The sequence below is a fragment of the Anomaloglossus baeobatrachus genome, chromosome 1, assembly GCF_048569485.1.
Source record: "Anomaloglossus baeobatrachus isolate aAnoBae1 chromosome 1, aAnoBae1.hap1, whole genome shotgun sequence".
In the NCBI taxonomy this organism is placed as follows: Eukaryota; Metazoa; Chordata; class Amphibia; order Anura; family Aromobatidae; genus Anomaloglossus; species Anomaloglossus baeobatrachus.
The window spans coordinates 804,697,452-804,841,630 of NC_134353.1; positions in this window are offsets into that span (position 1 = coordinate 804,697,452).

Consider the following 144,179-nt stretch of genomic DNA (forward strand, 5'->3'; position numbering starts at 1 on the left):
AGAGTCAGTATGCTGAATAAAGATTCTCAACTTTTCTCTCCACGAGTAACTATAGGGATTGCGATTGTGTTCAGATTAGGAGACAAACTTGGCCACTGAAATAACCTTCACTAAATTCTTCTTCAGAAAGCAACAGATGTGTGATTGGGATTATTGTAATGTTAGAAAAGTGCATGTCTAGGGTATGGAGTTATGGTAGCATCTTCTCTTTCAATATACTACAGTACATTTTATGATACCATCTATTGGAACCATACATTTTATGTAGCTCCCCAACACCAGGAGTCATGCAGCCCCACATAAAGATGCTGCCACAATCATGTTTCACAGTAGACACCATGCATTTAGAAAAATGATTTTAGAAAAATGCATGGTTCCTACAGTAGAACATGGTGGGAGTGTCTTTATGTGGGGCTGCATCAGTGCTCCCCATGTAGGATAGCTACATTTCATTAACAATGTCATGAATTCACAGATGTACTGCTTTATATTGAAAGAGAAGATACTATCATCACTCCATGCGCTTGCAAAATACGGACTTTTAAAACATGACAATGATCCAAAACACACATGTGTTCCATTTCTGAAGAAGAATAGGATGACAGTAATTGAGTGGCCAAGTATGATCGGAATCACATACATTGGTGAGCAAAAGGGTAACAATGTTTTGAACTTTTGACTTTCAGACTTCATATATCACCATCCACAAAAGCTTTCATGATGAAACTACCTTTATTTTATAGATAAAAATCTTGGCTACCTCATACATAATTTTGACTTGCAACCACTTAGCATATGATTAGTTATGCAGATATTTGTTATGTCACTGCATTGTTACTGTTTTGTTCCTAAAAATCTAAATTTTATTTTATTATTTTTTAAATCCACCTTTGGCTTTCTGCACTGCCTGAATGCTACTGGGCATGCCCTTGGTCAGATTCAAGCATGTCTCTACCGAAAGCTGATCCCACGTCTCTTCTACACACTGGTCGACTCACTTGGGTATGTATACAGCTTTTTCTTCAACTATAACCACAAGTGTTTGTTTGGGTTCAGGTCTGGGGATTTTGGGGGCAAGTCCAGCACCTCTACTTTATTTTCATGGAACCATTTCTTCACCAATCTCAACATATGCTTCAGATCATTGTCCTGCTGGAACACTGTGTGATCCATTTCATACCCATATAACTTGAGTGTACGAAGTAACTCATCTTGTAGGATACTCACATATAGCTGAACAGTGAGACCACCATGAATCTTGGTAAAGGATTCCACGCCTTTGGCTGGGAAACAACCCTATATCATCAGGCTTCCTCCACTGATAGTTCCTTCAATTTCTAAATCATTTTGCCCCTTTTGTTGTTTTTTCAGACCCATTTGCATCCATCAGAGCCTAGTCTATTGACTTTCATCTCATCACTCCAAATAATCTTCTACTGTTCACTTTTCATACTTTTTTGCAAACTTGAGTAATCTCACTATTACGAAGCATATGAGCCACCTCTACTACTGTATTTGTCGTGACAGAACTGATTGACCTTCTGATGAGCCGACGTGTTGACTCTGATATTTTGCCTAGAGGTCCACCTCTTGGCTTTTGATTAGATGGATGGACTTCATTTTACATTCTTACATCTGCCATGGCACTCACATGATGAAGTTTGGCCATTTTCTTGGCCAAGAGACCGCAATCGATGAGGTGGATGATGCATTTTCTTCTTTTTTGGGAAATTATCTTCATGGCTGCTCCTCTATTCGAACTAGTGATCTTTTGCTTGGGAATCAACTGAATAACACACTGAGCTTTTAAGGAATGTGAGAACAGGTTATAATTTGGCCATCACCCTTTGCTATGGTACACGCTGGATTTCAAAAACTTGCACAGCGAACTGCAGCAACATTATCACTTAAGTCATTTTAAGGCAGACCAACACATCTATGGGTAAGTTCACACAGTGCATTTTTCACGGCGGTTTTGCACGTTTTTCAGGTGCGTTTTTGCTCAGAAAACTGCATGACTTTGCTTCCCCAGCAAAGTCTATGAGTTTTCATTTTTGCTGTCTGCACACAGCGGTTTTTTTTTAGCTGCGTTTTTGTGGTGCCCACAAAAATGCAGCATGTCAATTATATTTGCGTTTTTCACTGCGTTTTCCACCCATGGAGTTCAATGAGATGTTCAAAGGCGCAATGAAAACCGCAAATTGCAAATATAGCTGCATTTTAGTGCGTTTCTATGACTAAAAACGCAACTATAAACGCAAGGGGTGGGTAGTAAAGTGACTGTACAGGAAGAGGATTCCTTCTGTCAGTAAACACAGAAGCGTGACTCTTCCCAGTACCGCCACCACCTCCCGTCCGGTGCCATGTCCGCTCCCATGCGGCACCATGTCCGGGCAGGAGATGGAAGCAGCTGCGAAATCAAAAGTGAACAGTAGAAAAAAAAATGTCATACTCAGCTGTCTGCAGACTCCCGGTGCCATGTCCGCTCACAGCTCTTCTCTTGGTACTGCCGCTCCGTCGTGTGCAGACTTCCGATAGCTGCAGGACCTGGCGATGATCACCTGATGCGGTCACCTGACGCATCAGCTGATCGTAAGTCTCGCGGTGACGCCGGCTTTTTACCGCCCGGCCAGCTTGGCCAGCTTAAACTATCAGCTGATGCCATCAGGAGACCGCATCACTTATTACCAGCAGCTCCTGGTGCAATGGGACTGGAGTCATCACAGACGTGTGTATTTTTTTTTTTTTTGCACCGATGCATCAGCTGATTGTATAAACGCCGTTTATACAATCAGCTGATGTGTGATGTGATTCACATCTTTGAACCTGACACATCATCTGATCGCTTTGCCTTCCAGCAAATTGGACGGGTGCGTTTTTTCCGCAAAAAATGCACAAAAACGCAGCGTCAAAAAAACGCAGAGCGTGAATTTAGCCTATATGTGCCTGAGTATTCAGTAAACTTTGTATCCTGTTTGGGTAAGTTCACACAGTGCGTCTTTCGCGGCGTTTTTGTGCGTTTTTCGGGTGCATTTTTGCTCAGAAAACTGCACGATTTTGCTTCCCGAGCAAAGTCTATGAGTTTTCATTTTTGCTGTCTGGACACAGCGTTTTTTTTTAGCTGCGTTTTTATGGTGCCCACAAAAACGCAGCATGTCAATTATTTTTGCGTTTTTCACTGCGTTTTCCACCCATTGAGTTCAATGAGATGTTCAAAAACGCATTGAAAAACGCAAATTTCAAATATAGCTGCGTTTTAGAGCATTTCTATGGCTAAAAACGCAGCTATAAATGCAAGGGGTGGGTAGTAAAGTGACATGTACAGGAAGAGGATTCCTTCTGTCAGTAAACACAGAAGCGTGAATCCTCCCGGTACCGCCACTGCTGATTCAATCTTCCGTCCTGCGCCATGTCTGCTCCCATGCGGCACCATGTCCGGGCGGGAGTTGGAAGCAGCTGCAAAATCGAAAGTGAACAGTAGAAAAAAAAATGTCATACCTGTCAGCAGTCTCCCGGTACCGGTACCGCCACCCTCGCTCCGGCTGTGTGCCGATTCCAGGGCCCGTCCGATGGCTGCAGGACCTGGTGGTGGAGCACCTGATGCGGTCACCTGATGCATCAGCTGATCGTAAGTTTCGTGGTGACGCCGGCTTTTTACTGCCTGGCCGGCTTAAACTATCAACTGATGCCGTCAGGAGACTTCATCAGATGATTACCGGCACATCCTGCAGCGATCAGACAAGAGTCAGCACAGACGTGTGTATTTTTTGTTTTATTTTATTTATTTTTTTTGCACTGATGCATCAGCTGATTGTATGAACGGCTTTTATACAATCAGCTGATGTGTGATGTGATTCACTTCCTTGAACGTGACACATCATCTGATCGCTTTGCCTTCCAGCAAACCGATCAGATGATATTGGATCTGGATTGGATGGCGCGGGACCCTTGACCCAGGATTACTGCGGAGGGGGGGGGTTCTTTATTTTAATAAAGATAGAGTCACTAATTGTGTTGTGTTTTATTTATAATAAAAATATTTTTCTGTGTATTGTGTTTTTTTTATCTTTACTAGAAATTCATCTTGGCCATGTCTAATATTGGTGTGACACCATGAATTCCGGGCTTAGGGCCAGCTGATAATATACAGCTAGCCCTAATCCCATTATTACCCAGTGAGTCACCCGGCATCAGGGCAGCTGGAAGAGTTGGATACAGCGCCCGAAGATGGCGCTTCTATGAAAAGCGCCATTTTCTGGGGTGGCTGCAGACTGCAATTTGCAGCGGGGGTGCCCAGAAAGCTTGGGCACCCTGCACTGCGGATTCCAATCGCCAGCTGCCTAGTTGTACCTGGCTGGACTCAAAAATTGGGCGAAGCCCAAGTCATTTTTTTTTATAATTATTACATGAAATTCATTAAATAATTTTAAAAAAAAGGGCTTCCCTATATTTTTGGTTCCCAGCCGGGTACAAATAGGCAGCTGGGGGTTGGGGGCAGCCCGTACCTGCCTGCTGTACCTGGCCAGCATACAAAAATATGGCGAAGCCCGTGACATTTTTTTGGGGGGCAAAAAAACTCAAGCATACAGTCCTGGATGGAGTATGCTGAGCCTTGTAGTTCTGTAGCTGCTGTCTGCTCTCCTGCATACACTAGTGGATGGAGTATGCTGAGCCTTGTAGTTCTGCTCCCTGTGCCTCTCCCTCCAGCATACAGTCCTGCATGGAGCATGCTGAGCCTTGAATTTCTGCAGATGCTGTCTGCTCTACTGCATACACTAGTGGATGGAGTATGCTGAGCTTTATAGTTCTGCTCCCCCTGCCTCTCCCTCCAGCATACAGTCCTGGATGGAGCATGCTGAGCCTTGTAGTTCTACAGCTGTCTGCTCTCTTGCATACACTAGTGGAGAATGAAGAACATATTGAAGAAGGAAATGACATCAGACCTTTTTTTTCAACAATGTTTAATGGCATTGTTCACTGATAAAAACGCAGAAAAACGCAGTGAGGAGTTGACTTCCGGGAGGCGGAGCTACGAGGTAGCTGCTTTTATCATGAGCTCCTGCAGCAGCCTAGGCCAAAAAAGTTATCCAGGCCCATCCTAACATCTCAAGGCTGCGGGGATAAGGCCAGGACAAGGGGTGCACATCAGGCACGGCTCTCCTGATACTCCGGAGGTGATAGGTGTACGCTGCACCACAAAGAAAGGAGTGCTCTGACACCAAGCACCAGGCTGCAGGCTGTGGGCTGTGCTGTACAGAGGAACGCTGCCCATCCTCCCTGCTCCCCCTGCAGCTGTGCCACTGCAAACGGAAAGCACCCCAGACTTGGTAAGAGAGGGGAGAAAAACCGGGCACTAACATCCAGAAGGAAACGGGGAGGGGGACTGGAAGTGCTTCCAGCGACAGCCATGGTTTTCAGTGAACTCTCACACACTCCCCGCCCCCCCCTCCCTGCCACAGAAGAAACAGTGAAAGTCTTACAGGAAAGAGCAGAGGGGCTGGAGGTAGTTGACAGGGGGAGTGGCTGTGGGGGCAGAGCTGCCTGAGAGAACTGGGGGCGGATACCCTGAAGCCTTTCTAATCTAAGTTACATTCAAGCATATAAACCACTTCTGAACCACAGCTTCAGCAAACAGCCTCTCTCCAGAACAGCTGGGCTATAAAGGGTCATCTTAAGAGCCCACAGACCCCAGTGCCAAAGGACTTTAACCGCTATTAAAAATTATTATTATTATTATTTATTATTATAGCGCCATCAATTCCATGGCGCTTTACATGTGAAAGGGGTGTACATAATAGGGAAAAGTACAATAATCATAAACAATACAAGACACAAACAGGTAAAGGAGGAGAGAGGTCCCTGCCCACGAGGGCTCACAGTCTACAAGGGATAGGTGAGGATACAGTAGGTGAGGGTAGAGCTGATAGTGTGGCGCTGTATCAGACTGAGGGTAATGGCAGATTGTAGGCTTGTTGAATCCGGGAAATATTTTTGAGTTGGAGGTGACAGGAGGTGAAAAGGGCTTGGATGTGTGTCTTGAAAGAGAGATCAGAGTCTAGGGTTACTCCCAGGCAGCGAGCACGTGGCACTGGGGAAAGTGAGGAGCCATTGACATTGATGGATATGTCAGGTGGGGAGGTTGAGTGAGGAGGAGGAAAGACAATAAATTCTGTTTTGTCCATGTTCAGTTTTAGGAATCGAGCAGAGAAAAAGGATGAAATAAAATAAAAAAAAATAAAAGAAGTATTAAGAATAAGGGGAGGAAGGGAGCAAAAGTTCAGGGAAGCTTGGACTCTTGCTAGAATCCCCTGGGAGAAAGAACTTCTCATAGCTCTGCAGCCTGATTGACAACCAGGACCAGGGCTCAGCATACTAACTATCCTTCCTATACAAATGTAAAAACATTTTAAAGTGCAGTCACCCATTTCTGCAAAGAAGCTGCCTGGAGCTCCACACAACATGGACAAATTTGTAGGTAAAAATATTCCCACATCTGCTAAAAAAGGAGGTAGGACTCGGAGTCAGGAGTCGCCCCCTCTGGCAAAGGCTGCAGCAGAGGCCAACATGCCTGCATCTGATTCCCAATCCACTGCCAAAGCCATAATGGACTTGCTGATGCCGGTCATTGATAGTAGACTGGCAGCATTCCAATCCTCTCTGGACATTATTGTTACCCAGGTTAACACACAAGGAACCAGGCTGAATGAGGTGGAACAGAGAATTTCGGACCTAGAAGACTCTTTACAGGACCTCGCCAGGAAGCTGGAAGCCAAAGAGAAAGATGTAGCCTCCCTGTTAGAAAAGATGGATGATCTGGAGAACAGGTCAAGGCGGAACAACCTCCAGCTGGTAGGTCTCCCTGAGTCGGTTCACCCAAAGGACTTACAAAAATTTACTGCAGAATGGCTACCTAAGGCCCTAAAAGTAAAAACAACATCAGGATCGATATCCATCGAAAGAGCACACAGAATTGGTCCCCCTCGCAGGGATGGAAGTTCCAGACCCCGTCCGGTCAACTTTAGCGTGCTGGACTTTCAAGACAAACAAAAAATCTTGGCGGCTTTCCGGAATGAGAAGGATCTCTCATACAACAACAATAAACTCTTAATTTTTAAGACTATTCAGCAATTGTGGCAGCAAAACGTAAAGCATTCAGCCCAGTATGCCGACTATTAGTGGAAAGAGACAATCGATTCAGCCTACAATATCCAGCGACCCTTCGCTTCACAGGGGAAAAATTGGGAGTTCGGGGATCCGGAGAAGGCCCTGAACCACCTAAACTCAGGAGCATCACCTTCACCATCTAACAATGATACTTGACATGGTGACTTCAAGCACGATTTGTTTGACGTAATGTTTGAAATTTTACGGTTATTCATTGGTATGTTTATATTGAAGGCAGGAAGCCTTGCTGTTGGGATGCGGGGGTTTAATGGGGTGTTGATGGGGGAGGGTGGGAGAAACCTCTGCGTGTGTATCTCCAAAGGTGCCCTTTTGTGGGGGTCTCTACTCACTGGCTGGGATGGGTGGAGCACCTCAAATGAGACAAGATTAGGCTTTGAAAAAATTCCTAAGGCAGGTATTGGGTAATGGCTAACCAAACAAACTTAGGAGTGTCCATGCTGCAGGAGCTGATATGGTGTTCGTGGAATGTGAATGGGCTCAATTCACCAGTTAAAAGGAGAAAAGTTCTTAACTATCTGAATCGTTCAAGTTTTCACATCATATTTTTGCAAGAGACACACTGGCTAAAAGGTAACCACCCTTCTCTTCTGAGTAGGAAGTACATCATGTGGGCTGAAGCATCCTTTACCAAGAAACAGAGAGGGGTCGCCATTCTCATCAATAAGAACATCAATCATGAGGTATTAGATGTGATGGAGGACCCTTCTGGGAGAGTAGTCTTGGTCAAAATTAACATTGAAGGTACGGTTTATGGATTAGCTAACATATATGCACCTAACAATCCTGACACAAGATTTGACTCCGAACTCCTGGAAAACATAGCAGGGTGGAACACTTCTAATCTGATAGTGGGAGGTGATTTTAACGAGGCTTATGACCCAGTCCTGGATAGATCGAACCCTCAAAAACCAGATCTGGCCACACATAAGGGAGGTATAAAATTATTAATGGACCATCTGGGCTTGGTTGACGTCTGGCGGTTACAGCATCCAATTGAGAAAGACTATTCACACTACTCTCATGTTCATAATTCTCATGCGAGATTAGATTATTGGCTGGTGAGTTCATCAGTTTTACCCTCACTTATGTCCTCAAACATCCTAGACATTTATCTATCAGACCATGCACCAGTCACATTCAAATCCAGTTTGGGTGGAGCAGTAATTAGAGAGCGGAAATGGAGATTCCCATCATTTCTTTATCAGTCAGACGACTTTAAGAAGTCTTTACAGACCTTTTCGGACACATACAAAATAGACAACCAGGAACATAGCGAGGACGTTCATCTATTCTGGGCGGCCTCTAAAGCAGTGGTAAGGGGGCAAATACTTGCATATGTTAGCTACAGAAAGAAAAAGCTAATGAAGCATACTCTGGAAGGCCAAAAACATTTAACCCAGACATACAAGGCGTTTAAACTTTCTAATACACCTGCGGCAAAACAAAAATTCCTAGAAGCCAAAGAGGCAGCAGACACGTTGGCTCACGAAGCAGCACTGAACAATATTGATTACTTGAAACACAAATACTTTAAATGGGGCAACAAACTGGGAAGACATTTGGCTTCCATGACAAAACCATTCAAACAGGCCACTAGAATCCAAAAGATTAAAAAAGGGACGGGACAATCACATCCAGAGACGATGAGATAACAGAGGAGTTTAGGGCCTTTTTTGGGTCACTTTTCTCAGCTGAGACTGGAAATACTACTGATGGAGCTGGTTTTCTTCAGCCTGAGGTAACGCCATCCCTGTCTGAGGAACAGAAAGCCATACTGGATGCACCCCTTGGTACGGCGGAGGTTATGCAAACTATTAACACCCTCAAGGTCGCTAAACCACCAGGACCTGATGGGTTTAGCAACGAGTATTATAAATTGTTAGGACCCACTGTAGGACCACATCTATGTGCAGTGTTCAATGAAATAGTGAGGGCTAAGAAGCTTCCAGATGGTTTCAATGAAGCATGTATTATTGTCCTGCCCAAGCCGGGTAAAGATCCCTTACAAGTTGAAGGGTATAGGCCAATTTCTTTACTCAACTCAGACTTTAAAATCTTCACTAAATATTAGCTAATAGATTACAACAAATTATCCCGGATTTGATATTGCCTTGCCAGACTGGGTTCATTCATGGAAAGTCGATTACCTATAATATTAGGACAGCAATAGGAGCTATCTCATACAGCAGACGGCACCGACACACCAAGAACATCATTGTAGGATTAGATGCGGACAAGGCCTTCGATAGGGTCTCCTGGGGCTATCTGTATGGCCTTCTTGATAGACGAAAATTTGGTCCCTGGTTTGGCGAGGCAATCCAAATGATTTACAAGGACCCAAGATCTTATCTGTCTATAAACAATGGGCCATCTCAATCTTTTAATATTCAGAGGGGAACGTGTCAGGGATGCCCACTTTCACCGTTATTATTTAACCTGGCATTAGATCCACTTCTACGAACATTACAAAATTTGCCAGAGTTCCAGGGAGTGAAGGTCGAACATTCTATGATCAAAATGTTGGCCTTTGCAGGTGATGTATTGCTATTTATAGTCAACCCTGCTCAAGCAATCACGGCAATAATGAATACACTAAACAGATTTGGGGAAATCTCAGGCTTTAAAGTTAACTACAACAAATCGGAGGCATTGGCGATATTTAGAACTGGTAAAATTAATGATGCCTCATTTCCAATTTCAAGTCTATTAGGTACCTGGGCATCCAACTTCCAGCCAACCCATCACTGATTTATAAATTAAACTATAGGCCTTGTATAGCCTCCTTGCTTCAGCTCCTGCAGTCATGGGACAGATTTAAACTATCTTTCTCGGGCCGGTGTCATCTCATAAAAATGATAGCATTTCCTAAATTGATGTATCTCTTCCAATCTCTTCCATTGCTGCTAACCAACTCTGATATAAAGATGCTAAATACAGGATTCAGGAAATTGATCTGGGGACGTGTGGGGTGTTCCAGGATAAGCCTCTCTAAACTTACCCTTCCCAAAAAGGATGGGGGAATTACCTTCCAGATATTGGTAGATATAATCTTGCAGCAAACTTCAGATATCTCTTTGATTGGGTGCGAGGTTCCTCCCATTTTGCCAATGTCCAACTGGAAGGACAGTTTTACCCACACTTATCTTTGATGACCTTGTTACACCTGAGAGGAGATGAGCTTCCAGGTGACATCACAGAGCATCCCACACTTTGGGCTACAATAAAAACATGGAGAAGGGTAACAAAGATTTGCGGTGCTAGCTGCTATGTAACACAATTCCAGACATTTAGGGGGAACCCACACTCTTTAGCGGGCAGGCCCACAGTGGAGTATGAGATTCTGGCCACGCAAAAATGTCAGATGGCGGTGGATATGCTTGATTCCGGATTTTCTTGACTAACTTTTGAGGAATCGAGACGCCGCTTTCCAGCATTCACGCACAAACCTTTCTTATTCCTTCAAGCTCGTAGCTTGGCACTAAAAAATATTGCTCAAGGAGCAGGAGTAGGGCCAAGTAGAAAATTGGATACTTTCATCTGTAACGCTAGGATGCAGGCCAGCTCCACTAGCCAGATATACTTGTTGCTATGTCCTCACTGAAACTGGGAGGAGGAGAAGGCGAGCCCGGCGAAATGGAAAACAGAGTTCCCAGAATATGAGATAGCAGATATACTGGGAGCTACCCTGTCTCTAGTAAAATTAGTGCCATATGCTAGTTACACAGACATGGCTTTACAGGTCTTTAATAGGGCGTACATATCACCTCTGGTTCGATCCAGAATGTCATCTACAATATACGCTTGCGCTAAGTGTGATCTGGAAAAAGCTACACTATACCATCAGTTTTGGGAATGCACGCAAATTTTGGAGCTGTGGAAACAAGTACATCTGAGAATTCAAAGCACATACAAGATTAAATTCCAGTTAACCCCTCAATGGGCCATCTTTAATATCCTAGGGGAGACTCAGCAAAGTATCCCCAGGGGAACAAAGGCGTCACTCTCTATTTGGGCAGCGGCCACTACGAAAAGCATTTTACATCAATGGATAAACTCGAATCCCCCAACTATGGCATTGATTGACACAAAAATTAAATTTCTGTTTAAAATGGAGAGATTGGAGACACTGACAAACAAGGAAAAATTGACCAGGAAATTTTTTGAAACATGGAGTTCATACATCCAGACGCTCCCCATAGACACTAAAAATAGTCTTACATCACAATTTGAAAATACCTCATGGTACCTGCGGGAGGTCATTACAGGGCACAACCCAATACCATAAAGATCTAGGTTTAGAGAGAGGACACGCAGAGGTGGGGTGGGGGGAGGTCGGGAGGGGGATTGGTATTCGAGGAGATACATTATCTGCATTTTTGTAGTTTAACATAATCATAATGTATTGTATTATATGATTATTGATTATATGTTTTTGTTATTAAAATCTAATAAAAAGAAGGTTAAAAAAAAACGCAGTGAGCAAAAATGCAGCAAAATGCATCAAAAAACGCGGCAAAAACGCATGCGTTTTTGCCGCGGGTGCGTTTTTGTGCGTTTTTTGCCGCAAAAAACACACAAAAACGCTGCGTCAAAAAACGCAGTGTGTGAACTTAGCCTTACCGTGTGCCTTAGAATTTATCTAACTAACCTGATTTATTACTGGGCAACCATCTCCCACCTGTTTTTTTCTTTAATATGCATTTTTTTCCTGGTTTGGACCTGCTGCTAATCTTTCATCTTCTGCAGTATAAAGATAACAAACTCTTTTTTGGGGCTATTCACACTAGAAATGCTACAGCAACAAGGAGTCTTTTCTACAAATTAGTTTGAATATTCATCTGCTGCCAGTGGCTCTCCATTTGTTTGCTGACTAACCCTTCTGCTGTTAGCATAATGAACTCTGCTCTGGAGCTGTGTTAACATTATAAACATTGCTGCTAGTTCTGGACAAAATATACATCTTCAGTAGCTCTGTGCCTTCTGTTGTTTCTTGCTCCACTTGTTTGCCGGCTGTTTTGGACCTCGCCATTCCAAGTGCCAATCAGCAAGTCATGGTTAATATGACAACAACTTCAGTTCATGTTGTCCAACCTGACCCACAGCTAAGGAAATCCACCAAGTGAGACCATAACACTTTGCTTTCAGCTAGAGCATGAAGCAGAAAATAGTATGGAATATATGGCATATGAGTCATATCAGTCATAGGAGGATAATATTATCTCTGACAGTGACACTGCCACGGCCAGGGATAGAACCTATGCGGACCGTAAAGGACAACAAACAGGAAGGGGGAAGGAAAGCCTTATAGCTAGTGAATGGGGGAAGTGGTGACCCCTTACTGACTTCTGCTCACCCTCACAGTCCTAACAGACCCTATAAAGGTTCCCCACCTGTCGCCAAGCTGGAATACCTGGGACCCTATTTCCCCTTAGCAAATGGGCCCTAAGTAAGGATGGAGGGTAAGAGCTCTTCATCATCTCCACTATCACTAAAGGAGGAGACAAGGGAACAATACAGCAGAAACACAACAGCTATCACCAGAGCCCTGGTAGATAGCAAAGACAACACTTATCTGAGCTGCAGCAACCACAGGAGTCTGGAGCAGCAAAACAATATGACTTATTCACAGGAACAAATTATAAACCACACCCAAATATCCCCATAGTAAGGTTTATAAAGGGAGTCAGAGACTGGCAACAGAAAGGAAAAACTGACAGATTCCCCGGGTCCTAGGGTCTGCAACACGTGCTACTAATCTCTGGGATTTTCTTACACTCGCTGCCACAGGATTGTCAGCTGGCCTTGACACATCCATGACAGACACCATCAGTTTCAGTCATTGATTGCTCGTTCTTAATCCTACACCATTGTAACACTTAATCTTTTTAATTACAGACTTTCAATTGTAACAAATTGAAATCTCAGTCTTTTCTAATCCTGAGACAAACACAGCAGTGGAGGTGGCTAGCATGATTTGTAGTAGCAAAATCACAGACAACCCTGCAAGCAGCATACAACAGACATTACAAGTCTGGAATTATGGCCTGAAAAAAGGTGAAGAAACATCAGCTCAAGTTTGGAAAAAATCACAAAAAGTGGACAGTAGAAGTTTTTAAACGGGTGATTTGGAGTGATGAGACAAAAGTAAATAGACTAGGCTCTGATGGGTGCAAATGGGTTTGGAAGAAACAAGGAAAAAAGGGGATAATGGATTGAGAAATTGAACGAACTGTCAATTTGGGTTGAGGAAGCCTGATGATATGGGGTTATTTCACAGCCAAAAGTGTTGAATACTACACCATGATCCATGGTGGTCTCAATGCTGAGCTATATGTGAATATCTCCACTTTCAGCGAATTCCAAAAACTTCAATATAAATGATATATGCAAAACCAGTTAGTATCTGTTATGACCATCATTTGTCAGTCTACCATCGGCCTGTACGATGAAAACCAAAATTCATCTGTGAACAGAACATCTCTTCAATTGCCAGACACCATCAAATGTTAGCATTTGCCCACTCAAGTCGGTTACGTTGATGAACTGCAGTCAGGTGGAGAGCCGAATGAAGATGACGACTGTGCAAATGAGCATCCCTAAGATGGTTTCTGACAGTTTGTGAAGAAATTCTTTGGTTATGCAAACCAATTGTTGCAGCAGCTATTTGGGTGGCTGATCTCCGACAATCTTGGAGGTAAAGATGCAGGATGTTGAGGTCCTGGTCTGGTGTGGTTACTTTGGTCCGCAATTGTGAGGCCAGTTGGATGTACTGTCCAATTCTCTGAAACACCTTTGGAGACATCTTGCGACATCTGTGGCTTTGTGCTGTGTAATAAAACTGCAAGTTTTAGAGTGGCCTTTTATTGTGGCTTACATAAGGCACATCTGGGCAATAATCATGCTGCCTAATCAGCTCAGTAACACAGATTTACACAAATTTGTGACCAATATTTAAGAGACATAGAAAAAGTCTTTGATCTTTGAGTTCAGCTCATGAAAAATGGGAGGAATAACAAAATTGTTATGTTTATATTTTTGTACAGTATAAGAAAAAAATCCCGTTTCAAGAAATTAAAGCACAAATAAAGATGGAAGATCAAATTGAAAGCTGAAAAATATTAATACAAAAACCAGGACACAATTTTGAATCCAATTTTCCAAGTCAGTGACAACATTGTTCACTTAGTTATAACATATATCTCCAATTAAATGTGCGATTCACATCATAAAGTCTCCAATCAATATGCTTTGAGGAGTATAAGCTACTTTAAAAGAAGCACAGTATTAACATGTTTACAATGCATTACTTGGTTTTTCACCAAGAAAGCATTTAATCAAAATTCGGGGAAAAAAATGAATTTACATTTGTAATTCTTGAACTTTTAATATCTGGTCACTGACCAATGTCATAAAGAGCTTAACCCCTTAATGTCCAAGCCCGATTTTTCAAGTCTGACATGTGTCCGTTTACGTGGCAATAATTCTGGAAGGCTTCTACATATTTCAATCATTCTGAGATAATTTTTTCATTCCATATTATACTCTATATTAAGCCTGCTTTACACGTTGCAATTAGTTGTACAATCGCATTTGCGATGTGACACGCCCAGGTTGCATACGGGATCTTATGAGATTGCACGTAGGTCGTTCATTTTCTGTCACACGTGCGTTAGTAGTCTATGTTAAATTGATCAATTTTATGTGCGATCCTTTAGATCATGTGTTCTGTGACGTATGCATTGGGCACCCTATTTTTTTTATTTATTGACTTGCCAAGTGTGTGTAATTTGTAGGGATGCGTTTTACTATGTCATCTGCCATTCAGCTCTGCTACATGGCCGCTGACAGCAGACACAGACAGCCATGTAGCAGAGCTGAATGGCAGATGACAGCAGACACAGACAGAGCCGCACTGTCAGAATGAACTCGGGTGAACTTCCCCCGACTTCATTGTCACGCTGCGGCTCTGTCTGTGTCGCGTCCTGATTAGCGGTCACCAGTGAAGGACTCACCGGTGACAGCTAAACTCCTGAATAACTGAATTGAGCAGCCCTCTCTCATATACTCACCGATCCCCGATGTCCGGCGTGGCGCGGCATTCACACTGCTCCTGCGGCTTTTACTATTTTGAAAAAGCCGGCCACTCATTAAACAATCTCGTATTCCCTGCTTTCCCCGCCCACCGGCGCCTATGATTGGTTACAGTGAGACACGCCCCCACGCTGAGTGACAGGTGTCACACTGCACCCAATCACAGCAGCCGGTGGGCGTGTCTATACTGTGTAGTGAAATAAATAATTAAATAATTAAAAAAAACGGCGTGCGGTCCCCCCCAATTTTAGAACCAGCCAGATAAAGCCATACGGCTGAAGGCTGGTATTCTCAGAGTGGGGAGCTCCACGTTATGGGGAGCCCCCCAGCCTAACAATATCAGCCAACAGCCGCCCAGAATTGCCGCATACATTAGATGCGACAGTTCTGGAACTGTACCCGCCTCTTCCCGATTTGCCCTGGTGCGTTGGCAAATCGGGGTAATAAGGAGTTATTGGCAGCCCATAGCTGCCAATAAGTCCTAGATTAATCATGTCAGGCGTCCAATCCCGGGAGCCTGGGATTGTACCTCAACCAGGGAGAGAACTGCGGCCTGCAGGGCCTGAAGGGATACCTGCACCGGTGTCCGTTGGGGCGGCAAGCCCGAAGACCCAGAGAAGAGGGAGGCAGCAGGGACCCCCCATGACCTAGAGGGACCCTTTAGAGGACACGTGGCGGCGGCGGGAGTCGGCGGATCCCCCGCAGTGGAAGAAATGGTACCGACAGTGGCACCATTCCAAGATGGCAGCCGCGCTCCAGAGACGCTGACAGGCAGACCAAGGCTGGAGGATAGGTCGCCCGCTGCAGTCGTCCTGCCTGCCTTACCTTCCATTGTGACTTTGTGGGAGCCGGGGAGCCCTGGTAACTCACTTGCGGCCGGCACCAGGGAAACCGTTTGAAATGCGGCGTGCGGACGCGGGGCGCACGTGTGCTCGGGCTCGGAGGATGACTCACTGCTGCAGGCCCGGGCACTGAAGAAGCAGGCGCTGCACGGAGAAGCTGCACAACAGGCATCACTGCTCCCTTCTGCACGCACAAGCGCAGCGATTAGAGGTGAGGAGTAGAGATGAGCGAACCGGTCCCGGTTCGGCTCGAGGTCGGTTCGCCGAACGGAGGTCCCGTTCGAGTTCGGCTCGTCGAACGTTCGATGAACCGAACTCGAGCCAATAGGAAACAATGGCAGGCAATCACAAACACAGAAAAACACCTAGAAAACACCCTCAAAGGTGTCCAAAAGGTGACAAACAACTCACAACACAACACAAACACATGGGAAAGTGACAAGGACATATACTTATGCAAAAACAAAAGAGCTGGACAAAGAAAAAGAGGAGGAGACACAGATATAGGCATGGCACGCCCTTCTAAAGTCATGTAAAACACCGCAAGGTGACTCCAAGCGTAGTCTCCCTTTTTTTCCAAAAATTGTGCCCCACACACACCCACCCATTCAGTGGCAGCACTTGTGCCCTAGTTGTACACTTCACAGCTAGATTTGCATCAAGCACATTCAAAAATACGCCATAATTAATCGTCCCCAGGATGACACCGGGGTAGGTAGCAAAGTCTTTCCTGATCCCAGCTCTGTTCATCTTGGCTTCTTTTAAAAACAATGTAAGCAAGGGTTACTCCAAGCGGAGTCTCCCTTTTTTCCAAAAATTGTGCCCCACACAAACCCACCCATTCAGTGGCAGCACTTGTGCCCTAGTTGTACACTTCACAGCTAGATTTGCATCAAGCACATTCAAAAATACGCCATAATTAACCGTCCCCAGCATGACACCGGGGTAGGTAGATAAAGTCTTTGTTGAACCATGACTTGTTCATCTTGGCTTCTTTTAAAAACAATGTAAGCAAGGGTTACTCCAAGCGTAGTCTCCCTTTTTTTCCAAAAATTGTGCCCCACACACACCCACCCCTTCAGTGGCAGCACTTGTGCCCTAGTTGTACACTTCACAGCTAGATTTGCATCAAGCACATTCAAAAATACGCCATAATTAACCGTCCCCAGGATGACACCGGGGTAGGTAGCAAAGTCTTTCCTGATCCCAGCTCTGTTCATCTTGGCTTCTTTTAAAAACAATGTAAGCAAGGGTTACTCCAAGCGGAGTCTCCCTTTTTTCCAAAAATTGTGCCCCACACACACCCACCCATTCAGTGGCAGCACTTGTGCCCTAGTTGTACACTTCACAGCTAGATTTGCATCAAGCACATTCAAAAATACGCCATAATTAACCGTCCCCAGGATGACACCGGGGTAGGTTGCAAAGTCTTTCCTGATCCCAGCTCTGTTCATCTTGGCTTCTTTTAAAAACAATGTAAGCAAGGGTTACTCCAAGCGTAGTCTCCCTTTTTTTCCAAAAATTGTGCCCCACACACACCCACCCCTTCAGTGGCAGCACTTGTGCCCTAGTTGTACACTTCACAGCTAGATTTGCATCAAGCACATTCAAAAATACGCCATAATTAACCGTCCCCAGGATGACACCGGGGTAGGTAGCAAAGTCTTTCCTGATCCCAGCTCTGTTCATCTTGGCTTCTTTTAAAAACAATGTAAGCAAGGGTTACTCCAAGCGGAGTCTCCCTTTTTTCCAAAAATTGTGCCCCACACACACCCACCCATTCAGTGGCAGCACTTGTGCCCTAGTTGTACACTTCACAGCTAGATTTGCATCAAGCACATTCAAAAATACGCCATAATTAACCGTCCCCAGGATGACACCGGGGTAGGTTGCAAAGTCTTTCCTGATCCCAGCTCTGTTCATCTTGGCTTCTTTTAAAAACAATGTAAGCAAGGGTTACTCCAAGCGTAGTCTCCCTTTTTTTCCAAAAATTGTGCCCCACACACACCCACCCCTTCAGTGGCAGCACTTGTGCCCTAGTTGTACACTTCACAGCTAGATTTGCATCAAGCACATTCAAAAATACGCCATAATTAACCGTCCCCAGGATGACACCGGGGTAGGTAGCAAAGTCTTTCCTGATCCCAGCTCTGTTCATCTTGGCTTCTTTTAAAAACAATGTAAGCAAGGGTTACTCCAAGCGGAGTCTCCCTTTTTTCCAAAAATTGTGCCCCACACACACCCACCCATTCAGTGGCAGTACTTGTGCCCTAGTTGTACACTTCACAGCTAGATTTGCATCAAGCACATTCCAAATCCACAAGCATTTACTCTCCCCAGGATGACACAGGGGTTGTAAATTCCTTCTGGATCCATGACTTGTTCATTTTGATGAACGTCAGTCTGTCCACATTGTCACTGGACAGGCGCTTATCTGTCAGCACACACCCAGCAGCACTGAAGACACGTTCAGAGACAATGCTGGCAGCTGGACACGACAAAATCTCCAAGGCGTAAGTTGCGAGCTCTGGCCATTTTTCTAGGTTTGAAGCCCAAAAGGAGCAAGGCTCCAGTTGCACAGTCATGGCATCGATGTTCATTTGGAGATACTCCTGTATCATCCTCTCCAGCCTTTGACTATGTGTCAGACTTGTTGTCTCTGGTGGCCTTGCAAAGGAGGGTCTAAAAAAATTATGAAAAGATTCCATAAAATTGCTGTTACCAGCACCAGATACGGTCCTACTGGTACGTGTAGACTGTTGAAGATGACGAGACCGTCCCATGTTTGTCAAGTTACAACTGGGAGATTCACTCCCTGCACCTGCACGGTTGTTTGGTGGAAAAGCGGATCTAAGATCGAGTAACAGCTTCTGCTGATACTCCTGCATACGTGCGTCCCTTTCTATGGCTGGAATTATGTCACAAAATTTGGACTTGTACCGGGGATCTAATAGTGTGGCAAGCCAGTAGTCATCATCACTTCTAATTTTGACAATACGAGGGTCATGTTGGAGGTAGTGCAACAAGAAGGCACTCATGTGTCTTGCGCAGCCATGCGGACCAAGTCCACGCTGTGTTTGTGGCATAGAGGTGCTAACCGTTCTTTCTTCCTCTGACATCTCCCCCCAACCTCTTTCAACTGAAATTTGACCAAGGTCTCCCTCATCTGCTGAGTCTTCCATGTCCATGGACAGTTCGTCCTCCATTTCTTCATGTCCTCCTGCACCTTCCTCAACATCTCGCCTGCTACCATGCGCCCTTGTTGATCCCTGTACCCCATGCTCCCATGCCTGGCGCCTTGGTGATGATGAACGTCTGGACCTTGGTGATGTTGTTGTGTCTTGCGCATATGAATCCTCCTGTAGTTCATCCCCTTCCTGTTGTCCCACCCCCTGACTCTGAATAGTGTTTAGCGTGTGTTCCAGCATGTAAATGACTGGAATCGTCATGCTGATAATGGCATTGTCAGCGCTAAACATATTCGTCGCCATGTCGAAACTGTGCAGAAGGGTGCATAGGTCCTTGATCTGAGACCACTCCATCAGGGTGATCTGACCCACCTCTGCATCTCGTTGGCCCAGGCTATACGTCATGACGTATTGCACCAGGGCACGACGGTGCTGCCACAGTCGCTGTAACATGTGGAGAGTTGAATTCCAGCGTGTCGCCACATCGCATTTCAGGCGATGAACCGGCAGGCCGAAAGACTTCTGGAGCGATGCAAGTCGCTCAGCTGCGGCGCTTGAACGGCGGAAGTGAGCAGACAGTTTTCGTGCCCTGTTCAGAAGGCCATCTAGGCCGGGATACTGTGTTAAAAATTGCTGCACGACAAGGTTCAACACGTGAGCCATACAAGGTACGTGTGTCACCTTGCCCAGGCGAAGGGCCGCACCCAGGTTTGCAGCATTGTCGCACACGGCCTTACCAGGCTGCAGGTTGAGTGGAGACAACCATTTATTAAACTCGGACCGCAGAGCTGACCACAACTCCTCAGCTGTGTGACTCTTATTCCCAAGACATGTCAAGCTAAAGACCGCCTGATGCCGTTGCGCTCTGCTGCCAGCATAGTAATGAGGGGTGTGTGATTCCTTCTGCGCAGTGAGAACGCTGGTGGCCTGACCAGGCAGGCTTGGGGCGGAGGTGGAGGACCCAGATGAGGTGGAGGATGCAGAAGCAGTGGCGGAACTTGGACAGACAGAGGATTGACACACAAGTCGTGGGGACGGCAAGACTTGTGCAGCAGACCCTTCACCATCTATCACCATAGTTACCCAGTGCCCAGTCAGCGACATGTAACGTCCCTGTCCATGCTTACTGGTCCAAGTATCGGTGGTGAAATGCACCCGTTCACACACAGAGTTTCTCAAGGAAGCGGTGATGTTGTGTGCGACATGCTGGTGTAGCGCGGGCACACCTTTCTTAGAGAAGTAGTGGCGACTAGGCATCTGGTACTGGGGCACAGCGACAGACATAAGGTCTCTAAAATCCTGTGTGTCCACTAGGCGGAAAGGCAGCATTTCTGTAGCCAACAGCTTACAGAGGGATAGAGTCAACCTCTTAGCTTTGTCATGGGTCGCAGGAAATGGCCTTTTATTTGTCCACATCTGAGGGACAGAGATCTGGCTGCTGTGTGTAGACGGTGTTGAGTAGGGTGTCCCTGGAAAAATGCAGGTTTGTGAGGAAAGTGCAGGCGGAGACATGATGTTGCCTTCATCCAAAGTTGGTGCTATCGATGTCTGAGACAGCTGTACACACTCACTTGTTTCCCCTTCCAAAACAACTGACGACCTACCAAGCAAACTGCCTGTTGCGGTTACAGTGGTGGAAGTTGTGGGTGGAAAAACAGGTGTGACAGCTGTCCCCACAGTCCTAGAAGACGATGAGCGCGCGGATGCACTGGAAGGGGCAGGCGGTGGATGGTTCGCTCCGCTAGGCCGCATTGCAGCACGGTGAGCTTCCCACCAGGCCATATGATATTTATTCATGTGACGATTCATGGAAGAAGTTGTCAAACTGCTGAGGTTTTGACCTCTACTAAGAGAACCATGACAAATTTTACAGATCACATAATTTGGGCGATCTTTTGCTATGTCAAAAAAGGACCAGGCTAGGCAAGGCTTAGAGGCCATGCGACCTGATGATCCACCCCGAATAATGCTCAGAGGCAGAGTGGTGGCTGAGGATGCAGTTGTAGACGTGCTACCAGTACTCCGACTCTGTCCAGGAAGGCGCAAGGTAACTTCGTCATCAGTTGCATCCTCCTCCACCACCTCTGTTGACATCCTCGAGTGCCTGACTGTGGGTTGACAGTAGGTGGGATCTAGAACTTCATCATCAATTGTTGTGTTTGCACTCCCCTCCCCCTCTGACCGAGCCTCTTCTTGCCCTGACCGAATATTTAAGTTGTCATCCTAATCGGGTATCTGAGTCTCATCTTCATCAGTATGTTCCTCATTGTCTATAACCACAGGTGTTACAGTTTGTGACAAAGGGTCAACATTATGCTCCGAAACTTGGTCCTCACGGCCTGAATCAGAGTCACAAAGGTTCTGGGCATCACTGCAGACCATTTCCTGTTCTGTACTCACTGTAGCTTGGGAGCAGACCTCTGATTCCCAGGCTATAGTGTGACTGAACAGCTCTGCAGACTCAGCCAGCTCAGTTCCACCATACTGTGCAGGGCTGATGGAGACTTCAGAGCTGGGAGAAATCAAGTTTGATTGGGATGACAACTCAGAGGACTGGTGTTTTTTGGATGCGGTACTTGAAGTGGCTGAGAGGGCACTTGTTGGACCACTTGAGATCCATTCAAGCATTTTCCTTTTTTGCCCATCATCTACCTTTGTTCCTGTTGTTCGTGTCCGTAAAAAAGGGAGCACATCGGATTGTCCACGGTAAGTAGTAGACATCTTACTTTTGCTGGTAGATGGTCTATCTTCAGCAGATGATAATGGAGCTTTGCCACCTTCCCCACGGACAAAACCTTTTTTTCCTTTTCCACCACGCCTCGTCCCCTTTCCACCAGCATCTGTCATTTTGCCACTCATGTTGATTGCGACAAGATTGTGGACTGAAAATGTGGTAGTAAAAATTGAGAGGTGGTGTAGATTGCAGTGGTGGTCTAGCTTTATTAACAGCAGAATAGTAAAGAATAAATATCCCTGACAATGCAACTACGGCCCTTAAACTGGCAGCAAAAATTGCTAGTATAATGGCTTAGTTATAATGAGTTGGAGTGTGCAATGCAGGCAGACGCGCTCTGCAAATGTCTTTGCACTAGTGGGACTATAGCAAAGTCCAATAGCCACGTACAGGATGCCACTAGGTACACTGAGTGTTTGCTAGTATAATGGCTTAGTTATAATGAGTTGGAGTGTGCAATGCAGGCAGACGCGCTCTGCAAATGTCTTTGCACTAGTGGGACTATAGCAAAGTCCAATAGCCACGTATAGGATGCCATTAGGTACACTGAGTGTTTGCTAGTATAATGGCTTAGTTATAATGAGTTGGAGTGTGCAATGCAGGCAGAGGCGCTCTGCAAATGTCTTTGCACTAGTGGGACTATAGCAAAGTCCAATAGCCACGTATAGGATGCCACTAGGTACACTGAGTGTTTGCTAGTATAATGGCTTAGTTATAATGAGTTGGAGTGTGCAATGCAGGCAGACGCGCTCTGCAAATGTCTTTGCACTAGTGGGACTATAGCAAAGTCCAATAGCCACGTATAGGATGCCACTAGGTACACTGAGTGTTTGCTAGTATAATGGCTTAGTTATAATGAGTTGGAGTGTGCAATGCAGGCAGACGCGCTCTGCATATGTCTTTGCACTAGTGGGACTATAGCAAAGTCCAATAGCCACGTATAGGATGCCACTAGGTACACTGAGTGTTTGCTAGTATAATGGCTTAGTTATAATGAGTTGGAGTGTGCAATGCAGGCAGACGTGCTCTGCAAATGTCTTTGCACTAGTGGGACTATAGCAAAGTCCAATAGCCACGTATAGGATGCCACTAGGTACACTGAGTGTTTGCTAGTATAATGGCTTAGTTATAATGAGTTGGAGTGTGCAATGCAGGCAGACGCGCTCTGCAAATGTCTTTGCACTAGTGGGACTATAGCAAAGTCCAATAGCCACGTATAGGATGCCACTAGGTACACTGAGTGTTTGCTAGTATAATGGCTTAGTTATAATGAGTTGGAGTGTGCAATGCAGGCAGACGCGCTCTGCAAATGTCTTTGCACTAGTGGGACTATAGCAAAGTCCAATAGCCACGTATAGGATGCCACTAGGTACACTGAGTGTTTGCTAGTATAATGGCTTAGTTATAATGAGTTGGAGTGTGCAATGCAGGCAGAGGCGCTCTGCAAATGTCTTTGCACTAGTGGGACTATAGCAAAGTCCAATAGCCACGTATAGGATGCCACTAGGTACACTGAGTGTTTGCTAGTATAATGGCTTAGTTATAATGAGTTGGAGTGTGCAATGCAGGCAGACGCGCTCTGCAAATGTCTTTGCACTAGTGGGACTATAGCAAAGTCCAATAGCCACGTATAGGATGCCACTTAGAGACACTGAGTGTTTGCTAGTATAATGGCTTAGATATAATGAGTTGGAGTGTGCAATGCAGGCAGACGCGCTCTGCATATGTCTTTGCACTAGTGGGACTATAGCAAAGTCCAATAGCCACGTATAGGATGCCACTAGGTACACTGAGTGTTTGCTAGTATAATGGCTTAGTTATAATGAGTTGGAGTGTGCAATGCAGGCAGAGGCGCTCTGCAAATGTCTTTACACTAGTGGGACTATAGCAAAGTCCAATAGCCACGTATAGGATGCCACTAGGTACACTGAGTGTTTGCTAGTATAATGGCTTAGTTATAATGAGTTGGAGTGTGCAATGCAGGCAGACGCGCTCTGCAAATGTCTTTGCACTAGTGGGACTATAGCAAAGTCCAATAGCCACGTATAGGATGCCACTAGGTACACTGAGTGTTTGCTAGTATAATGGCTTAGTTATAATGAGTTGGAGTGTGCAATGCAGGCAGAGGCGCTCTGCAAATGTCTTTGCACTAGTGGGACTATAGCAAAGTCCAATAGCCACGTATAGGATGCCACTAGGTACACTGAGTGTTTGCTAGTATAATAGCTTAGTTAAAATGAATTGGAGTGTGCAATGCAGGCAGAGGCGCTCTGCAAATGTCTTTGCACTAGTGGGACTATAGCAAAGTCCAATAGCCACGTATAGGATGCCACTAGATACACTAAGTGTTTGCTAGTATAATGGCTTAGTTATAATGAGTTGGAGTGTGCAATGCAGGCAGACGCGCTCTGCAAATGTCTTTGCACTAGTGGGACTATAGCAAAGTCCAATAGCCACGTATAGGATTCCACTAGGTACACTGAGTGTTTGCTAGTATAATGGCTTAGTTATAATGAGTTGGAGTGTGCAATGCAGGCAGACGCGCTCTGGAAATGTCTTTGCACTAGTGGGACTATAGCAAAGTCCAATAGCCACGTATAGGATGCCACTAGGTACACTGAGTGTTTGCTAGTATAATGGCTTAGTTATAATGAGTTGGAGTGTGCAATGCAGGCAGAGGCGCTCTGCAAATGTCTTTGCACTAGTGGGACTATAGCAAAGTCCAATAGCCACGTATAGGATGCCACTAGGTACACTGAGTGTTTGCTAGTATAATGGCTTAGTTATAATGAGTTGGAGTGTGCAATGCAGGCAGACGCGCTCTGCAAATGTCTTTGCACTAGTGGGACTATAGCAAAGTCCAATAGCCACGTATAGGATGCCACTAGGTAAACTGAGTGTTTGCTAGTATAATGGCTTAGTTATAATGAGTTGGAGTGTGCAATGCAGGCAGACGCTCTCTGCATATGTCTTTGCACTAGTGGGACTATAGCAAAGTCCAATAGCCACGTATAGGATGCCACTAGGTACACTGAGTGTTTGCTAGTATAATGGCTTAGTTATAATGAGTTGGAGTGTGCAATGCAGGCAGAGGCGCTCTGCAAATGTCTTTACACTAGTGGGACTATAGCAAAGTCCAATAGCCACGTATAGGATGCCACTAGGTACACTGAGTGTTTGCTAGTATAATGGCTTAGTTATAATGAGTTGGAGTGTGCAATGCAGGCAGACGCGCTCTGCAAATGTCTTTGCACTAGTGGGACTATAGCAAAGTCCAATAGCCACGTATAGGATGCCACTAGGTACACTGAGTGTTTGCTAGTATAATGGCTTAGTTATAATGAGTTGGAGTGTGCAATGCAGGCAGAGGCGCTCTGCAAATGTCTTTGCACTAGTGGGACTATAGCAAAGTCCAATAGCCACGTATAGGATGCCACTAGGTACACTGAGTGTTTGCTAGTATAATGGCTTAGTTATAATGAGTTGGAGTGTGCAATGCAGGCAGAGGCGCTCTGCAAATGTCTTTGCACTAGTGGGACTATAGCAAAGTCCAATAGCCACGTATAGGATGCCACTAGATACACTGAGTGTTTGCTAGTATAATGGCTTAGTTATAATGAGTTGGAGTGTGCAATGCAGGCAGAGGCGCTCTGCAAATGTCTTTGCACTAGTGGGACTATAGCAAAGTCCAATAGCCACGTATAGGATGCCACTAGGTACACTGAGTGTTTGCTAGTATAATGGCTTAGTTATAATGAGTTGGAGTGTGCAATGCAGGCAGACGCGCTCTGCAAATGTCTTTGCACTAGTGGGACTATAGCAAAGTCCAATAGCCACGTATAGGATGCCACTAGGTACACTGAGTGTTTGCTAGTATAATGACTTAGTTATAATGAGTTGGAGTGTGCAATGCAGGCAGAGGCGCTCTGCAAATGTCTTTGCACTAGTGGGACTATAGCAAAGTCCAATAGCCACGTATAGGATGCCACTAGGTACACTGAGTTTTTGCTAGTATAATGGCTTAGTTATAATGAGTTGGAGTGTGCAATGCAGGCAGACGCGCTCTGCAAATGTCTTTGCACTAGTGGGACTATAGCAAAGTCCAATAGCCACGTATAGGATGCCACTAGGTACACTGAGTGTTTGCTAGTATAATGGCTTAGTTATAATGAGTTGGAGTGTGCAATGCAGGCAGAGGCGCTCTGCAAATGTCTTTGCACTAGTGGGACTATAGCAAAGTCCAATAGCCACGTATAGGATGCCACTAGGTACACTGAGTGTTTGCTAGTATAATGGCTTAGTTATAATGAGTTGGAGTGTGCAATGCAGGCAGACGCGCTCTGCAAATGTCTTTGCACTAGTGGGACTATAGCAAAGTCCAATAGCCACGTATAGGATGCAACTAGGTACACTGAGTGTTTGCTGGTATAATGGCTTAGTTATAATGAGTTGGAGTGTGCAATGCAGGCAGACGCGCTCTGCAAATGTCTTTGCACTAGTGGGACTATAGCAAAGTCCAATAGCCACACATAGGATGCCACTAGGTACACTGAGTGTTTGCTAGTATAATGGCTTAGTTATAATGAGTTGGAGTGTGCAATGCAGGCAGAGGCGCTCTGCAAATGTCTTTGCACTAGTGGGACTATAGCAAAGTCCAATAGCCACGTATAGGATGCAACTAGGTACACTGAGTGTTTGCTGGTATAATGGCTTAGTTATAATGAGTTGGAGTGTGCAATGCAGGCAGACGCGCTCTGCAAATGTCTTTGCACTAGTGGGACTATAGCAAAGTCCAATAGCCACGTATAGGATGCCACTAGGTACACTGAGTGTTTGCTAGTATAATGGCTTAGTTATAATGAGTTGGAGTGTGCAATGCAGGCAGACGCGCTCTGCAAATGTCTTTGCACTAGTGGGACTATAGCAAAGTCCAATAGCCACGTATAGGATGCCACTAGGTACACTGAGTGTTTGCTAGTATAATGGCTTAGTTATAATGAGTTGGAGTGTGCAATGCAGGCAGACGCGCTCTGCAAATGTCTTTGCACTAGTGGGACTATAGCAAAGTCCAATAGCCACGTATAGGATGCCACTAGGTACACTGAGTGTTTGCTAGTATAATGGCTTAGTTATAATGAGTTGGAGTGTGCAATGCAGGCAGAGGCGCTCTGCAAATGTCTTTGCACTAGTGGGACTATAGCAAAGTCCAATAGCCACGTATAGGATGCCACTAGGTACACTGAGTGTTTGCTAGTATAATGGCTTAGTTATAATGAGTTAAAGTGTGCAATGCAGGCAGAGGCGCTCTGCAAATGTCTTTGCACTAGTGGGACTATAGCAAAGTCCAATAGCCACGTATAGGATGCCACTAGGTACACTGAGTGTTTGCTAGTATAATGGCTTAGTTATAATGAGTTGGAGTGTGCAATGCAGGCAGACGCGCTCTGCAAATGTCTTTGCACTAGTGGGACTATAGCAAAGTCCAATAGCCACGTATAGGATGCCACTAGGTACACTGATTGTTTGCTAGTATAATGGCTTAGTTATAATGAGTTGGAGTGTGCAATGCAGGCAGACGCGCTCTGCAAATGTCTTTGCACTAGTGGGACTATAGCAAAGTCCAATAGCCACGTATAGGATGCCACTAGGTACACTGAGTGTTTGCTAGTATAATGGCTTAGTTATAATGAGTTGGAGTGTGCAATGCAGGCAGAGGCGCTCTGCAAATGTCTTTGCACTAGTGGGACTATAGCAAAGTCCAATAGCCACGTATAGGATGCCACTAGGTACACTGAGTGTTTGCTAGTATAATGGCTTAGTTATAATGAGTTGGAGTGTGCAATGCAGGCAGACGCGCTCTGCAAATGTCTTTGCACTAGTGGGACTATAGCAAAGTCCAATAGCCACGTATAGGATGCCACTAGGTACACTGAGTGTTTGCTAGTATAATGGCTTAGTTATAATGAGTTGGAGTGTGCAATGCAGGCAGACGCTCTCTGCATATGTCTTTGCACTAGTGGGACTATAGCAAAGTCCAATAGCCACGTATAGGATGCCACTAGGTACACTGAGTGTTTGCTAGTATAATGGCTTAGTTATAATGAGTTGGAGTGTGCAATGCAGGCAGAGGCGCTCTGCAAATGTCTTTACACTAGTGGGACTATAGCAAAGTCCAATAGCCACGTATAGGATGCCACTAGGTACACTGAGTGTTTGCTAGTATAATGGCTTAGTTATAATGAGTTGGAGTGTGCAATGCAGGCAGACGCGCTCTGCAAATGTCTTTGCACTAGTGGGACTATAGCAAAGTCCAATAGCCACGTATAGGATGCCACTAGGTACACTGAGTGTTTGCTAGTATAATGGCTTAGTTATAATGAGTTGGAGTGTGCAATGCAGGCAGAGGCGCTCTGCAAATGTCTTTGCACTAGTGGGACTATAGCAAAGTCCAATAGCCACGTATAGGATGCCACTAGGTACACTGAGTGTTTGCTAGTATAATGGCTTAGTTAAAATGAGTTGGAGTGTGCAATGCAGGCAGAGGCGCTCTGCAAATGTCTTTGCACTAGTGGGACTATAGCAAAGTCCAATAGCCACGTATAGGATGCCACTAGATACACTGAGTGTTTGCTAGTATAATGGCTTAGTTATAATGAGTTGGAGTGTGCAATGCAGGCAGAGGCGCTCTGCAAATGTCTTTGCACTAGTGGGACTATAGCAAAGTCCAATAGCCACGTATAGGATGCCACTAGGTACACTGAGTGTTTGCTAGTATAATGGCTTAGTTATAATGAGTTGGAGTGTGCAATGCAGGCAGACGCGCTCTGCAAATGTCTTTGCACTAGTGGGACTATAGCAAAGTCCAATAGCCACGTATAGGATGCCACTAGGTACACTGAGTGTTTGCTAGTATAATGACTTAGTTATAATGAGTTGGAGTGTGCAATGCAGGCAGAGGCGCTCTGCAAATGTCTTTGCACTAGTGGGACTATAGCAAAGTCCAATAGCCACGTATAGGATGCCACTAGGTACACTGAGTTTTTGCTAGTATAATGGCTTAGTTATAATGAGTTGGAGTGTGCAATGCAGGCAGACGCGCTCTGCAAATGTCTTTGCACTAGTGGGACTATAGCAAAGTCCAATAGCCACGTATAGGATGCCACTAGGTACACTGAGTGTTTGCTAGTATAATGGCTTAGTTATAATGAGTTGGAGTGTGCAATGCAGGCAGAGGCGCTCTGCAAATGTCTTTGCACTAGTGGGACTATAGCAAAGTCCAATAGCCACGTATAGGATGCCACTAGGTACACTGAGTGTTTGCTAGTATAATGGCTTAGTTATAATGAGTTGGAGTGTGCAATGCAGGCAGAGGCGCTCTGCAAATGTCTTTGCACTAGTGGGACTATAGCAAAGTCCAATAGCCACGTATAGGATGCCACTAGGTACACTGAGTGTTTGCTAGTATAATGGCTTAGTTATAATGAGTTGGAGTGTGCAATGCAGGCAGACGCGCTCTGCAAATGTCTTTGCACTAGTGGGACTATAGCAAAGTCCAATAGCCACGTATAGGATGCCACTAGGTACACTGATTGTTTGCTAGTATAATGGCTTAGTTATAATGAGTTGGAGTGTGCAATGCAGGCAGACGCGCTCTGCAAATGTCTTTGCACTAGTGGGACTATAGCAAAGTCCAATAGCCACGTATAGGATGCCACTAGGTACACTGAGTGTTTGCTAGTATAATGGCTTAGTTATAATGAGTTGGTGTGTGCAATGCAGGCAGACGCGCTCTGCAAATGTCTTTGCACTAGTGGGACTATAGCAAAGTCCAATAGCCACGTATAGGATGCCACTAGGTACACTGAGTGTTTGCTAGTATAATGGCTTAGTTATAATGAGTTGGAGTGTGCAATGCAGGCAGAGGCGCTCTGCAAATGTCTTTGCACTAGTGGGACTATAGCAAAGTCCAATAGCCACGTATAGGATGCCACTAGGTACACTGAGTGTTTGCTAGTATAATGGCTTAGTTATAATGAGTTGGAGTGTGCAATGCAGGCAGAGGCGCTCTGCAAATGTCTTTGCACTAGTGGGACTATAGCAAAGTCCAATAGCCACGTATAGGATGCCACTAGGTACACTGAGTGTTTGCTAGTATAATGGCTTAGTTATAATGAGTTGGAGTGTGCAATGCAGGCAGACGCGCTCTGCAAATGTCTTTGCACTAGTGGGACTATAGCAAAGTCCAATAGCCACGTATAGGATGCCACTAGGTACACTGAGTGTTTGCTAGTATAATGACTTAGTTATAATGAGTTGGAGTGTGCAATGCAGGCAGAGGCGCTCTGCAAATGTCTTTGCACTAGTGGGACTATAGCAAAGTCCAATAGCCACGTATAGGATGCCACTAGGTACACTGAGTTTTTGCTAGTATAATGGCTTAGTTATAATGAGTTGGAGTGTGCAATGCAGGCAGACGCGCTCTGCAAATGTCTTTGCACTAGTGGGACTATAGCAAAGTCCAATAGCCACGTATAGGATGCCACTAGGTACACTGAGTGTTTGCTAGTATAATGGCTTAGTTATAATGAGTTGGAGTGTGCAATGCAGGCAGAGGCGCTCTGCAAATGTCTTTGCACTAGTGGGACTATAGCAAAGTCCAATAGCCACGTATAGGATGCCACTAGGTACACTGAGTGTTTGCTAGTATAATGGCTTAGTTATAATGAGTTGGAGTGTGCAATGCAGGCAGACGCGCTCTGCAAATGTCTTTGCACTAGTGGGACTATAGCAAAGTCCAATAGCCACGTATAGGATGCAACTAGGTACACTGAGTGTTTGCTGGTATAATGGCTTAGTTATAATGAGTTGGAGTGTGCAATGCAGGCAGACGCGCTCTGCAAATGTCTTTGCACTAGTGGGACTATAGCAAAGTCCAATAGCCACACATAGGATGCCACTAGGTACACTGAGTGTTTGCTAGTATAATGGCTTAGTTATAATGAGTTGGAGTGTGCAATGCAGGCAGAGGCGCTCTGCAAATGTCTTTGCACTAGTGGGACTATAGCAAAGTCCAATAGCCACGTATAGGATGCAACTAGGTACACTGAGTGTTTGCTGGTATAATGGCTTAGTTATAATGAGTTGGAGTGTGCAATGCAGGCAGACGCGCTCTGCAAATGTCTTTGCACTAGTGGGACTATAGCAAAGTCCAATAGCCACGTATAGGATGCCACTAGGTACACTGAGTGTTTGCTAGTATAATGGCTTAGTTATAATGAGTTGGAGTGTGCAATGCAGGCAGACGCGCTCTGCAAATGTCTTTGCACTAGTGGGACTATAGCAAAGTCCAATAGCCACGTATAGGATGCCACTAGGTACACTGAGTGTTTGCTAGTATAATGGCTTAGTTATAATGAGTTGGAGTGTGCAATGCAGGCAGACGCGCTCTGCAAATGTCTTTGCACTAGTGGGACTATAGCAAAGTCCAATAGCCACGTATAGGATGCCACTAGGTACACTGAGTGTTTGCTAGTATAATGGCTTAGTTATAATGAGTTGGAGTGTGCAATGCAGGCAGAGGCGCTCTGCAAATGTCTTTGCACTAGTGGGACTATAGCAAAGTCCAATAGCCACGTATAGGATGCCACTAGGTACACTGAGTGTTTGCTAGTATAATGGCTTAGTTATAATGAGTTAAAGTGTGCAATGCAGGCAGAGGCGCTCTGCAAATGTCTTTGCACTAGTGGGACTATAGCAAAGTCCAATAGCCACGTATAGGATGCCACTAGGTACACTGAGTGTTTGCTAGTATAATGGCTTAGTTATAATGAGTTGGAGTGTGCAATGCAGGCAGACGCGCTCTGCAAATGTCTTTGCACTAGTGGGACTATAGCAAAGTCCAATAGCCACGTATAGGATGCCACTAGGTACACTGATTGTTTGCTAGTATAATGGCTTAGTTATAATGAGTTGGAGTGTGCAATGCAGGCAGACGCGCTCTGCAAATGTCTTTGCACTAGTGGGACTATAGCAAAGTCCAATAGCCACGTATAGGATGCCACTAGGTACACTGAGTGTTTGCTAGTATAATGGCTTAGTTATAATGAGTTGGAGTGTGCAATGCAGGCAGAGGCGCTCTGCAAATGTCTTTGCACTAGTGGGACTATAGCAAAGTCCAATAGCCACGTATAGGATGCCACTAGGTACACTGAGTGTTTGCTAGTATAATGGCTTAGTTATAATGAGTTGGAGTGTGCAATGCAGGCAGACGCGCTCTGCAAATGTCTTTGCACTAGTGGGACTATAGCAAAGTCCAATAGCCACGTATAGGATGCCACTAGGTACACTGAGTGTTTGCTAGTATAATGGCTTAGTTATAATGAGTTGGAGTGTGCAATGCAGGCAGACGCTCTCTGCATATGTCTTTGCACTAGTGGGACTATAGCAAAGTCCAATAGCCACGTATAGGATGCCACTAGGTACACTGAGTGTTTGCTAGTATAATGGCTTAGTTATAATGAGTTGGAGTGTGCAATGCAGGCAGAGGCGCTCTGCAAATGTCTTTACACTAGTGGGACTATAGCAAAGTCCAATAGCCACGTATAGGATGCCACTAGGTACACTGAGTGTTTGCTAGTATAATGGCTTAGTTATAATGAGTTGGAGTGTGCAATGCAGGCAGACGCGCTCTGCAAATGTCTTTGCACTAGTGGGACTATAGCAAAGTCCAATAGCCACGTATAGGATGCCACTAGGTACACTGAGTGTTTGCTAGTATAATGGCTTAGTTATAATGAGTTGGAGTGTGCAATGCAGGCAGAGGCGCTCTGCAAATGTCTTTGCACTAGTGGGACTATAGCAAAGTCCAATAGCCACGTATAGGATGCCACTAGGTACACTGAGTGTTTGCTAGTATAATGGCTTAGTTATAATGAGTTGGAGTGTGCAATGCAGGCAGAGGCGCTCTGCAAATGTCTTTGCACTAGTGGGACTATAGCAAAGTCCAATAGCCACGTATAGGATGCCACTAGATACACTGAGTGTTTGCTAGTATAATGGCTTAGTTATAATGAGTTGGAGTGTGCAATGCAGGCAGAGGCGCTCTGCAAATGTCTTTGCACTAGTGGGACTATAGCAAAGTCCAATAGCCACGTATAGGATGCCACTAGGTACACTGAGTGTTTGCTAGTATAATGGCTTAGTTATAATGAGTTGGAGTGTGCAATGCAGGCAGACGCGCTCTGCAAATGTCTTTGCACTAGTGGGACTATAGCAAAGTCCAATAGCCACGTATAGGATGCCACTAGGTACACTGAGTGTTTGCTAGTATAATGACTTAGTTATAATGAGTTGGAGTGTGCAATGCAGGCAGAGGCGCTCTGCAAATGTCTTTGCACTAGTGGGACTATAGCAAAGTCCAATAGCCACGTATAGGATGCCACTAGGTACACTGAGTTTTTGCTAGTATAATGGCTTAGTTATAATGAGTTGGAGTGTGCAATGCAGGCAGACGCGCTCTGCAAATGTCTTTGCACTAGTGGGACTATAGCAAAGTCCAATAGCCACGTATAGGATGCCACTAGGTACACTGAGTGTTTGCTAGTATAATGGCTTAGTTATAATGAGTTGGAGTGTGCAATGCAGGCAGAGGCGCTCTGCAAATGTCTTTGCACTAGTGGGACTATAGCAAAGTCCAATAGCCACGTATAGGATGCCACTAGGTACACTGAGTGTTTGCTAGTATAATGGCTTAGTTATAATGAGTTGGAGTGTGCAATGCAGGCAGAGGCGCTCTGCAAATGTCTTTGCACTAGTGGGACTATAGCAAAGTCCAATAGCCACGTATAGGATGCCACTAGGTACACTGAGTGTTTGCTAGTATAATGGCTTAGTTATAATGAGTTGGAGTGTGCAATGCAGGCAGACGCGCTCTGCAAATGTCTTTGCACTAGTGGGACTATAGCAAAGTCCAATAGCCACGTATAGGATGCCACTAGGTACACTGATTGTTTGCTAGTATAATGGCTTAGTTATAATGAGTTGGAGTGTGCAATGCAGGCAGACGCGCTCTGCAAATGTCTTTGCACTAGTGGGACTATAGCAAAGTCCAATAGCCACGTATAGGATGCCACTAGGTACACTGAGTGTTTGCTAGTATAATGGCTTAGTTATAATGAGTTGGTGTGTGCAATGCAGGCAGACGCGCTCTGCAAATGTCTTTGCACTAGTGGGACTATAGCAAAGTCCAATAGCCACGTATAGGATGCCACTAGGTACACTGAGTGTTTGCTAGTATAATGGCTTAGTTATAATGAGTTGGAGTGTGCAATGCAGGCAGAGGCGCTCTGCAAATGTCTTTGCACTAGTCGGACTATAGCAAAGTCCAATAGCCACGTATAGGATGCCACTAGGTACACTGAGTGTTTGCTAGTATAATGGCTTAGTTATAATGAGTTGGAGTGTGCAATGCAGGCAGACGCGCTCTGCAAATGTCTTTGCACTAGTGGGACTATAGCAAAGTCCAATAGCCACGTATAGGATGCCACTAGGTACACTGAGTGTTTGCTAGTATAATGGCTTAGTTATAATGAGTTGGTGTGTGCAATGCAGGCAGACGCGCTCTGCAAATGTCTTTGCACTAGTGGGACTAAAGCAAAGTCCAATAGCCACGTATAGGATGCCACTAGGTACACTGAGTGTTTGCTAGTATAATGGCTTAGTTATAATGAGTTGGAGTGTGCAATGCAGGCAGAGGCGCTCTGCAAATGTCTTTGCACTAGTGGGACTATAGCAAAGTCCAATAGCCACGTATAGGATGCCACTAGGTACACTGAGTGTTTGCTAGTATAATGGCTTAGTTATAATGAGTTGGAGTGTGCAATGCAGGCAGAGGCGCTCTGCAAATGTCTTTGCACTAGTGGGACTATAGCAAAGTCCAATAGCCACGTATAGGATGCCACTAGGTACACTGAGTGTTTGCTAGTATAATGGCTTAGTTATAATGAGTTGGAGTGTGCAATGCAGGCAGAGGCGCTCTGCAAATGTCTTTGCACTAGTGGGACTATAGCAAAGTCCAATAGCCACGTATAGGATGCCACTAGGTACACTGAGTGTTTGCTAGTATAATGGCTTAGTTATAATGAGTTGGAGTGTGCAATGCAGGCAGACGCGCTCTGCAAATGTCTTTGCACTAGTGGGACTATAGCAAAGTCCAATAGCCACGTATAGGATGCCACTAGGTACACTGATTGTTTGCTAGTATAATGGCTTAGTTATAATGAGTTGGAGTGTGCAATGCAGGCAGACGCGCTCTGCAAATGTCTTTGCACTAGTGGGACTATAGCAAAGTCCAATAGCCACGTATAGGATGCCACTAGGTACACTGAGTGTTTGCTAGTATAATGGCTTAGTTATAATGAGTTGGAGTGTGCAATGCAGGCAGAGGCGCTCTGCAAATGTCTTTGCACTAGTGGGACTATAGCAAAGTCCAATAGCCACGTATAGGATGCCACTAGGTACACTGAGTGTTTGCTAGTATAATGGCTTAGTTATAATGAGTTGGAGTGTGCAATGCAGGCAGACGCGCTCTGCAAATGTCTTTGCACTAGTGGGACTATAGCAAAGTCCAATAGCCACGTATAGGATGCCACTAGGTACACTGAGTGTTTGCTAGTATAATGGCTTAGTTATAATGAGTTGGTGTGTGCAATGCAGGCAGACGCGCTCTGCAAATGTCTTTGCACTAGTGGGACTATAGCAAAGTCCAATAGCCACGTATAGGATGCCACTAGGTACACTGAGTGTTTGCTAGTATAATGGCTTAGTTATAATGAGTTGGAGTGTGCAATGCAGGCAGAGGCGCTCTGCAAATGTCTTTGCACTAGTCGGACTATAGCAAAGTCCAATAGCCACGTATAGGATGCCACTAGGTACACTGAGTGTTTGCTAGTATAATGGCTTAGTTATAATGAGTTGGAGTGTGCAATGCAGGCAGACGCGCTCTGCAAATGTCTTTGCACTAGTGGGACTATAGCAAAGTCCAATAGCCACGTATAGGATGCCACTAGGTACACTGAGTGTTTGCTAGTATAATGGCTTAGTTTTAATGAGTTGGAGTGTGCAATGCAGGCAGAGGCGCTCTGCAAATGTCTTTGCACTAGTGGGACTATAGCAAAGTCCAATAGCCACGTATAGGATGCCACTAGGTACACTGAGTGTTTGCTAGTATAATGGCTTAGTTATAATGAGTTGGAGGGTGCAATGCAGGCAGACGTGCTCTGCAAATGTCTTTGCACTAGTGGGACTATAGCAAAGTCCAATAGCCACGTATAGGATGCCACTAGGTACACTGAGTGTTTGCTAGTATAATGGCTTAGTTATAATGAGTTGGAGTGTGCAATGCAGGCAGAGGCGCTCTGCAAATGTCTTTGCACTAGTGGGACTATAGCAAAGTCCAATAGCCACGTATAGGATGCCACTAGGTACACTGAGTGTTTGCTAGTATAATGGCTTAGTTATAATGAGTTGGAGTGTGCAATGCAGGCAGAGGCGCTCTGCAAATGTCTTTGCACTAGTGGGACTATAGCAAAGTCCAATAGCCACGTATAGGATGCCACTAGGTACACTGAGTGTTTGCTAGTATAATGGCTTAGTTATAATGAGTTGGAGTGTGCAGAGGACAGGAGGGTACAGTGCCAGGATTGTGGGGCTCTGGGTAGAGGAATGGAAGCCTGCCTTTCTATTCCCTCCTAATAGGGAAATGCAGGGAGGAAACCCCTGACCTTGGCTACACAGACGCTGTCGCTGTTTTCAGGACCTGTCACCTTAACTCTGACCCTGCCGGTTTGAGCCCTTAAAAGGACTGCTAGAAAGTGCTCTCCCTAAGCTGTCTAACGCTGTGTATGGAGCGCATACAGCTGTATCGGCGATAGGACTCAGGAGGACGGAGCTGCGACAGTGATGTCTGACACCAAAGACGCAGAAGAGATAATGGCGCCCTGGAGGAAAATGTCCGGTTTTATAATGCAGGGACATGTGACATGGACATCCTATCACACATGCCGTTGCTTCTCTGGCTAAAAGTCCACTTAGCTGTGTGTGTGTCTGGGATTGGCTGACATGCTGGCCCGCCCCACTACACGCGCGCTTAGGGAAGGAAGACAAGGAAAAAAAATAAATAAATGGCGATCGCCATTATAGAAACAGCAGTGATCTGAAGGCGCTGTTCACGCACACTATACACTGAAATGTCATAATAATGTGATTCACAGAGTGACTTACACTATTACAGCAAAAACCAAGCTAGGATTTAGCTGTTTTTTTGCTGCTAGAACCGTTCTCGAACGTTTCTAGAACTATCGAGCTTTTGCAAAAAGCTCGAGTTCTAGTTCGATCTAGAACAGGCCCCAAAATCACTCGAGCCTAGAACTGGAGAACCTCGAACCACGAACCGCGCTCAACTCTAGTGAGGAGGGAGCAGCACCTAACCCAGATGGACTGCTGGGCTGCAGGACCCAGGTACAGGGACCGCGGGAGGGCCTGGTGAGCGGGGCTTAAACCAGAGAGGGGGGCAACGCCATCAGCCATGCGCCCTCACCAGGGGCCACAAGACCCTTAGGGGGAGCTGGAAATAGAGGAGGGCCACCTGAACCCTGGGTGGTTGCCACTGAGTCTTGGGGGTTACCTCAGAGGGAAGCACCCCCTTCCTCCCCAGATCGGTGGTCCACTGGATCCTCCTGGGCAAAGAGCCCGACAGCCACAGGTGGAGACCTGGAAAAGGGCACACTGATCCCCATGAATGGAGGGCCCAGGGTACTGGGAACACCCCCAATTCGTCATACATCCGTGCCACAAATATGGGACGATATAAAGAACCCCCAAAACACGCAAACACTTATATATGGTCCAGCCCTACAGGACTCTTTCTATGCATACCCCAATATGTTTCACACTACCGCCTCGATGAGCGAAGACCACCCGGCTTCCCTGGCAGACCTGCGTTCACTGTTACAAGCGATCCCCACCAAGAATGACATTGCATCACTGGCTAATCAAGTGGTGGCGGAGTGTAAACAAGAATTTATCCAACTACGGCAGGATCTCTCCTCACTTACTCACAGTGTTGGCACCCTGGCCGAACAGCAATCAAATTCTCAGGTGTCTATTCAATCTATCCAAGAGACTGTAGAAAACCAATCCAAGCAACTATTTGCCCTTCAACAACATGTAGATGACTTGGATAACAGAAACAGATGGAACAATGTACGTGTTAGAGGTCTCCCGGAATCTATTGCTGCCCCTGATATACCTGCTGCTCTTCGTTCCATCTTTAATAATTTGCTAAAGAGGCCACCAGGAGCTCCCCTTGAACTTGATAGAGCCCATAGGGCTCTACGTCCTCCGGATCCAGATGACTCCCGTCCGAGAGATATCGTGTGCAGAGTGCATTTTTTTGCAGTAAAGGAGGCCATTCTACAAGCAGCCAGGAGGAAACAGAACCTGTCATATAATGGCTCTACCATACGCATAATGCCGGATGTCTCACGGCACACCCTGGCCCAACGTGCGACTCTTAAGCCCCTTCTTGATGCTTTAAAAGAGAGGGGTCTACCGTTCCGGTGGGGATTTCCATTCTCCCTATCAGTGCGGAAGGACTCCCGATGGATGGTCCTGCGATCCCCAGAGGACCTCCTGGCTTTTACTGAGAGTCTGAATCTGCCTACAATCCCTATTGCAACCTGGCCGACTACCCTACTCCAGCAGTGGGTACCTAGGGGACGGCTTGCCTCTTCCAGACCAACTCCACCTCCTGAGTCCACCAGGGGGCTGCCTCTGAGAGAAGAGCGGGGTCGTAGGGTGGGCTGCCCTTGGTAACCGATATAGATGAGCTCAGTGGCGGAATGCCTTATAATGACTTATACCTCTTAGGGTATGTTCACACGTTGCTTTTTTTTCAGCGCGGAAAAAAACGCACCCTCTGGCAGAGGGGAGAATTGTAAACAATGCTTTTTTGAGAAAAAGGCATCGAAAACGCATGCGTTTTTCATGCGTTTTTCATGCTTTTTTCATGCGTTTTTCATGCGTTTTTCATGCGTTTTTCATGGTGCGTTTTTTAAGACTTGTCAGTGTTAATAAAGTTGGTTGAACACAGACCTTTGGAAAAAAAAAACCTGTGATGTCATTTCCTTCTCCACATTCTGTTTGGATAAATGGGAGGGCTTGGAATGGAAGGAGCACCATTTGAATTTTGGAAAAGTTGAAATAAACTTCGCGCACCATGTCACATTAGCAGAGCCCCTTTGGTACCTATACGTCAGAAAACCCCCACAAGTGACCCCATTTTGGAATCTGCACCCCTCAAGGATTTTATTCAGGAGTATATTAAGCATTTTGAATCCACAGCTACTTCACCCAAAATGTTGCTGTAGCAACAATATTCTCACTTTTAGGCCCGTTTCACACGTCAGTGAAAAACAGTGACGTTTTTCACTGGCGTGTAAAACATGCACATGTCCCTCCGTGTGCCGTGAATCACGGCACACATGGGTTGTCTAAGTGCAATCCGGGCTCCGTTCTCCGTGGCCCGTGATTGCACTTAGAGATTAACTCACCTGTGCCCGCTCCCGCTCTCCATGGTGCTGATCGCTCCCGCGGTGCAGCATCCGGCTGGCGCTGACCCCCCGCAGCAGCTGCTTCCGGGTCGGCTGTGTCGCACATCATGAATATGCGCGACAATAATGAGCCGGCTCAGAAGCAGCAAGCAGAACGGGCTGCAGAGGACATCGCTGGACGCCGGGTGAGTAAAAATGATTTTTATTTTAAAAGCACTTTTTTTCTGGCACGTGTTTCACGGACCACACCACTGCGTGGTCCGTGGAACATCAGTGATGCCAGAAAAAAATGGACATGTCTCCGTGCGGCAATCACGCACACGCGGGTATGCTGCACGGAGACACGTGCAGTGAAAAATCACTGACGTGTGAGCAAACCCATTCATTATAATGGGTCTGCGTATGTCAGTGATTCTGGTACGTTTAAAAAAAAGCACAAACGTACCAGAATCACAGAAACAGGCCTAAGGCTATGTGGCCATGATCCAGCGACACGGCGTCCAGTACACAGTGTCAGCCTCCTGCAGAGATGTGAGTGTTGTCCACGGGAGAACGCAGCTGGCCATGCCCACGATTTGGGTTCAGGCTGCTGTGGAGCTCTATGCTACCTGCAGAGAACACTCTCGTCTCCGCAGCATAAATTGACATGCTGAGGCTCGGGAAGCTGCGCCACCGGTCGGTTTATGCTGCAGAGAAAAGAAGCACAGTGGGCATGAGATTTCTAAAAATCCTTCCACTGTGCTTCTACTGCACAACGCAGCGTCATGGACGCAGGGAAAACAATCTGCGCCCAAAACGCTGCAAACCCCGATTGTGGGCATCCAGCCTAAAAAGCGTCAATGGAGGTCAAATATATATACAACGTCCCACCCCCCCTGCATATTCTAAGCTGGCACCTTTAGTACCTTTCATGTGGCACTAAAGGGTGCCTAGCCTAGTTTTTATCACAAAAACCAAAAAAAAAAATGGCGTGGGGTCCCCCCTATTTTTGATAGCCAGTCAGGGTAAAGCAGACAGCTGTTGCCTGCAAACCACAGCTGGCAGCTTCATCTTGTCTGGTGATCAATTTGGAGGGCTCCCCAGGTTTTTATTTTTTATTTATAAATAAAAATAATAAAAAAAAAATAACATGGGGTCCCCCCAAATTAGATCACCAGCCAAGGTGAAGCTGACAGCTGAGGTCTGGTATTCTCAGGGTGGGAAGAGCCATGGTTATTGGACTCTTCCCAGCCTAAAAATAGCAGGCCACAGCCGCCCCAGAAGTGGCGCATCCATTAGATGCGCCAATCCTGGCGCTTCGCCCCAACTCATCCCGCGCCCTGGTGCGTTGGCTAACGGGGTAATAAATGGGGTTGATACCAGATGTGTAATGTCACCTGGCATCAAGCCCAGCAATTAGTGATGTCACGGCGTCTATCACACACCCGACATAACTAATTGACAGTAAACAAAAGCAAAAAAAGACAACAAAAAATTTTTTATTAGAAAAAACACTCCCCAAATCATTCCCTTGTTCTCCAATTTAATAAAAAAAATGGGTCCGCAGAAATCCATTTGGATGTCCCACGTCGGCTCTGGACCTTCTAGAATATGGGGGACACGTTCAGGGAACGTATCCCCCATTTTCTAGGAGGGCAGACCCTCCATTTGAGGAGAGTGGGTGCAAAAATCTGCACCCACTCTCCCCGGGTCACAGCTGCAGAGTGCCGAGCAGCCAGCACAGCTCACCCTGAACACAGTGCTGGCTGTCAGCTGCTCTGCACATGTGACCGGCCGGCGTCTGCTGTGAAGGAGGAGGGAGCCGCGGGGGATCAGCGCTGCGACCGGACAGGTATGTATGACACCGGGGGGAATTGGGGTGAACGGGCAGGGCCTGGGGGGCATTTTTCTGTTGCATGTGTTATTGCACATGCGACAGAAATCATAGGAGCAGGGCGGCCGATGCGCTACTGTGCGCGCGGCCATGTTGGATTTTCGGGAGGGGGGTCGGGGGTCGGGGCGGGCACTTTGGCGACACCGGGGGCTTTGCCAGGAAGTGAGGTCAACAGGAAACCTCTTGACCTCACTTCCAGGTAAATGCCTGCGTTCTGGCGTGCCGACAAAGGCCGCGGACCGCAACAAAAAAGCAGGTCCATGCGTTGTAGCTGCGTTCTGACCCCACATCATTGATTTCAATGGGGGAGAGAACGCAGCCACAACGCACAAAAGAAGTGACATGCTGCTTTTCTTTCCGCACCGATTTTTGGCATCCAAAACGCTGCGGAAAGAAACGCAGCGTGTGCACTGATTTTTCAGCTTTCCCATACACTTTGCTGGGAAAGCTGAACGCATGCAATTTGCCACTGAAACGCTGCGGTTCAAAACGCAGCGTTTCCGCGGTAAAAAACGCAACGTGTGCACACAGCCTTATAGTTATTTGAGTCACTTGACTCTCACATGTTGCCTCTCAGTCTATCCATCGCCCGTATTACATAAACATTTGATACTTTTGCCGGTTACTATGGTTATCCTTAATGTTTTTAGTATACACAGAGCTCTGCTTCGTTATGTCTGACATCCTTTTTCCCCAAATAGGTCGGGATCCTCTGTCCTGCCTAGGTGAGGCGGATATGTTCCCTAGGAACGTTTGTTTGGATTTAGTCTACTGTGCAAGGTTTTTTTTGCCTGATGTTCTCCCTGCTTTCTTTTCTTTCTTCCTCTTCTCCCCACTACATCCTACCTACCTCCAGTCTTCTCTTCTTTCTATCTTCGGCGGCCGGGCTGATCGTGTTCGATACCCTCTCTTATATATCTCTAATGTCCTATTCTTTTATAGATGGCGGACCTTACCATCGCTTCTTTCAATGCCAGGGGCCTCAATGTTCCTGAGAAAAGGACACAGATACTGTATCATCTTCATAAACGGAAGGTGAGAATAGCGTGTCTCCAGGAGACACACCTCAAACAAGGACATGCCCCTATTCTTAAAAATAAATATTACCAGACATGGGTATCCTCGGACAACCCAGACTCCCGCTCCAAAGGTGTGGCAATAGCCATCCATAAATCCCTCCCACATCAAATCCTAAAGTGCACGACAGATCGAGAGATAGTCTTGGAACATATATTATTCTCTCACTGAGGGTGGGAACCCACATCTTCACAATAATTAATGCGTACGCCCCAAATCAAAAACAGGACAGTTTTGTTTCCCGTCTGATAGACACCGCGATCCCCTTGCTACAGAGTACGGTGATTTTATGTGGCGACCTTAATGTCACCCTTCACCCCACATTAGATAACTCCAAGGGGAAATCTAGTATTGCATACACCACCATTAAACACATTAAAAAAGCTCTACTGCGCATTCAATTGTTCGACACCTGGAGAATACAACACCCGTCGGACAGAGACTATAGTTATTATTCCCACACCCAGGATTCATATAGTCGTCTTGACTACATACTAATACAACATAGCGTTCTCCCGTGGATCCAACACATGGGAATGGATAATATAGTGTGGTCAGACCATGCGCCGGTGTACTGCACGATTGAGGTCCCCTCTCTTTCGGCTCCTAGAGGGTCGTGGTGGCTGAATGAGTCGTTCCTACTGGATGAGCTTTGTGTTACTGATATTCAGACCTCTATTACAAGGTTCATGGAGGACCACTCAGTAGATGACACAGCCCCCACTTATAAGTGGGAAGCATTGAAATGTGTCCTACGAGGTATTTTTATTAAGCACGGGTCCCGAATCAAAAAAGAAAAGGCCCAAGACATAGTAAAAGCTCTCCATAAGGTTTCTGAACTGGAGCTCATCCACAAGCGAGTCTTATCGGCCACAAATTTACAAGCTCTCTTACAAGCTAGGTTCAAGGTTAAAAAACTGCTTGATTCCTCATATCAGCGTCTAATACAGGTGGGAAAGGGGAGGTTTTATGAGTTTGGGGATAAACCCGGCAGATTGTTGGCTAACGCGCTGAGGAAAGAAAGAGCTCATACCCTCATATCTTGCATCAAGAACCCACGCGACGAAATACTCTATGTCACCTCAGACATCTCAAATACCTTTCCAGACTATTATTCCAAGTTATATAATTTACCTGTCGAGCCCCCCAGGTCGAGTGATGGGTGTCCCTCAATGCCCTCACCTTTTAATTGTCTCAACAGCTCTATAATTGACAACCTGGAAAGTCCATTTATACTGAAGGATTTGTTGGCAGTGATTCGCGACACTCCTGGTAATAAGAGTCCTGGCCCCGATGGGTTCCCCGCCAAATTTTATAAATCCTTTTCAGAAAAATTAGCGCCTCTAATGCTCCTTTCCTTTAATTCAATTTCGAACTCTGTCCCCTTTCCGCCCCACTCCACCACGGCTAATATCTCACTACTCCGTAAGGCCGGAAAAGACCCCACGGCGTGTAGCAGTTTTAGACCAATATCACTCCTTAATGTAGATTTAAAAATTTATGCCAAGCTCTTGGCAAATAGACTTGGTCCTTTGCTTCCTGACTTGATCCATTTTGATCAGGTCGGGTTTGTCCCGGGTAGATAGGCAAGGTACAACAACATAAAAACCATGGATTTAATTCAACACGCACATACTAAAAAACGTCCTTTGATGTTGCTGTATTTGGACGCTGAGAAGGCTTTCGACAGAGTCTCCTGGCAGTCACTCTCACAGACCCTGGACCATATAGGCCTGGGACCGGTTTTCTCGTTTAAAATTATGGCTTTATACCATTCCCCGACTGCTCACCTTAAGATTAATGGCACTCTGTCGAAAACATTCTTCATCCGAAACGGGACCCGGCAGGGATGCCCCTTGTCACCTTTACTATATCTCTTAGTCATGGAACACTTGTTGTCGGCCATCCGGGCCAACCCGGACATACGGGGAATTAGGATCGCCAACCGGGAGCATAAATGCGTTGCCTTTGCCGACGATCTCCTTGTTTATCTGTGTAATCCCATCACATCCCTCCCGTCCTTAATGGTGGAACTAAACCGTTTTAGCAAGTGGTCCAATTTTAAAATTAATTTTGATAAATCACAGGCCCTAAATATTTCTCTACCCCAAACAACTGTGAATGTTATAAAACCAAACTTCCCCTTTAGATGGCCACCCCACGGTAGTATTGGATACTTGGGCATCAAGATCCCATCTGACTTGTCCAGGCTCTTTCAATTAAGCTACCAAAGTTTCCTGTCATGGCTCGAGGGTGATTTAGCTCTATGGCACAAAGGCACTCTTTCATGGTTCGGTAGGATCAGCGCACTCAGGATGACAGCTCTGCCGAGATTGCTGTATTTGATACAGACGGTTCCGGTCTATGTTCCAGAAACCTATTGGGCCAAGATGCAGCGCATATTCAGTCAATTTGTTTGGTCTGGAAGGCGTGGCCCTATAGGGAGTAGCGTCCTAACTAGGATCAAGAGTGCAGGAGGATCGGGACTGCCTGACTGTAGGCGGTACTACTTGGCAGACGCTCATGCCAGGGTCCTGGACCTTTTGCATAATTCTGGTTTTAAGCTTTGGGTCTGCCTGGCACAAGATATGTGCCCCTTATCATTACCAACCCTGCCGTGGACCTGGCCGCTCCTCACCAAACATAAGATTGAGATGTCCTATAGCACTAAACAAACATTGAAAACGGTTCACTCTGTGTCATCGCGCAATCTCATGATCCAGCCTAGAGTGCCCCTTATGCCACTAATTGATAACCCAGAATTTTTACCGGGAGCGTCATCCAACAATTTTCTAGGAAGCACGACACTGAATCCTTTGAGATTAAATCGGGTAGCCCCGGGCGGGTCCCTCATCCCACTCCTGGAGATGGTAGAGAGCCGTAATTTCAAACTGCGATACCATTTTGAATATGCCCAACTCAAACATTTTTTAACCTCCCAAGACACTGTCATGGCTCATCCCTCGCCCCAAACTCCTTTTGAAAACCTTTACATTGGGTCCTCTGATACGTGCCATGCAATATCAAGGGTGTACAAGCTTATGACGAGTGCAGTAGAGGTGTCACCTCCTCGCTTCTGTAAAGCATGGGAGTCAGAGCATAATCAAACGATTCCCGGGAATCAATGGGAGCGTTGTTTCCGTCTGACCCACAGGTTCGTAGTTGCCACTAGGATGCAAGAAAGCAACTATAAAATACTTTCCAGGTGGTACAGGATCCCGGCGTCCCTTCATACGTGGTGCCCCGAAATACCGGATACTTGCTGGCGTTGCGGAGCCCCGGAAGGCACCATGTCTCACATCTGGTGGCACTGCCCGAGCCTGTCGGTCTTTTGGAACAAAGTACTGGCAGCCATACAAGCGGTCACAGGGATCGTAGTGCCCAGTCGCCCGGAGGCAGTTTTACTGTATATCTTTAACGTATCGGAAAGGGTTTTTAAGAAATCTATCTTGGGCCACCTTCTTCAGGCCACCAAGACAGTGATCCCACAGCGCTGGAAAGACTCTACCCCCCCGATGTTGGATGAGTGGGTAACAGAGGTAAATGTGATCCACCGCATGGAAATGGTGATGGCTCAGTCACGAGGGCAGACGGTGGAAACAGCCACTAAGTGGTTCCAGTGGGAGTCTTTCCTGTCCAGTAAAAAATTTCTTGAACTAATTTAATCTCCGGATTGGGGGTACTCTGGCTTTTTCTCTTTCAGACAGCATACACCACCCTTTCGACAAATCTTAGCTCAACAGACAATGTATCAGTCCCGGTCGCCTTACCCTGCTTTCTATCTCCCCTCTCCTTCCTCTGAAATACCCCTCCCTCTTTGGATTCTGTGACAATCACTCGACTTAACCTCTTCTTCTTGTTCTATTATTATCTAAGGTTTTAAATGATTATCCATGTACTATTTCTACCATCCATAGAATATTACGAAGCCTGCGAAGGCTTGGTGCCGCATTGACTTTTGATTTTTGATTCGCATCATTTGGTACAGCATGGATGTATGTTCAAATATTGTATTCCTTAGAAAAAAAATAAAATCTTAAATTGGAAAATGTGGAATTAATTTTCAAACTTTGAACTGTTATGCCCTTATAGCACTCATACCAAACAAATAATTATTCTAAATTATTTCCCATATGTCTACTTTATGCCAGCATCATTTTTCCAGCAGTTTTTTTTATTTTGTTTAGATCTTAGAAGGGTTACAAGTTTAGCAGGAAATTTACATTTTTTTCTAGCAAACTTACAAATCCTAATTTTTTTACAGACCAATGCAGGTTTGAAGTTATTTTTTGGGATCATTTTATGGGAAAACATCTAATAGTAATACCATTCTGAAAACTGCACCTCTCTATAAATTGAAAAATACCATCAGAAAGTTTGAACCATTCAGTTGAAATTAATGGTATTAACACAAAGTGGAATAAAAATTAAAATTTCATTTTCCCACTAAAATATTGCTTTAGCCCTAAGTGTTTTAGCGTACTGCAGAGGTCGGAAGAGAAGTAGGACCATTTGATTTTTGGAGATACATTTTGGCTAGAATAATTGCAGATGCTATTTCACATTTGCAGAGTCTCTGAGGTGCAAAAAAAGCATAAATCCACCACAAGTGACCATATTTTGGAAACTAGACCAAGTAAGTAGTTCATCTAGAGGTGTAACAAGTATTGTAAACAAATATGTGTATCACAGAATTTTAAAATTTTTGTAGGCAATTTCTCCTGAATGTATTGTAATAGGAAGATTATACAGTTAGGTCCAGAAATATTTGGACAGTGACACAAGTTTTGTTATTTTAGCTGTTTACAAAAACATGTTCAGAAATACAATTATATATATAATATGGGCTGAAAGTGCACACTCCTAGCTGCAATATGAGAGTTTTCACATCCAAATCGGAGAAAGGGTTTAGGAATCATAGCTCTGTAATGCATAGCCTCCTCTTTTTCAAGGGACCAAAAGTAATTGGACAAGGGACTCTAAGGGCTGCAATTAACTCTGAAGGCGTCTCCCTCGTTAACCTGTAATCAATGAAGTAGTCAAAAGGTCTGGGGTTGATTACAGGTGTGTGGTTTTGCATTTGGAGGCTGTTGCTGTGACCAGACAACATGCGGTCTAAGGAACTCTCAATTGAGGTGAAGCAGAACATCCTGAGGCTCAAAAAAAATAAAAAATCCATCAGAGAGATAGCAGACATGCTTGGAGTAGCAAAATCCACAGTCGGGTACATTCTGAGAAAAAAGGAATTGACTGGTGAGCTTGGGAACTCAAAAAGGCCTGGGCGTCCACGGATGACAATAGTGGTGGATGATCGCCGCATACTTTCTTTGGTGAAGAAGAACCCGTTCACAACATCAACTGAAGTCCAGAACACTCTCAGTGAAGTAGGTGTATCTGTCTCTAAGTCAACAGTAAAGAGAAGACTCCATGAAAGTAAATACAAAGGGTTCACATCTAGATGCAAACTATTCATCAATTCCAAAAATAGACAGGCCAGAGTTAAATTTGCTGAAAAACACCTCATGAAGCCAGCTCAGTTCTGGAAAAGTATTCTATGGACAGATGAGACCAAGATCAACCTGTACCAGATTGATGGGAAGAAAAAAGTTTGGAGAAGAAAGGGAACGGCACATGATCCAAGGCACACCACATCCTCTGTAAAACATGGTGGAGGCAACGTGATGGCATGGGCATGCATGGCTTTCAATGGCACTGGGTCACTTGTGTTTATTGATGACATAACAGCAGACAAGAGTAGGCGGATGAATTCTGAAGTGTACCGGGATATACTTTCAGCCCAGATTCAGCCAAATGCCGCAAAGTTGATCGGACGGCGCTTCATAGTACAGATGGACAATGACCCCAAGCATACAGCCAAAGCTACCCAGGAGTTCATGAGTGCAAAAAAGTGGAACATTCTGCAATGGCCAAGTCAATCACCAGATCTTAACCCAATTGAGCATGCATTTCACTTGCTCAAATCCAGACTTAAGACGGAAAGACCCACAAACAAGCAAGACCTGAAGGCTGCGGCTGTAAAGGCCTGGCAAAGCATTAAGAAGGAGGAAACCCAGCGTTTGGTGATGTCCATGGGTTCCAGACTTAAGGCAGTGATTGCCTCCAAAGGATTCGCAACAAAATATTGAAAATAAAAATATTTTTTTGGGGTTTGATTTATTTGTCCAATTACTTTTGACCTCCTAAACTGTGGAGTGTTTGTAAAGAAATGTGTACAATTCCTACAATTTCTATCAGATATTTTTGTTCAAACCTTCAAATTAAATGTTACAATCTGCACTTGAATTCTGTTGTAGAGGTTTCATTTCAAATCCAATGTGATGGCATGCAGAGCCCAACTCGCGAAAATTGTGTCACTGTCCAAATATTTCTGGACCTAACTGTATTTAGCCACACAGCAAGACTTGGCAGGGGAGGAGCGCTATATGACTTTTAGAGCACAAAAGTTGCTGAAGTAAATTCCATGCACCATTGGCAAAGGCCCCTAAATTGCTTCAACAGCAGAAAAAAAAGTAACAACCTTGTGGAAATTCCACAGATAATGAATTAATCTACAGTGGCCTGTAAAAGATAGAAGATAGGGCACCCCTGAGCAAAATTACTGTTATTGTAAACAGTTAAGCAAGATGAAATGATATCTAAAAGGCATAAAGTAAAAGACAACATATTTACTTTGCATTTTGGACAAAAAAATACATATTTTCATCTTTTACATTTTAAAAATTACAGAAATGAAAATGGGCTGAAAAGTTTAGGCACCCTTGCATATTTTGTGTGCTCAGATAACTTTGATCACGTTTTTAGTCCTTAATTGGCCTGTAAGGGTTATGGCTTGTTCACTATCATCATTAGAGAAGGCCAAGTGATGCAAATTTCACAGCTTTATAAATCATAGCAACCTCTAACCTTGTGCCAAAAAACAGCAGTGATGGGTTTTTCTAAGCAGCTGCCTAGCACTCTGACAATGATGGAGACCCTCAAAGCAGGAGAAGGCTATAAAACAATAGCAAAGTGTTTTCAAGTTGCTCTCAGTTCAAAATGTAATTAAGAAATGGCAGTTAACAGGAACAGTGGAGGTCAAGATAAAGTCTGTAAGAACAAGGAGGGAGGAACAAGCAAAATGTGTGTGAAAACTGCTAATAGGATTACAAGAAAGGCAAATTAGAACTAGAGTTGAGCGCGGTTCGCGGTTCGAGGTTCTCCAGTTTGCGGCTCGAGTGATTTTGGGGGCTGTTCTAGATCGATCTAGAACTCAAGCTTTTTGCTAAAGCTCGATAGTTCTAGATACGTTCGAGAACGGTTTTAGCAGCAAAAAGACAAGCTAATTACTAGCTGGCTTTCCGCGGTAATAGTGTAAGTCACTCTGTGACTCACACTATTATGAAATTTCAGCGTATAGTGTGCGGGAACAGTGCATTCAGATCACTGCTGTTTGGATAATGGCGATCGCCATTTTTTTTTTTTTTCCTTGTCTTCCTTCCCTAAGCGCGTGCGTGTAGTGGGGCGGGCCAGCATGTCAGGCAATCCCAGACACACACACAGCTAAGTGGACTTTTAGCCAGAGAAGCAACGGCATGTGTGATAGGATGTCCATGTCACATGTCCATGCATTATAAAAATGGACATTTTCCTCCAGCACGCCATTATCTGCCTTCTGCGTCTTGGTGTCAATCACCGCTGGCGTAGCTCCTGTCTCCGATACTGCTGTGTACGCTCTATACACAGCGCTATACAGAATAGGGATAGAAGTTTCTATTAGTCCTTGTAAGGGCTAATACTGGCAGGGTCAGAGCCATAGGTGACAGTCAGGTCCGTGAAATCAGATTTTAACAGCTACACAAGATGACAGCATTTGTGTAGCTAAGGTCAGGGATTTCCTCGCTGCATTTCCCCATTAGGAGGGATAGAAAGGGAGGCTTCCTTTCCTCTACCCAGACCCACAACCCTGCCACTGTACCCTCCTGCCCTTTGCACACTCAAACTCATTGTTACTAAGCCATTATACTAGCAAACACTGAGGAAACTTAGTGGCATCCTAAAAGTGGCTGTTGGACTTCCATTAGTGTCCCACTGGTGCAAACCTATGTGCAGCACCTCTGCATTGCACACTCAAACTCATTGTTACTAAGCCATTATACTAGCAAACACTGAGTAAACTTAGTGGCATCCTAAAAGTGGCTGTTGGACTTCCATTAGTGTCCCACTGGTGCAAACCTATGTGCAGCACCTCTGCATTGCACACTCAAACTCATTGTTACTAAGCCATTATACTAGCAAACACTGAGTAAACTTAGTGGCATCCTAAAAGTGGCTGTTGGACTTCCATTAGTGTCCCACTGGTGCAAACCTATGTGCAGCACCTCTGCATTGCACACTCAAACTCATTGTTACTAAGCCATTATACTAGCAAACACTGAGTAAACTTAGTGGCATCCTAAAAGTGGCGGTTGGACTTCCATTAGTGTCCCACTGGTGCAAACCTATGTGCAGCACCTCTGCATTGCACACTCAAATTCATTGTTACTAAGCCATTATACTAGCAAACTATGCTGCCAGTTTAAGGGCCGTAGTTGCATTGTCAGGGATAGTTATTGTAGTTTATTCTGCTATTAATAAAGATAGACCACCGCTGCAATCTACACCACCTCTCAATTTTTACTACCACATTTTAAGTGCACAATCTTGTCGCAATCAAAATGAGTGGCAAAATGACAGATGCTGGTGGAAAGGGGAAGAGGCGTGTTGGAAAAGGAAAAAAAGGGTTTATCCATGGGGAAGGTGGCAAAGCTCCATTAAGATCTGCTGAAGATAGACCATCTTCCAGCAAAAGTAAGATGTCTACTACTTACCGTGGACAATCCGATGTGCTCCCTTTTTTTACGGACATGAACAACTGGAACAAAGGTAGATGATGGCCAAAAAAAGAAAATGCTTGAATGGATCTCAAGTGGTCCAACAAGTGCCCTCTCCTCCACCTCAACTACCGCATCCAAAAAACACCAGTCCTCTGAGTTGTCATCCCAATCACACTTGCTTTCTCCCAGCTCTGAAGTCTCCATCCGCCCTGCACAGTATGGTGGAACTGAGATGGCTGAGTCTGCAGAGCTGTTCAGTCACACTATAGCTTGGGAATCAGAGGTCTTCTCCCAAGCTACAGTGAGTACAGACCAGGAAATGGTCTGCAGTGATGCCCAGAAACTTTGTGACTCAAATTCAGGCCGTGATGACCAAGTTTCTGAGCATAATGTTGACCCTTATTCACAAACTGAAACACCTGTTGTAATAGACAATGAGGAACATACTGATGACGAAGAGACGCAGATACCAGATTGGGATGACAACTTAAATATTCGGTCAGGGCAAGAAGAGGCTCGGTCTGAGGGTGAGGGGAGTGCAAACACAACAATTGATGAGGAAGTTCTAGATCCCACCTACTGTCAACCCACAGTCAGGCCCTCGAGGAGGTCAACAGAGACTGTGGAGGAGGATGCAACTGACGACAAAGTTACCTTGCGCCTTCCTGGACAGAGTCGGAGTACTGGTAGCACGTCTACAACTGCATCCTCAGCCACCACTGTGCCTCTGAGCACTAGTCGGGGTGGATCAGCAGGTCGCATGCCCTTTAAGCCTTGCCTAGCCTGGTCCTTTTTTGACATAGCAAAAGATCGCCCAAATTAGGTGATCTGTAAAATTTGTTGTGATTCTGTTAGTAGAGGGCAAAACCTCAGCAGTTTGACAACTTCTTCCATGAATCGTCACATGAATAAATATCATATGCCCCAGTGGGAAGCTCACTGTGCTGCAATGCGGCCTAGCGGAGCGAACCATCCACCGCCTGCCCCTTCCAGTGCATCCACGCGCTCTTCATCTTCTAGGACTGTGGGGACAGCTGTCACACCTGGTTTTCCACGCACAACTTCCACCACTGTAACCGCAACAGGCAGTTTGCTTGGTAGGTCATCAGTTGGTTTGGAAGGGGAAACAAGTGCGTGTGTACAGCTCTCTCAGACATTGATAGCACCAACGTTGGATGAAGGCAACATCATGTCTACGCCTACACTTTCCTCACAAACCTGCATTTTTCCAGGGACACCCTACTCAACACCGTCTACACACAGCAGCCAGATCTCTGTCCCTCAGATGTGGACAAATAAAAGGCCATTTCCTGCGACCCATGACAAAGCTAAGAGGTTGACTTTATCCCTCTGTAAGCTCTTGGCTACCAAAATGCTGCCTTTCCGCCTGGTGGACACACAGGATTTTAGAGAGCTTATATCTGTCGCTGTGCCCCAGTACCAGATGCCCAGTCGCCACTACTTCTCTAAGAAAGGTGTGCCCGCGCTACACCAGCATGTCGCACACAACATCACCGCTTCCTTGAGAAACTCTGTGTGTGAATGGGTGCATTTCACCACCAATACTTGGACCAGTAAGCATGGACAGGGACGTTACATGTCGCTGACTGGGCACTGGGTAACTATGGTGATAGATAGTGAAGGGTCTGCTGCACAAGTCTTGCCGTCCCCACGACTTGTCTGTCAATCCTCTGTCTGTCCAAGTTCCGCCACTGCTTCTGCCTCCTCCACCTCATCTGGGTCCTCCACCTCCGCCCCAAGCCTGCCTGGTCAGGCCACCAGCATTCTCACTGCGCAGAAGGAATCACGCACCCCTCATTACTATGCTGGCAGCAGAGCGCAACGGCATCAGGCGGTCTTTAGCTTGACATGTCTTGGAAATAGGAGTCACACAGCGGATGAGTTGTGGGCAGCTCTGGAGACTGAGTTTAATAAATGGTTGTCTCCACTCAACCTGCAGCCTGGTAAGGCCGTGTGCGACAATGCTGCAAACCTGGGTGCGGCCCTTCGCCTGGGCAAGGTGATACACGTGCCTTGTATGGCTCACGTGTTGAACCTTGTTGTCCAGCAATTTTTAACACACTATCCCAGCCTAGATGGCTTTCTGAACAGGACACGAAAACTGTCTGCTCACTTCTGCCGTTCAACCACCGCTGCTGAGCGACTTGCATCACTCCAGACGTCTCTCGGCCTGCCGGTTCATCGCCTGAAATGCGATGTGCCGACACGCTGGAATTCGACTCTCCACATGTTACAGCGACTGTGGCAGCACCGCCGAGCCCTGGTGCAATACGTCATGACGTATAGCCTGGGCCAACGAGATGCAGAGGTGGGGCAGATCACCCTGATGGAGTGGTCTAAGATCAAGGACCTATGCACCCTTCTGTACAGTTTCGAAATGGCGACGAATATGTTTAGCGCTGACAATGCCATTATCAGCATGACAATTCCAGTCATTTACATGCTGGAGCACACGCTAAACACTATTCGGAGTCAGGGGGTGGGACAACAGGAAGGGGAGGAACTACAGGAGGATTCATATGCGCAAGACACAACAACATCACCAAGGTCCAGACGTTCATCATCACCAACGCGGCAGGCATGGGACCATGGGGGACAGGGATCAACAAGGGCGCATGGTAGCAAGCGAAATGTTGAGGAAGGTGCAGGAGAACATGAAGAAATGGAGGACGAACTGTCCATGGACATGGAAGACTCAGCGGATGAGGGAGACCTTGGTCAAATTTTAGTTGAAAGAGGTTGGGGGGAGATGTCAGAGGAAGAATCTATGCCACAAACACAGCGTGGACTTGGTCCGCATGGCTGCGCAAGACACATGACTGCCTTCTTGCTGCACTACCTCCAACATGACCCTCGTATTGTCAAAATTAGAAGTGATGATGACTACTGGCTTGCCACACTATTAGATCCCCGGTACAAGTCCAAATTTTGTGACATAATTCCAGCCAAAGAAAGGGACGCACGTATGCAGGAGTATCAGCAGAAGCTGTTACTCGATCTTAGCTCGGCTTTTCCACCAAAGAACCATGCAGGTGCAGGGAGTGAATCTCCCAGTTGTAACTTGACAAACATGGGACGGTCTCGTCATCTTCAACAGTCTACCCGTACCAGTAGCACCGTATCTGGTGCTGGTAACAGCAATTTTATTGAATCTTTTCATAATTTTTTTAGACCCTCCTTTGCAAGGCCACCAGAGACAACAAGTCTGACACATAGTCAACGGCTGGAGAGGATGATACAGGAGTATCTCCAAATGAACATCGATGCCATTACTTTGCAAATGGAGCCTTGCTCATTTTGGGCTTCAAATCTTGAAAAATGGCCAGAGCTCTCCACTTACGCCTTGGAGATTTTGTCGTGTCCAGCTGCCAGCGTTGTCTCTGAACGTGTCTTCAGTGCTGCTGGGTGTGTGCTGACAGATAAGCGCACGCGTCTGTGCAGTGACAATGTGGACAGACTAACGTTCATCAAAATGAACAAGTCATGGATCCACAAGGAATTTACTACCCCTGTGTCATCCTGGGGAGAGTAAATGCTTGTGTATTTTGAATGTGCTTGATGCAAATCTAGCTGGGAAGTGTACAACTAGGGCACAAGTGCTGCCACTGATGGGGTGTCTGTGTGGCCCAATGTTTGGAAAAAAGGGAGACTCTTCTTGGAGTAACCCTTGCTGTGTTTTTAAAAATGATCCAAGATGCACAGCGCTGGGATCAGGAAAGACTTTGCTACCTACCCCGGTGTCATCCTGGGGACGGTTAAGTATGGCGTATTTTTGAATTTGCTTGATGCAAATCTAGCTATGAAGTGTACAACTGGGGCACCTGTGCTGCCACTGAAGGGGTGGGTGTGTGTGGCCCAATTTTTGGAAAAAAGGGAGACTCCGCTTGGAGTAACCCTTGCTTACATTGTTTTTAAAAATGATCCAAGATGCACAGAGCTGGGATCAGGAAAGACTTTGCTACCTACCCTGGTGTCATCCTGGGGACGGTTAAGTATGGCGTATTTTTGAATGTGCTTGATGCAACTCTAGCTGTGAAGTGCACAACTGGGGCACAAGTGCTGCCACTGATGGGGTGTCTGTGTGGCTCAATTTTTGGAAAAAAAGGAGACTCTTCTTGGAGTAACCCTTGCTGTGTTTTTAAAAATGATCCAAGATGCACAGCGCTGGGATCAGGAAAGACTTTGCTACCTACCCCGGTGTCATCCTGGGGACGGTTAAGTATGGCGTATTTTTGAATGTGCTTGATGCAAATCTAGCTGTGAAGTGTACAACTGGGGCACAAGTGCTGCCACTGAAGGGGTGGGTGTGTGTGTGGCTCAATTTTTGGAAAAAAGGGAGACTCCGCTTGGAGTAACCCTTGCTTACATTGTTTTTAAAAATGATCCAAGATGCACAGAGCTGGGATCAGGAAAGACTTTGCTACCTATCCCGGTGTCATCCTGGGGACGGTTAAGTATGGCGTATTTTTGAATGTGCTTGATGCAAATCTAGCTGTGAAGTGTACAACTGGGGCACAAGTGCTGCCACTGAAGGGGTGGGTGTGTGTGTGGCCCAATTTTTGGAAAAAAAGGGAGACTCCGCTTGGAGTAACCCTTGCTTACATTGTTTTTAAAAATGATCCAAGATGCACAGAGCTGGGATCAGAAAAGACTTTGCTACCTACCCTGGTGTCATCCTGGGGACGGTTAAGTATGGCGTATTTTTTAATGTGCTTGATGCAACTTTAGCTGTGAAGTGCACAACTAGGGCACAAGTGCTGCCACTGATGGGGTGTCTGTGTGGCCCAATTTTTGGAAAAAAAGGGGACTGTTCTTGGAGTAACCCTTGCTGTGTTTTTAAAAATGATCCAAGATGCACAGCGCTGGGATCAGGAAAGACTTTGCTACCTACCCCGGTGTCATCCTGGGGACGGTTAAGTATGGCGTATTTTTGAATGTGCTTGATGCAAATCTAGCTGTGAAGTGTACAACTGGGGCACAAGTGCTGCCACTGAAGGGGTGGGTGTGTGTGTGGCCCAATTTTTGGAAAAAAAGGGAGACTCCGCTTGGAGTAACCCTTGCTTACATTGTTTTTAAAAATGATCCAAGATGCACAGAGCTGGGATCAGGAAAGACTTTGCTACCTACCCCGGTGTCATCCTGGGGACGGTTAAGTATGGCGTATTTTTGAATGTGCTTGATGAAAATCTAGCTGTGAAGTGTACAACTGGGGCACAAGTGCTGCCACTGAAGGGGTGGGTGTGTGTGTGGCTCAATTTTTGGAAAAAAGGGAGACTCCGCTTGGAGTAACCCTTGCTTACATTGTTTTTAAAAATGATCCAAGATGCACAGAGCTGGGATCAGGAAAGACTTTGCTACCTACCCCGGTGTCATCCTGGGGACGGTTAAGTATGGCGTATTTTTGAATGTGCTTGATGCAACTTTAGCTGTGAAGTGCACAACTAGGGCACAAGTGCTGCCACTGATGGGGTGTCTGTGTGGCCCAATTTTTGGAAAAAAAGGAGACTGTTCTTGGAGTAACCCTTGCTGTGTTTTTAAAAATGATCCAAGATGCACAGCGCTGGGATCAGGAAAGACTTTGCTACCTACCCCGGTGTCATCCTGGGGACGGTTAAGTATGGCGTATTTTTGAATGTGCTTGATGCAAATCTAGCTGTGAAGTGTACAACTGGGGCACAAGTGCTGCCACTGAAGGGGTGGGTGTGTGTGTGGCCCAATTTTTGGAAAAAAGGGAGACTCCGCTTGGAGTAACCCTTGCTTACACTGTTTTTAAAAATGATCCAAGATGCACAGAGCTGGGATCAGGAAAGACTTTGCTACCTACCCCGGGGTCATCCTGGGGACGGTTAAGTATGGCGTATTTTTGAATGTGCTTGATGCAAATCTAGCTGTGAAGTGTACAACTGGGGCACAAGTGCTGCCACTGAAGGGGTGGGTGTGTGTGGGGCCCAATTTTTGGAAAAAAGGGAGACTTCGCTTGGAGTCACCTTGCGGTGTTTTACATGATTTTAGAAGGGTGTGCCATGCCTATATCTGTGTCTCCTTCTCTTTTTCCTTGTCCTGCTCTTTTGTTTTCGCATGAGTATATGTCCTTGTCACTTTCCCATGTGTTTGTGTTGTGTTGTGAGTTGTTTGTCACCTTTTGGACACCTTTGAGGGTGTTTTCTAGTTGTTTTTATGTGTTTGTGATTTCCTGCCATTGTTTCCTATGCGGTTCGAGTGGTTCGTCGAACGTTCGCCGAACCGAACTCGAATGAGACCTCCATTCGGCGAACCGAACTCGAGCCGAACCGCGACCGGTTCGCTCATCTCTAATTAGAACCCCCTCTTGAATGCAAAACTTTCAGGAAGATTTAGCAGACTCTGTAGTTGTAGTAAATTGTTCTACTGTCCAGAGACACCTACACAAAATTGGCCTTCATGGAAGAGTCATTAGAAAAAAATCTCTCCTGCATCCCACCATAAAATTTAGCATCGAAGTATGCAGAAGAAGATCTAAGCAAGCCTGATGTAATTTGGAAACAAGTTCTGTGGACTGATGAGGTTAAAATAGAACTTTTTGACCACAGTGATCAAATTATGTGTGGAGAAAAAATGGCACAGAATTTCAGGAAAAGAACGTGTCACCACCCATTAAGCATGAATGTACTGTAGATCAATCATGCGTTTGGGTTATGTAACAGCCAATGGCACGGGGAACATTTAATGGGTAGAGGGAAGAATTAATTCAATGAAATTTCAACAAATTCTTGATGCAAACATAACACCATCTGCAAAAACAGACAACTTATCTGCAAGATGACTTTGGGAGAAGTACAGCAACTTACGTGTTTCCAGATTATAAACCAACTGCTTGCAATCAGGACAGTTTAAGAATAAACTCTATCACCAGCAACAAACCAAAAGGAAATGCAGGTATATATGGACACAGGGAGTGGTAATGAGGATTAACAGCTGAACTGCCAAGATACCCGAAGGGTCCTAAAAGGGAAAGAGTTAGCCTTAAAGATACATGGAACACAATATACACCAGAGAAAAAAGAATGAAATATCAAGGAGCAACTTGTGCAGCCAAACCCAGCGGCCTACTGCAGCTGGACACCACTGGGTTGTCTGTCAACCGTGACACACCCGTGACAGGTCCTGAGGTAAGTGATCTGCGAGCGTATAGCCCTGATCTAGTCCCACAGATTTTTTTTGTAGGCAGAAAGATCAAATAAATAGCAGCTCAAGTAATTTTTTGTTTTGTTTTGGCACCATTCACCAATGCAGGATAAATGAAAGTGATACTGGATATATATCTATATATATATATATATATATATATATATATATATATATATACACACAGTTGAAACCAGGAGTTAACATATTCTATGTAAAAAGACACATCTGCATATTTTTCAGATACCCCCAAGAGAGCAGTGCAGGATGAGTAGGCCTGTCTGTCCGAAGTAAGAAAGACCTGGTGTGCCACAATAAAGTCAGTTCTTGAGTTGTTCATAAAAAGGACTTGTGTGTAATCGTGTCACCCTCCACGTCGGCATCGAGGATCGGAATCCGAGATGAAGAACACTGTGGACATTGCTGAAGTGTCGCACATCCCATCGGGTGCACAACACGGACACACACAATTGCAGGGGCAGTGGAGTCGGTAACCCTCGGCCAGGATAGGGCTCCCCTCTTTAAGTGGCGCTGCGAGCAGGGTTGTCCCTTGTACCAACGATCAAGACGGACTGCGGGGACGACTCCTGCAAGAACAACTCTACAACTTGGGAACATCACTATAGCGACAGACATAGCGGACAAGAGCCAAAGCTTCTACAGGAAAAAGAAAGAAAAATTGTCCAAACGGCTCACAAATCTAGGATGAACATATGCCTCGAGAACCTCCCTGGGCATGTTTATGCAGGGGTGAAGAGTAGGCCGCGAACTGCGATCTTGAGGACAAAACAACTAAGAACTGTGAGTAAACTGGTGCTGAAAAGGGGATGCTGCCCTTGGCCCGTTCTATCAGCGGTAAAGAAAAGACTGTGAAAATTGGCCCTGACAGTTGACAAGGCAGGAAAAAGCTGAAAGCCCGCGAAAATTGATGCCCGCCCATGGTGGGTGCACCAGGAAGACAAAGACCGCCCACCTACACATTTTTATCTGGGGAATGGACAGCGGCACTGAAGAAATGGGCAGATGAACCAAGGGAAGCCCCACCCTGGAGAGCGAGGCCTGCACCAAGGGGTCATCCTGACCAATACTGCTTGCGGCCTGTGAGGAGTTTGAAGTTAAGGAGAATGGACCAGCGAAAAGCTGCAGATGAGTGTGAGAATCCTGCTATCAAGAGTGGCAAAAGCAGGCCTCCGGCCCCAAAGACTGAAGTTGTGCCAAATGTCCCGAGGGATGAGAGACTCCCGGCTTTCCTTCTGTCCAAAGTACGGCGGGTGTTCCATGGTAGAGAAGGAGTGGGAGGATCAGATACGATCCCATTTGGTGCAGCCTGGCAGTGGCACATAAGGCAGTCGTGTCACTCATGGGGTAATCCACTACCGGGACCATAAATGTGGCTATGGTTTCATCCAGGAGGATGGGACTGGAGCTCAGGTGTATGTAAACGCCGACTCCGTCTGTGAAGGTCCTGCCCTGACCTGGGGTAACCGAGTCTGCTTCATAAAAGAAGGTGGACTCGATGAGTGGTACGCTGTGACCGTCATGCGCGTCATACTCAAGGGAGCGTACCAAGAGTTGCTGCGAGTACAGAATACACGCCCCAGCAAGGAGGTGGCAGCTGCAATGTGGTTGCGAACCGTGCATTCAAGTGGCAACACTGAGGTCAGCTTTCCCGACATATCCCTAGAAGAATGACTGAATAATGGACCTGTCAATCCGACATCGGCTGGTGTCAATGTACAGTGCTGGCCAAAAGTATTGGCACCCCTGCAATTCTGTTAGATAATACTCCGTTTCTTCTTCAAAATGATTGCAATCACAAATTCTTTGGTTTTATTATCTTCATTTATTTTGCTTGCAATGAAAAAACACAAAAGAGAATGAAACAAAAATCAAATCATTGATCATTTCACACAAAACTCCAAGAATGGGCCAGACAAAAGTATTGGCACACTTAAAGCTACTTTACACACTGCGATATAGGTCCCGATATCGCTAGTGTGGGTACCCGCCCCCATCTGTTGCGCGACACGGGCAAATCGCTGCCCGTGTCGCACAACAGCCGTCACACATACATACCTGTCCGGCGACGTCGCTGTGACGGGCGAACCGCCTCCTTTCTAAGGGGGCGGTCCATGCGGCGTCACAGCGACGTCACTGAACCGCCGCCCAATAGCAGCGGAGGGGCGGAGCTGAGCGGGACGTAATATCCCACCCACCTCCTTCCTTCCTCATAGCGGCCGGGAGGCAGGTAAGGGGAGCTTCCTCGTTCCTGCGGCGTCACACGCAGCGATGTGTGCTGCCGCGGGAACGAGGAACAACCTCGTTACTGCTGCAGTAACGAGATTTGAGAATGGACCCCCATGTCGCCGATTAGCGATTTTGCACGTTTTTGCAACGATGCAAAATCGCTTATCGGTGTCACACGCAACGGCATCGCTAATGCGGCCGGATGTGCGTCACGAATTCCGTGACCCCAACGACTCCGCATTAGCGATGTCGCAGTGTGTAAAGCCCGCTTTAGCCTAATACTTGGTTGCACAACCTTTAGCCAAAATAACTGTGAACAATCGCTTCCGGTAACCATCAATGAGTTTCTTACAATGCTCTCCTGGAATTTTAGACCATTCTTCTTTGGCAAACTGCTCAAGGTCCCTGAGATTTGAAGGATGCCTTCTCCAAACTGCCATTTTGAGATCTCTCCACAGGTGTTCTATGGGATTCAGGTCTGGACTCATTGCTGGCCACTTTAGTAGTCTCCAGTGTTTTCTATCAAACCATTTTCTAGTGCTTTTTGAAATGTGTTTTGGGTCATTGTCCTGCTGGAAGACCCATGATCTCTGAGGAAGACCCAGCTTTCTCACACTGGGCCCTACATTATGCTGCAAAATTTGTTGGTAGTCTTCAGACTTCATAATGCCATGCACACGGTCAAGCAGTCCAGTGCCAGAGGCAGCAAAGCAATCCCAAAACATCAGGGAACCTCTGCCATGTTTGACTGTAGGAACCGTGTTCTTTTCTTTGAATGCCTCTTTTTTTTCCTGTATACTCTATGTTGATGGCTTTTCCCAAAAAGCTCTACTTTTGTCTCATCTGACCAGAGAACATTCTTCCAAAACATTTTAGGCTTTCTCAGGTAAGTTTTGGCAAACTCCAGCCTGGCTTTTTTATGTCTCGGGGTAAGATGTGGGGTCTTCCTGGGTATCCTACCATACAGTCCCTTTTCATTCAGACGCTGACGGATAGTACGGGTTGACACTGTTGTACCCTCGGACTGCAGGGCAGCTTGAACTTGTTTGGATGTTAGTCGAGGTTCTTTATCCACCATCCGCACAATCTTGCATTGAAATCTCTCGTCAATTTTTCTTTTCCTTCCACATCTAGGGAGGTTAGCCACAGTGCCATGGGCTTTAAACTTCTTGATGAATCTGCGCACTGTAGACACAGGAACTTTCAGGTCTTTGGAGATGGACTTGTAGCCTTGAGATTGCTCATGCTTCCTCACAATTTGGATTCTCAAGTCCTCAGACAGTTCTTTGGTCTTCTTTATTTTCTCCATGCTAAATGTGGTACACACAAGGACACAGGACAGAGGTTGAGTCAACTTTAATCCATGTCAACTGGCTGCAAGTGTGATTTAGTTATTGCCAACACCTGTTAGGTGCCATAGGTAAGTTACAGGTGCTGTTAATTATACAAATTAGAGAAGCATCACATAATTTTTCAAACAGTGCCAATACTTTTGTCCACCCCCATTTTGGAATTATATCCAATTTGGCTTTATGACAATTTTTTTTTTCTTTTTCATTGAAGACAAATTAAATGAAGATAATAACACCAAAGGATTTGTGATTGCAATCATTTTCAAGAAGAAACTATTATCTGACAGAATTGCAGGGGTGCCAATACTTTTGGCCAGCACTGTAGCCCACTCTGCTGTATATGTGAAGACGGCCGAGTATGAGAACACCTGGCTGTGAAGAAGCATGCCCTGCTGAGGAAGATGACAAGCTGGTGTCCGGATGTATTGTTAAGGTACCTGTTGCAACGAGTGCAGGACAGTGCTGCATCCTAGGAGGAGCAGCCGGAGGACCAGCCCCTTGAAGTGGCCGCGAGTGGCCAAAGGTATTTTTTTTATTTGAAAATCCCCCTCTGTTGTTTTGTTTGCGCACATTGCGCTCCCCTCTGTCGAAAGTGTCGTGGCTTCGGGTGGAGACGAGGCGGCCAGCCTCTGCCCGTGGACAATGCTCCTTGCCCCCGGAACATTGCCCCTGAACTCTCCCTTGTCCCTGAGGACATTACCCTGCCTCAAAAACTTTGCTCCTGCCTTTCCAGAGACTTTTTCCCCGGGACCTTGTTATTCCACAATTACCCGGGACAGTTTTGTATATGGCCTTGGCACTTTCAGAGGAAGGAGAGGACTTGTTGCGTGTGGAAAATGTTTGTGCCCAGGGAGTGCTGGTATCCGGTACTACCCCTGCAAACTTTTTTTTGTGATGAACTGTTTGTGGTCATGGGACCTTGGAAAAAGAGACATTTTGCTTGGGTCATATTGGCCCAGAGGATTTAAAAAGTGCATGATATTTCATTTAAGTGATATATGGGTGTTAAAAATTGGTGTTAAAAATGTGTATAAGCAAGGGAGTCGGTGACCCTCGGCAGGGATAAGGCTCTCCTCTTCACGTACGTGCCTCTTGATCTTTGCCCATAAATTTTCAATAGGAGTGAGATCAGGGCTTTGTTATGGAACCTCCAAAACATTGACTTTGTTATCCTTAAGCCACTTTGTAACTAGTTGTCAGTATGCACCATGTTATTGGAAGCCCCATTGCTGCCCAAGCTTTAAGTTCCTGGCTGATGTCTTGAGATGTTGCTTCAGTATTGCCACATAATCTTCTTTCCTCATGATTCCATATATTTTATGACGTGCATAAGTCCCTCCTGCAGCAAAACAACCCCACAACATGATGCTGCCACCCAGTTTCAAAGTTGGGATGGTGTTGTGGCACCCCTGAGGCTTCAATCGCCACAGAGATACTGCACCTTAGCCAGAGGTGTGGTATTCTATCTTGGGTATGGAGGAGGTCATCACTGATTTACACAAAGCACAGCACCCTCACTCAGGAACACCTCATCAGACATGGCAAGGGCATGTTAAACCCGAAGCCAGGCCGGGGGGTGGAGTCTTAGGAGTGGGAACACACAGTAGTGTCAGTGGAGTGTGAAGGAGCGGTGGAGGAGAGAAGACCTGTGGTCTGGAGCTGGTACAGCTCGATCAATGGCACAAGACAGAAGGGGTCCTAGAGACCATGGGAAGTGCAACCTACTCCCGTGGCCTTGTTCCACATACAACCTTTGGGTGGAAGGACTAGGTTGCAAATCGGGGACAGGTCCCTAGGCTAGAGGAGAAGAACCTACGTACTCTGCTAGTAAAACTAGAGACCGAGATGTCTGCAAGCACCGAGGCCACATCCACACGAATTCACTGGAAGGTGACCCCAAAGGACCAAGGGATAGAGCTTCACGCCACCCAAAAGGGTCTACGAGCACCGGCTCAGGGCTCAGTGTGTGAGGGCACAAAGCAGGAGGGAGAAGCAAGCACAGGAAGACGACCAGGGAAGGGACACATACGAAAGGTGCACCGGACTCGACCTCCAAACTACCCGGGATCGGCTGGAGCCCATCAAAGTGAAACCTCAGCACTCCAAAGGTGGTCACTGATGTTGTGTTACCTTGGAACCTGCTACAGTGAGTAAAGACCATTAAACTGCATCCCTGTGTGGCTCCGTTATTTGCCTGCACTGCCAACCCTGCATCATAGACTACACTACAACTCCAATCCGCCCTGGGGCCCAGCTCTTCCTGTGGAGAACTATACCAACCAAGCTGCGTCACCATTTGCCCCGGGGAGCCCCATCCCGCAGCAGCGGCACCTAACTTGATGCATACCACAGGTGGCGTCACAAATAAACTGTCATCATCCCCTTCCTATTTACTAAAGGACACTGCCGGGGTAACGGAACCAGGCCTCGCCACCGCGGTGTCCCAGGAGCAGAATCGTGGTCTGGTAACGAGTCACCCCAGGCCCCGGTGTGGGCGTGTCAGTGTTCTTAGTCTTCAAAGTTTCTCCCTTTTTCCTCCAAATGTAACGATGATCATTATGACCAAACTGTTAAATTTTAGTTTCTTCAGACCACAGGGCATGTCTCAAAAAATTAGGGTCTTTGTTCCTGTGTGCATTTCCAAATATTAATCTGGCTTTTTTATGTTACCAGCTTCTGCCAACATCTTCACAAGGGCTTTTGCTTTTGTTTTTGGGTTGAAATGCACATGTCTGACCAAAGCATGTTCATCTCTGGTACACAGAACCAATCTACTTCCTGAGCGGCATGATGGCTGGACATTCCCATCTTGTTTGTACTTGCGCATAATTCGTTGTACAAATGAACGAGGCACCTTCAGGTATCTGGAAATTGCACCCAAGGATGAACCAGATTTTTGCAAGTCTACAATTCTCTTCCTGAGGTCTTGGCTGGTTTCTTTTGACTTTCCCATGATGCTACACAAAGAAGCAATGTGTTTCAGGTGTGCATTAAAATATATCCACTGGTGTGTCTCTAATTATCTCAGATGTTTGTACTTTTTTATGGCGTTTGCCATGTGAGATAAGTAATGTAATAATTTTATAGTTTGGGTTGTTCTAAGCTGCAGTGATAGCAGTGTACTTTGTTTATTTATGCTTTTACTTTGTTTAACTAGTGGCAAAAGAGTTTTACATGTTTTGTGTCTGCATTTTTGTACATTTTTGATAAGTTTTTACATTTTTATTTTCATCCTTCCACGGGACTTGAATATTTTACATGTTGATTGCTGGTCTCATACTGCAGTAGTCATGAGTATTATACTGACAGTTGACCTGTTATTCTGCTTAAGGCATGGCTTAAAAGATCACAATAGATGGCAGACCCAAAGGCCATTATTGGTCTCAAGGTTACCATGGTAGCCATTGGGACCATGATAGGGTTAACCATATGGATGTAACTGCTGCTATTGAAAGGCCATGGTCAGTTATATCCACCTTACTGAATCTGACACAATTAGTGTTAACACTTTCCTACAACATCACAGCCGGCTCGGTTCTTCTTTATGACATTATTGAGGAGTTTGAAGCTGAAAGAGCAGGCTGATCTGGCCTACTTCACTGTATTTGATCTATCTACATAGACATACCAATCACACTGATTGCTTTGTGGAACCAAAGCTGATTGGGCACAGGATGGCTTGCTGCGTGCCTCCGGGGTCAGCGACAGTAATACAGCGACAGTAATACAGGATATAGTGTAAACCTGTATTTACAGTATGGTGCTGTCTGCGTATGAGCCAGGTACTGGAGCCAGAAGACAGACCCACAAGTCTTTGCACGCTCTGCTGTGATTTCTGCTTTGTATTGCACATGGCAGCGTATTTAGTGCATGCGCAGTACAAACCTCATGAGAAACAGAGGGTGGTCTGGCAGCATCTGACATCATTGAAGATGTCAGACTTAGACTCTTCTGTTTCGTGCGGCCGCGGTATGACTAAGAGATGGTGGGCGGAGTGGAGTGGGGTAGAGTGGGGCCTGGTAAAGAGGTGGTAATCTGAGCCCAGGGTGGATTGTGACAGAGTGGAACCCAGTGAAGAAGTTGGGAGGCAGGGCCTGGGGACCTAATAAATAAAGTGTAAAGTACTTACCCGTGGCCTGGGCCCCCCTCTTCGCCAGGACACATACAACAGCAAGGGTTGTAATGCCCTGATGGCGGCCCTGCATATGGAAGCATATTGTGTTGGTAAATCCAATTTAAATTATGTCATCTAATCTAGAAAGTCATTAATATGTGTATGGCTACCATAGCATCATTGAAGCCAAGGCTTGTTCAGATTTGGCCTGATTTTAGAATGATTTTTATCAGTGTTTTTTACAATTTTGTCAGTTTTCATCATCAGAGTTTTATATTTTTTTTTCTTTTGGTCACCAGAAGGTTTTCAAGCTTCTCCTATCAAATAAATATGAAAATAGAACAACCAAGGATGTCATCAGGGCATTACAACCATGACTGGTGTTCCAGGCCTGGTGAAGGGGGGGTCCCGGGTAATTACATAACTTTATTAAGCCCTGGCCGCCCCCTCTTCACCGGGCATACGGGCGGCACCGTACCTTTAAATCTTCCTGTCTGGCTGTGCAGATGCAGACACAGCATGCTGTGCGTGGTCAGGTCTTGGCAGATCACCAGCATAAAGAGGATCCCTGCATCTTCTCTGCTCTCCAGACAGGACCTGCAGAGCTCAGTGCAGGCTCCGCCCCACCACCTTCTGAGCTGTGATTCATGTCACTGGTTGGTGGGACCCCATATCTTGGAGCGTTTGTGGGTCCCTTACTGTCTGTCGGCAGTCTCTCGTCTGTGCGGCGGGCAGTGTGAATCCTGTAGGGTCGGTTTTCTGTTCTGGTCCCTGGCTCAATCTTTACTTCTGGTGCCCCCGGATTCTTGGGTCCGTGAGGTCCGTGACGGTCCCCTCATTGTGCAGGTATTTGTCAGGTTGCCTGAAGCTGTCACCTGACCTAGGGTCCTGTGCCCCGTCGGTACTCTGGCTCCAGAAGTACCTGGCTGTACCCTCCCTGGCAACCACTCTTCTATGCCACCTAGGTCAATGCTACACGACCCCATCTGGACAAACGTCCGTTCCCTTCAACTGTCACTACCGGACTCCCTTGTCTGAGTGTCTGTCCCCTCCCACTGGGTTGCCGTCTAGTGGACTGGACTGGCTCTGCCTCTGTGCGGCCATCCATTGGGTCCCGGACTAGTCGGTCATCCCTGATGGGGAGTGGGAACTAAAGATGTTATGTGTTTTGTTGGTACCGACACCGGTCTTCCAGATTCCTGGGGGTAGGCCCTGCATCTTTGTCAGGATGTACTACTTAGTAGTGCTCTGAAGGGTTCAGGGGCACTACATGTACAGCGCAACACACAGTACACAGGGCAATATGTCTCAGGTATACAGTGCAGAACACAGTACACAGGGTAATATGTCTCCAGTATACAGTGCAACACACAGTACACAGGGCAATATGTGCCCAGTATACAGCTCAGCACACAGGGCAATATGTCCCCAGTATACAGTGCAGCACACAAGGCAATATGTCCCCAGTATACAGCACAGCACACAGGGCAATATGTCCCCAGTATACAGCGCAACACACAGAACACAGGGCAATGTGCCTCCAGTATATAGCGCAACACACAGTACACAGGGCAATACATCCCCATTATACAGTGGAACACACAGTAAACAGGGTAATATGCTCCTAGCCCTTAACAGTAGAGAGTGCAGCACATCTTCTCGGTAAAGTGTAGCAGACCTCAGCCCCTCATAATTAACATAACAAAAATAAACCAGGCCCATATAATATACACAGCTAAAAGATCCCCCAGCTTCTTATAATATACACAGCCCCCAGCCCCTAATAACATACCGAGGTACAGACCCCCTATTAGTCCTCCATCCAGCCCACCACAGTGCACAGTATAGCAGACCCAGACCCTTATCACGAGCTGTCACCACACATCCATCCTACCAGTCTCTGACTCGCCAGGAGCTCGATGTCTAGAAGGAGAAGAGGTGCCGGGGAAAGAGACAACCAGGTCACCACACCGACACTGGGACAAAAGGGACCAGGGGTCTGAACCAGCCGTCCTCAGTGCTTAGACTCAACATCACCGTGAGTAAAACAGAAGTTGCACTGAATACCCATTGTGTGGTCTCCCTTCTTTCTGCGCTGGATCCCACCATCCACTCCCTGGGGCCTGATCCTACTTGCTGAGGGCCTACCATCCAGGCTGCCACTACCGTCAGCCTCAGTGGTAACAGATTGTGCAGAAGCGGTTCCATCACCATAACCGCAATCCATAAGTGGCATCACAATACAAACTCTTTTATCTCCCCAGTATATAATCCCTTTTAAAAAGCATCCCCAGGGTCACGGAACCGGGCAGCGGCCGTTACACAACCGTGACGCATCATCCCCATACATATATGGCCAGGGACTGAGTACCCCATAACCCTGGGCGACACAGCGACACATATACATTGGAGGTGCTAGGGGGTGTTAGGCCGCATTACACATCCATATATAAACACATATGTGTAGTACACTCCATTTTGACTGTGTGTTTATTTTTATCACCCATGTGTGTGTATGTACATTATTAAAACTGTGTGCCATCCGTGTTTTTTCAGTATGAATATATAGAAAATTAAATTACAAAGTTTCTCCTATACTTTGCAATGTTAAACACGTGCAGCACATGGAGTGTATACTGCTGCCATCCATGTGCTGTTTATGTTTTTCAGGGATCCATAGACTTGTATCGGCCTTTGTCATTAGTTCTGCCAGAAAAACACAGACTTGTGGGCAGCACCATAGGTTAAAATGGGTACGTGTGGTATCTCTTTAGTAACCTCGGTTCTGCTCCCATATCTTTGTAGTAAGCTCGGTTCTGCTCCCATATCTCTGTAGTAAGCTTGGTTCTGCTCCCATATGTCTGTAGTAATCTCGGTTCTGATCTTTTATCTCTGTAGTAAGCTCGGTTCTGCTCCCATATCTCTGTATTAAGCTCGGTTCTGTTCCCATATCTCTGTAGTAAGCTCCGTTCTGGTCCCACATCTATGTAGTAAGCTCAGTTCTGATCTTGTATCTCTGTAGTAAGCTCAGTTCTGATCTCATATCTCTGTAGTAAGCTCAGTTCTGCTCCCTTATCTCTGTAGTAAACTCAGTTCTGCTCCCATATCTCTGTAGTAATCTCGGTTCTGCTCCCATATCTCTGTAGTAAGCTCGGTGCTGCTCCCATATCTCTATAGTAAGCCCAGTTCTGATCTTGTATCTCTGTAGTAAGCTCAGTTCTGATCTCATATGTCTGTAGTAAGCTCAGTTCTGATTGCGTAACTCTGTAGTAATCTCGTTTCTGATCTCGCATCTCTGTAGTAAGCTCAGTACAGAGGAGCAGTGTGTGCGGTCGATATAATACAGAGGACTAGTGATGAGCGAGTACTAAAAAGCTCGGGTGCTTGAGGCTCGGGCCGAGCATCCCAAAATACTCGTGTACTCGGCCCGAGCACCGAGCCCAATATTATCCTATACCCGAGTATTTTTCTGAAATGACCCCCGGCAGCATGTAGAAACCCTAAAAATGTCACAAAAGTCTCAGAAGAGTGCTAAAATGACATGGCAACAGCATGGGGAAGACCCCTTGAAGCATTTATCACTCAAAAGTCACAGCTGTGAACAATTTTGTCCGAGTTTTACGCCATTTTTACGGATTCACCAGAAAACCTTCCAAAATGACACCAAAATGAATTTTCATGGCGGAAATGTTAAGGGCACATACCCAAAAGTGAGATAGAGCTGGTGTATGTTACTTTTTGAGATTAATACATGAAAGATTTTACGTAAAACATTGTGTGGCACTCCGATGTCCAAAACGCACGTTTTGTGCTTTTTACTAGCGGTCGGTCATTTTTTTTTTCATTCTATCTCCCGTCGGTCGGTCTCGCTCTGTCTGTCTCTCTCTGTCTTGTCTGTCCCCCTCTCACAGTCTGTCGGTCAGTCTCCCTCCTCTCTCTTACTTACCGTTCCCCGATCACTGCCGCGGCGCTGCACAGCTGTTCACTAAACTCCGGCGGCTTTTCCTCTTTTGAAAAAGCTGGCCGCTCATTAAACAATCTCGTATTCCCTGCTTTCCTGCTTTTCGGCACCTATGATTTGTTGCAGTGAGACACGCCCCCACGCTGAGTGAAAGGTGTCTCACTGCACCCAAACACAGCAGCCGGTGGGTGTGTGTATACTGTGCAGTGAAATAAATAATTAAATAATTAAAAAAACGGCGTGCAGTCCCCCCAATTTTAATACCAGCCAGATAAAGCCATACGGCTGAAGGCTGGTATTCTCAGGATGGGGAGCTCCACGTTATGGGGAGCCCCCCAGCCTAACAATATCAGTCAGCAGCCGCCCAGAATTGCCGCATACATTAGATGCGACAGTTCTGGGACTGTACCCGGCTCTTCCCGATTTACCCTAGTGCGTTGGCAAATCGGGGTAATAAGGAGTTAATGGCAGCCCATAGCTGCCACTAAATCCTAGATTAATCATGTCAGGCATCTCTCCGAGATTTCTTCCATGATTAATCTGTAAATTACAGTTAAAAAACACACACACACGAAAAATCCTTTATTAGAAATAAAAAGCACTAACAAAGTCCCTCATCACCAATTTATTAACCCCGACAAACCCTCCATGTCCGGCGTAATCCACAGTCCTCCAGCGTCGCATCCAGCTGTGCTGCATGAAGGTGACAGGAGCTGCAGAATACACCGCTGCTCCTGTCAGCTTCACACAGCAACTGAAGACAGCCGCGCGATTAGCTGAGCTGTCACTGAGGTTACCTGGATCCAGCGGTGGATGCAGCGGTGGCCGCGGGTAACCTCAGTGACAGCTCAGCTGATCGCGCTACTCACCGCCGCTCCGGTCAGCTCCACGCAACAAATGAGGTGAGTATCGCGATCAGCTGAGCTGTCACTGAGGTTACCTGGATCCAGCGGTGGATGCAGCGGTGGCCGTGGGTAACCTCAGTGACAGCTCAGCTGATCGTGCTACTCACCGCCGCTCCGGTCAGCTCCACACAACAAATGATGTGAGTATCGCGATCAGCTGAGCTGTCACTGAGGTTACCTGGATCCAGCGATGGATGCAGCGGTGGCCGCGGGTAACCTCAGTGACAGCTCAGCTGACCGCGCTACTCACCGCCGCTCCGGTCAGCTCCACGCAGCAACTGAGGTGAGTATAGCGATCAGCTGAGCTGTCACTGAGGTTAATCGCGGCCACCGCTGGATCCAGCGGTGGCCGTGAGTTACCTGACTGACAGCAGCTGATCGCGCTACTCACCTCAGTTGCTGTGTGAAGCTGACCGGAGCGGGGGTGTATTCTGCAGCTCCTGTCACCTGCATGCAGCAGAGCTGGACGCGACGCTGGAGGTCCGTGGATTACGCCGGACATGGAGGGCTTTGTCGGGGTTAATAAATTGGTGATGAGGGACTTTGTTATTGTTTTTTATTTCTAATAAAGGATTTTTCGGGTGTGTGTGTTTTTTAACTGTAATTTACAGATTCATCATGGAAGGTATCTCGGGGAGATGCCTGACTTGATTAATCTAGGATTTAGTGGCAGCTATGGGCTGCCATTAACTCCTTATTACCCCGATTTGCCAACGCACTAGGGTAAATCGGGAAGTGCCGGGTACAGTCCAAGAACTGTCGCATCTAATGTATGCGGCAATTCTGGGCGGCTGCTGACTGATATTGTTAGGCTGGGGGGCTCCCCATAACGTGGGGCTCCCCATTCTGAGAATACCAGCCTTCAGCTGTATGGCTTTATCTGGCTGGTATTAAAATTGGGGGGACCGCACGCCGTTTTTTTTTAATTATTTATTTATTTATTTTACTGCACAGTATAGACACGCCCACCGGCTGCTGTGATTGGGTGCAGTGAGACACCTGTCGCTCAGCGTGGGGGCGTGTCTCACTGCAACCAATCATAGGCGCCTGTGGGTGGGGAAAGCAGGGAATATGAGATGGCTGTGTGCAGAGCACAGCGCGCCCGCCGGTATAATGGCTCGGTCACGCTGTGCAGGCCGGCCAATCACTGCAATTCCACAACTAACAGGGCTGTGGCATTGCAGTGGTCTGCCAGCCAATCCCTGCATAAGGGCTGGCTCTCAAAAGAGCGCCAACATGCAGGGATGAAGACCACGAGTACAGCACGAGTATCGCGAAATTACTCGGTACCCGCCGAGTAGCCCGAGTACAGTGATACTCGTGCGAGTACCAAGTAGTAACAAGCATACTCGCTCATCACTACAGAGGACCAGTGTGTGGGAGAGACATTATACAGAGGAACAGTGTGTGTGAGGATATTATACTTAGGGGCATTGTGTGGGGGGATATTATACATAAAGGCAGTGTGTGTGGGGGATATTATATATGGCACAGTGTGGGAGAGATATTATGGAGAAGGGTGGTGTAGTGGGTGTATTGTGGAGAGGGGCGGTGGAGAGGCTGTATTATGGAGAGGGGCAGTGTAGGGGTGTATTATTAATTTTCTGGGGGAAATACTTCAATTTCTGGAACAAGTTCAAGGGTGCTAACAATTTTGACTGTGCGTGTATGTATATACAGTGTCTTGCGAAAGTATTCGGCTCGCTTGAATTTTTCAACCTTTTCCCACATTTCAGGCTTCAAACATAAGATAAAAAATGTAATGTTATGGTGAAGAATCAACAACAACTGGGACACAATTGTGAAGTTGAACAAAATTTATTTCCTATTTTAAACTTTAAAAAAAAAAAATTACTGAAAAGTGGGACGCGCAATATTATTTGTCCCCTTTACTTTCAGTGCAGCAAACTCACTCCAGAAGTTCATTGATGATCTCTGAATGATCCAATGTTGTCCTAAATGACTGATGATGATAAATATAAGCCACCTGTGTGTAATCAAGTCTCCGTATAAATGCACCTTCTCTGTGATAGTCTCAGTATTCTGTTTAAAGCGCAGATAGCATCATGAAGACCAAGAAACACAACAGGCAGGTCTGTGATACTGTTGTGGAGAAGTTTAAAGCCGGATTTAGTTACAAAAAGATTTCCAAAACTTTACACATCCCAAGGAGCACTGTGCAAGCAATCATATTGAAATGGAAAGAGTATCATACCACTGCAAATCTACCAAGACCCTGCCATCCATCCAAACTTCCATCATAAACAAGGAGAAGACAGATAAGAAATGCAGCCAGGAGGCCCATGATCACTCTGGATGAACTGTAGAGATCTACAGCTGAGGTGGGAGAGTCTGTCCATAGGACAACAATCAGTCGTACACTGCACAAATATGGCCTTTATGAAAGAATGGCAACAAGAAAGCCATTTCTCAAAGCTATCCATAAAAAGTGTTGTTTAAAGTTTGCCACAAGCCACCTGGGAGACACACCACATATGGAAGAAGGTGCTCTGGTCAGATGAAACCAAAATTGAACTATTTGGGCACATTGCCAAGTGATATGTTTGACATAAAAGCAACACAGCTCATCACTGAACACACCATCCCCACTGTCAAACATGGTGGTGGCAGCATCATGGTTTGGGCCTGATTTTCTTCAGCAGGGACAGGGAAGATGGTTAAAATTGATTGGAAGATGGATGGAGCCAAATACAGCACCATTCTTGAAGAAAACCTGTTGGAGTTTGCAAAAGACCTGAGACTGGGACGAAGATTTATCTTCCAACAAGACAATAATCCCAAACATAAAGCAAAATCTACAATGGAATGGTTCACAAATAAATGTATCCAGGTGTTAGAATGGCCAAGTCAAAGTCCAGACCTGAATCCAATTGAGATTCTGTGGAGAGAGCTGAAAACTGCTGTTCACAAACGCTCTCCATCCAACCTCACTCAGCTCCAGCTATTTACAAAGGAAGAATGGGCAAGAATTTCAGTCTCTCGATGTGCAAAACTGATAGAGACATACCCCAAGCGACATGCAGCTGTAATCGCAGCAAAAGGTGGCACTACAAAGTATTAACTTAAAGGGGACAAATAATATGGCACGCCCTACTTTTCAGTTATTTATTTTTTTAAAAAGTTTAAATAAGCAATACATTTCGTTCAACTTCACAATTGTGTCCCACTTGTTGATTCTTCACCATAACATTAAAAGTTTTATCTTTACGTTTGAAGCCTAAAATGTGGGAAAAGATTCAAATATTCAAGGGAGCCGAATACTTTCGCAAGGCACTGTATATACACACACACCCACACATTTTTCCAAGAGTGGCAATGAGGCTGTGGAAGGTTTGCGGTGTGGAGGCGGAGCTGGGGTAGAGCCTGGGTGGAGTCTCAAGGGGGCCCCAAAATTTTGCCAGTATGGGGCCCTGAGTTCCTAATGGCGGCCCTGAGAACAGCACTAGGATGCATCTAGAATAGCATCTGAAAGCTCTTGAATTTTTGATAGACTCATAGATTTGCATTAGTGAGTTTGACAAATCTCTATTTTTTATTTTGAGAACCATTCAGTCCATAAAAAAAACTTGGTCCTTTAAATATGCCCACGGATTATAATGGGTGCGAGTTCTATCCATAGACAGAACTTGTACGAGAATCACAGACATCTGTATAGACTTACAGATTTGCAGCAGCTGGAGAGCCACAAGTTGGAAACCACTAGTCTACATGATAGTGTTTTGCAATAGTCACATAATAGATATCTAGCAAATACTAAAAATTGTATTCTTTTGCCAGGCACAATATATGAAAACTGAAAAATAATATGTAAAAAATGTAATTTAATGAAAATATTTCTAAACAATTTATTTCCAGATGCAATGATCTGTCTACTAAAACAAATGAAAGATCATTTGTCTGAGGTCTCACGCATTAATTTACATTTAATGAATTACAGTATGAGAACAGAGTGAAATCTTTTTAATTAGAATGGAATGGGGAACCACTACTTATTCCTTCCTTGTAATCGCTTAGATTGTCCTTGGGGAAAAAATTAACTTTGATTTTTTTTCTGTAATTAGAAAAGCTGTAAAATGCCCAAGCCATAAATTCCAACTTTCCAGAATAAACGAACACAGGGAAACAATTTGTTATCATCACCCCTAGAATGAAGCAGTGAACAAAGCATTTTGTCTGATAAGAAACATTTAATGCTGATTGCTTTTTATTTTATTACATTACATAGAAATGTAGCTAAGAATTATGCTCAAAAGAATTTATGTTGACTTACACTGTCAGGCTGTAATTTATAAATGATCATAATGGGGAAAATTGGGCCTTACTGGCTACATAAAAAAGAATATAGATATTAAAAAAATTAAATAAAATTAGGTGACTACTACTTCTCTTAGATTAATTCAAATAAACCGTCTCAAAGTTATCCCAGTTAGGGCTCATTCACATGTCAGTTATTTGCTTACCTGTGATAGTCTACGGGGCTGTTCACGTTTTTGATTTTTCTGGACTGACAGCAGTACATCAATGCTAAACCGGCTGTCAGTCAGTCATGGGGGCGTGGTTACAGCCACAGCTTACTATGTACTGAGCGGTGACTAAAGCTGTGCCAGCTGTGCCTCTATGACTGAAAGTCGGAGGCTGCCAGGAGGAAAAAAGTTCATTTTCTCCGGATAGTTAGGCTTTCAGTGTGGTGGCCGCACGGTTTTAGAACGCAATTAACCTGTGGATTAACCCCCACATTTGCAGGTTAATAGCGATTTTTGACCTGACGGGTTCCCTTTATTAGAAATCACTACACTATGAAATGATACTTTTACTATTCCACTAATGTTGCTATGTACCATAACCTCCTTTTTATGTGCAGATTTTATTAGTTTGTGCAATCAAGCTCTATGCAGCTGATCTGAATACCAGATAATGACAGAGCAATTTAAATTAGGATTCAGATGTAATTGCATTTTGATTTTCCTAATGAACATCATTATTTTATCAAATAATTTACAAATAGTATTCAGAATAAAGTAATGCAGATAATGGGATAAAAAGATTTAAAGAATAAGACGGTAAAATAAGAGCCAATATTTCTTAGAACAAATCAAAATAACTGTATAGATTTTACAACAGATTTGAGGAACCTATGGCCTGCTGGCCATTTACGGCCTATGACGTTACTTCCTATAGCCCCCAAAGCAGTTTCCCAGAGATCTCAGCACTTGCTGGCCACTTGCCCTTAACCCATTTACAACCAAGGACATAACAGTACGGCTTTGGTCGCCTCCCTCCGGTTATCGCAGGCTCCAGCAGTGAGCCCGTGGTAATCCCTGCACATCTGATCAGATCAGCAGAGATGTGTGACTAACAAGCGCAGGTGGATTTTGATTATGTATATACAATTTTAAAAGCTTAATTCCTCTTGCTCTATTAACCGCATCCCTGAAACCTTGTGATTAGTGATGGGTGGACTTGCAGATAAAGGGATTGGAGGGTCTAATTGATTAATAAAAAAAAAAAATGGTTACGGGCCGGAATCGATCTCCGATATCTTGCCGGATGCTGATCCCATATAAGTTTATGGGGTCAGAATCCGGCGCTTAAAGATGGTGGTAGAAGGGATAGGGGGATTGGAGAAAGCGCGCTGTACTTACCAAGTCTCCGGCACTGCTGAAACCTTTACACCTCCTGGCAAAAAAATGCATCACTACCGCCTCATACAACATGTGGTAGTGATGGATTTGTTTGCCAGGAGCTGTAGATTGTGTACAGGAATATGCTGTAGAAATTTCAGCACTAAATTTGTATCTCTTGGCAAATAAACCTCTGTTTTCTGCCAGGAGATGCAGGTCTATGAACTCAGTGTGCTTACTGAGATCACTTGAGGTACTGTAGGAACCTCCAGCTGTGACTGCAAATAACCTGAGCTCACAACAGTTGGTCACATTCTATAGCCATGCGCTGTGCCTTCAGATGTAATAGAGCTGGAATCGTCATGGGACCCTGTGTGGATTACTTTGAACCTGTTTTGGGGGTTAATGAAGATGTGAAAGAGGATGTTATTTAAATTTTATTTCAAATAAAGGATTTTTTAGTGTTTGTGTTTATTTCTTTTCACTTACAGATTAATAATGGGGAGGTCTCATAGACACCTCCCATTTTTAATCTAGGGCTAAGTGGCAGCTGTGGGCTGTTACTAACCCCTTAGTACCCTGATTGCCACCGCACCAGGTCAATCAAGAAGAGCCGGGTAAAGATCCCGGAATGTTACATGTGGTTCCTCTTATTTCGATACACAACCAAGATAAGTGCACAGCTGGGGGCTGTAACCAGTAGCCATATGCTTTATCTGTGCTGGGTATAGTAATACGGGGGACCCTACTCAATGTAATTATTTATTTTGTTTCACACCAATCTACAGTTATCCGCAGACAGGGTCTGTGATCACAAGCAGCCAGACATGCTGTCACCCAGGCTGGAGGTGCATCTAACTGCAACCAATCACAGATGTGGGGACTTCCAGTGGGCAGAGGAAACAGTGAATATGGATGAGCAATAATGAGAGGCCCCGAAAGTAGAATGAGGGACCCGGAAGCAGTTACAGCCGGTACATATAACGCACTTGCTTCATTCTTATTTTCTTTTATCTTACTTTTTTGTTTTTTTCATTTACCAAGTTGCCTGATCCGGATCATAAGCTGGAGCTCTCTGAGAATTCCAGGCCTGGCACTTGGGTACGTTTGAAACTGTGTGGATCTGGACTTTTACAGTTCGGGTCTGCCCATCACAAATAAATGTATTAAGACAGTATAATAATTCTATATATAAAACAACAGCATGTATCAGAGTGCTAACAAATAGGAATAACGTTTGGAACACCATTCTAAGTCCGAACTGGGTGCAAAAACCTAAAAAAACATCACTATGGGGAGATAAGGTATGCACACCAGTGACTATGTAAGGGGAATACATGAAATAGCAGAAACTGCTGTGTGAATACTGACTTGAAAAATCCAATAGCTATATGCAAGAGTGAAAATGTGAAAAATGGAATCTGCATTACTGCCATGAACATATGAATCAAGAGAAATTTAGCTACTGAATTGATCAATGCAATAGAGCCCCAACACTACGCCAAAGTATTTCTCTACTAGAGTTGAGCGCGGTTCGTGGTTCGAGGTTCTCCAGTTCTAGGCTCGAGTGATTTTGGGGCCTGTTCTAGATCGAACTAGAACTCGAGCTTTTTGCAAAAGCTCGATAGTTCTAGAAACGTTCGAGAACGGTTCTAGCAGCAAAAAACCAGCTAAATCCTAGCTTGGTTTCTGCTGTAATAGTGTAAGTCACTCTGTGAATCACACTATTATGACATTTCAGTGTATAGTGTGCGTGAACAGCGCCTTCAGATCACTGCTGTTTCTATAATGGCGATCGCCATTTTTTTTTTTTTTTTCCTTGTCTTCCTTCCCTAAGCGCGCGTGTAGTGGGGCGGGCCAGCATGTCAGCCAATCCCAGACACACACACAGCTAAGTGGACTTTTAGCCAGAGAAGCAACGGCATGTGTGATAGGATGTCCATGTCACATGTCCCTGCATTATAAAACCTCACATTTTCCTCCAGGACGCCATTATCTCTTCTGCGTCTTTGGTGTCAGACATCACTGTCGCAGCTCCGTCCTCCTGAGTCCTATCGCCGATACAGCTGTATGCGCTCCATACACAGCGTTAGACAGCTTAGGGAGAGCACTTTCTAGCAGTCCTTTTAAGGGCTCAAACCGGCAGGCTCAGAGTTAAGGTGACAGGTCCTGAAAACAGCGACAGCGTCTGTGTAGCCAAGGTAAGGGATTTCCTCCCTGCATTTCCCTATTAGAAGGGAATAGAAAGGCAGGCTTCCATTCCTCTACCCAGAGCCCCACAATCCTGGCACTGTACCCTCGTGTCCTCTGCATACTCCAACTCATTATAACTAAGCCATTATACTAGCAAACACTCAGTGTACCTAGTGGCATCCTATACGTGGCTATTGGACTTTGCTATAGTCCCACTAGTGCAAAGACATTTGCAGAGCGCCTCTGCCTGCATTGCACACTCCAACTCATTATAACTAAGCCATTATACTAGCAAACACTCAGTGTACCTAGTGGCATCCTATACGTGGCTATTGGACTTTGCTATAGTCCCACTAGTGCAAAGACATTTGCAGAGCGCGTCTGCCTGCATTGCACACTCCAACTCATTATAACTAAGCCATTATACTAGCAAACACTCAGTGTACCTAGTGGCATCCTATACGTGGCTATTGGACTTTGCTATAGTCCCACTAGTGCAAAGACATTTGCAGAGCGCGTCTGCCTGCATTGCACACTCCAACTCATTATAACTAAGCCATTATACTAGCAAACACTCAGTGTACCTAGTGGCATCCTATACGTGGCTATTGGACTTTGCTATAGTCCCACTAGTGCAAAGACATTTGCAGAGCGCCTCTGCCTGCATTGCACACTCCAACTCATTATAACTAAGCCATTATACTAGCAAACACTCAGTGTACCTAGTGGCATCCTATACGTGGCTATTGGACTTTGCTATAGTCCCACTAGTGCAAAGACATTTGCAGAGCGCCTCTGCCTGCATTGCACACTCCAACTCATTATAACTAAGCCATTATACTAGCAAACACTCAGTGTACCTAGTGGCATCCTATACGTGGCTATTGGACTTTGCTATAGTCCCACTAGTGCAAAGACATTTGCAGAGCGCCTCTGCCTGCATTGCACACTCCAACTCATTATAACTAAGCCATTATACTAGCAAACACTCAGTGTACCTAGTGGCATCCTATACGTGGCTATTGGACTTTGCTATAGTCCCACTAGTGCAAAGACATTTGCAGAGCGCCTCTGCCTGCATTGCACACTCCAACTCATTATAACTAAGCCATTATACTAGCAAACACTCAGTGTACCTAGTGGCATCCTATACGTGGCTATTGGACTTTGCTATAGTCCCACTAGTGCAAAGACATTTGCAGAGCGCCTCTGCCTGCATTGCACACTCCAACTCATTATAACTAAGCCATTATACTAGCAAACACTCAGTGTACCTAGTGGCATCCTATACGTGGCTATTGGACTTTGCTATAGTCCCACTAGTGCAAAGACATTTGCAGAGCGCCTCTGCCTGCATTGCACACTCCAACTCATTATAACTAAGCCATTATACTAGCAAACACTCAGTGTACCTAGTGGCATCCTATACATGGCTATTGGACTTTGCTATAGTCCCACTAGTGCAAAGACATTTGCAGAGCGCCTCTGCCTGCATTGCACACTCCAACTCATTATAACTAAGCCAATATACTAGCAAACACTCAGTGTACCTAGTGGCATCCTATACGTGGCTATTGGACTTTGCTATAGTCCCACTAGTGCAAAGACATTTGCAGAGCGCGTCTGCCTGCATTGCACACTCCAACTCATTATAACTAAGCCATTATACTAGCAAACACTCAGTGTACCTAGTGGCATCCTATACGTGGCTATTGGACTTTGCTATAGTCCCACTAGTGCAAAGACATTTGCAGAGCGCGTCTGCCTGCATTGCACACTCCAACTCATTATAACTAAGCCATTATACTAGCAAACACTCAGTGTACCTAGTGGCATCCTATACGTGGCTATTGGACTGTAATACTTATTATATGTTCTGAGGATTTCGATAGCGTAGGGCAATGATCAGCAGAGACGAGTTTTTGATACAAGATGTTTTATAATCTGTAACCACGGTAGATAACAACGGAACAAACACAGCAGTACAAATACACAAATACCTTCCCGAAACGGAGCGGAGGGAATTCCCGGGGCCACGCACCGGACTCCCCCAGGGAGACCACCAGAGCGAACCCCTATACAGGGACTGTCCGGCAATCACCCCGGAAGGCCTAAATGCGCAGCAGCCGGGACACAATGGGCAAGCGGTAAAAGTCCAGGAGTGTCCGTACGGGATGATTGTCCAGAGTGGTTACGAACCAGAGAGAACCGGGCAGAGTGCTGACCGAAGATGGCAGACGGAATCCGGGCACAGCTTGAGAAACCGGGTAAGGTCCAGAGTCGGTCGGTCGGTAGTCTTTTAGGAGGATCCAAAAGCAATCAGGATTAGCAGCAGCAAAGCAGGAGCACACAGCAAGCAGTATACTCAGGCACTGGACTGGGCTGAGAGGCGGCCTTTTAAGCAGCTGGACAGGAAGTAGGGCAACAGAACCTTAAACTCCATGTTAACTGAGGGCAAGCTCATTCAAAAGAGAACTGGAAAACCTGGAAACCTGACATGGACTTTGCTATAGTCCCACTAGTGCAAAGACATTTGCAGAGCGCCTCTGCCTGCATTGCACACTCCAACTCATTATAACTAAGCCATTATACTAGCAAACACTCAGTGTACCTAGTGGCATCCTATACGTGGCTATTGGACTTTGCTATAGTCCCACTAGTGCAAAGACATTTGCAGAGCGCCTCTGCCTGCATTGCACACTCCAACTCATTATAACTAAGCCATTATACTAGCAAACACTCAGTGTACCTAGTGGCATCCTATACGTGGCTATTGGACTTTGCTATAGTCCCACTAGTGCAAAGACATTTGCAGAGCGCCTCTGCCTGCATTGCACACTCCAACTCATTATAACTAAGCCATTATACTAGCAAACACTCAGTGTACCTAGTGGCATCCTATACGTGGCTATTGGACTTTGCTATAGTCCCACTAGTGCAAAGACATTTGCAGAGCGCGTCTGCCTGCATTGCACACTCCAACTCATTATAACTAAGCCATTATACTAGCAAACACTCAGTGTACCTAGTGGCATCCTATACGTGGCTATTGGACTTTGCTATAGTCCCACTAGTGCAAAGACATTTGCAGAGCGCGTCTGCCTGCATTGCACACTCCAACTCATTATAACTAAGCCATTATACTAGCAAACACTCAGTGTACCTAGTGGCATCCTATACGTGGCTATTGGACTTTGCTATAGTCCCACTAGTGCAAAGACATTTGCAGAGCGCCTCTGCCTGCATTGCACACTCCAACTCATTATAACTAAGCCATTATACTAGCAAACACTCAGTGTACCTAGTGGCATCCTATACGTGGCTATTGGACTTTGCTATAGTCCCACTAGTGCAAAGACATTTGCAGAGCGCCTCTGCCTGCATTGCACACTCCAACTCATTATAACTAAGCCATTATACTAGCAAACACTCAGTGTACCTAGTGGCATCCTATACGTGGCTATTGGACTTTGCTATAGTCCCACTAGTGCAAAGACATTTGCAGAGCGCCTCTGCCTGCATTGCACACTCCAACTCATTATAACTAAGCCATTATACTAGCAAACACTCAGTGTACCTAGTGGCATCCTATACGTGGCTATTGGACTTTGCTATAGTCCCACTAGTGCAAAGACATTTGCAGAGCGCCTCTGCCTGCATTGCACACTCCAACTCATTATAACTAAGCCATTATACTAGCAAACACTCAGTGTACCTAGTGGCATCCTATACGTGGCTATTGGACTTTGCTAGAGTCCCACTAGTGCAAAGACATTTGCAGAGCGCCTCTGCCTGCATTGCACACTCCAACTCATTATAACTAAGCCATTATACTAGCAAACACTCAGTGTACCTAGTGGCATCCTATACGTAGCTATTGGACTTTGCTATAGTCCCACTAGTGCAAAGACATTTGCAGAGCACCTCTGCCTGCATTGCACACTCCAACTCATTATAACTAAGCCATTATACTAGCAAACACTCAGTGTACCTAGTGGCATCCTATACGTGGCTATTGGACTTTGCTATAGTCCCACTAGTGCAAAGACAATTGCAGAGCGCGTCTGCCTGCATTGCACACTCCAACTCATTATAACTAAGCCATTATACTAGCAAACACTCAGTGTACCTAGTGGCATCCTATACATGGCTATTGGACTTTGCTATAGTCCCACTAGTGCAAAGACATTTGCAGAGCGCGTCTGCCTGCATTGCACACTCCAACTCATTATAACTAAGCCATTATACTAGCAAACACTCAGTGTACCTATTGGCATCCTATACGTGGCTATTGGACTTTGCTATAGTCCCACTAGTGCAAAGACATTTGCAGAGCGCGTCTGCCTGCATTGCACACTCCAACTCATTATAACTAAGCCATTATACTAGCAAACACTCAGTGTACCTAGTGGCATCCTATACGTGGCTATTGGACTTTGCTATAGTCCCACTAGTGCAAAGACATTTGCAGAGCGCCTCTGCCTGCATTGCACACTCCAACTCATTATAACTAAGCCATTATACTAGCAAACACTCAGTGTACCTAGTGGCATCCTATACGTGGCTATTGGACTTTGCTATAGTCCCACTAGTGCAAAGACATTTGCAGAGCGCGTCTGCCTGCATTGCACACTCCAACTCATTATAACTAAGCCATTATACTAGCAAACACTCAGTGTACCTAGTGGCATCCTATACGTGGCTATTGGACTTTGCTATAGTCCCACTAGTGCAAAGACATTTGCAGAGCGCGTCTGCCTGCATTGCACACTCCAACTCATTATAACTAAGCCATTATACTAGCAAACACTCAGTGTACCTAGTGGCATCCTATACGTGGCTATTGGACTTTGCTATAGTCCCACTAGTGCAAAGACATATGCAGAGCGCGTCTGCCTGCATTGCACACTCCAACTCATTATAACTAAGCCATTATACTAGCAAACACTCAGTGTACCTAGTGGCATCCTATACGTGGCTATTGGACTTTGCTATAGTCCCACTAGTGCAAAGACATTTGCAGAGCGCCTCTGCCTGCATTGCACACTCCAACTCATTATAACTAAGCCATTATACTAGCAAACACTCAGTGTACCTAGTGGCATCCTATACGTGGCTATTGGACTTTGCTATAGTCCCACTAGTGCAAAGACATTTGCAGAGCGCCTCTGCCTGCATTGCACACTCCAACTCATTATAACTAAGCCATTATACTAGCAAACACTCAGTGTACCTAGTGGCATCCTATACGTGGCTATTGGACTTTGCTATAGTCCCACTAGTGCAAAGACATTTGCAGAGCGCGTCTGCCTGCATTGCACACTCCAACTCATTATAACTAAGCCATTATACTAGCAAACACTCAGTGTACCTAGTGGCATCCTATACGTGGCTATTGGACTTTGCTATAGTCCCACTAGTGCAAAGACATTTGCAGAGCGCGTCTGCCTGCATTGCACACTCCAACTCATTATAACTAAGCCATTATACTAGCAAACACTCAGTGTACCTAGTGGCATCCTATACGTGGCTATTGGACTTTGCTATAGTCCCACTAGTGCAAAGACATTTGCAGAGCGCCTCTGCCTGCATTGCACACTCCAACTCATTATAACTAAGCCATTATACTAGCAAACACTCAGTGTACCTAGTGGCATCCTATACGTGGCTATTGGACTTTGCTATAGTCCCACTAGTGCAAAGACATTTGCAGAGCGCCTCTGCCTGCATTGCACACTCCAACTCATTATAACTAAGCCATTATACTAGCAAACACTCAGTGTACCTAGTGGCATCCTATACGTGGCTATTGGACTTTGCTATAGTCCCACTAGTGCAAAGACATTTGCAGAGAGCCTCTGCCTGCATTGCACACTCCAACTCATTATTACTAAGCCATTATACTAGCAAACACTCAGTGTACCTAGTGGCATCCTATACGTATCTATTGGACTTTGCTATAGTCCCACTAGTGCAAAGACATTTGCAGAGCGCCTCTGCCTGCATTGCACACTCCAACTCATTATAACTAAGCCATTATACTAGCAAACACTCAGTGTACCTAGTGGCATCCTATACGTGGCTATTGGACTTTGCTATAGTCCCACTAGTGCAAAGACATTTGCAGAGCGCGTCTGCCTGCATTGCACACTCCAACTCATTATAGCTAAGCCATTATACTAGCAAACACTCAGTGTACCTAGTGGCATCCTTTACGTGGCTATTGGACTTTGCTATAGTCCCACTAGTGCAAAGACATTTGCAGAGCGCGTCTGCCTGCATTGCACACTCCAACTCATTATAACTAAGCCATTATACTAGCAAACACTCAGTGTACCTAGTGGCATCCTATACGTGGCTATTGGACTTTGCTATAGTCCCACTAGTGCAAAGACATTTGCAGAGCGCCTCTGCCTGCATTGCACACTCCAACTCATTATAACTAAGCCATTATACTAGCAAACACTCAGTGTACCTAGTGGCATCCTATACGTGGCTATTGGACTTTGCTATAGTCCCACTAGTGCAAAGACATTTGCAGAGCGCGTCTGCCTGCATTGCACACTCCAACTCATTATAACTAAGCCATTATACTAGCAAACACTCAGTGTACCTAGTGGCATCCTATACGTGGCTATTGGACTTTGCTATAGTCCCTGTTGTAGCTGTTCTGTTTTGTCACAAGTCAGCTTATGGGATCACCAGTGAGGTCTTCTCCATTAGGCCTCTTCAGACCTAATCAAGATCGAGCGCTCGGAGAGAAAAGACCAGCATCCATGTGGGCATGATCAATTTTCTTCTGTTTATTTAGTGAAAGTACAGTTTATTTATACCATTTACAGATCAATGTGATATTGCAAAAGAAAAAGGAAAAAAACTTCTAGCTGAACTTTACTAGTTGCTCATATGACCTTTAAGTTTTAGGAAAACAAAAATGTAGAGTCATGCATATGAGATAAGAAGAAGATAAGAAGAACATTTAGAGACCATAATAATCCTTGAACCTGTCTCTTATTCCGTAGGCTCCATGACTATGAACTACCATCAGATATACTTACTAATAACAATAAATCTTTAATGAAGAAATAGAGAAACTATTAACCCTTCTATATCATCCCACTAGTGCAAAGACATTTGCAGAGCGCCTCTGCCTGCATTGCACACTCCAACTCATTATAACTAAGCCATTATACTAGCAAACACTCAGTGTACCTAGTGGCATCCTATACGTGGCTATTGGACTTTGCTATAGTCCCACTAGTGCAAAGACATTTGCAGAGCGCCTCTGCCTGCATTGCACACTCCAACTCATTATAACTAAGCCATTATACTAGCAAACACTCAGTGTACCTAGTGGCATCCTATACGTGGCTATTGGACTTTGCTATAGTCCCACTAGTGCAAAGACATTTGCAGAGCGCCTCTGCCTGCATTGCACACTCCAACTCATTATAACTAAGCCATTATACTAGCAAACACTCAGTGTACCTAGTGGCATCCTATACGTGGCTATTGGACTTTGCTATAGTCCCACTAGTGCAAAGACATTTGCAGAGCGCCTCTGCCTGCATTGCACACTCCAACTCATTATAACTAAGCCATTATACTAGCAAACACTCAGTGTACCTAGTGGCATCCTATACGTGGCTATTGGACTTTGCTATAGTCCCACTAGTGCAAAGACATTTGCAGAGCGCGTCTGCCTGCATTGCACACTCCAACTCATTATAACTAAGCCATTATACTAGCAAACACTCAGTGTACCTAGTGGCATCCTATACGTGGCTATTGGACTTTGCTATAGTCCCACTAGTGCAAAGACATTTGCAGAGCGCGTCTGCCTGCATTGCACACTCCAACTCATTATAACTAAGCCATTATACTAGCAAACACTCAGTGTACCTAGTGGCATCCTATACGTGGCTATTGGACTTTGCTATAGTCCCACTACTGCAAAGACATTTGCAGAGCGCCTCTGCCTGCATTGCACACTCCAACTCATTATAACTAAGCCATTATACTAGCAAACACTCAGTGTACCTAGTGGCATCCTATACGTGGCTATTGGACTTTGCTATAGTCCCACTAGTGCAAAGACATTTGCAGAGCGCGTCTGCCTGCATTGCACACTCCAACTCATTATAACTAAGCCATTATACTAGCAAACACTCAGTGTACCTAGTGGCATCCTATACGTGGCAATTGGACTTTGCTATAGTCCCACTAGTGCAAAGACATTTGCAGAGCGCGTCTGCCTGCATTGCACACTCCAACTCATTATAACTAAGCCATTATACTAGCAAACACTCAGTGTACCTAGTGGCATCCTATACGTGGCTATTGGACTTTGCTATAGTCCCACTAGTGCAAAGACATATGCAGAGCGCGTCTGCCTGCATTGCACACTCCAACTCATTATAACTAAGCCATTATACTAGCAAACACTCAGTGTACCTAGTGGCATCCTATACGTGGCTATTGGACTTTGCTATAGTCCCACTAGTGCAAAGACATTTGCAGAGCGCCTCTGCCTGCATTGCACACTCCAACTCATTATAACTAAGCCATTACACTAGCAAACACTCAGTGTACCTAGTGGCATCCTATACGTGGCTATTGGACTTTGCTATAGTCCCACTAGTGCAAAGACATTTGCAGAGCGCCTCTGCCTGCATTGCACACTCCAACTCATTATAACTAAGCCATTATACTAGCAAACACTCAGTGTACCTAGTGGCATCCTATACGTGGCTATTGGACTTTGCTATAGTCCCACTAGTGCAAAGACATTTGCAGAGCGCCTCTGCCTGCATTGCACACTCCAACTCATTATAACTAAGCCATTATACTAGGAAACACTCAGTGTACCTAGTGGCATCCTATACGTGGCTATTGGACTTTGCTATAGTCCCACTAGTGCAAAGATATTTGCAGAGCGCGTCTGCCTGCATTGCACACTCCAACTCATTATAACTAAGCCATTATACTAGCAAACACTCAGTGTACCTAGTGGCATCCTATACGTGGCTATTGGACTTTGCTATAGTCCCACCAGTGCAAAGACATTTGCAGAGCGCCTCTGCCTGCATTGCACACTCCAACTCATTATAACTAAGCCATTATACTAGCAAACACTCAGTGTACCTAGTGGCATCCTATACGTGGCTATTGGACTTTGCTATAGTCCCACTAGTGCAAAGACATTTGCAGAGCGCCTCTGCCTGCATTGCACACTCCAACTCATTATAACTAAGCCATTATACTAGCAAACACTCAGTGTACCTAGTGGCATCCTATACGTGGCTATTGGACTTTGCTATAGTCCCACTAGTGCAAAGACATTTGCAGAGCGCCTCTGCCTGCATTGCACACTCCAACTCATTATAACTAAGCCATTATACTAGCAAACACTCAGTGTACCTAGTGGCATCCTATACGTGGCTATTGGACTTTGCTATAGTCCCACTAGTGCAAAGACATTTGCAGAGCGCCTCTGCCTGCATTGCACACTCCAACTCATTATAACTAAGCCATTATACTAGCAAACACTCAGTGTACCTAGTGGCATCCTATACGTGGCTATTGGACTTTGCTATAGTCCCACTAGTGCAAAGACATTTGCAGAGCGCCTCTGCCTGCATTGCACACTCCAACTCATTATAACTAAGCCATTATACTAGCAAACACTCAGTGTACCTAGTGGCATCCTATACGTGGCTATTGGACTTTGCTATAGTCCCACTAGTGCAAAGACATTTGCAGAGCGCGTCTGCCTGCATTGCACACTCCAACTCATTATAACTAAGCCATTATACTAGCAAACACTCAGTGTACCTAGTGGCATCCTATACGTGGCTATTGGACTTTGCTATAGTCCCACTAGTGCAAAGACATTTGCAGAGTGCGTCTGCCTGCATTGCACACTCCAACTCATTATAACTAAGCCATTATACTAGCAAACACTCAGTGTACCTAGTGGCATCCTATACGTGGCTATTGGACTTTGCTATAGTCCCACTAGTGCAAAGACATTTGCAGAGCGCGTCTGCCTGCATTGCACACTCCAACTCATTATAACTAAGCCATTATACTAGCAAACACTCAGTGTACCTAGTGGCATCCTATACGTGGCTATTGGACTTTTCTATAGTCCCACTAGTGCAAAGACATTTGCAGAGCGCCTCTGCCTGCATTGCACACTCCAACTCATTATAACTAAGCCATTATACTAGCAAACACTCAGTGTACCTAGTGGCATCCTATACGTGGCTATTGGACTTTGCTATAGTCCCACTAGTGCAAAGACATTTGCAGAGCGCGTCTGCCTGCATTGCACACTCCAACTCATTATAACTAAGCCATTATACTAGCAAACACTCAGTGTACCTAGTGGCATCCTATACGTGGCTATTGGACTTTGCTATAGTCCCACTAGTGCAAAGACATTTGCAGAGAGCCTCTGCCTGCATTGCACACTCCAACTCATTATAACTAAGCCATTATACTAGCAAACACTCAGTGTACCTAGTGGCATCCTATACGTGGCTATTGGACTTTGCTATAGTCCCACTAGTGCAAAGACATTTGCAGAGCGCCTCTGCCTGCATTGCACACTCCAACTCATTATAACTAAGCCATTATACTAGCAAACACTCAGTGTACCTAGTGGCATCCTATACGTGGCTATTGGACTTTGCTATAGTCCCACTAGTGCAAAGACATTTGCAGAGCGCGTCTGCCTGCATTGCACACTCCAACTCATTATAACTAAGCCATTATACTAGCAAACACTCAGTGTACCTAGTGGCATCCTATACGTGGCTATTGGACTTTGCTATAGTCCCACTAGTGCAAAGACATTTGCAGAGCGCGTCTGCCTGCATTGCACACTCCAACTCATTATAACTAAGCCATTATACTAGCAAACACTCAGTGTACCTAGTGGCATTCTATACGTGGCTATTGGACTTTGCTATAGTCCCACTAGTGCAAAGACATTTGCAGAGCGCGTCTGCCTGCATTGCACACTCCAACTCATTATAACTAAGCCATTATACTAGCAAACACTCATTGTACCTAGTGGCATCCTATACGTGGCTATTGGACTTTGCTATAGTCCCACTAGTGCAAAGACATTTGCAGAGCGCCTCTGCCTGCATTGCACACTCCAACTCATTATAACTAAGCCATTATACTTGCAAACACTCAGTGTACCTAGTGGCATCCTATACGTGGCTATTGGACTTTGCTATAGTCCCACTAGTGCAAAGACATTTGCAGAGCGCATCTGCCTGCATTGCACACTCCAACTCATTATAACTAAGCCATTATACTAGCAAACACTCAGTGTACCTAGTGGCATCCTATTCGTGGCTATTGGACTTTGCTATAGTCCCACTAGTGCAAAGACATTTGCACAGCGCCTCTGCCTGCATTGCACACTCCAACTCATTATAACTAAGCCATTATACTAGCAAACACTCAGTGTACCTAGTGGCATCCTATACGTGGCTATTGGACTTTGCTATAGTCCCACTAGTGCAAAGACATTTGCAGAGCGCCTCTGCCTGCATTGCACACTCCAACTCATTATAACTAAGCCATTATACTAGCAAACACTCAGTGTACCTAGTGGCATCCTATACGTGGCTATTGGACTTTGCTATAGTCCCACTAGTGCAAAGACATTTGCAGAGCGCCTCTGCCTGCATTGCACACTCCAACTCATTATAACTAAGCCATTATACTAGCAAACACTCAGTATACCTAGTGGCATCCTATACGTGGCTATTGGACTTTGCTATAGTCCCACTAGTGCAAAGACATTTGCAGAGCGCCTCTGCCTGCATTGCACACTCCAACTCATTATAACTAAGCCATTATACTAGCAAACACTCAGTGTACCTAGTGGCATCCTATACGTGGCTATTGGACTTTGCTATAGTCCCACTAGTGCAAAGACATTTGCAGAGCGCGTCTGCCTGCATTGCACACTCCAACTCATTATAACTAAGCCATTATACTAGCAAACACTCAGTGTACCTAGTGGCATCCTATACGTGGCTATTGGACTTTGCTATAGTCCCACTAGTGCAAAGACATTTGCAGAGCGCGTCTGCCTGCATAGCACACTCCAACTCATTATAACTAAGCCATTATACTAGCAAACACTCAGTGTACCTAGTGGCATCCTATACGTGGCTATTGGACTTTGCTATAGTCCCACTAGTGCAAAGACATTTGCAGAGCGCCTCTGCCTGCATTGCACACTCCAACTCATTATAACTAAGCCATTATACTAGCAAACACTCAGTGTACCTAGTGGCATCCTATACGTGGCTATTGGACTTTGCTATAGTCCCACTAGTGCAAAGACATTTGCAGAGCGCGTCTGCCTGCATTGCACACTCCAACTCATTATAACTAAGCCATTATACTAGCAAACACTCAGTGTACCTAGTGGCATCCTATACGTGGCTATTGGACTTTGCTATAGTCCCACTAGTGCAAAGACATTTGCAGAGCGCGTCTGCCTGCATTGCACACTCCAACTCATTATAACTAAGCCATTATACTAGCAAACACTCAGTGTACCTAGTGGCATCCTATACGTGGCTATTGGACTTTGCTATAGTCCCACTAGTGCAAAGACATTTGCAGAGAGCCTCTGCCTGCATTGCACACTCCAACTCATTATAACTAAGCCATTATACTAGCAAACACTCAGTGTACCTAGTGGCATCCTATACGTGGCTATTGGACTTTGCTATAGTCCCACTAGTGCAAAGACATTTGCAGAGCGCCTCTGCCTGCATTGCACACTCCAACTCATTATAACTAAGCCATTATACTAGCAAACACTCAGTGTACCTAGTGGCATCCTATACGTGGCTATTGGACTTTGCTATAGTCCCACTAGTGCAAAGACATTTGCAGAGCGCGTCTGCCTGCATTGCACACTCCAACTCATTATAACTAAGCCATTATACTAGCAAACACTCAGTGTACCTAGTGGCATCCTATACGTGGCTATTGGACTTTGCTATAGTCCCACTAGTGCAAAGACATTTGCAGAGCGCGTCTGCCTGCATTGCACACTCCAACTCATTATAACTAAGCCATTATACTAGCAAACACTCAGTGTACCTAGTGGCATCCTATACGTGGCTATTGGACTTTGCTATAGTCCCACTAGTGCAAAGACATTTGCAGAGCGCCTCTGCCTGCATTGCACACTCCAACTCATTATAACTAAGCCATTATACTAGCAAACACTCAGTGTACCTAGTGGCATCCTATACGTGGCTATTGGACTTTGCTATAGTCCCTCTAGTGCAAAGATATTTGCAGAGCGCCTCTGCCTGCATTGCACACTCCAACTCATTATAACTAAGCCATTATACTAGCAAACACTCAGTGTACCTAGTGGCATCCTATACGTGGCTATTGGACTTTGCTATAGTCCCACTAGTGCAAAGACATTTGCAGAGCGCCTCTGCCTGCATTGCACACTCCAACTCATTATAACTAAGCCATTATACTAGCAAACACTCAGTGTACCTAGTGGGATCCTATACGTGGCTATTGGACTTTGCTATAGTCCCACTAGTGCAAAGACATTTGCAGAGCGCGTCTGCCTGCATTGCACACTCCAACTCATTATAACTAAGCCATTATACTAGCAAACACTCAGTGTACCTAGTGGCATCCTATTCGTGGCTATTGGACTTTGCTATAGTCCCACTAGTGCAAAGACATTTGCAGAGCGCCTCTGCCTGCATTGCACACTCCAACTCATTATAACTAAGCCATTATACTAGCAAACACTCAGTGTACCTAGTGGCATCCTATACGTGGCTATTGGACTTTGCTATAGTCCCTCTAGTGCAAAGACATTTGCAGAGCGCCTCTGCCTGCATTGCACACTCGAACTCATTATAACTAAGCCATTATACTAGCAAACACTCAGTGTACCTAGTGGCATCCTATACGTGGCTATTGGACTTTGCTATAGTCCCACTAGTGCAAAGACATTTGCAGAGCGCCTCTGCCTGCATTGCACACTCCAACTCATTATAACTAAGCCATTATACTAGCAAACACTCAGTGTACCTAGTGGCATCCTATACGTGGCTATTGGACTTTGCTATAGTCCCACTAGTGCAAAGACATTTGCAGAGCGCCTCTGCCTGCATTGCACACTCCAACTCATTATAACTAAGCCATTATACTCGCAAACACTCAGTGTACCTAGTGGCATCCTATACGTGGCTATTGGACTTTGCTATAGTCCCACTAGTGCAAAGACATATGCAGAGCGCGTCTGCCTGCATTGCACACTCCAACTCATTATAACTAAGCCATTATACTAGCAAACACTCAGTGTACCTAGTGGCATCCTATACGTGGCTATTGGACTTTGCTATAGTCCCACTAGTGCAAAGACATTTGCAGAGAGCCTCTGCCTGCATTGCACACTCCAACTCATTATAACTAAGCCATTATACTAGCAAACACTCAGTGTACCTATTGGCATCCTATACGTGGCTATTGGACTTTGCTATAGTCCCACTAGTGCAAAGACATTTGCAGAGCGCCTCTGCCTGCATTGCACACTCCAACTCATTATAACTAAGCCATTATACTAGCAAACACTCAGTGTACCTAGTGGCATCCTATACGTGGCTATTGGACTTTGCTATAGTCCCACTAGTGCAAAGACATTTGCAGAGCGCGTCTGCCTGCATTGCACACTCCAACTCATTATAACTAAGCCATTATACTAGCAAACACTCAGTGTACCTAGTGGCATCCTATACGTGGCTATTGGACTTTGCTATAGTCCCACTAGTGCAAAGACATTTGCAGAGCGCCTCTGCCTGCATTGCACACTCCAACTCATTATAACTAAGCCATTATACTAGCAAACACTCAGTGTACCTAGTGGCATCCTATACGTGGCTATTGGACTTTGCTATAGTCCCACTAGTGCAAAGACATTTGCAGAGCGCCTCTGCCTGCATTGCACACTCCAACTCATTATAACTAAGCCATTATACTAGCAAACACTCAGTGTACCTAGTGGCATCCTATACGTGGCTATTGGACTTTGCTATAGTCCCACTAGTGCAAAGACATTTGCAGAGCGCCTCTGCCTGCATTGCACACTCCAACTCATTATAACTAAGCCATTATACTAGCAAACACTCAGTGTACCTAGTGGCATCCTATATGTGGCTATTGGACTTTGCTATAGTCCCACTAGTGCAAAGACATTTGCAGAGCGCGTCTGCCTGCATTGCACACTCCAACTCATTATAACTAAGCCATTATACTAGCAATTTTTGCTGCCAGTTTAAGGGCCGTAGTTGCATTGTCAGGGATATTTATTCTTTATTATTCTGCTGTTAATAAAGCTAGACCACCACTGCAATCTACACCACCTCTCAATTTTTACTACCACATTTTCAGTCCACAATCTTGTCGCAATCAACATGAGTGGCAAAATGACAGATGCTGGTGGAAAGGGGAAGAGGCGTGGTGGAAAAGGAAAAAAAGGGTTTGTCCGTGGGGAAGGTGGCAAAGCTCCATTATCATCTGCTGAAGATAGACCATCTACCAGCAAAAGTAAGATGTCTACTACTTACCGTGGACAATCCGATGTGCTCCCTTTTTTACGGACACGAACAACAGGAACAAAGGTAGATGATGGGCAAAAAAGGAAAATGCTTGAATGGATCTCAAGTGGTCCAACAAGTGCCCTCTCTGCCACTTCAAGTACCGCATCCAAAAAACACCAGTCCTCTGAGTTGTCATCCCAATCAAACTTGATTTCTCCCAGCTCTGAAGTCTCCATCAGCCCTGCACAGTATGGTGGAACTGAGATGGCTGAGTCTGCAGAGCTGTTCAGTCACACTATAGCCTGGGAATCAGAGGTCTGCTCCCAAGCTACAGTGAGTACAGAACAGGAAATGGTCTGCAGTGATGCCCAGAACCTTTGTGACTCTGATTCAGGCCGTGAGGACCAAGTTTCGGAGCATAATGTTGACCCTTTGTCACAAACTGTACCACCTGTGGTTATAGACAATGAGGAACATACTGATGAAGATGAGACTCAGATACCCGATTGGGATGACAACTTAAATATTCGGTCAGGGCAAGAAGAGGCTCGGTCAGAGGGGGAGGGGAGTGCAAACACAACAATTGATGATGAAGTTCTAGATCCCACCTACTGTCAACCCACAGTCAGGCACTCGAGGAGGTCAACAGAGGTGGTGGAGGAGGATGCAACTGATGACGAAGTTACCTTGCGCCTTCCTGGACAGAGTCGGAGTACTGGTAGCACGTCTACAACTGCATCCTCAGCCACCACTCTGCCTCTGAGCATTATTCGGGGTGGATCATCAGGTCGCATGGCCTCTAAGCCTTGCCTAGCCTGGTCCTTTTTTGACATAGCAAAAGATCGCCCAAATTATGTGATCTGTAAAATTTGTCATGGTTCTCTTAGTAGAGGTCAAAACCTCAGCAGTTTTTCAACTTCTTCCATGAATCGTCACATGAATAAATATCATATGGCCCGGTGGGATGCTCACCGTGCTGCAATGCGGCCTAGCGGAGCGAACCATCCACCGCCTGCCCCTTCCAGTGCATCCACGCGCTCGTCGTCTTCTAGGACTGTGGGGACAGCTGTCACACCTGTTTTTCCACCCACAACTTCCACCACTGTAACCGCAACAGGCAGTTTGCTTGGTAGGTCGTCAGTTGTTTTGGAAGGGGAAACAAGTGAGTGTGTACAGCTGTCTCAGACATCGATAGCACCAACTTTGGATGAAGGCAACATCATGTCTCCGCCTGCACTTTCCTCACAAACCTGCATTTTTCCAGGGACACCGTACTCAACACCGTCTACACACAGTAGCCAGATCTCTGTCCCTCAGATGTGGACAAATAAAAGGCCATTTCCTGCGACCCATGACAAAGCTAAGAGGTTGACTCTATCCCTCTATAAGCTGTTGGCTACAGAAATACTGCCTTTCCGCCTAGTGGACACACAGGATTTTAGAGACCTTATGTCTGTCGCTGTGCCCCAGTACCAGATGCCTAGTCGCCACTACTTCTCTAAGAAAGGTGTGCCCGCGCTACACCAGCATGTCGCACACAACATCACCGCTTCCTTGAGAAACTCTGTGTGTGAACGGGTGCATTTCACCACCGATACTTGGACCAGTAAGCATGGACAGGGACGTTACATGTCGCTGACTGGGCACTGGGTAACTATGGTGATAGATGGTGAAGGGTCTGCTGCACAAGTCTTGCCGTCCCCACGACTTGTGTGTCAATCCTCTGCCTGTCCAAGTTCCGCCACTGCTTCTGCATCCTCCACCTCATCTGGGTCCTCCACCTCCGCCCCAAGCCTGCCTGGTCAGGCCACCAGCGTTCTCACTGCGCAGAAGGAATCACGCACCCCTCATTACTATGCTGGCAGCAGAGCGCAACGGCATCAGGCGGTCTTTAGCTTGACATGTCTTGGGAATAAGAGTCACACAGCTGAGGAGTTGTGGTCAGCTCTGCGGTCCGAGTTTAATAAATGGTTGTCTCCACTCAACCTGCAGCCTGGTAAGGCCGTGTGCGACAATGCTGCAAACCTGGGTGCGGCCCTTCGCCTGGGCAAGGTGACACACGTACCTTGTATGGCTCACGTGTTGAACCTTGTCGTGCAGCAATTTTTAACACAGTATCCCGGCCTAGATGGCCTTCTGAACAGGGCACGAAAACTGTCTGCTCACTTCCGCCGTTCAAGCGCCGCAGCTGAGCGACTTGCATCGCTCCAGAAGTCTTTCGGCCTGCCGGTTCATCGCCTGAAATGCGATGTGGCGACACACTGGAATTCAACTCTCCACATGTTACAGCGACTGTGGCAGCACCGCCGTGCCCTGGTGCAATACGTCATGACGTACAGCCTGGGCCAACGAGATGCAGAGGTGGGTCAGATCACCCTGATGGAGTGGTCTCAGATCAAGGACCTATGCACCCTTCTGCACAGTTTCGACATGGCGACGAATATGTTTAGCGCTGACAATGCCATTATCAGCATGACGATTCCAGTCATTTACATGCTGGAACACACGCTAAACACTATTCGGAGTCAGGGGGTGGGACAACAGGAAGGGGATGAACTACAGGAGGATTCATATGCGCAAGACACAACAACATCACCAAGGTCCAGACGTTCATCATCACCAAGGCGCCAGGCATGGGAGCATGGGGTACAGGGATCAACAAGGGCGCATGGTAGCAGGCGAGATGTTGAGGAAGGTGCAGGAGGACATGAAGAAATGGAGGACGAACTGTCCATGGACATGGAAGACTCAGCAGATGAGGGAGACCTTGGTCAAATTTCAGTTGAAAGAGGTTGGGGGGAGATGTCAGAGGAAGAAAGAACGGTTAGCACCTCTATGCCACAAACACAGCGTGGACTTGGTCCGCATGGCTGCGCAAGACACATGAGTGCCTTCTTGTTGCACTACCTCCAACATGACCCTCGTATTGTCAAAATTAGAAGTGATGATGACTACTGGCTTGCCACACTATTAGATCCCTGGTACAAGTCCAAATTTTGTGACATAATTCCAGCCATAGAAAGGGACGCACGTATGCAGGAGTATCAGCAGAAGCTGTTACTCGATCTTAGATCCGCTTTTCCACCAAACAACCGTGCAGGTGCAGGGAGTGAATCTCCCAGTTGTAACTTGACAAACATGGGACGGTCTCGTCATCTTCAACAGTCTACACGTACCAGTAGGACCGTATCTGGTGCTGGTAACAGCAATTTTATGGAATCTTTTCATAATTTTTTTAGACCCTCCTTTGCAAGGCCACCAGAGACAACAAGTCTGACACATAGTCAAAGGCTGGAGAGGATGATACAGGAGTATCTCCAAATGAACATCGATGCCATGAATGTGCAACTGGAGCCTTGCTCCTTTTGGGCTTCAAACCTAGAAAAATGGCCAGAGCTCGCAACTTACGCCTTGGAGATTTTGTCGTGTCCAGCTGCCAGCGTTGTCTCTGAACGTGTCTTCAGTGCTGCTGGGTGTGTGCTGACAGATAAGCGCACGCGTCTGTCCAGTGACAATGTGGACAGACTGACCAAGTCATGGATCCAGAAGGAATTTACAACCCCTGTGTCATCCTGGGGAGAGTAAATGCTTGTGGATTTGGAATGTGCTTGATGCAAATCTAGCTGTGAAGTGTACAACTAGGGCACAAGTACTGCCACTGAATGGGTGGGTGTGTGTGGGGCACAATTTTTGGAAAAAAGGGAGACTCCGCTTGGAGTAACCCTTGCTTACATTGTTTTTAAAAGAAGCCAAGATGAACAAGTCATGGTTCAGCAAAGACTTTATCTACCTACCCCGGTGTCATGCTGGGGACGGTTAATTATGGCGTATTTTTGAATGTGCTTGATGCAAATCTAGCTGTGAAGTGTACAACTAGGGCACAAGTGCTGCCACTGAATGGGTGGGTGTGTGTGGGGCACAATTTTTGGAAAAAAGGGAGACTCCGCTTGGAGTAACCCTTGCTTACATTGTTTTTAAAAGAAGCCAAGATGAACAGAGCTGGGATCAGGAAAGACTTTGCTACCTACCCCGGTGTCATCCTGGGGACGGTTAATTATGGCGTATTTTTGAATGTGCTTGATGCAAATCTAGCTGTGAAGTGTACAACTAGGGCACAAGTGCTGCCACTGAAGGGGTGGGTGTGTGTGGGGCACAATTTTTGGAAAAAAAGGGAGACTACGCTTGGAGTAACCCTTGCTTACATTGTTTTTAAAAGAAGCCAAGATGAACAGAGCTGGGATCAGGAAAGACTTTGCTACCTACCCCGGTGTCATCCTGGGGACGGTTAATTATGGCGTATTTTTGAATGTGCTTGATGCAAATCTAGCTGTGAAGTGTACAACTAGGGCACAAGTGCTGCCACTGAATGGGTGGGTGTGTGTGGGGCACAATTTTTGGAAAAAAGGGAGACTCCGCTTGGAGTAACCCTTGCTTACATTGTTTTTAAAAGAAGCCAAGATGAACAGAGCTGGGATCAGGAAAGACTTTGCTACCTACCCCGGTGTCATCCTGGGGACGGTTAATTATGGCGTATTTTTGAATGTGCTTGATGCAAATCTAGCTGTGAAGTGTACAACTAGGGCACAAGTGCTGCCACTGAAAGGGTGGGTGTGTGTGGGGCACAATTTTTGGAAAAAAAGGGAGACTCCGCTTGGAGTAACCCTTGCTTACATTGTTTTTAAAAGAAGCCAAGATGAACAGAGCTGGGATCAGGAAAGACTTTGCTACCTACCCCGGTGTCATCCTGGGGACGGTTAATTATGGCGTATTTTTGAATGTGCTTGATGCAAATCTAGCTGTGAAGTGTACAACTAGGGCACAAGTGCTGCCACTGAATGGGTGGGTGTGTGTGGGGCACAATTTTTGGAAAAAAGGGAGACTCCGCTTGGAGTAACCCTTGCTTACATTGTTTTTAAAAGAAGCCAAGATGAACAAGTCATGGTTCAGCAAAGACTTTATCTACCTACCCCGGTGTCATGCTGGGGACGGTTAATTATGGCGTATTTTTGAATGTGCTTGATGCAAATCTAGCTGTGAAGTGTACAACTAGGGCACAAGTGCTGCCACTGAATGGGTGGGTGTGTGTGGGGCACAATTTTTGGAAAAAGGGAGACGCCGCTTGGAGTAACCCTTGCTTACATTGTTTTTAAAAGAAGCCAAGATGAACAGAGCTGGGATCAGGAAAGACTTTGCTACCTACCCCGGTGTCATCCTGGGGACGGTTAATTATGGCGTATTTTTGAATGTGCTTGATGCAAATCTAGCTGTGAAGTGTACAACTAGGGCACAAGTGCTGCCACTGAAGGGGTGGGTGTGTGTGGGGCACAATTTTTGGAAAAAAAGGGAGACTCCGCTTGGAGTAACCCTTGCTTACATTGTTTTTAAAAGAAGCCAAGATGAACAGAGCTGGGATCAGGAAAGACTTTGCTACCTACCCCGGTGTCATCCTGGGGACGGTTAATTATGGCGTATTTTTGAATGTGCTTGATGCAAATCTAGCTGTGAAGTGTACAACTAGGGCACAAGTGCTGCCACTGAATGGGTGGGTGTGTGTGGGGCACAATTTTTGGAAAAAAGGGAGACTCCGCTTGGAGTAACCCTTGCTTACATTGTTTTTAAAAGAAGCCAAGATGAACAGAGCTGGGATCAGGAAAGACTTTGCTACCTACCCCGGTGTCATCCTGGGGACGGTTAATTATGGCGTATTTTTGAATGTGCTTGATGCAAATCTAGCTGTGAAGTGTACAACTAGGGCACAAGTGCTGCCACTGAATGGGTGGGTGTGTGTGGGGCACAATTTTTGGAAAAAAGGGAGACTCCGCTTGGAGTAACCCTTGCTTACATTGTTTTTAAAAGAAGCCAAGATGAACAGAGCTGGGATCAGGAAAGACTTTGCTACCTACCCCGGTGTCATCCTGGGGACGGTTAATTATGGCGTATTTTTGAATGTGCTTGATGCAAATCTAGCTGTGAAGTGTACAACTAGGGCACAAGTGCTGCCACTGAAAGGGTGGGTGTGTGTGGGGCACAATTTTTGGAAAAAAAGGGAGACTCCGCTTGGAGTAACCCTTGCTTACATTGTTTTTAAAAGAAGCCAAGATGAACAGAGCTGGGATCAGGAAAGACTTTGCTACCTACCCCGGTGTCATCCTGGGGACGGTTAATTATGGCGTATTTTTGAATGTGCTTGATGCAAATCTAGCTGTGAAGTGTACAACTAGGGCACAAGTGCTGCCACTGAATGGGTGGGTGTGTGTGGGGCACAATTTTTGGAAAAAAGGGAGACTCCGCTTGGAGTAACCCTTGCTTACATTGTTTTTAAAAGAAGCCAAGATGAACAAGTCATGGTTCAGCAAAGACTTTATCTACCTACCCCGGTGTCATGCTGGGGACGGTTAATTATGGCGTATTTTTGAATGTGCTTGATGCAAATCTAGCTGTGAAGTGTACAACTAGGGCACAAGTGCTGCCACTGAATGGGTGGGTGTGTGTGGGGCACAATTTTTGGAAAAAGGGAGACGCCGCTTGGAGTAACCCTTGCTTACATTGTTTTTAAAAGAAGCCAAGATGAACAGAGCTGGGATCAGGAAAGACTTTGCTACCTACCCCGGTGTCATCCTGGGGACGGTTAATTATGGCGTATTTTTGAATGTGCTTGATGCAAATCTAGCTGTGAAGTGTACAACTAGGGCACAAGTGCTGCCACTGAAGGGGTGGGTGTGTGTGGGGCACAATTTTTGGAAAAAAAGGGAGACTACGCTTGGAGTAACCCTTGCTTACATTGTTTTTAAAAGAAGCCAAGATGAACAGAGCTGGGATCAGGAAAGACTTTGCTACCTACCCCGGTGTCATCCTGGGGACGGTTAATTATGGCGTATTTTTGAATGTGCTTGATGCAAATCTAGCTGTGAAGTGTACAACTAGGGCACAAGTGCTGCCACTGAATGGGTGGGTGTGTGTGGGGCACAATTTTTGGAAAAAAGGGAGACTCCGCTTGGAGTAACCCTTGCTTACATTGTTTTTAAAAGAAGCCAAGATGAACAGAGCTGGGATCAGGAAAGACTTTGCTACCTACCCCGGTGTCATCCTGGGGACGGTTAATTATGGCGTATTTTTGAATGTGCTTGATGCAAATCTAGCTGTGAAGTGTACAACTAGGGCACAAGTGCTGCCACTGAAGGGGTGGGTGTGTGTGGGGCACAATTTTTGGAAAAAAAGGGAGACTACGCTTGGAGTAACCCTTGCTTACATTGTTTTTAAAAGAAGCCAAGATGAATAGAGCTGGGATCAGGAAAGACTTTGCTACCTACCCCGGTGTCATCCTGGGGACGGTTAATTATGGCGTATTTTTGAATGTGCTTGATGCAAATCTAGCTGTGAAGTGTACAACTAGGGCACAAGTGCTGCCACTGAATGGGTGGGTGTGTGTGGGGCACAATTTTTGGAAAAAAGGGAGACTCCGCTTGGAGTAACCCTTGCTTACATTCTTTTTAAAAGAAGCCAAGATGAACAGAGCTGGGATCAGGAAAGACTTTGCTACCTAACCCGGTGTCATCCTGGGGACGGTTAATTATGGCGTATTTTTGAATGTGCTTGATGCAAATCTAGCTGTGAAGTGTACAACTAGGGCACAAGTGCTGCCACTGAAGGGGTGGGTGTGTGTGGGGCACAATTTTTGGAAAAAAAGGGAGACTACGCTTGGAGTAACCCTTGCTTACATTGTTTTTAAAAGAAGCCAAGATGAACAGAGCTGGGATCAGGAAAGACTTTGCTACCTACCCCGGTGTCATCCTGGGGACGGTTAATTATGGCGTATTTTTGAATGTGCTTGATGCAAATCTAGCTGTGAAGTGTACAACTAGGGCACAAGTGCTGCCACTGAATGGGTGGGTGTGTGTGGGGCACAATTTTTGTTAACAAGGGAGACTCCGCTTGGAGTAACCCTTGCTTACATTGTTTTTAAAAGAAGCCAAGATGAACAGAGCTGGGATCAGGAAAGACTTTGCTACCTACCCCGGTGTCATCCTGGGGACGGTTAATTATGGCGTATTTTTGAATGTGCTTGATGCAAATCTAGCTGTGAAGTGTACAACTAGGGCACAAGTGCTGCCACTGAATGGGTGGGTGTGTGTGGGGCACAATTTTTGGAAAAAAGGGAGACTCCGCTTGGAGTAACCCTTGCTTACATTGTTTTTAAAAGAAGCCAAGATGAACAGAGTTGGGATCAGGAAAGACTTTGCTACGTACCCCGGTGTCATCCTGGGGACGGTTAATTATGGCGTATTTTTGAATGTGCTTGATGCAAATCTAGCTGTGAAGTGTACAACTAGGCCACAAGTGCTGCCACTGAAGGGGTGGGTGTGTGTGGGGCACAATTTTTGGAAAAAAGGGAGACTCCGCTTGGAGTAACCCTTGCTTACATTGTTTTTAAAAGAAGCCAAGATGAACAAGTCATGGTTCAGCAAAGACTTTATCTACCTACCGCGGTGTCATGCTGGGGACGGTTAATTATGGCGTATTTTTGAATGTGCTTGATGCAAATCTAGCTGTGAAGTGTACAACTAGGGCACAAGTGCTGCCACTGAATGGGTGGGTGTGTGTGGGGCACAATTTTTGGAAAAAAAGGAGACTCCGCTTGGAGTAACCCTTGCTTACATTGTTTTTAAAAGAAGCCAAGATGAACAGAGCTGGGATCAGGAAAGACTTTGCTACCTACCCCGGTGTCATCCTGGGGACGGTTAATTATGGCGTATTTTTGAATGTGCTTGATGCAAATCTAGCTGTGAAGTGTACAACTAGGGCACAAGTGCTGCCACTGAAGGGGTGGGTGTGTGTGGGGCACAATTTTTGGAAAAAAAGGGAGACTACGCTTGGAGTAACCCTTGCTTACATTGTTTTTAAAAGAAGCCAAGATGAACAGAGCTGGGATCAGGAAAGACTTTGCTACCTACCCCGGTGTCATCCTGGGGACGGTTAATTATGGCGTATTTTTGAATGTGCTTGATGCAAATCTAGCTGTGAAGTGTACAACTAGGGCACAAGTGCTGCCACTGAATGGGTGGGTGTGTGTGGGGCACAATTTTTGGAAAAAAGGGAGACTCCACTTGGAGTAACCCTTGCTTACATTGTTTTTAAAAGAAGCCAAGATGAACAAGTCATGGTTCAGCAAAGACTTTATCTACCTACCCCGGTGTCATGCTGGGGACGGTTAATTATGGCGTATTTTTTAATGTGCTTGATGCAAATCTAGCTGTGAAGTGTACAACTAGGGCACAAGTGCTGCCACTGAATGGGTGGGTGTGTGTGGGGCACAATTTTTGGAAAAAAAGGAGACTCCGCTTGGAGTAACCCTTGCTTACATTGTTTTTAAAAGAAGCCAAGATGAACAGAGCTGGGATCAGGAAAGACTTTGCTACCTACCCTGGTGTCATCCTGGGGACGGTTAATTATGGCGTATTTTTGAATGTGCTTGATGCAAATCTAGCTGTGAAGTGTACAACTAGGGCACAAGTGCTGCCACTGAATGGGTGGGTGTGTGTGGGGCACAATTTTTGGAAAAAGGGAGACTCCGCTTGGAGTAACCCTTGCTTACATTGTTTTTAAAAGAAGCCAAGATGAACAGAGCTGGGATCAGGAAAGACTTTGCTACCTACCCTGGTGTCATCCTGGGGACGGTTAATTATGGCGTATTTTTGAATGTGCTTGATGCAAATCTAGCTGTGAAGTGTACAACTAGGGCACAAGTGCTGCCACTGAAGGGGTGGGTGTGTGTGGGGCACAATTTTTGGAAAAAAAGGGAGACTACGCTTGGAGTAACCCTTGCTTACATTGTTTTTAAAAGAAGCCAAGATGAATAGAGCTGGGATCAGGAAAGACTTTGCTACCTACCCCGGTGTCATCCTGGGGACGGTTAAATATGGCGTATTTTTGAATGTGCTTGATGCAAATCTAGCTGTGAAGTGTACAACTAGGGCACAAGTGCTGCCACTGAATGGGTGGGTGTGTGTGGGGCACAATTTTTGGAAAAAAGGGAGACTCCGCTTGGAGTAACCCTTGCTTACATTGTTTTTAAAAGAAGCCAAGATGAACAGAGCTGGGATCAGGAAAGACTTTGCTACCTACCCCGGTGTCATCCTGGGGACGGTTAATTATGGCGTATTTTTGAATGTGCTTGATGCAAATCTAGCTGTGAAGTGTACAACTAGGGCACAAGTGCTGCCACTGAAGGGGTGGGTGTGTGTGGGGCACAATTTTTGGAAAAAAAGGGAGACTACGCTTGGAGTAACCCTTGCTTACATTGTTTTTAAAAGAAGCCAAGATGAACAGAGCTGGGATCAGGAAAGACTTTGCTACCTACCCCGGTGTCATCCTGGGGACGGTTAATTATGGCGTATTTTTGAATGTGCTTGATGCAAATCTAGCTGTGAAGTGTACAACTAGGGCACAAGTGCTGCCACTGAATGGGTGGGTGTGTGTGGGGCACAATTTTTGGAAAAAAGGGAGACTCCGCTTGGAGTAACCCTTGCTTACATTGTTTTTAAAAGAAGCCAAGATGAACAGAGCTGGGATCAGGAAAGACTTTGCTACCTACCCCGGTGTCATCCTGGGGACGGTTAATTATGGCGTATTTTTGAATGTGCTTGATGCAAATCTAGCTGTGAAGTGTACAACTAGGGCACAAGTGCTGCCACTGAAAGGGTGGGTGTGTGTGGGGCACAATTTTTGGAAAAAAAGGGAGACTCCGCTTGGAGTAACCCTTGCTTACATTGTTTTTAAAAGAAGCCAAGATGAACAGAGCTGGGATCAGGAAAGACTTTGCTACCTACCCCGGTGTCATCCTGGGGACGGTTAATTATGGCGTATTTTTGAATGTGCTTGATGCAAATCTAGCTGTGAAGTGTACAACTAGGGCACAAGTGCTGCCACTGAATGGGTGGGTGTGTGTGGGGCACAATTTTTGGAAAAAAGGGAGACTCCGCTTGGAGTAACCCTTGCTTACATTGTTTTTAAAAGAAGCCAAGATGAACAAGTCATGGTTCAGCAAAGACTTTATCTACCTACCCCGGTGTCATGCTGGGGACGGTTAATTATGGCGTATTTTTGAATGTGCTTGATGCAAATCTAGCTGTGAAGTGTACAACTAGGGCACAAGTGCTGCCACTGAATGGGTGGGTGTGTGTGGGGCACAATTTTTGGAAAAAGGGAGACGCCGCTTGGAGTAACCCTTGCTTACATTGTTTTTAAAAGAAGCCAAGATGAACAGAGCTGGGATCAGGAAAGACTTTGCTACCTACCCCGGTGTCATCCTGGGGACGGTTAATTATGGCGTATTTTTGAATGTGCTTGATGCAAATCTAGCTGTGAAGTGTACAACTAGGGCACAAGTGCTGCCACTGAAGGGGTGGGTGTGTGTGGGGCACAATTTTTGGAAAAAAAGGGAGACTACGCTTGGAGTAACCCTTGCTTACATTGTTTTTAAAAGAAGCCAAGATGAACAGAGCTGGGATCAGGAAAGACTTTGCTACCTACCCCGGTGTCATCCTGGGGACGGTTAATTATGGCGTATTTTTGAATGTGCTTGATGCAAATCTAGCTGTGAAGTGTACAACTAGGGCACAAGTGCTGCCACTGAATGGGTGGGTGTGTGTGGGGCACAATTTTTGGAAAAAAGGGAGACTCCGCTTGGAGTAACCCTTGCTTACATTGTTTTTAAAAGAAGCCAAGATGAACAGAGCTGGGATCAGGAAAGACTTTGCTACCTACCCCGGTGTCATCCTGGGGACGGTTAATTATGGCGTATTTTTGAATGTGCTTGATGCAAATCTAGCTGTGAAGTGTACAACTAGGGCACAAGTGCTGCCACTGAAGGGGTGGGTGTGTGTGGGGCACAATTTTTGGAAAAAAAGGGAGACTACGCTTGGAGTAACCCTTGCTTACATTGTTTTTAAAAGAAGCCAAGATGAATAGAGCTGGGATCAGGAAAGACTTTGCTACCTACCCCGGTGTCATCCTGGGGACGGTTAATTATGGCGTATTTTTGAATGTGCTTGATGCAAATCTAGCTGTGAAGTGTACAACTAGGGCACAAGTGCTGCCACTGAATGGGTGGGTGTGTGTGGGGCACAATTTTTGGAAAAAAGGGAGACTCCGCTTGGAGTAACCCTTGCTTACATTCTTTTTAAAAGAAGCCAAGATGAACAGAGCTGGGATCAGGAAAGACTTTGCTACCTAACCCGGTGTCATCCTGGGGACGGTTAATTATGGCGTATTTTTGAATGTGCTTGATGCAAATCTAGCTGTGAAGTGTACAACTAGGGCACAAGTGCTGCCACTGAAGGGGTGGGTGTGTGTGGGGCACAATTTTTGGAAAAAAAGGGAGACTACGCTTGGAGTAACCCTTGCTTACATTGTTTTTAAAAGAAGCCAAGATGAACAGAGCTGGGATCAGGAAAGACTTTGCTACCTACCCCGGTGTCATCCTGGGGACGGTTAATTATGGCGTATTTTTGAATGTGCTTGATGCAAATCTAGCTGTGAAGTGTACAACTAGGGCACAAGTGCTGCCACTGAATGGGTGGGTGTGTGTGGGGCACAATTTTTGTTAACAAGGGAGACTCCGCTTGGAGTAACCCTTGCTTACATTGTTTTTAAAAGAAGCCAAGATGAACAGAGCTGGGATCAGGAAAGACTTTGCTACCTACCCCGGTGTCATCCTGGGGACGGTTAATTATGGCGTATTTTTGAATGTGCTTGATGCAAATCTAGCTGTGAAGTGTACAACTAGGGCACAAGTGCTGCCACTGAATGGGTGGGTGTGTGTGGGGCACAATTTTTGGAAAAAAGGGAGACTCCGCTTGGAGTAACCCTTGCTTACATTGTTTTTAAAAGAAGCCAAGATGAACAGAGTTGGGATCAGGAAAGACTTTGCTACGTACCCCGGTGTCATCCTGGGGACGGTTAATTATGGCGTATTTTTGAATGTGCTTGATGCAAATCTAGCTGTGAAGTGTACAACTAGGCCACAAGTGCTGCCACTGAAGGGGTGGGTGTGTGTGGGGCACAATTTTTGGAAAAAAGGGAGACTCCGCTTGGAGTAACCCTTGCTTACATTGTTTTTAAAAGAAGCCAAGATGAACAAGTCATGGTTCAGCAAAGACTTTATCTACCTACCGCGGTGTCATGCTGGGGACGGTTAATTATGGCGTATTTTTGAATGTGCTTGATGCAAATCTAGCTGTGAAGTGTACAACTAGGGCACAAGTGCTGCCACTGAATGGGTGGGTGTGTGTGGGGCACAATTTTTGGAAAAAAAGGAGACTCCGCTTGGAGTAACCCTTGCTTACATTGTTTTTAAAAGAAGCCAAGATGAACAGAGCTGGGATCAGGAAAGACTTTGCTACCTACCCCGGTGTCATCCTGGGGACGGTTAATTATGGCGTATTTTTGAATGTGCTTGATGCAAATCTAGCTGTGAAGTGTACAACTAGGGCACAAGTGCTGCCACTGAAGGGGTGGGTGTGTGTTGGGCACAATTTTTGGAAAAAAGGGAGACTCCGCTTGGAGTAACCCTTGCTTACATTGTTTTTAAAAGAAGCCAAGATGAACAGAGCTGGGATCAGGAAAGACTTTGCTACCTACCCCGGTGTCATCCTGGGGACGGTTAATTATGGCGTATTTTTGAATGTGCTTGATGCAAATCTAGCTGTGAAGTGTACAACTAGGGCACAAGTGCTGCCACTGAATGGGTGGGTGTGTGTGGGGCACAATTTTTGGAAAAAAGGGAGACTCCGCTTGGAGTAACCCTTGCTTACATTGTTTTTAAAAGAATCCAAGATGAACAGAGTTGGGATCAGGAAAGACTTTGCTACCTACCCCGGTGTCATCCTGGGGACGGTTAATTATGGCGTATTTTTGAATGTGCTTGATGCAAATCTAGCTGTGAAGTGTACAACTAGGGCACAAGTGCTGCCACTGAAGGGGTGGGTGTGTGTGGGGCACAATTTTTGGAAAAAAGGGAGACTCCGCTTGGAGTAACCCTTGCTTACATTGTTTTTAAAAGAAGCCAAGATGAACAAGTCATGGTTCAGCAAAGACTTTATCTACCTACCCCGGTGTCATGCTGGGGACGGTTAATTATGGCGTATTTTTGAATGTGCTTGATGCAAATCTAGCTGTGAAGTGTACAACTAGGGCACAAGTGCTGCCACTGAATGGGTGGGTGTGTGTGGGGCACAATTTTTGGAAAAAAAAGGGAGACTACGCTTGGAGTCACCTTGCGGTGTTTTACATGACTTTAGAAGGGCGTGCCATGCCTATATCTGTGTCTCCTCCTCTTTTTCTTTGTCCAGCTCTTTTGTTTTTGCATAAGTATATGTCCTTTTCACTTTCCCATGTGTTTGTGTTGTGTTGTGAGTTGTTTGTCACCTTTTGGACACCTTTGAGGGTGTTTTCTAGGTGTTTTTCTGTGTTTGTGATTGCCTGCCATTGTTTCCTATTGGCTCGAGTTCGGTTCGTCGAACGTTCGACGAGCCGAACTCGAACGGGACCTCCGTTCGGCGAACCGACCTCGAGCCGAACCGGGACCGGTTCGCTCATCTCTATTCTCTACGTTGGGGTCCCTAGCTTGTGTGTGTCCTCTCATGCAGTTAAAAAACTTACCGTGTATGGGAAGCTGAGACCCAGGCTATTTATGCGTATGATATGGATTGGCAATAGGTGTGGTTGCAGATTCCATTTTTCACATTTTCACTCTTGCATATAGAACGTAGAACGTAGAGAAATACCTTGGCGTAGTGTTGGGGCTCTATTTCATTGATCAATTCAGTAGCTAAATTTCTCTTGATTTATATGTTCATGGCAGTAATGCAGATTCCATTTTTCACATTTTCACTCTTGCATATAGCTATTGGATTTTTCAAGTCAGTATTCACACAGCAGTTTCTGCTATTTCATGTATTCCCCTTACATAGTCACTGGTGTGCATACCTTATCTCATATACCAATACAAATTGCGTAAAGTAGATATTTAGCCAAAACCAGAGTCTGACTACTTTAAAAATTATATAGAATTTTATTAATCAAATCACGTACAAACATATATTTAAAATTGGAGGTTTGAGAAAGGGAGGAAGAAGAACTTCCCTGACCTAGCCCTTCCTCAACGACGGGGGTCGGCGTCCTAATGTAAAGACGCCCCCGTTCCACGACGGCTGGCCCTGAGTAAGGCCCTCCCTAACGGGTAAGATGTAACCCCTATTAGATAGAATCAACCCCTAAAGTAGTAACACCACAGTGAGGAAGAGGTGCTCAGTCCACAGTGGCTAATTTGTCTGTATCACCACTTGGGTGAGTGAGGGTATGGGGCCTAGGGAAGTCGTCATATATTTATGAGTCCATGTGCTCAGTTTAAATGTTAGAAGTAAGAGTCACATTAGTTATAACCACAATACAATTTGTCAAATAGAGACATAGTTCATATTCCATATATAAACTAGTTCAAGAAATTCCCGACGCGTTTCGCCCTTGTCAGTATTCAGGGGCTCATCAGGGGCTTTTCAACATGTTCTTGAAAGAAGTATCCAATTTTGAACAAATCTGTGACAAACATAACAAATTAAACCTATATTAGTGACAACATCCAATGATCCAATGAAATAACACATGTAGGTACTGATAATGAACACCAATACTAACCAGCAGTGGTAAATATTGTTCCCTTCAGAGGGGTATAGGAAGATTATAAGCTGCCTACTCAGCTGGTCTATCATGGGGCTTGTCAGGATGACTTATTCACCTATACAGATAAACACATTATCAGCCGAAGCAACGCCAGTTTTTATAAAATAAGAACCATGCATGCTACAGACAGTACCTTTCTAAGTAGAGGTTCCTGTCTTACTCACGGATTAATAATATGCACAATCAGAACTGGACCCTGATAAAGAATTAAAACACAAATTTATGTACTGTTTTAAGCATTTCAGAACACATACCCTAGTGGGTACTATATGTTCAGACACCAGGATTAAAATACCTGGGATATTTGTGCCTAATCCACCCTGGAATATACGTTACGTTGCTCAGAATAAGGACTGTGGGGTGTGGCTAAATACATCTAGTTCATAGTAGGAACAATTGCACTGTAAAAACACACAGTAATACAGAGACTTCAATTAGCTCCAGGAAGAAAAAACAACCTGCTGGATAAATCATATCACATAGAACAGTACAGCGATACCTAATATACATCAGCCAAAGTGAATATCTTCGACTGGTAACCTATTTACCAACGGCCATGTAATGCTTATGCAGCCACCGATATCAGAGGAGAAGTACAAGTACCCAAAATAAATCCTGTATGGACAGAGGGATACATTTAGAAATACATATATAAAAACATAAGAACACACCTCTCTCCCCATGAATAAAGGACCACATACCTAGTTGCTGTCCCACAGTGGGGCAAGGAATAACCGTAGGGAACCACAGCAACCAGTATCTACAATGCAATTATATGTACATCAGCCTCCATTAAGCACATGTTGCTTCAGTTGCCAAAAAATGGGTTGTGGAGATCCTACCTTAAACAGGTCCGTATGGGAGAAACCAAGTGTGGCGTCCAGTGATCGCTGACCTTGTGGGGCAAGGTGGGCTATTTAAAACAAATTTGGCGCCACCATGAAAGGAAACCGGAAGTGACGTCGCGCCACTTGTCTCATCCTCTCAGGATGTATGAAGCCGCTCGCATCACATCCGGTCATGTGATCGAGTGATGTGCATCCACAAATCACATCCCCAGAGCCGACGAACATCAGTTCCCGGTTGTTGGGATTTACACAAAGTGTCCGCGCATGCGCAGTGCAATGTTGACAACTATAATATCAACGACTGCTGGCGCTTACATGGCCATACGATATGATGGGGCTATATCAGCCACACTAATTGGACACCTTCTAATAAGCAACAAAATGTACTTCAGGATGATATAGGGATTTATTGTATTGTGACATTAATATCGCCAACCGGAGCCATCAAAGGGTAGAACCTACACCTGAGTAGCTTAAGGGGGATTTATAACCTAAGTGGAACCGTACCTACTATGATCATTAGTAATACCATGTTAGTAAATGGTTATAGGGTCATTGAACGCAGTTATTACCACCCAATTAAGGGAGAAGGTATAGGAAATTGAAATTAATTTGTTATTGCTCAAAAAGGAGGGCACACAGATAACTTATGCATGTAATTATATGATATGACTGGCAACTTTTATATCATATCATATAATTACATGCATAAGTTATCTGTGTGCCCTCCTTTTTGAGCAATAACAAATTAATTTCAATTTCCTATACCTTCCCCCTTAACTGAAGCAACATGTGCTTAATGGAGGCTGATGTACATATAATTGCATTGTAGATACTGGTTGCTGTGGTTCCCTACGGTTATTCCTTGCCCCACTGTGGGACAGCAACTAGGTATGTGGTCCTTTATTCATGGGGAGAGAGGTGTGTTCTTATGTTTTTATATATGTATTTCTAAATGTATCCCTCTGTCCATACAGGATTTATTTTGGGTACTTGTACTTCTCCTCTGATATCGGTGGCTGCATAAGCATTACATGGCCGTTGGTAAATAGGTTACCAGTCGAAGATATTCACTTTGGCTGATGAATATTAGGTATCGCTGTACTGTTCTATGTGATATGATTTATCCAGCAGGTTGTTTTTTCCTCCTGGAGCTAATTGAAGTCTCTGTATTACTGTGTGTTTTTACAGTGCAATTGTTCCTACTATGGACTAGATGTATTTAGCCACACCCCACAGTCCTTATTCTGAGCAACGTAACGTATATTCCAGGGTGGATTGGGCACAAATATCCCAGGTATTTTAATACTGGTGTCTGAACATATAGTACCCACTAGGGTATGTGTTCTGAAATGCTTAAAACAGTACATACATTTGTGTTTTAATTCTTTATCAGGGTCCAGTTCTGATTGTGCATATTATTAATCCGTGAGTAAGACAGGAACCTCTACTTAGAAAGGTACTGTCTGTAGCATGCATGGTTCTTATTTTATAAAAACTGGCGTTGCTTCGGCTGATAATGTGTTTATCTGTATAGGTGAATAAGTCATCCTGACAAGCCCCATGATAGACCAGCTGAGTAGGCAGCTTATTATCTTCCTATACCCCTCTGAAGGGAACAATATTTACCACTGCTGGTTAGTATTGATGTTCATTATCAGTACCTACATGTGTTATTTCATTGGATCATTGGATGTTGTCACTAATATAGGTTTAATTTGTTATGTTTGTCACAGATTTGTTCAAAATTGGATACTTCTTTCAAGAACATGTTGAAAAGCCCCTGATGAGCCCCTGAATACTGACAAGGGCGAAACGCGTCGGGCATTTCTTGAACTAGTTTATATATGGAATAGGAACTATGTCTCTATTTGACAAATTGTATTGTGGTTATAACTAATGTGACTCTTACTTCTAACATTTAAACTGAGCACATGGACTCATAAATATATGACGACTTCCCTAGGCCCCATACCCTCACTCACCCAAGTGGTGATACAGACAAATTAGCCACTGTGGACTGAGCACCTCTTCCTCACTGTGGTGTTACTACTTTAGGGGTTGATTCTATCTAATAGGGGTTACATCTTACCCGTTAGGGAGGGCCTTACTCAGGGCCAGCCGTCGTGGAACGGGGGCGTCTTTACATTAGGACGCCGACCCCCGTCGTTGAGGAAGGGCTAGGTCAGGGAAGTTCTTCTTCCTCCCTTTCTCAAACCTCCAATTTTAAATATATGTTTGTACGTGATTTGATTAATAAAATTCTATGTGCATACCTTATCTCCCCATAGTGATGTTTTTTTAGGTTTTTGCACCCAGTTCGGACTTAGAATGGTGTTCCAAACGTTATTCCTATTTGTTAGTATTTTTTCGTTTGTGAACCCTCCCCAACCACACCTATTGCCAATCCATATCATACGCATAAATAGCCTGGGTCTCAGCTTCCCATACACGGTAAGTTTTTTAACTGCATGAGAGGACACACACAAGCTAGGGACCCCAACGTAGAGAAATACTTTGGCGTAGTGTTGGGGCTCTATTGCATTGATCAATTCAGTAGCTAAATTTCTCTTGATTCATATGTTCATGGCAGTAATGCAGATTCCATTTTTCACATTTTCACTCTTGCATATAGCTATTGGATTTTTCAAGTCAGTATTCACACAGCAGTTTCTGCTATTTCATGTATTCCCCTTACATAGTCACTGGTGTGCATACCTTATCTCCCCATAGTGATGTTTTTTTAGGTTTTTGCACCCAGTTCGGACTTAGAATGGTGTTCCAAACGTTATTCCTATTTGTTAGTATTTTTTCGTTTGTGAACCCTCCCCAACCACACCTATTGCCAATCCATATCATACGCATAAATAGCCTGGGTCTCAGCTTCCCATACACGGTAAGTTTTTTAACTGCATGAGAGGACACACACAAGCTAGGGACCCCAACGTAGAGAAATACTTTGGCGTAGTGTTGGGGCTCTATTGCATTGATCAATTCAGTAGCTAAATTTCCCTTGATTCATATGTTCATGGCAGTAATGCAGATTCCATTTTTCACATTTTCACTCTTGCATATAGCTATTGGATTTTTCAAGTCAGTATTCACACAGCAGTTTCTGCTATTTCATGTATTCCCCTTACATAGTCACTGTATCAGAGTGCTGACTACCCTTGTGAGGACCTTGATTTCATTACTGGAGTACTTATATAGTCTTCCTATATTTCAGTTGGTAAGTGTGTTACATAGTCCGTCACCGGGGTATTGGTCATGTAACAGGATAAAAGTAATTCAGTCTGAATCCTATGACTTGTCCAGTAATTATGTCATATAGAAGTGATGATTGAAAAGTGCCCTAATAAACCCAATTATTTTGGCTTGAAAAATGTCATAACCCGACGCATTTCCCCTCAATATGAAGAGGTTCTTCAGGGGTATATATTCAAAGCATTGATGGATATGTAGCTTATGTTCAAAAGATATTGTTCAAACATTGTTGCAGTGGTGGGATATCTGCATAATCTCCCAGGCTGTCTCCTTGACATGTATATATATACAGTACTAGTCTCAATGTCTCCTATGTGATGTCTATGCAGCAGTTTTGGTGTCACATATGTGATGTATATTAAGGCTCGTTTCACACATCCGGCATTTTGCCGATTGCCGGATCCGGCACGCATGCAGTATAGTACATTCATTTACAATGGAAGCGCGACACCATGCGGTTGTGTGCTTCATGCACAACCGCATTTGTCCACATGGTGTTGCGCTTCCACTGTAAATGAATGTACTGTACTGCATGCGTGCCGGATCCGGCGAAATGCTGTATGTGTGAAATGGGCCTGAGCAGTGTCAGTGTCTCCCATGTGATTTACACAGCAGACTCAGTGTCTCCTATGTGATGTATACAGCAGACTCACCATGTATTCTATGTGATATAGTGAGAGATGCAGACTGCAGACGTCCCACTGCTTGAGTTCCGTAAACGGCACATGAGTGTTGTTAGAGATTTAGGTTGATGCCATTCACATGATACGCATCTATCTCTTTGACACCTGCAGTCCAAATTAGTAATTAAAGGGCTATATTGCATGCAATATTTATCTCTACACAAATCAAAGTCCGCCAGGCACTATCGATGCAGAATTCTAATTTATTGAGGAAGTACAAAAAATAATATAAGAAGCCCTCTGGCTTAGGGCCAGGGGTACCTACTATAATCCTATTGGTTAAGCAGCAAAATGAGCTTACATTGAGTAATATATATATATATTTCATCATGTTATATTAAGCTAACTTAGCATGTATTAATAAAAGTCTCATGATCAAGAAAAAGACCCTTGTCTGAGGCAAACCAGACCATGCGTGTGGTAGACAAATTCAAGCGCCATTTGAAATTAGTCCTGCATTTTTGGTTATATTCAATATATATTAAATGCCATCCATAACAGACCCCCTTTTGTGAATGTCAGTTATGCTCTTGCTGCTGTGAGGCTCCCTCTTGTGGCCAGGAATGGTTTGGACAGAGACCAGGTGTGCTGGAGCAATGGGCATTTCCATTGCTAATTCTCTGCCTATTTAAACCTTGGTCTGCTAGCAGTCTGAGCCGGTTGTCATTTGTTCTTTAGTTTACCAGCCTTCTCATCTTTCTCCAGACCACATCTACTCCAGATAAGTGCTTTGCTCTTTCTTATGTTGTTTTGTTCTTTTTGTTCTTATCTGGGTTTGTCATTTACTGTGGTTATTGTCAGTTCTTTTTCATGCAGGAATCTTCCCTCTCTGTTGTTTAGCTGGGAAGCTCCCTGCAGCTATGTTTGGAGTATTGCTCCTATAAGTCAATGTGTTTGTTGCTTCTTGAATTTGTAATTGTTCCTGTTTTCTGTTCATTGGTTTGACAAGAGCACCTGATATAGGACGGAGTTCAGATCGTGCGATCTGAGGACTTTTTTTATTATCAGGTATTTGGATTTTTGTAGGGTTTTTCTCTGGCCACCATCAGCCCCTTTCCTATCCTTTCCTATTTAGTCAATGGGGCCTCACCTTTGCTAATCCTATCATCCATCTGTGTATTGTGTTTTCCTATATCACCGTAGTCTTTGAATGTGGGGGGCTTGCTATACCTTTGCGGTCTAATTCTGAGGCAGAGAGTTATTCATCCTTCCTTCCTTCTTTTAGGATAGTTAGTTCTCCGGCTGGGTTCGCGGTGCATAGGATGTTAGTTCACCCCTCAGCTACTTCTAGTGTTGATGGTTAGTAAGGGGATGGAGGCCAGATTAGTTGCCAATGCTCTTGTCACCTTTTTTGCCAATGATCTATTGTGATCTTCCATGGTTCCAGATCATAACACCCCCCTTTCGAAGATAGCCAAAAATCTTTTCCTATTTCCGTCAAGTCTATCCATGTGTCCTAGTGTGTCCTAGTGTATCTTGGAGTATGGGTTATCCAGGGGTTCCTGTGCTGACCCTATGACTGGGGACCCTGTACTCTCCCTCATCCCGATGATAGACCTAATGGTGGTCAGGGCCGAGCCTCCAGCGTCTCCCTATCTCCTGATAGACCCAGACTTAAAATGCCCATACCCCCACCCCAGGCAAGACACACTGTATATCATCTCCCTAAGGAACAGACTGAAATAAATAATAATAATAATAATAATAATAAATAGACTCATTCAGTAAATGATCAAAGGGGGAAAGAAAAAGACAGTGGCAGAAGGAAATCAGATCCTCTCCCTTAATTGTCCTCTTGGCTATCTTACACACTGGCATACAGTATCTGGGGAGAAGGAGGTGGTGGTAGTCCTCTCATCAGTTCATATTCATCAGGGTTGGTTGCACTCAGAGCCTCATATTCCTCAGGCGGTGGTGGAATATCATAAAAAGCGGCATGCATGGTCATCGTCTCATCCATAGATTTAGATACCATCTTCTTGATACATGGAGCTACACAGTACATGGTTAGGGCCAATACCATCAAAACACAGAAAATAATAATTCCTAATTTAATGAGCGCATCTTGCCACCCTCTCCAGCAGCCAAATCAAGTGTCCCACTTTTTTTTTTTTTTAAGTAAGTGAGGTGTCGGCTGCCAGAGTTTAGACACTTGATGACTGATCTGTGTGAAGTCCTAGCTCCTGAACCCGGTTATATTATTCTTTAACACCTGCATTTTATGTCATTGTGTTATGTGTTGAAACGTCTGTTTGTCTGAAGCAAGCAGAGTTACTTGTGAAAAGAGGAAGTCCCCTGAGCTCCGTTAGCTTCAGAGCAAATTGAGGAAGTCTTCGCGGTAATATTGCAGCTGTTTCTTTGAGTGAAAAAAGAGGAACTTGTACTTTGTAGAATTTAACTGTTTATGTGGCAGTAAGTAGACTGCAAAATACATCTGTGTGTGACGTGTCCAATCAATAATCAATAATTGATAAGATCTTGTATCCTGGTCTTCCTCGGAGAGAAGATTTGAAAGAGGAGTTTTTGAGGTCCAGGTACAGCGTTATGGTAGGAGCCTTGATGGTAACCTGGTACTTTTTTTTGATGAGTACCGGGCTGATGGTAATGAGCCCTGGCTGTATCTCAGTGGAATGTAATGTGTTCTTGTTCTTCGCGATCCTAAGTAGAAGATAGATAGCATTACATTAGGGAGAATCCTTAATCTTGGCCTTAATCAAGTTACTGAGTTTTGAATGGACCGTCCTCATAATAATAATAATAATTTATTCATTTATATAGCGCTATTAATTCCATAGCACTTTACATACATTGGCAACACTGTCCCCATTGGGGCTCACAATCTAAGGTCCCTAACTGTATGTTTTTGGAGTGTGGGAGGAAACCGGAGTACCCGGAGGAAACCCATGCAAACACGGGGAGAACATACAAACTCCTTGCAGATGGTGTCCTTGGTCGGAATTTAACCCAGGACCCCAGTGCTGCAAGACTGTAGTGCTAACCACTGAGCCACCTCATGAGGTGTATGTAGTGTGAACAGATTTCGGTAGTACTTGTAATATCAACAACAGCTGGCGTATAGTGAGGGTGAGTGTAATTTCTTATCACCCAGGTGATACTGGTTTGGCATGTACTCTGATTGTTCCCGGAAACAAAAGTTTTCAGACTAGACATTTACGCTGGAGTAGCGGTACATGAACCTGTTGTGTTATTGTTGTGAACTGAAATAGAATGTAGACATTTGTGTAATTCTGTGGATGTGCATAGTTGCTAGTGCAGCAGAGAAGCGTATTACTGCACAAACCAGGCATCCAGATTGAAGCGTTGGTCTTAGGTTATTTGCCCCTTGAAGATTTGAAGATGGGGTGTAATCAGTCCACACCTGCCAAGTTTATGGCAGAGGAATTAGTAAGTGAGAGAGAGCGGAGGAAGCATGTTAAGAAAATGAGGTCTCTACTCAAAGTGGCAGTGATGGTTGCCAGAAAAGCTAGATTAGAGGAGCAGGAATGGAAAGATGTATTGTTGAATAAGCGAGGGCTTTTGAAAGAAAAAAATCTCCTTCAGGATGCTGAGGCATGGTATAGAACATCTAAAGATATTAAAAAATTGGCATGGAAAGAGGAATGTGATAGAGATGGCAGATATTTGTATGTTGAACCAGCTCAGAAAATGGCACCTCAGGAAATGGCCTCGCCCAGGCCCATTAGGAAGCAACGCCCCCCCACCCTATAAGTCATCCCCAGAGGGTTGGACTTGTGTAGTTGTCTAATTCAAAATCCCGATTGGAATGAAATTTGTGCAGTGTGTGGGGCCCTACGTCCATATAAGCCCACCCCATTATTTCCTGTCTTGAGTGCAGATGGCATGCCCTATGTCCTGCCCTCCCTAGCCTCTCCAGATGCCATTTCAGGTCGGGCCATACCCAATTCCTCTTCAGCAGCCATCTTAGGACCCAAGGCCACTGGCCTATTCATTGCTGGGGCAGCAGAAGCCACTGAGGGGGCGCAGGAAGACAAAGATCTTACATCCACACCCAACCTCCAAATTAGTGCAGAGGCCAAACCCACAACCTCCAGAGAAAACCCACAGGTGCTGTCCTTATTTGAGGACGTCAGCCCACAAACTGCACCGCACCCTGATCCTGACAATTCTAGACAAGTCCCCCTATATTACATGGAAGCCCCAGGAGGCTGCAGTCCTTGTGAATTCCCTCCCTGATCCTGATTTGCATCCCATGCCTTTTTATAGCCATATCCAGAAAACCCACTCCGCCACATATGCTGATTTGTATGGGCTCACCCAAATTAAAGCTGGGGATTCTTTCTGGCAAGTAATTGAACCAGGTTTACAGTTAGGGTTTGGGGCCTCTTCAGCTAATTTGCAGACCTATCAGTCAGGGGAACAGTTCTGCGACAGACTGTGTGAGTGGGCAAAAAAATTCTTACACACCAATCTGTCTCTCTACAAGACATGGTACAGGAGAAGGAAGAGACGGTGGAGAAATTCTATCACCGACTCAACCAGATGTTTTTAGATTTGGGGTTCAGCTATAGAGAGAAATCCCACGTACAGACCTGGGTACAATCTTTTGTCTCAGGTCTCCAAGAGCCCATAAGCAAACAATTGCAGCTAGTATCTCCTGACTACAGAGTGAAGGACCAAGACACCCTCTGTCAAGTGGCAAGAGGTGTGGAGATGAATCTAGCAACATCCAAGACCACCCCACGTACAAATGTGCTACTTGCACAGTCACCCGGAGAGGATCAGGGACGTAGGAAGTCCAAGATCATCTGCTATAGATGTGAAAAAGCTAGTCATATACAAAGAGGTTGCAAAACAATCCTTCAGCACCATGACAATCAACAGCAATCACCATTTGATCTGTCTCAGATTCCTCCTCCTCCTCCCCCACAATAGGACATTGGCAAGCTGGATCCACCACCACAGTCATAACCCCAAGCAAGCCAACGGTCCTACTCCTATCATCCAAGTATCACAGATGCTGGTTCAGATAGGCTCATGCCACACATCGGGGTGAAAACATATATAATACAAAATAATTGTGTACTTATAATAATATCCGATGTGTGGGAGCTAACAAGACCATAAGGATCATTCGGAAAGACAAAACACCAAAAAAGGAGGGGGGACAGAACAAAGATCAATAATAATAATAATAATAATAACAACCTTTATTGAGTATAAAATACAGTAAAAAATCTCATAAGACACCAGCCATTGACTGGAATGAAATAAGGCGTCACACCTTAAGCCAAATCTATGCACAGGGAGAAATATGCAGAATCATAAATATAATTTCATAAAACTGTGGTTAAGTAACCATAAGTAATTGAATTTCTAGTCATATATGAATGCACACAAACACCTGATCACAAGCCAGTGATCAGCACTAACGCCATCAAGGTGCTGGCGCTTTAAGTATAAATAGTAAGAAAGTACATTTACCTGATTATTGTAATGACACCGGACACCGGGCTATGGGTTGTGACGCCTTCCCCTGACGCTCGCGTTTTGGCGCCCTTTGAAGAAGGATGGCGTTACTACTGATCACTGGCTTGTGATCAGGTGTTTGTGTGCATTCATATATGACTAGAAATTCAATTACTTATGGTTACTTAACCTCTTGTTGCACATGACACTTTATACCATTCCTTTTTCTTTTATGGCAACATAATGGTTCTCCTTTTGATCACATATACTGGGTAATACAGGATATTCTACATTGAGAAGCACTTTATTCTATATACATGTATGTATAACTTTTGGATAACTGCATATGTGCCATAATCATCTATTCATGCAGCACAGTTTTATGAAATTATATTTATAATTCCACATATTTCTCCCTGTGCATAGATTTGGCTTAAGGTGTGACGCCTTATTTCATTCCAGTCAATGGCTGGTGTCTTATGAGATTTTTTACTGTATTTTATACTCAATAAAGGTTATTATTATTATTGATCTTTGTTCGGTTCCCCCCCCCCTTTTTTGGTTTCCTATCATACAAGTAGAAGGGAAATCCATTCCCTTTTTGGTGGATACCGGTCCAGCCAGAAGTGTCATTAGGTTTGCAGATTTACCTGACCAAGATTGTCTCACAGATGAAGTTATCCCGTGTGTGGGTATTGATGGAACCACCTGGAATACCCCAATGTAACGTCCTATGAATCTCAGCTTCCAACCTACTCACAGTATGCTTTCACAGCTTGTTGTATCCACCACGTGTTCAGTCAATCTATTGGGAACAGATCTACTCAGAAAATTACATGCAAAAATCACTTTCAACAATGATGGTACTGTTTCTTTAACTACCCCTCTGGATCAGGAAAAAGTGTAGCAAGTGTTCGGTCTCTTTTGTATATCTGAAGATGTGAAGCCCACTTCTGACATCTGGCTGGCACAAATCCCTAGTACCCTCTAGTCACAAGGCCCAGAAGATATTGGAAGACTTCCAGTTCAGCCAGTGGAGGTGAAGCTAAAACCAGGAGCCCTGCTCCCCCGCAAACCACAACATGAGTAATGAAAAATGTCACACTGTGCGGAGACATGAATTGAAATATACATCTGTGTTCACAAAAATGTACTGCTGCGATCAATTTTTTTTAAACACTTATCATTGCAAAGAGTTGCCTGCACTCCAGACAAGAGAGGAGCGATGTTCGAGGTTCGCCAATTTCATGTTCGAGTGATTTTAGGGGGTGTTCGAGCTCGAGCTTTTTGCTAAAAGCTCGACAGTTCGATTTAGGTTCGAGAACGGTTCGATCAACAAAAGCGTGGCTTTTCACATTAAGGCTATGTGCACACATTGCTATCTGCATGCGTCCTGCGTCCCCAGCACAATCCCTCTCTTTTTCCCACTCACCGATCATGGGCACCTCGCTGCACGGCTGTCACAAATTTGCGGCATCTTTTCCTCGTTTGAAAATGGCTGCTGCTTCATTATTCAATCAGTTATTCCGTGCCTTCCCCGCCCACCAGCATCCATGATTGGTTGCAGTCAGACACGTCCCTACGATGAGTGACAGCTGTCTCACTGCAACCAATCACAGCCGCCGGCGGGCGGGTCTATATCGTGCAGTAAAATAAATAATTAAGAAAAAAAAATGTGGTTCCCCCCATATTTGATACCAGCTAGGATAAAGCCGCACGGCTGGACGCTGCTATTGTCAGGATGGGGAGCTCCACGGTATGGGGAGCCCACCACCCTAACAATATCACCCAGCAGCCACCCGGAATTGCCACATCCATTAGATGCGACAGTCCCGGGACTCCACCCAGCTCATCACGAACTGCCCTGGTGCAGTAGCAATCGGGGTAATAATGAGTTTAATCATGCCAGGCATCTCCCAGAGACACCTTCCATGATTAAACTGAAAGTGAAAGTAAAGAAACACACAGCGAAAAATCCTTTATTTGGAATTGACAAAAAAAATCCTCTTTCACCAATTTTATTAATCCCAAAACAACAATCCAGGTCCGAAGTAATCCACACGACACTGTCAGCTCTGCTAGCTCTGCTACATGAAGATGACAGGGAGCGTTCTGTGTCCTCTCCACGTAGCACATGAAGAGAATCGCGCTGTAATCTGAGACTTCAGTCTGCAATGCAGAAGTCAAGATTACCAAATCTGCCCATCTTTTTCATTAGAACTAGTAGCTAAATGGTTAGAGCACTCGACTCAGAAGCATTAGTTCACGAGTTCTAGCCCCCCGGCCTTCCCGTTAAAAAATTTAATTTATTTTTAATTTTGAATTAGAATTATTTATTTATAATTCTAATTTAATTTAATTATGCACTGAGGGGAGGAGCCAGACATCAGCTGTGAGCCGCGGGACACACCTCTAAAATCGGAGCAGTTCACGGAATGAGGCTGCATTGCTCTCTCTTTTTCTCTCAGTCAGTCAGTCAGTCTCAGTCAGTCAGTCTCAGTCAGTCAGTCTCAGTCAGTCTCAATCAGTCTCAGTCAGTCAGTCAGTCTCAGTCAGACTTAGTCAGTCAGTCATTCTCAGTCAGTCAGTCAGTCTTAGTCAGTCAGTCAGTCTCAGTCAGTCTCAGTCAGTCTCAGTCAGTCTCAGTCAGTCAGTCTCAGTCAGTCTCAGTCAGTCAGTCAGTCTCAGTCAGTCAGTCAGTCTCAGTCAGTCAGTCTCAGTCAGTCAGTCTCAGTCAGTCAGTCTGTCTCAGTCAGTCAGTCTTAGTCAGTCAGTCAGTCTCAGTCAGTCTCAGTCAGTCAGTCTCTCTCTCCTCTCTTCTGTCTCTCTCTTCTCTCCCTCTCTCCTCTTCTCTCTCTCCTCTCTCTCCTCTCTCCTCTCTCTCTTCTCTCTCTCTCCTCTTCTCTCTCTTCTCTCTCTCCTCTTCGCTTTCTTCTCTCTCTTCTCTCTCTTCTCTCTCTCTCCCTTTCTCTCTTCTCTCCTCTTCTCTCTCTCTCCCTCTTCTCTTTTCTCTTTCTTTTCTCTCTCTTTACTCTCTCTTTTCTCTCGCTCTTCTTTCCCTCTCTCTCTCAGACCTGGCGATGATCAGCTGATGCGGTCACCTGACGGAATAAGCTGACACTATAAGTCGATCGGTGAGGCCGGCTTTTTACCGCCCAGTCAGCTAAACTATCAGCTGATGCTGTCGGACAGGAGTCTGCACAGAAGTGTGTAATTTGTTTGTTTGTTTTTTTTGCACTGATGCATCATCTGATTGTATAAAAGCCATCATATACAATCAGCTGCTGTGCCATGTGATTCAGGACCTTGAACCTGACACATTATCTGATCGCTTTGCCTTCCAGCAAACCGATCAGATGATATTGGATCCGGATTGGACGGCGCGGGACCCTTGACCCAGGATTACTGTGGAGCAGGGCAGCTGGAAGAGTTGGATACAGCGCCAGAAGATGGCGCTCCTATGAAAGCGCCCTTTTCTGGGGCGGCTGCGGACTGCAAATCGTAGCAAGGGTGCCCAGAAAGCTTGGGCACCCTGAGCTGTGGATTCCAATCCCCAGCTGCCTAGTTGTACCTGGCTGGACACAAAAATTGGGCGAAGCCCACGTCATTTTTTTTAAAAATTATTTCATGAAATTCATGAAATAATTAAAAAAAAGGGCTTCCCTATATTATTGGTTCCCAGCCGGGTACAAATAGGCAGCTGGGGGTTGGGGGCAGCCCGTAGGTGCCTGCTGTACCTGGCTAGCATACAAAAACATGGCGAAGCCCACGTAATTTTTTGGGGGGGGCAAAAAACTCCTGCATACAGTCCTGGATGCTGAGCCTTGTAGTTCTGCAGCTTCTGTTTGTGTGTATGGAGGAGAGAAGACAGCAGCTGCAGAACTACAGGGCTCAGCATGCTCAATTCACTAGTGTATGCAGGAGAGCAGACAGCAGCTGCAGAACTACAAGGCTCAGCATACTCCATCCAGGACTGTATGCAGGAGTTTTTTGCCCACCAAAAAAATGACGTGGGCTTCGCCATATTTTTGTATGCTAGCCAGGTACAGCAGGCAGGTATGGCTGCCCCCACCCCCAGCTGCCTATTTGTACCCGGCTGGGAACAAAAAAAATAGGGAAGCCCTTTTTTAATGATTTCATAAATTTCATGAAATAATTTAAAAAAAATCGACATGAGCTTTGCCCCATTTTTGTGTCCAGCCAGGTACAACTAGGCAGCTGGGGGATTGGAATCCGCAGCACAGGTTGGCCTGAGCTTTCAGGGCCCCTCTGTTGCAAAATGCAGTCCAAAGCCGCCCCAGAAAATGGCGCTTTCATAGAAGCACCATCATCTGGCGCTGTATCCAACTCTTCCAGCTGACCTGAAGCCGGGTGGCTTGCTGGGTATTAATGAGTTAATACTAGCTTTGTTTTACTAGCTAGTATTAAGTCAGAGATTCTTAATGTCAGGCAAGTTTGACCCGGCTATTAAGAATCTCCAAGAAAGGGTTAAAAAAAAAACACCACACAGAAAAAATACTTTAATAGAAATAAATACACAGACACATTAGAGACCCCATGTTTATTAATCCCTCTCATCCCTCCACGATCCATGGTCTTCTGTCTTCTTTCTCCTTCAACCCATGCAGCTTTGCTACATCAGACAGCGCTGCATGGGAGGAAGGACGCTGCTGCTCCCCGTGTACTGCAGTCTGTTCACTCAGTCAGTGAGCAGAGGCTGCAGGCTGTAAGCGGTGACATCACCGCTGACAGGCGGGATGCTATAGCAACAGTGATCTCCGTTATTGACCGGCTGTGGCAGCCGGTGAATAACGGAACGGGGAAGCAGAATGGGGAGTCGACCATGTGCCAGAGCATTTCGCCGGTATACAGAGATGCTGGAACGATCACCACGTACCGGAGAGTGCAATGACAGGACCTATCATGACGTCATAGCCATGTGACCTGTCTGTAGCCAATGAGATAATAGACATGTGACTGGTCACATGCTTTTTTTGATGTCACGGAAGGTCCTATCATCTGTGCTGGTTACTGGGAGGACGAAACGATTATCGGAAGGAAAAGCGGCGGGAGACAGAGTGCAGGACGCGTCGCGGGGACCTGTAAGTGTTATGGCAATGTTTATTAACTGTATGTATACATTGGTTTCAATGGGGCTTGAGAGGTTCGTCGAACGGTTCGTTGAACCGAACTCGAACTCGGCCTCAGTTTGACGAACCGAACCGAACTCGAGCCCCTAGAGGCTCGCTCATCTCTACTCCAGACTGACTGTTACAAATCTGGAAAATCAGTTGTGAGTAGTAACATCATCAATTCCACCTATTAATGCATGCCTCACCAAAGATAAACAGTTCCTTCCATCACATTAGGGGTGAGTTAAGGAAATACTTGATCAAATATAGCAGGATACATTTTAAGTTCATAATTTTGCATTGCCCACGAACGATGGTATAAACATCCAAATGGCCCTTGGCAGAAAAAAAGGTTCTCCATCCCGTTTTACAGTATTTTCAAGGGTAATTCTTTATGCAAAAATATATAATATGAAGAAAGAAGCTACCAAGAATCAACTAATGAAAAATGATGTAATGAATGAAGTTTCTTATTAAATAACATGCATATTAAGAATATGATATGCTATAATATACGGTATATCACAAAAGGGAATACACCTCTCACATTTTTGTATTTTTTTTATTATATCTTTTTATGGGATACCCCTGAAGATATGACACTTTGATGCAATGTAAAATAGTCAGTATATAAGTACAGCTTCTATAACAGTGTAGATTTGGTGTGCCCTTTTAAATAACTCAACAGATATAATAACACACACATTAATGTCTAAATCACTATCAACAAAGTGAGTACACCCCCCAGTGAAAGTAGCCAAATTGTGAACAATTAGCCATTATCCCTCCCTGATGTCATGTGGCTCATTAGTGTTACAAGGTATCAGGTGTGACTGGGGAATAGGTATGTTAAATTTGGTGTTAGTACTCACAGTTGCTTTCATACTGGTCAATGGAGGTGCAACATGGCACCTCATAACAAAGAATTCTTTGAGGACCTGGAAAAAATAATAATTGTTGCACTACTTAAAGATAGCCTAGGCTATAAGAACATTGCCAACACCTTGAAACTAAGCTGCAGCATGGTGGCTAAGACAAACGAGTTGAGTGCATGTACTCAGTATCATATCCAGAGGTTGTCTTTTCAAAATAAATGTATGAGTGCTGCCAACATTGCTGCAGAGGTTAGAGGGGAGGAAGGTCACCCTGTCAAAGCTCACGCCACAGACCACACAGTGCATAAAATCGGTCTTCATGGCTGTCATCCCAGAAGGAAGACTCTTCTACAGATGATGCACAAGAAAGCCCAGAAATATTTTGCTCAAGACAAGCAGACTAAGAACATTGATTACTGGAACCATACCCTGTGGTCTAATGAGACCAAAATAAACTTATTTGGTTCAGGTGGGGTCAAGCATGTGTGGCGGGAAACAGGTGAGGAGAACAAAGACAAGTGTCTCTTGCCTACAGGCAAGCATGGTGGTGGGTCTATCATGGTTTAAAACTTCATGAGTGCTGCCTGCTGTGGACAGCTACAGTTCATTGAGGGAACCATGAATGCCAACATGTATTATGATATACTGAGGCAGAGCATAATTCTCTCTCTTTGGAAACTGGGCCACAGGGCAGTGTTCCAACATGATAATGAGTCTAAACACACCTCCAAGATTACCACTGCCTTGCTAAAGCAACTAGGTTAAAGGTGCTGGACTGACCAAGCATGTTTCTAGACCTAAACCGTATTAAGAATCTGTGGGACATCTTCAAACGGAAGGTAGATCACAAGGTCTCTAACATATAGTGTGGAAAATAAGTGTTTAATACACTGCTGATTTTGCAAGATTTCCCACCTACAAAGAGTGGAGAGGTGTGTGATTTTTATCGTAGGTATACTTCAACTGTGACAGACAGAATAAAAATTTAAAAAAATCCAGAAAGTCCTATTGTATGATTTTTAAATAATTAATTTGCCTTTTATTTAATGAAATAAGTGTTTGATGCAATAGAAAAACAGAACTTAATATTTTGCACTGAAACCTTTGTTTTTTGAATTACAGAGGTCAGACATTTCCTATAGTTCTTGACCAAGTTTGCTCACACGGCAGCAGGGATTTTGGCCCATTCCTCCATACATATCTTTTCCAGATTTTTCAAGTTTTGAGGCTGTTGCTGGGCAACATTCAGTTTCAACTCCCCACAAAGATTTTCTATTGGGTTCAGGACTGGCTAGCCACTCAAGGACCTTGAAATATTTCTTACGTGGCCACTCCTCATTTGCCCTGCCTGTGTGTGAATGAGGTTGTTGGCAAAAATCTCACGATACATGACCCTATCCATACTCCCTTCAATACAGCACAGTTGTTGTGTCCCCTTTACAGAAGAGCAGCCTCATAGGTTTGGACAGTGGTCTGATTGTACTCATCCTTCTTCTTCCTCCAAACATGGGGTGTGGAGTTGATACCAAAAAATTATATTTTGCTCTTATCTGACCTCATGACCTGTTCCTATGCCTCCTCTGAATCATCCAGATGGTCATTGGCAAACTTCAAACAGGCCTAGACATGTACGGACATGAGCAGGAGGATCTTGTGGGCCCTGCAAGATTTTATTCCAAACGGTGTAGTGTGTTACTAATGGTAATCTTTGAGACTGTGGTTCCAGCTCTCTTCAGGTCATTGATCAGATCATCCCATGTAGCTCTAGGTTAGATCATGATCTTTCTCAAAATCATCCTTTCCCCACGAGGCGAGATCTTTTATGGAGCCCAAGACCGAGTAAGTTTGACAGTTGGAAATGTGTCTCTTCCATTTTCTAATAAATGCGCTAACAGTTGTTGCCTTCTCACCAAGCTGCTTGCCTATTGCACTGTAGCCCATCCCAACCTTGTGCAGGTCTACAATTTTGTCCCTAGTGTCCTTAGACAGCTCTTTTGTCTTGACCATGGTGGAGAGGTTGGAGTGTGATTGAGTAAGTGTGTGGACAGGTGTCCTTTATACAGGTAACAAGTTCAAACACATGCAATTAATACAGGTAATGAGTGTAGACTAGGAGGGCTATTCACCCCATCCTGCAGGGAGATTATAAATAACTGTTATCTTGTTCAATATCATGTTCACCTATAGAGGGATGGTTCAAAGCTGAAATGTATTGCATTACAGTTCATTAATTTTAATACATTATTTTTTATTGAAATCTGGGATATTCATCACCCCCTTATCCCACTACTACATTGCCATTTGTGAGCGAAATAAGCTCCTTCTATGTCTCTTATATCCAGGAGTGACAGATGCTACAAAAGTGATAGATTCCACTGAGGTGTTGGTCTGCATTGGTAAAAGACTCTGAACTCTAGGCCTCTTTGCTGCTTCCTTGTTGGCTGCATCTGTGCGAGCATGTCCTCTGGCTCCATCAGTGTCAACTCAGGTATGAGCTTTATCTTCACTATGCCAGGCTTATTTGATAAGAGGAGAGCCTCCATTTGGGCTCATATGCACTCTGCAATCTTTATAGGTTGCTGATGTCACATTAGGAAACATCTGCTGCCTATATACACATTTGGCCATCTTACCATTTGCCGCTATACATGCTACAGTGCTTGAATATCTTCATCTCTGCCTTCTATACCTATAGGAGGGGAGGGAATGGTTCGGTTTTTTATTACCTTATGTTGAGTGACCTCACCATATCCATTGTAGAAACAATCAAATCTTGGTATGTGGATTCATCTATAAGAACTCAAAATCTGCATTAGCAATGGGCTCATCCGAGACATGTTCAAACCCTGCCATGTCTTGTTGCATCTGAGCAAATAAAAATATAAAGAAAACTTGAAAAATCTTTAAAAAAAAATTAAAAGCTTAAAATAGGTGAAAAATTAAAAACGTAAAATAGGTGACTTTCCACATTTTCCGCCTTTTTTTAAATGCAATATCCAAAGCAAAGCTGGATTCAAAACTGTGTGCCACTTGAGTTCCACATTTGGGGCATAAGAAAGTCACATTGTGTCTAGATTGTAACTACCTGAGAACACCATAAATATCATTTTAATTGTAACTTTGTAATGGAGAACCATTTCTGTGGCTTTTTTAAACTTGGCTTGAACCACACACATGGTTCTGATACAAGAGATGCATCCTGGTGACAAGTCAAGACTATCTGGATAATAAACTACAGGTCTCTGTTGTAAATCATGTTTTTGAGACAATTTAGGTTTTAGGTATTGTAATCTTTCTTTCCTCTCTGAGACTACCCTACACTGATAGAACTGTTGTTTGTTCTTTGCTGGTAAATACAAAATGAAAATAGATTACTCCTAACATAAGACATGATCAAGACAAAAAAACATAAATTATCCACATACTTTAAACTCAAGCAATACAACTTCCGGATATGGAGGAGTCAATTTTTTGCAAAATTGAGGACATTTCAGCAAGCAATATACATTCAGTGAATTGTGTGCACCTTGTGATAACACTTTCCATGCATACTATAACCTCTTTATGTCCATGACGGGTAAAAAATAAATAAATAAATAGATACTGGCAGTCTTGGAACAGAGGCACGGAATAAAATGCATTTTCCATGTAAATCACCATAAAATGCTTTGATGATTTCCCAAAGAAAATCACTATTTTCACACACACAACAGACTTCCCTGCTCCAGTATCTATTAAGAAATCTGAACTTGTTCAAAGTTAATTTATTCATTAGGGCCTTTTCAGTAAAATAAAGAAAACTATTGCTAATTACGTTTTTCAATATCCTAAGGCGAGGAAAAATAATTTACAATGAATTGTTAAACGTAGGGAAAACTCTTGTTTAAAAGGTAATTTTTCCCTGCAGTCCTTTAGGTTGTAACAGACAATAGGACCATGTGCTGTCAGCCATGTTAGTTATGGGGGTTGCTCTCCCTCCCTGTAAGGTAACACATACTCCTTTTCTTCTACAAGTTTGAATAAAATTATGCTCCTTGCTTAGCCAATTGCAAAAAGGTATTTTTTTTTTTAAATCATTCATAACATGAGTCTCTCAGATCTATTCAATTTATCTATAAATGGCAAAAAAAAGTATCATTGCTTCTTTCTCTGAGGTATGTTAGTTAAGATTTTTGGACTGCTCTCTTTATTCTGTCAGATCTAATACAGCAGATCTTTAAAATACGTATCACTAAAGGGGGCTTTACACGCAGCGACATCGCTAGCGATGTCGCTGGTGAAAGCACCCGCCCCCGTCGGTTGTGCGTCACGGACAAATCGCTGCTCGTGGCGCACAATATCGTTAGGAGCTGTCACACGTACTTACCTGCCTAGCGATGTCGCTGTAGCCAGCGAACCGCCTCCTTTCTAAGGGGGTGGTTCAATCAGCGTCACAGCGGCGTCACTAAGCGGCCGCCCAATAGAAGCGGAGGGGCGGAGATGAGCGGCCGTAACATCCCGCCCACCTCCTTCCTTTCTCATTGCCGGCGTCCACAAGTAAGCTGTAGTTCGTTGTTTCCGAGGTGTCACACATAGCGATGTGTGCTGCCTTAGGAATGACGAACAACCTGCGTCCTCAACAATCAACGCTTTTTGAAAATAAATGACGTGTCAACGATGGATGATATGGTGAGTATTTTCCATCGTTAACGGCCGCTTGTTGGTGTCACATGCAACGATGTCGCTAACGATGCCAGATAAGCGTCACGGAATCCGTGATCCCGGCGATATATCGTTAGATACATCGTTGCGTGTAACGGGGCCTTGGGTCTCAAATCTGCAAAAATACAGTCTCATATCTACTATTAGTTATCCTTTTTGACTGTCTCAACTACTACTATATTAATATGTGCAGTCACTTCTTTCACTTTACATTTGCAAATTCCTCAGTTTTCAACCTACAGTTCTATCTGACCTGTATATTGAATTTGTCTGAATAAGGGAACATGCTTCTTATCTTTATAGTAAACCATTTCAATCTTATTACTTAATCATTTAGTATTCAGTTCTTTTAGAGGAGGCAATAATGTCTTAATCAGTTGTTGGAGATTCTCTGCCTACTTTTTTTATTCCACTCTTCACCACAAGTCTACATATATCAAGAGATGGCTCCTCCAGCTACCATATGGTTCTTTGTTAGACCATGGTACCAGCATGTGGGGAACTGATCTTAGATCTGGTCAAACTTCAATTCGAACAACTATCTTTCCCTCCTATAAGCTGTACTTTATATACTGTACATGTCCACGGTCCTAATCCATTATAGGTAGAAGATCCAAACGTTCATACAACATGTGGTTTCTGGTACCTTTACACCTCCTCCCTTACTTCCTTAATTACATTCTTTTAATGTTTTTTTGTTTTCACCATGCTTGTTCTAATGAACAGCAATTTTACCTGAACACATACAAATCAGACTACCCCACTCTAGGGAAATCTCAGCATTTAATATTCTTTTGCAATCAATTTCATCACATTATCTGAACAGTCTTCTCTTTGATGCCTTTCCTTTGGGTTTCTGTATCCATTTACTATAGGAAGCTTCCATATGTGCCCCACAAACATCCTCAAAGCTTGTATCAGTGCTAGCACACATTTTCCTACTTTGCAGGCAGCCACAAAGACACTTCAAAATCCTACATGTACTGCAGACAGTCACAAAGACACAAAATCCTACAATACAATCAGTAAACAAGATACTACAAGATACCCCTCTGTTGAGTTGATCATTCTCAACAGACACTGCACACTATGAATCATCCAATTACTAGTACTACTTCATCCCATACTTATACATTAGTCCTACCACATGCACACACATGCACACAGTTCACAAAGGTATAGGTAACTTTTACCAGTTCTTGGACCAGACTATTTAATGCTAAATAATTCACCCGGATTTGGGATAGAACAATTAGGATAAGTAAGGCAAGTGTAAGAATTAGCTTCTTACCTTGTGCTGTACATTTTAGCATGACTTTTTCTAAAGGATCGATTCTCACTTGAGATCCAAACCATATAGTACAGTCTGTCCTAGGATTTTCGGCACCAAATTTTTTGTGCAAAATACAGTCCTTCTAGGCCTCTTGAATTCCAAATTAATAAGATTTTGTTTTATGAGCATTCAGGAAATAAATACAGCACACACGCTTAGTATGGTGTACTCAAAGAATTCTTCTTTATTAGTACATGTGACTAGAGATGAGCAAACTTTCAGTTTTGAGGCTTGGGGTTCTGGCACGGAAAATTTGACTTACAGTCTGCGTACTAAAATGTTTTGTTTACAAAAAAAATGAAAAAAACCAACAAAACGCCTACCTACCTCTGGAAATGTTTTGCTGTGGGCTAAAAGCACAACATTTCCGGAGGTGGGTGGGAGGTAATTTTTTTTACATTTCTCCATGAACAGAACATCTGACACCGCAGAATATAAGTAAAATTTGAGCCAATCACACACTTCCCGTAGCATGCACAATGCTGCGCATCACTCAGACACGGGCACAGCGCAATACCACGGGGATTTTCACATCATTTTCCGAGCCCAAACCCTGAGCTTCAAGACTGAGGGTTTGCTCATCTCTACATGTGACCAGTTTATATAGGGTCACAAACAATGTAAAACTCCTCTCAGAACTATGAACCAGTACGGACGTGAACGGAAATGTGAAACTTTCCCGCCCCTCAGTGTTAGCTGAACCCTATGACATCATTAATTATAAGTCAAGATGAGAACAAAATTGATTCTATTCTCTCATACAGTTGGAGATGAAGAGTGCTATTTCTGAAATCTTTCCCACTGGAAGATTTTCCTGCAGCATATTGGAGAAGCAGCACTCCATTCAGCCAGTTTCCTGGGAAGGCTTTTTGATTTGCCTGTAAATACTACTCCCAGGTGAGTGCAAAATTCTTCACTCACCGCTACAAGTGTAATAACTACCTGCTAAGCTCAAATAGCGCTGCATTGTATTTTTTCCCTTTACACAGTGAAATTTCCAGTATTGTCTTCAGATATCTCTGTGGGGAATGTACACCACAGCAAATTTGTTGCTAAAGTGATCAATGACAGGCCGAATTTTGAAAAGTTAGTCAAAGTTGGGGTCATCTCTGGTTGGACACTGCATTATTCTTGAAATGCAAAAATTTGAGAAAGGCCTGAAAGTGTTTCCAGGTCATAGCCATGTGGAAAACTGGATTGTTGTTAATACTCCAGTATAGCCGAATTTCTGTCTTTTTCACTATCCCCATGTAAAAAACTACATCTCAAAACTTCATAAATTTTACTGAGTCTATGGTAGTTCAGTTAGCAATTGATGAACTGGGGATTTGGGCCAAAAATAGTTGGGAGTATAAATTTGTCTCGTCAACCATGAGATTTAAAACCTTCTCGGAGAAAAATACTGAAAAAGTCCATTTCTATGAGGTGGCAATGTTAGTAGAATAAAAGACAAACTTGCTAAATGGACGACAGTAAAACAATTACTGTGTGACCGCAACTGAATTACGCTAACTGTAATTCTATGCAGTTTTTAAAACAATGTAGTATAAGTACTACAAGAATTTTTCACTACAATTCTGAAACTACAATTACAGAACAGATATCCATAAAAAAAAAAAAAAGTTACTGTGCTCCATCAACTATCTGATGCTAAATCTGACTATATTCAGTACAAAATACTGTAGTAGACACCAATTACTACAGTATATTTTTACTGTCCCTAACCTACCCCTATCAACTAATCTAAATTATTATATTTATTTGATTCTCATTTTTACACAAAAAAATGCCGATCAGTGATGTGCGTCACTCATCAGCACTCAATGGCTGCAGGGCACATGCACAGATGTGGTGCAAAAAGGAGAAAAAATGGACAGGAAAAGAAAAAGTCTTGGCCAAAAGTGAGCACAGATGTTGATTATTGATGAGTCACGGATCAGTAGCTTAGTGGCTGCCAGACTCAAGCATGGTTGGGGGAATGGACAGAAGAAAAAATAAAGTCCTGGTCAAAAGTGGGCACAGACTCCAGATCAGTGATGTGCATCAGTGATCGGTAGCTCATTGGCTGCCAGACGCACGCAAGAGGTGGTGCAAAAGAGAAAACTGGCAAAAATCGAGAGATCAAGTACTAATCAGCGCTCAGCGGCAGGTGTGGAGTGGGGATGGTGCTAGGGAGAGGTAGTAAGGGGAAAACGGAGAAAGAGGGATTGAGGTGGACTGTAAAAGAGCAGGGGGACAGGAACAAGAAAAGAAGATGTTGCTTCTTGTCTTCAATCAGCAGCAACAGCAGCAGAAGGCTAAAATAGTCTGTGGCACCACAAGGTCCATCAGATTGGCAATAGAACAACATAGGGACTTCACATGTCTCCAAGCTGGAATGAGGCAGACCAGATTGGTCACTGTAAGGTCAGACTGTCTCTCTGCTCACTGATTGGCTTTTCAATTCTGATGTCCAATTGCACCAATCACAGCAATTGGAGTTGCAGGGGGGTGGCAAAACCCTCTGTGGCAACAAGCACAAGTGCCCTGCTGTAAAATTCAGCAGGCACCTTCCTCCGATCAGCGTGTTTGAAGACACGGTGCGGTGACCAGAGGTATACATGACGTACGTCATAGGTCGTGAATCCCTATTTGACCATGATGTAAACCTGTCAAAGGATGTGAAGGGGTGATCTCTCAGCAGGTTTTTATCATGAAATCTGAGAGCACCATGATGTAGGGGCAGAGTTCCTAAATACAGTAAAAAGTTAAAAAATATAAAGAAAAAAAACATTTGAATCGCCCCCTTTTCCAACCTTAGAAATTAAAGGGGGCGATTCAAACATTTTTTTTCCATATTTTGTAACTTTTTACTGTATTTAGGAGCTTTGCCCCTACATCATGCGGCTCTCAGAATTCATGATGAGAACCATGATGAGAGATAGCAAAAGGGGGAAAAATTGTCCCATGAGCAAACTACATTTTAATGAATAGATTTTGGATTAAAAATTATTTCCATTACTGGATGTTTTTAAAAAATGATTCTCTGCTGACACAATCTTATAAATGTGCCCCTGCTAAGTATTGTGTAATGGCTGTGTCTGATCATGCAGGAACGTGGTTGGTACAAAAGCTTCTTGCCAGAGAAGGAAGCAAAAGAGTATACAGACATGACAGAATGGACACAAAAAGAGAGAAAAAACGATCAAACGCCCATTGTTATATGAAATTATAAATATATTTTATTATTAGGTGAGCACATGAAAAAGGTGGAACAATTGTGACAAAAAGAAAGCAGGACTTAAGGAAAGCCCCAAACTGATCACAGATCCCATATATAATAAATACCATGCATCCAAAGAGGAGAGCTGACCCAACATCAGCAATATATCACCTGTGTCCACAAGATGTCATAAGGGGGACACAATTGCGACAGAGCCTATTATGTATCCATCAAAGCCGCATATAGAAAAAGGCACAAATTCATAGCAATTGATTTACCTATACAATAAGCTGGCAGGTCAATCCTCTGGATGCAGGAGGCAACCTTGAGTTGCGGAAACGGCCGTCGGGTGGGTCGCGGCTCCCCCTCCTGCATCCAGAGGATTGACCTTATGACATCTTGTGGACACAGGTGATATATTGCTGATGTTGGGTCAGCTCTCCTCTTTGGATGCATGGTATTTATTATATATGGGATCTGTGATCTGTTTGGGGCTTTCCTTAAGTCCTGCACTCTATTTGTCACAATTGTTCCACCTTTTTCATGTGCTCACCTAATAATAAAATATATTTATAATTTCATATAACAATGGGCGTTTGATCGTTTTTTCTCTCTTTTTGTGTCCATAAATTCAGCGATTAGCCCTCTTATGGTCCTTTCTACACAGTGGTGTTTTTATGCCCTATAGACATATGTTCAGATGTATCATGGGCTAAATCATTTTGTATTAACCATGTGTAGATGCATGTTGCTAATTACATGTTTAGACATGACAGAATGCAATCGCAGCTGCTGCATTCTGTGAGGTAAAACATTTCCCTGCCAGTTTGAAACCAGCAACTGCAATCCCACTGTATATTCTCCTTTGCTGCTTCCCCTTCCCTGGAGATGTGGTATGTTCAGACCATGTTCCTGCACGGTCCGACAGAGACGTTACACAATACACATCAGGGCACATTTCTAAGGTTATCTCAGCACAGGAACATTTTTTAACACATCCAATTGTGGAATTTATTAATATTCTAAGATCTTTTCACTGTTTTAAAAAACAACAAAAAACTGTACACCTTTTCTAACATACTGACCTGCAGATCATATTGCAGGTAAATTTTACCATATAACAAACAATGTAAATAAAAAAAAAAAACAAATGCAGTATTGCACTTTTTTTGGAATTTGCCTCACTTGGATGGTGTCATTCAAAAGTACAACCCATCACTCAGAAAAGAAGCCCCAACACGGCCAAGTCATGGAAAATAGTTATGACTTTTGGAAGAAGGGAAGGAAAAAACAAAAGCTGCAAACTGATTTGCTGCAAATCCAATTTTTGGCACAATTTAGAGAAAGCTGATGAATTCGAGTTTCAATAAGATTTGATCCTCTTTAGTCTACAGTCCTTCTTTATAATGTACTATTGCAGCTGTGTATAGTAATGAGAACATTCCTGTGCCCAATTTACTCTTCAGTAGCCATTGAAGCATTTAAACAATGGTTTAGCTGAACTCAGACACATGGACAGTGGGTACAAAAAAGTATTCAGACCACTTTAATTTTTTCACTCTGTTTCATTGCAGCCATTTGGTAAATTCAAAACAGTTCATTTTTTTCTCATTAATGTACACTCTGCACCCCATCTTGAAAGAAAAAAAATCCAGAAATGTAGGCATTTTTGCAAATTTATTAAAAAAGAAAAACTGATATATGACATGGTCATAAGTATTCAGACCCTTTGCTCAGTATTGAGTAGAAGCACCCTTGTGAGATAGTACAGCCATGAGTCTTCTTGGAAATGATGCAACAAGTTTTTCCACACCTGGATTTGGGGATTCTCTGCCATTCTTCCTTGCAGATTCTCTCCAGTTCTGTCAGGTTGGATAGTGAACATTGGTGGACAGCCATTTTCAGGTCTCTTCAGAGATGCTCAATTGGATTTAGGTCAGGGCTCTGGCTGGACCAGTCAATAATGGTCACAAAGGTGTTCTGAAGCCACTCCTTTGTTATTTTAGCTGTGTGATTAGGTTCATTGTCTTATTGGAAGGTGAACTTTTGGCCAAGTCTGAGGTCCAGAGCACTCTGGTAGAGGTTTTCTTCCAGGATATCTCTGTACTTAGCCACACTCATCTTTCCTTCAATTGCAACCAGTCGTCCTGTCCCTGCAACTGAAAAACACCCCCATAGCATGATGCTGCCACCACCATGTTTCACTGTTGGGATTGTATTGGGCAGGTGATGAGCAGTGCCTGTTTTTTCCCACACATACCGCTTATATTTCTCACGAAAAAGTTCTATCTTCGTCTCATCAGACCAGAGAATCCTATTTCTCAGTCTGGGAGTCCTTCATGTGTTTCTTTACAAACTCTATGAGGGCTTTCATATGTCTTGCAAGGAGGAGAGGCTTCTGTCGGGCCACTCTGCCATAAAGGCCCAACTGTAGTGATAGTTGACTTTCTGCAACTTTCTCCCATCTCCCTACTGCATCTCTGGAGTTCAGACACATTGATCTTGAGGTTCGTCTTTACTTCTCTCACCAAGGCTCTTCTCCCACAATTGCTCAGTTTGGCTGGACAGCCAAGTCTAGGAAGAGTTCTGATGGTCCCAAACTTTTTCCATTTAAGGATTATGGAGGCCACTATGCTCTTAGAAATCTTGTGTAATGCAAAAATTCTTTTGTAACCTTGGCCAGATCTGTGCTTGCCACAATTCTGTCTCTTAAAAACTCCTTACTCAGTTCCTTTGACCTCATGATTCTCATTTGGTCTGACATGCACTGTGACCTGCGAAGTCTTATGTAGACAGGTGTGCGCCTTTCCAATTCAAGTACTATCAGTTTAATTAAACACAGCTGGACTCCAATGAAGGAATAGAAGCATCTCAAGGAGGATCACAAGGAAATGCACAGCATGTGACTTAAATATGAGTGTCTGAGCAAAGGGTCTGAATACTTATGACCATGTGATATTTCCAGAGTGAACATTAATGAGAAAAAATAAACATTTTTGAATTTACCAAATGGCTGCAATGAAACAAAGCGTGCAAAATGTAAAGGGGTCTGAATACTTTCCATACCCAGTGTATATAACAATGCTTTCGGTACCATCTATCTAGATAATTCTAACTACATAAAAAATTGAGCTGTTCAGTTCTACATTGTACTAGCCCAGAGCACAATGAAGAAGAAAAGATCTGAGCTGCAATGTAGGACACAGTTATTGTTCTGAACTTTGCATTGACATTAAAATACAAAGGATAAAACTGCAGTAAGAATTACTGATCTGTGTCCAATTGTTGTTTGTTTCAGTTCAGTTTAACCTTTAATAGCAGTGAAACATTAATTATCTGTGAATATGTATCTGGCTTTTCACATTGAGAGCAGGATGAAATGAAATCTTCATCAATGCTGAGCTCGCTCATACGAATATCACAATATGTTTTTAACCTTGTACTTTACAAGAGAGAAATGAAAATAATAATATAAAAACACTACACATACAAGAGACCACTCACTAGAAAGGCCAGAAGTTTTCCCCTGACATTGTTTTCTTAAGCTTTGAACTGTGCGGATTACAGCATTTGTCTGGGAATATAACAAAAGATTTGTCATTTAGCAGATAATTATGTAGTAATGTCAAACGCCTCCTTTCAGATTTTCCTACTTATCGCTCACCGTGTATAGTATGGATCAATGTAACCATATTTTTAGTCTCTCCAGATGACATAAGGTCCCTAAGTGGTCTCATAATAGAAAAGTATAAGGCTAAAAAGGTGAAAATAGTATTTCAAGTATTTAAGTAAAACATAAAATGTATCAATATGAAAGGAACAATGACTTGGAGCACAGGCACTTATTCATCAAGACTGGTGTAGCATGCTCTTGTGTTACGCCAGTCTTGATGGAGTACATGGCGCCAAATTTGTTTAGAAGCACACTCCAGTTCATGAATTTGGGGCATATTCTGAATGATGTGTGCCTCTTTGCATCTTTTTCACTTGTTGTCCTCACCTTGACTGCCAATTTATTTACTTTGTATGTTTGTTTCTTTACAATAAAGTATATATACATTTTTATTTATTTGGTGGATTTATGCTTCTCAGCTGTAGTATTAATTGGTATTTGAATGCGGGTCAGAAACCACAAAGAGCACAGATGATTACAGTTTGAAGACTGAATATTCTGGGTAAACGCAGCTACAGCATTGCAAACATAGCATGGAGGACCTTGTTAAGCAACTAGTGGCAGAAGCATCAACAGTAGCAGCAGACCCAACAGAAAACCACAAACTCCTGATCCAGCAAAATCTTGACAGAATATGTATGGGCCCAGGGAAACAGTCCCTCACGCCAGCCAAAGTGAAGACACTTGTGTGAGGCGAACAATACGGGAGGACCTTCCAGAAAATTAATTTGGAAGACTACATCAAGACTCTGTTGACTGTCTTTGAGAGAAGGCAGACAGGGAGAAACTGCCCTGAGAACAATGGGCAATGTTCCTATATACATACCTTACCAGGGAACCACAGAAAGCATACTATGACCTTGCACTGAAGGATGCCAAATAGGGATAGGCAAACCCCCTGATGTTCGGGAGTTCGCATTCGGGTTCCGATATAACGCGAACTTGCGTCCGAACACCGAACTTGGACTTTACAGTTATATGATGATGTTTATTATTAACTGTATTCTTTATTTTACAGCTCGTAAAATAAAGAATACAGTTAATAATAAACATTGTCATTATACTTACAGGTCCCGAAACGCATCCTGCAGACTCTGTCTCCCGCCGCTTCACCTTCCTCTCCTTCACTGTGCCGCCCAGTAACCAAAGGACCTTCCGTGATGTCATAGCATGTGACCAGTCACGTGTGTATTATCTAATTGGGTACAGACTGGTCACATGGCTATGACGTCATCCTAGGTCCTATCAGTGCATTTCACCAGTATGCGGTGCTCGCCTGAGCATCTCAGTACTCAGTATACTTGGCAAGTGCCGTGTACCGGCGAGACGTTCGGGCACATGCTTGTCTCCCCGTCCCTGCATGTCGGCGCTCTTTACAGAGTCAGCCCACATTCAGGTATTGGCTGCCACAGCCGGTGAATAGCGGCACCGGAAATAAGGTGATCGGAGATCACCATTGCTATAGTAACCCGCCCGTCAGGTTACTATGGCAATGGTGGCAGCGGTGACATCACCGCTAACCAACCTGAAGCTTCTGCTCACTCATTGAGTGATTACACAGCACAGGGAAGCAGAAGCATTCTTCTTCCCCTGTGCTGTCTGATATAGCAGAGCTGCATGTGTTGATGAAGAAAGAAGACAGAAGACCAGGATCGTGGAGGGGTGAGAGGGAGTAATAAACATGGAGTCCCTAAGTGTGTCTGTGTATTTATTTCCAATAAACTATTTTGTATCTGTGTGGTGTCTTTTTTTAACCCTTTATTAGAGATTCTTAATGGCCGGGTCAAACTTGCCTGACATTAAGGATCTCTGGCTTAATACTAGCTGGTAAAACAAAGCTGGTATAAACCCCTTATTACCCAGCATGCCATCCGGCATCAGGGCCGCTGGAAGAGTTGGATACAGCGCCAGAAGATGGTGCTTCTATGAACGCGCCATTTTCTGTGGCGGCTGCGGACTGCAATTTGCAGCGGGGAGGGCCCAGAGAGCTTGGGCCCACCTGTGTTGCGGATTCCAATCCCCAGCTGCCTAGTTGTACCTGGCGGGACACAAAAATGGGGCGAAGCCTTTGTTGTTTTTTTTAATTATTTCATGAAATTCAGGAAATAATTAAAACAAGGGCTTCCCTATATTTATGGTTCCCAGCCGGGTACAAATAGGCAGCTCAGGGTTGGGGGCAGCCCATACCTGCCTTCTGCACCTGGCTAGCATACAAAAATATGGCTTCCCTGGATTTTCCATTGCCAGTGAAAGTAACACCAAGCAGTGGGGTTAGTAGCCAGTAGCTGCTTGGATTACCCTTAGCTAGCAATATAAAAAATGCAGAGGGAGCCCATGCATCTTTTTAATTATTTATTTAAATAACTAAAAGAAAAAATGGGCTTCCCTGTAGTTTGATTGCCTCACATCACGGTACTGTAAAAATAAATAAATCATTAAAAAAATTACTTAGCGCTCTGTGGTATTTTTGATTCTCAGCAAAGATAAAGCAGACGACTACGGGCTGCCACTCCCATCTGCCTGGCGTTACCTTGGCTGTAAAAAAATAATTAAAAAAAAAATGCGTGGGCTCCCGCCGTATTTTGATCGCCAGTCAGGTAAAGCCAGGCAGCTGGGGCCTGGGATTCTCGGCAGCCCGCAGCTGCCCCTGGAAATGGCGCATTGTTTCTTAGCGCCATTTCCAGGTGCTATACCTAGCTCGTCCAGCGGCCGTGATGGAGGTGACTTGCTGGGTAATAAAGGGGTTAATACCAGCTTTGTATTCTCAGATGGTACTAAGCCGGAAATTCATGGTGTCACGCCAAAATAGACATGGCCACCATGAATTTCTAAGAAACAGTAAAAAAAACACAACACAGAGAAATTTTTTTATTAGAAATAAAGCAAAAAACATTTAGAGACTCCATCTTTATTATAAAAAAATCCTTAGTTCGACGTAATCCACAGGTAGAGCCATGTCAGCTTCATCACTCTGTGGAGAAACAGTCTATACACAGTGAGAAGCAAAGCGTAAAGTCAACTCTGCATCATCACTGTGCACAGACAGAGTCTATACACAGTGAGAAGCACAGAGAGCCATGTCAGGTCTGCTACATCGCTCTGGACAGAGTGATGAAGCAGAGCTGACAGTGAGGGGATGATTGCACTTGCGTCTCGCATTGCATCACCCCACTCTCCCGTCAGCAGCACCTCAGCTGTTGAAATACATGCAGCTGACGCGCTGCCGTCGGGAGATTGTGCGCTGTGATGCGATGACACTTGCATCATGGTGCACCAAGACCTTTGATGACGTCATATTCACGTGACCAGTCTGTATAATCGGACAGACGCGGAAGCAGAAGCGTTGGGAGGCAGAGTCTGCAGGACGCGTCGCGGGACCTGTAAGTATGATCATAATGTTTTGTTTAATAATGTGCTTTTTTTTTTTTTTTTTTTAACAGGCCCAGGACCCAAACTGTAACACGAACTGTAACACGAACGTCTCAGAAAGCTCGTGTTCGGGGTCGTGTGCACGAACACCATATGTTCGGTACGGAACCCAAGCTTTACAGTTCGGGTTCGCCCATCAGTAATGCCAAAGAGTATGGCATACTGAAGGTAGAGATTATGGCACATTTGACCGTGACCCTGGCAGTTAGGGCACAATAGGTGAACCTCTGGTGCTACAAAAGGGACAATGCGCCCAGATGTTCAACCTGCTACACCTGGTGCAAAAATAGTTGCAGCCTGAGACCTATACAGATGGAGGAAAAAGTGGTAGTGGACTGACATATCCACTCACTACCAAAACACATGCAAAGCTGGGTTGCCCAAGGAGATCCTCAGAATAGAGAAGATCTTGTGAACCTCCTGGAAAGATACAAGGTGGACATAAAATAACCTAAGATGTTTGGAGCCGTGTGCAGACTGACCCAGAGGACAGAATTGGCTGAAAATTGGTATGTATGCTATTCAAAGCATGGAGAAATGGAAGCCATCTTAAATTTTTTTTCATACCAAAACTCCCCACCAGGTGAAAAAGTGGTGCTGTACAGTGAGCGTGCCTTGCAAGTCAGTCTGCAAGATGCCTGTCTCTTTGCAAGATTGTGCTTTGTTAGTGCAGTTGTTTTATGAGAATGCCAAGAATGCTATAGCTGCACTGAGGGCCTTTCATCATATGAAAGACCTTCATACACGTAACGGTCCAATGGCTTTCAATTTGCTGAGACAGATGATGACACGTTTTGAGGCAACAGGGTTACTGAGTGTTCAGCCAGGATGCGGGCAATGACTGGTAAGCAGAGAGGTTGTGGAGGACATTACCACTGCTGTGGTGGAACAGGGCACGAACAACTCTGCCAGGAACAACAGTGCACGCAGTGTTTCCATGGAATGTTCTGTGGTGCAACAAAGCACAATTTTACCTGAATGGAACAGTGAACACACAAAACTGTCGCATACGGGCTACTGAAAATCCGCATGCGGTCGAGGGAGTTCTGTTGCATTCGCCAAAGGTAACTGTTTGGTTTGATTTCACCTCATTATTCATCATCGGACCGTTCTTTTATGAAGAAATGAGGCCAACTAGGGTTGCTACCTGTTCTGTGACAGC